The sequence below is a fragment of the Sceloporus occidentalis genome, unplaced genomic scaffold, assembly GCF_023333645.1.
Source record: "Sceloporus occidentalis isolate IW3139 unplaced genomic scaffold, rSceOcc1.0.p SCAF_219, whole genome shotgun sequence".
NCBI lineage: Eukaryota > Metazoa > Chordata > Lepidosauria > Squamata > Phrynosomatidae > Sceloporus > Sceloporus occidentalis.
The window spans coordinates 3330-147508 of NW_028317199.1; the positions used below are offsets into that span (position 1 = coordinate 3330).

A 144179-nucleotide genomic window follows, 5' to 3' on the forward strand; every position below is an offset into this window, starting at 1 on the left:
GATATGTAGTGTGCCAGAATCCCCAAATGCCTTACATTGGTGGGTTTTTTATAGTATTCACTGGGTATGAGCAGAATTCTTGCTTTGTTTTATGCATTTATTGGTCCTTTTTATTCTAGCAGCAACCTGGGAATCTGAATATGCATTAAACTTATGTATTCATATTCGTACAATTCATACAAGTCTTTCGAAAACTAGGCCAGACACCCATGAAACGGACAAAAAATCTGAACTTTTTCCAAAAACGTGGATTATTTTTCTGCAAAAATCTTTTACCAGAAAGGGAGGTTAATTGGAAGTATGTAAATAAGATTTCATTAGGTTTCAATCTAATAGTAAATCGATACATTTGCATAATAAATGCATCTTTAAAATTAGTTTCTGTAATGGGATACTTAGACGATATTGGCTTTCCATGTTCTTAATTCTTCAATTAAATGATACGTATACAGTTTCCAGCGCATTTCAAACATTAGTTGAAACAATATGTAAGGGAGCAATTAGCTAATTGTTATATCGCATTTTTACAATTGGTTGACCCCTCTTTAAATGGAGGAAACAGAGAAAAATGCTTATGTTGCCAGAGGCAACACTCGTTTAACTATTGCGGCCTTTTTGCTTTCACTCAGGCTTCTCAAGGAAATGTCATCGTTCTTCATTTCTTTCTTTCAGACATTTTGCAAAGCAGGGGCAAAAAAATTAAAAATAAATTCAAAGTTATAACTTCATGATAATGTGGCCCAAAGAGCACATTTACAGTGGACATAAAAAGTCTACACACCCCTGTTAAAATGCCTGGTTCTTGTGATGTTAAAGAATGAGACAAAGATAAATCATGTCAGGACATTTTCCACCTTTAATGTGACCGATAACGTGAACAATGCAATTGCAAAACAAAATGTAATCTTTGAGGGGGAAAATAAAAACTCACAATTACCTGGTTGCATAAATGTGCACACCCTCTTATAACTGGGGCTGTGGCTGTGTTCAGAATTAACCCATCACATTCAAACGCATGTTACATAGAAGTCATTACACACCCGCCATCATTTAAAGTGACTCTGATTAATCACAAATAAAGTTCAGCTGTTCTAGTAGGATTTACCTGACATTTGCTCAGTTGCATCTCAGAGCAGAAGCCATGGCTCACAGAGAGCATCAGAGGGATCTCATTGTTGAGAGATATCAGTCAGGAGAAGGGTATAATCTTTTTCCCAAAGCATTAGATATACCATGGAACACAGTGAAGAAATGGAGACAATATGGCACAACCATTACCAAGAACTTGACGTCCCTCCATAATTGATGGAAAGACGAGAAGAAAACTGGTCAGGGAGGCTTACAAGAGGCCTACTGCAACATTAAAGGAACTGCAGGAGATTCTGGCCAGTACTGGCTGTGTGCTACATGTGACAACAATCTCCTGTATTCTTCATATAAATGGGCTTTGGGGCTAGGGTGGCAGGAATGGAAGCCTTTTCTTACAAAGAAAAACATCCAAGCCCGGCTGAAGTTTGCAAAAACAAACATCAAGTCCCCCAAAAGCACTTTCGAAAATGTGTTATGGTCTGATGAAACCAAGGTTGAACTTTTTGGCCATAATTCCAAAAAGTATGTTTGGCGCAAAAACAACACTGCGCATCACCCATAGAATGCCATTCAGCACAACAACGACCCTAAGCACACATCCATATTAACAAAAGCATGGCTTCACCAGAAGAAGATTAACGTTTTGGAATGGCCCAGCCGAGCCCAGACCTGAATCCAATTGAACATCCGTGGGGTGATCTGAGGAGGGCTGTGCACAGGAGATGTCCTCGCAATCTGACAGATTTGGAGCGCTTTATCAAAGAAGAGTGGGCATATATTGCCACGTCATGATGTGCCATGCTAATAGACTCCCACCCGAAAATGCTGATTGCTGGAATAAAATCAAAAGGTGCTTCAACAAAGTATTAGTTTAAGGGTGTGCACACTTATGCATCCAGGTTATTGTGAGTTTTGTTTTTTCTCCCCTCAAAGATTTCAGTTTGTTTTTCCATTGAATTGTTCACGTTATCGGTCACGTTAACGGTGGAAAAAGTTCTCATATGATTTACCTTTGTCTCATTCTTTAAAATCACAAGAACCTTGCATTTTAACAGGGGTGTGTAGACTTTTTACATCCACTGCACATTTATAGAGGTAAATACGTTATTAACAGGGTGATTCCATTGGGAAAATATACTGATATATACGGTAACTTAAAAAGGATGGGTTTTATTTAACATTATTCCATTAAAATGTATCTACTGGTGGTCACCATTCAGAGAGCAATGGGTGCCTTTTCCTGATCAAAAAACACTTGAATTTATGTCTAAAGAAGATGCCTTTCTATAAAAACTATGGATGTCTGGGTCTTATCGAGTGATTAAATAGGTTAACTACTTTTGAGTATTTTTATGTTTGCTATAAAACCCCTTTCTGTCAGATTTCTCGCTGTAATTTTCTTTTCATTGTTATGTGTACCATCCAACAGTAACGTGATGCTTGATTGTGCCAAAAAGATGAAAGGTGAGATCACAGGTACTATAAAAATATCTGTGAAGAACATAATAATCACATAATGTGTGTGTTGTGATGTTGTGTGTTCTATTCATGTTCCTTTGCTACCTATAGTGAGCTTTCGGCCAGCAGCATATTCTGGGTTCTAGTTCTAGTCTAGTTCTAGACCTAAGGGGGCAGTTTTGGGGGGTGGGCAGCAGCCCCCCTGCCGCATTAACCAGGGGCATATCACCTCATTAGGCTGTCCACACAGCTTCAAGGACTGGTTTGGGAGATGCCCATCCTCCATAATGAACTTGTAGAGCAATTATACGGTGAGCTTTTTGTAACTATTTTGAATATTTTTAGTTTAAAGGTTAACCTCATGGAAGTCCTGATCGATGATAGGGCCAGCATTATCTAATCATTTTGTTGTCCTGAAGCTCTTAACCTTAGTGGGGAGGAATAACCAGGCAGATCTTGAGAGGAGGAAGGATGGCCGCTCCTATAGTGTACACATATATACATGTTGCTTAGTGATGGTGACTGTGATTTAGATGACTCCTTGGAACTTAGTTAACCGAGGAACCTTCATTCCTGTATTTTCGGCATAAACTTCCTGGCACGATCTGACTATACGATCTGTGTCCATCATGGAGAGACTTGTTTTTTTGGTGGTGTACTGTTTATTTCTTTATAAATTTTATGAATTTTACTATATACAGCGTAATATTTATCATTATATTTATTTCCTGAGCATCACTCGCTGAGATTTATTATTAGGTTTTTTTTAGTCTAAGGTATGAATGTGTGTTTCCATTGGTAACCTCTTTCAGAGTACATAGTATTCGTGAAGCATTCACTGTCTTCATTTCCAACATTTTGATATATTTTTTTGTAAAGTGCCCCTTGCAGTTCTTTAATATACATTCCTCAACCTATATAAATAAAAAAAAGTAACCACTTTAGGAGAAGCTGCAGCTCCAGGCTACTGCCTACTACATGGTCCTGTTTTTTGCACCGCTGCCTGCACTGGGGTCTTCGTAGATCCCATGGACCCTTCACAGCCAAATTCATCCCCTGGAAGTTTAGACATGCATTAATGCATTATATAGAATATGATGATTGCGGCGTCCCTTCTTTCCTTTATATTGGATTAAACATATGCAGCGGCGCACTCATTTTCTCTCTGTTCAATCCGCTAACCCTTTATGTGCCATATTTGAATATATCTAACTTGTGTATTTCTACCAGGTATTCAATTTATTCAATTTAGCTTGCGGAAGAACCATTGACTACAACGGATCGTGTTTTCTCTGCTTGTTCCTAGTCCGCGTGTTAATTAGGAAGCTACGGCAGAAAGAATTAGCATATTGAAGCAAAGTTCCCATAATTAAAAGAAATGCTTACCTAACATTTTATACGGGGCTGCTGAGTGGAGTGCACGTACTCACAATGCTCTTTTATTCATCATAGCTACTACTAAACCAGCAACGGGCAGACACGGCAGACACACTCGGAAACACATATTCTCTCTTTCTTATGCCTTAAAGAGATTTTTTGAGGATTTTGCAGATTCTTGTGAAGGCTGTCATTAATGCAGTGCATGTCTGCGAGCGCCTACATCTTATACTCAGGATTTCAGTTTGTTATTGTGAGTAGATGTGAAACGAGGCACTTTTCTACCCGCTTTTTGATTAGGCGTTTTTTTTCTCTAATAACTAACAAAAAAGTATGTGCTACAGAACTAGCAAGGGCGCCAAAAGCCGATGGGAAGAACCAAAGCTGCCGTTGTTTGGTGCCAGATTAAGACCTTGTATGGCCCCCAGACATGAGCACACACACATACATACAGGTGTACATACATGCATGGAAGAAAACATGTGGCTCGAACACTGCTTCCATGTGGGGGTCACATTATGTTATGCTGAGTGCCTGGTTACAGTAGCCTACACCGTGGAGGCTACCACCCACTGCTATTCCACTGGTGGAAACTTCATGGCCAGATTATTTATCAGAACACTAGTGGATCCCCAGACTTAGGGACAAGCCCGGTGTATCTTATGGATAACGCAGCACGTCATGTATCCCTTTAATTATAGAGCTTCAACTAATGCGCCTATTCATAATAACCATATTTCAAGTCTTGTTTCCACCCAAAGTGCACATCGTTGTTTAGATGCATTCTAAGGGTAACAACTAAGATGATCACTTACAGGTCAACACATTATGTTCACGTTCCCTTTTATCTAAAGAAATGTTTCCCCCCGCACAGCTACAAATCAGGATTTAAAATCGCCTTCCTCTTCTCCTGTTCTGCGGAATGGCACAGCCGCACAAATTGTGTCTAAAAGCTTCAGCACTGCATACGATTACAGAAGACTTATTCCGCAGTGATGCACATAATTCCTTCTTTGTGATTAGATTTTATCTCGGGGTTTGTCATACACCAAAAGATCTTTACACCATCTTTTACTTTCCTTTTTTTTTTTTAAAACTTGCACACAAGTCCTGCATACATAAAATTCAGGTCATCGAGTCCCAGCTAAGAGTATCCCACAGAGCAAAGGAGATGAGGCTTTTTAGGTTATACACCTGGAGGAAATTGACTTGTTTACTGAATGTTGGACATCTACACCAAGCGTTCCAAAGGATCCACAAGGAAGCTGTTGCCTGACTCTATGTTTCTCTCTCTCTCTCTCTCTCTGCTTCTTCCAGTCTCAGTCTAGGTCCACTAGCATGCTGTGAGGGCCTACTGCTGTCCACAGAGGAGGGCTGGTACCTTCTGCACCAGAGGACAAGCAAAGCCAAGTGGTCCCATCAGCACCTTGATCCCCCCCACACCCCCGATAACTCACATACGCATACAAACTTACACGCTAACACACATACTTACACTAACACACAGTCATGCTGACACACAGTCCATTTCACACATCCATGTTCACACACTTACAGATTCATATTTTTTCAGCGTAATCAAGGGGTCCGCATTACAGAATATTGATCGCAACTATGGATCTCCACAGTTCTTATCCTATATGAGTGCTTTGGACTTTAGATAAGGAGACACAGTTGGGTTCTACCACCAACTTCACCAAGCAATATATTTTCCCCTTATTATCTTTAATTTGGGAAAAATATATTTGAAAATACATTTTTTCTTCAAAAAATGTAAGGCCACACTTGGGTTTACCGGGCAGCTCTGATGGCTGGGTGCTGGTGTGCCTCTTTGGTTCACATATTGAGTACAACTGAGTACATTGCAATTTCTTATGTTGAGAATAGGATTGTGATATCATGATCGTGTGCTCAACAATCTACCGCATAGCTATATGTGTAATTTTTTTGGAGCAAAGGAGGAAAATTACCAATATACAAATGGCTCCTATATGATTTGTTTTTTAGCTCTATAAAAGTAAAAACTGATTAAACTAAAGACCTAAAACCTATAGTTAGTGTAACATTGTACCCATACTTTTGCTTGTAAATGTGCTTCACACAAAGTATAGATAAAATTGCCCAATCTAGGCCGTTCAATTGATATTTTAGTGAGAATGACAAAATTAAGATATCAACGCACCATTAAAATATAAAGGAGTCACTGAAGGATATGAAAGGGTCAGCAGTCCATTTACCCTCAGACTTGAGACTCACAAGAGTGACTGGTGTTTTAATGTATTTTGTATAAAATGTGTCTAATCTGCACCATTTAAACTCCAGGTTTATCCTATTTGATATATTATATTCCGTAAAACCCCCTGAAATATACACCCCAAGGTTTATGAGTAAGAGAAACATTACAGTAACCCATATAACAATCTCTCTCTCTCTCTCTCTCTTTCTCTCCCTCTCTCCCTTTCCGTGAGTATGCATCCTTCCTTGGATCATTTGCATATAAAACGTGGCTATTCTTTTCAATTGCACAGTCAGGAACAAATTGTATTGCTCCGACAGGGACCTGAAGTCATTGGGGTATGGCTAAATCACCCATCTACATGGAAACAACATTGTTGAACTTAAAGAGTATTGGGAGCAATTAAAAGTAAGAACAACTGGGGAAAAAAAGTTAAAGGTACAGTAACTGCAGAAAGCGACAATGAATGAAAGAACTTTGTAAGTAATTTAATAAGCGTTTATTAGAACTATAAAAATATATCACTTATCTTACAGAGAGACTGCAGGTCCTCGTGCCCTCTGTGTCCCGACGTGTCATGTCACTGGTTGACTTCAAGCAGTTAATTAATGGCAAAAAAAATGTAAAGAGACTTTTCAGCTATTATATTTATTAAAGTATATGTGATGTCTGGCCTGTTCCTTTAAAATTCTTAACGGGTTTGGTTGTATAAGCCGGGGAAGAGCACTGCAGACGATGAGTCTGAGTCGTGTAGAAGTTGGTTACTGATCTTGACTTCTGAAATACCTCTTTTGTATTTTTTTCTTTTACTTAAAAAAAAAAATAAAAAAATCAAAGTTGACTTCTGATGGACCTAGTACTACGGGAAAGTTTCAGAGACACTTGGCATTGGCCAAATGCATGCATTAAAACTACCCAGTTAAGGTGAGTTTTTTGTAATTTGTAATTATTTGGAGTGATTTAGCTTAGTTTTATAACATGGAAACTGGTCTTTGTTCCGGAGTGACAGGGCTACCACCATATTGATGTTCTCTGTTTCTTCTCCCTTTACCCTTATAAAGGCTACCTGAGCTTAACTCAAAGAAGAGAAATAATTAAGAAGTTATGGTGGCTGCTCCCAGGGTAGACACAAGTTTAAGCTTCAACAAAGAGGGCAATTAAAACGAGTGACAATAGCAGTACTCAAAGGGTTAAAGGTTAAGCTGGTGGTAAAAACCGAAATGTATTTTTGTAGCGAAATACAAGAAACGCACAGGTGTCACCTGTATCTCTGGCGGTTCTGTAACCGGACCCTGCATTACTTCTTCTTCATGAATTAACTTCTATTGAACCAGAAAAAAATGGCAATACGTTGAGGGATAATTGGCCATCTGATGCGGTTCGGACTCATTTCTCACATACAAACTGATTTTGTTAACTGACCTCATGGCTCCTTCTCAGTTTAAGTGCAGCGTTTGCAGTTTGTGCTGATCTGCTATTCAAGCGATACAGATCTGCTATGTTTTTGCAAGTTTGGTATTTTTTCTGCAGAACATCTATTTTAAATTTTCATTAGGCTGAGAAAACTAAATTCAGTTCCTGCTTCGCTCGGCTATTATGAATTTCAACTAAACTGCCTTTCTCCCAGGTTAATTAGGAATAGTTACCAGCAGAATTAGGGGTTTGGTTGGAGGTTTATGTGACTTTGTGAGCCATTGTTAGACGTTTATGTAAGTAAATAAGACATTTGAAAAAGGATATTCACACGGAAACAAAGTAATTTACAGTGAAAAAGACAAGTCCATAAAGTTCAACCTTGGACCACCTCCTGAAGCCATGATCAAAAAAGCAGCTTCAGGCTTCTGATCACACCTGTATGAGGACAACAGCAGTTACTCCACGTATGGGTCAACATGTGTTTAGCTTGTACAAGTCTTGGTACCTCAGGACCTCTCTCCCAAAAATTGTATTTATTTGCATATTTTATTTTATGAAACCTCTTTCTGCTCAGGGATCGGCAAAGTGTCCACACAAGAACATCAGTGTGCATGGCAAGGTTTATGAAAGTCCATAGAACATCGTTCAATTGTCCACCATTGGCATAAGCAATGGATGGTCCCTGTCGCTGTTTCTACTGCTTATCCGCACAATATTGTGACTTTTAGGGCTGTGGAACCAGGTGTCACATTCTCACACCCAACATTCTGAGCTTCTAGAAAAGATGGACATCTGGGGAGGAACCGCGCACAGAGAGGGGTTTTGGGTCTCCACTTTTGGGACATATAATAACACTTTGTTTCTCTTAAAAGTCTAGATGTTTTGCAACAACAAATAAATATTGGTCTACGTGTCATGCCAGCAAACACTAAGCACACAAGCCTTCTAACAAACGGTATTTTATTTTAGAAATCACACGGATAAATTTGTTGGGGAAAGTATGGAATGATACAGAAAATGGGTCATATAAATTCATTTTTGGAGGTGAGTCCCGCAAACCGATCAGCAGCACGTCTCACTTTGTTTCTGCCATATGTGTCTTTATAAAAAAATCATGTAAATAAGTTAAAAAAGCAGATGCCATCCTTTAAAAAAATCCCTCTGCTCATTTCTTAAAATCAGTATGGTTCCCAGTCAGTATGTTTTGTTTTTTTTTTGTCTTCTGGAATATCATTAAATTGAAATTCTGGTTCTATGCCATTGTCTCTTTCCTGATTATCCGCCTCTGGTGACACGTTAACATACTTGTGAATGTTGATCTGCCCTTGGCTTTTGTCTTCTTCTTTAATCTTTTTGGATGCTTGAGAGATATTCCAAGTTCCTCCATTATTGCATTGAAGGAAAGACACTGCGGGATGAGGGACAGAATAAAACACCGCATTAATAACACTAAAAACGACAGGTCAGGATTTCTTACCTTACCGACATTAAGAAACTTTCTATCCGTATATCATCATACCATATTAGCTGTGGAATAAAAAAAAAACATTTGGTAAGGATGAATACCTTTACTAGCTAACTGAATTGCATTAGGTTGCTCATTTTCAAGACTACTTATATACCCTACATATTATACCATACAATATATTCAATAAAATGCCTGAATGAGATCTCGTAATCTATTTCAGTTAGATTACTAATTCAGTTAGCCAGTAAATGTCTCATCTTTACCAAATCTTGTATTAACTCATTAAGAAGACACCATGGTCATCATCAACTTGCAACCGGGATTTCCAAAGCTGCATATCTGTCACCATGGATGGATATTGGCTATGTAGGTGTTGTGTGATAACAACTTAAATCAAATATCACATTGGAATGTCAATAGCAAAGATGTCTGATTAATCACGAAGTTTTTATTTATTCCCCCGGAATAACCCTAAAGGTAGTTATTTAAAAGCATGATAATCTGGTGTTTGCGTGATCTTCTGGATTTCCCTGGGTTGAGATGAAAAGACATATCGTAAACTTACTGTAGAAAATAAAATCAGTACAAGACTGCTACATAATAAGTTATCTCTGCTATATACGTATTCTGCAGGGCAAACAGCTGAGGGGTGCAGAAAAGGGCAAATGCCAATTGGGGGATCCGCAGAATCCCCCCATGCTTTTCCAATGGGGACAACATGGACAATTATGTATGCATTAAGGAGCATTTGATGGCTCTCGCTCCTTTAAGGCAGACTGGGCTACTGTAGGCTTGTACCAAACAGAGCTTTAACCTCTACCTTTCCACGCTATGGAGACTCCACCGGTGATGTTGTGAGCTTTGCTTGTACCCCAGTCTGGCCTGTTTGCGGGGAAAGTTTATACGTTTTCATTAATGCTCTGACAGCAGTATGGGGGGATTATTATCCTGATAAAGAAATTTGCGTCCCCGCTCTGCAGTGAGGCACTCGTATAACGAACTCTATATGCCATCCATCTAAATATCACAGTGAATTAGAATAAATGGTCTTGGAGCAGTTCAGGTGTGGAATAATTAACGACCCCGAGCTGAAAAACACCAGCTCTGAACATTTGTGGCGGCTGATGAATGGATTATTGTGTGTGTTTTTGCAATTTAAGCTGGCAAGAAGTCAGCAGTTTTGTACCTCTTAGAACGCGGGAAGAATGAGCTACACTTCATTCCTTCTCAATGCACTGCACACCGTTCCGGGACAGGTTTAAAGTTCTCTCAGCGGAATGATTAACGAAAGTGTTAAGTCAGATGTCACTAACACAATTACACATCTGATATGCCTACCTGAATTGTCCTGCTGGCTTGACTGCGCATGCATGCACACGTCCGACATCCTCTTCATTCTCATCACCGTACCCAATATGCACACTGGGCTCTGTGACACGAACACTCGGGCTGCGCATGCACATGTACACGCAGACCGCTGGATATTGCTAGCAGTATCACCGTACTGACACATTTATCGTATACCATATGCTAGCAGTATCATCGTTAAAATAATACTTTAACTGTCACAGTAGTGTAACATGAGTAATAATCTGGCTAGCATTATATATTATATTAGAATTATTATATATATTATATATACTTATACTTTATATATTAAACTGGTAGTGCCATGATGTGTTGACTTTCCATGCCCTAATCACCTGAGTTTACAATATTTTAGGAGGTTGGGACTGAAGAAGAGGGGCTGCTTAGCTAAGGATGAATTGTCTGTAGTTCTGGTGATGTGGAGAAGATCTAGAAGGTGGGAAGGACAGATGGTCATTAGGATAGATTGTATGATTCTCCTTATTACCCTTAGAATAAATAAGGAAAAATCCAAAATAATGAGGTAGGAAATTCCAGAGAATAGATAGAACATGGGAAAAATATTAAATGCAGAAGAACTGATAAGCGTTGAAGAACGATACAAGTCGTGGTAAGAGTGAAGAGACAAGGGGTGTTGTCTTGATAAGACCTAGAAGATCTGGATCTTAAATGTACATTTTATTATGGAGGGTACGGGCAGCCAATGGAAGGACTGGCACAGTTGGGCAGCAGATGAGCAATGGGATAAGGAAATTAGTCTGGGCATATTATTCAGAATGGATTGGTCGGATGAAAGGTGGGAGAGAGCGAGACCATTTAGTAGGGAATTACAATAATCCAGACGGATATGACCGGCAAATGGATTAGTATTTTCATAGTCCTTTGTGGGGAAAAGACAAATTCAAGAGATATTTTGCAGATAAAGGCGGCAGGATTTGGCCAGTGACTGGAGGAGTGCTGAGTTGAGTGTAATGTCAGTGAACTTCTTCTGTTGGGTAGATTGAGGAATTCTCAATAGCGACAGGGATACCAGGAAATGTTGAATTTTGGGTAGTAGATTTCCCATCAGGGTGCAATTTCAGACTGTTAGTGAGGCGAGGGAAAGGCGGCAAGTCAGAAGAGGAAAGGTACATGAGCATGTTGTCGGCATTGAGATTGTACTGGAATCCTAAGGAACGGATTTGTTCTCCAAGACAGGAGATGTAGAGAAGTGTAGAATGGAAGCCTGTGGCAACCTAACAGAGAGCGGCAGGGGAGGACAACAAGTGCTAACGGTGTAGACAAAGAAGACTGGAGTCAGGAGAGAGAGTTGTATCACAGATGCCTTAACAATGAAGCATGTGCAGGAAAAAGAGAGATGGTCAACAACGTCAAAGGCTGCAGAGAGGAACTTTGGTTTTAGCGTTGAGGAGACTGTTTGGTGAGGACTGTCTCAATAGAGTGTTGTGGGTTGAGATTGGCTTGGAAAGGGTCAAGCAGATTGGATATGGTGGGTGTAGTTGTTATTATTATCTTTTATTTTTATAGTGAAATAATATAATATCCACCTTTGTCCAATATGAAGAGCTACACCAGGTGACCCTCAAAAGGTCCAAACTAAAATAAGATACTAGATGTGCGTAACCTCTATATAAAATTTATATATCATATCACCAATTCCCTACACAAAAAACATATACCCTGAAAGAACTACATAAACAAGGAGATCAAAATAAGAATAAAAGGTCTATTATAATACTTTATCTATATTGCTCCCCAACATTATATGTATTCAGATTCCCCTACCACCGTCATAGAGAATCACAAAGCCTCCTAAGTACTTGCCTAACGTAAACTCTATTCATCTAAACCAGAATAAATGGGGTAACTATAGGAGGCTAAAGGGTGCCTGACGCGTGTTTCGCCGGTATACCTACTGGCCCTATATTTATGTAGAGCCAACAGTTTTACGCAGCACTTCTTACAGTCCATAGATTCAAAGGGTCTCACTAAACTAGAACTGACAGACTAAGACAAACGGATACGTTAGGTAAAGAGGGCCGAGCTTGTGAGTTTACAATCTGGAGGATTGTTTGAGTAGTTTAGAATGAGGATGGGAGTTGAAAAAGAGAGGCTAAATTGATGGGCTTGGGATGGGAAGTGATGGTAAGAGATGTGAGTGAGAGTCAAGCGGGCAAGTAGTGAGGGGGGGGACGTGAGGACATTGTAAGCCAAAAGTTGCCATGAATAGGGTCACAAATGTACAGTACATGTGGCAGAACAAATCCAGAACACTGGCATGGGAATATCAGCAAGCAGACACGTGTCCCCTCATCTGCAACGACCCTCAACGCCCATGCAGTTTTAAGCAATATTGAGGCAAAAATAACAAAGTCAAACAACTGTACCCCATCCAGAGATCAAGATGGCACCCAAAATTCCGGGTAATCAGATTCCATACCTGGAGACTCAAGGGTACATCCAAAGCAGGTATGGACACCACTCTCTCTCACATTTCAGTTTATATGAATTAGAAATTGCTAACTTGAATGCAGCAGGAAGGCCAAGAGAATCAGGATCATCTCTCCGAAACAATTGGCTTTAATAAATCTCTAACTATAATCACCCTGCAAGACCCGCTTTGCAAATGTATTATTCAGTGTTAATTGCTCCTGTAGTTTTCTGAAAGTAATCACTTTGTCGTTGTATAAATTGCTGCTTGCAAACTCTCTGCGATGTACCTTTATTATGCAGAAAATGTTCCTCGCAGTCAAATGTTCGACCTTTGGATCCAACATTTTCGCAGACGTTAACCTAAGTTTTATTTTTAATAGCAACGCATTTATTAAACCAGTAACACCAAGCTGTTTTTTCTCATTGCTTGCTAAATATGTTATTTCATATGCTAATCGTGATTATAATTGCTTGAAACAGAGTTGATGGATAAAACTGGGCACAAAAAAACCCACATTATTCAGGGAAATAAAAAATATATATTTTAAAATCATCCAGGACAACTGTAGAGAAGGAAGTTTAACAAGTAGAATGGTTTGAAATATGGAGGGTCATAATATAGGGGGTGGAATTGGTGAGGGGGGATCAAAAGTCTTTGATTTAGGCTTTTACTAGTTACTATTAATATTTGCTGATTCCCTAGCGGCTGGAAAGTTCCTAAATATATCGCCAACAAAATAAAATTGGTTTACAATAGGTCAGCCGGAGGAAATGATTTAATTTCTAGATATTGATCACCGCACATAGTATTAATTGTGGCCTCTGGATCTATAAGATTTATGTCAAGGTTTATTCTCCGCTGTGCGTGACGAGACGGGGAATATTGCATGCTGGCATCGCTCTGGAGTGAATGAGCCCGCTAATTTTCTACGGTTAGCAAACTGTTTGAGGTCTGGCACATTCTGCTAGAGCAGTGTCCTCCAGCGACTGAGCCCGTCTTGGCAGCCTCGCTGTTAAAACACGCTTTTGGATGAGAAATTAGATGACGGTTCCTTGTTAGTTCTAGAATTCCTGGATGTCTTGTGCTTATACCTGCCTAAAAATATCTAAATGCGCAGAAAATGCTGTACCTGGTACAGTCAACAACCCCGAGCCACGGTTCTCTGTATAGAATTGTTGGTGGAGTATTCAGTGAGTTACTGATTCTGTTGCCTTTCATTGATTATCTGGTTCATGGTGCGTTGGGAACTTCTTCGAAGTTATGGGACACCTAGTAATAAAATCCAATTTTAATATTTACCTTTTAACCACATCTTTACCCCATGCTCTTTCCAGTCGTCTAGAAAGAAGGATCAGAGAAATTCTTACCCAAATGATAGTTTGTCTGCTCCTTTTCCAATCCCTAGCACAATGACCGCAAGCATCGGGAATATTATTGATATTGTTACAATAATGTCTCTTTGGCTTCATGGCCATACCCCGGAGCCGTCTAAATAACCTGACCCTAAGCCCCCAATACTAACCCATTAATGGTCCATATGTCTCAATTAAGCCGTCTGAATTCAAGCAGATTTCAGATGTTACTTAACAATGAGAAACTGGCACAGAGTAGAATAATCAGCCCAGATTGCGTTACTCTAAGAAGCGGCTCGATCACCCTGAGATCAGAGTAAATACCCCGAGGGTCCCAGATACGCTTTTGGTAGATGAACAGAGGGTGCTTCTTAGTACATGTATAAAATATTTTTCCTTGTGTTAAAATGCATTGATGCTTCCCTGTAATTGATTTTGAATTTAATAGCTCCAAGCTAATAGGCTTCAAAGGGCTAGTAATTGCTTTTTAAAAATTGTTCCCTTGTCTTAAAACAAGACATCAGTGAAGCTTCTATGAGGCTCGCCATGTGTTCCTGTGATCGCAGTCGGGGAGCAGTTGAGGGTTGTGTTAATGTCATCTCCAATTAACTGGTTTATGGAAGAGTTGAGATATAAACAATTAAAAGTAAGGCGATTATATATTACACATGCCTTCAGAAATGATGGGCAAAAGCTATTATTATTAATAGGGTCTGATGTATTTCAAACGCACCTGTTTAATTTATACATTTACATTTTTAAAAAGCAACATAAAGTGATACTCTATGGGTGTTATGTATACGAAAAATAATTGGGGTGCAACATGGTCTTATCACTATAGCAACTAATGCTGATTGGCGCATTGCCTTGGTTGCTACATTGATAAGAAGACAATTTTGCATACATAACCGCATATGTGTTTCCTGCAATATGGTTTGTCTTAATTCAATAAATCCCATTATAACCACATGTATTAGAGCCAACCATGGATTGAATAAAATGGACATAATACCATACTCCCAACATATCAGGTGCCCAGAATGGACACAGTCTGTTGGACATGGTTACAGTCCAGCAGGTTTATGGTTAAAGGTAGGGCAAGACCCATACCTGGGAACTCTCTGGGTTTGACCCGGAGATTGACGGCTGAGCACTGCTCCTCCGCTTCTCTGGCTCAAGACCCGAATCCTCTGGGTCGCGGGGTCTTGACACGCCCCGCTCCCTGCCCATTTTTCATTTAAATGGGGGTGTTTCCCGCTGCCGTCAGTGGAAACACCCCCGACGTTAGCGGGAACTCCCATTAACGTCGGCGGGACCGCCCACTGACGTCAGCGTGCAGTCTTGGCCGCGTCCCGCAAGGGAAGGCTCCGGGTAGCCGGAGCCCATAAGTTCCCAGGTATGGCAAGACCTGGTGCTTAACTTACCACCTCACAACACATTGCAGGAAATCGCTGGAATATGATGCCATAGCCCAACGCACAGCGTTGTGGACCAGCCTGGATATCTGCCCACAAGCTCCCCATCTGGCCTATGATGCCCACTTCCTGCAAAATGGTGACCAAGAATGGGAAAATTGGGTGCGGCAGCTGATTTGTAGGCCTTTGCTCAGTTTTCTGGGACTATTACCGGTAGGGCTGGAATTAAGCTATAAAATTATATAAAAAAAATAAACATTAATATAAAATTTGCACAAAAACTACAGTCTATATAGACGGGCTTGATAGACAGGTAGATGTTATATTTTTGGAACTCACAGAGGCTGTAGAGTTTCTCTTTCTTTGACACCAAAGCTTGAAATAGTCTACAGAGCCTTAAAACTGTCAGACTGTTTTGACAACCTCTCCAAAGAAGTGACACAAAGATAAGAACTGAGATCTGCTGCAGCTCAGTAGAAGGAGGTCTTCACGCGGTTCTTCCTTAGCCTTTAAGCCTGAAGCAAAAGTTTGGCACAGAAACCCTAAACTAAAATAGGAACCAAATAAAACAGACTAAGTTTTTAAATTCTTCTGAACGTTCATACCCACAGAACGGTATGGGGTGATCAAAGCTCTGCAAAACCGAGAGTGCCCTAATTGGGGCAAAGTATATGTTTTCTAATTTGACACTTAGACTGTTAGTATTACATACAGAGAATCCAATAACACATGCAGAAGCAAAGAACGAGCGAGAGGAGAGAATAATGCAAAAAAGCTTATTTTTTGGTCTTTGTGATGTCTGTCTTAAGGTCCTGTCTAATTATTATTTTTATAATTTTTTTTTTTTATCTAAAAAAATACTATGCTTTTTGAAAAGTGGACATTGAAGCCAGGAATGGTCAAGTCTGCGGGCAAATTGCATTTGTTGCTGTATTTTTTTTTTTTCTATACTACATTTTTTTGCTATTTACCTATTCTTTTGAAGAAAGCACATGGTTAGGGATAAAAAGAGCTTGCTGGCTCGCGGATTCATGTAAGAATAAGTATTACAAGATAACACCATGGTGACTATTTTTTGGCTCGCACAGATCCTAATTAGCTCGATAGGCCTTCAGGGTTCACAAAAAAAAGTTAAAATCTTTTTAAAAAAAGCTAATGCAATGTATAGCCAGCTTCCAGTGGGTCTGTTGTTGTGACACTGATCTAACGTACTTCCGAAATATGAGAGATCAAAGCATTCCCTGGGCTTTACTTTGAGAGATCATTATGCACATAACTGTTCCACTAATGGAACGAAGGTGTCTTAGGGTTCTGCTTTTTGTCCTGGCTTTTTATGCAATACGTCTCTCTCAAGGAGTTTGCTTACTAATCATATGATCTGCTGCGCCAGCTTCTCTGCTAAAACCTCTCTCTTTATTTAATATTAACCTTATGTTGGCATTTAAGCAAAACATTCTTATATATTTCTCACTGAGCAAAGACCACCTAGGTGTTCCCTGGTTAATAGAGTATATATAGTTTCTTAGCAGAGATGAATTATCTAGGGGCAAACCAATAACACTAACAATATTTTGGAGCCCATGTTCTAGGAATCCAGGACCAGGTCCTCCTAAATGTAGTTATATACAAACATATGGTCTTTATGGTATAGGTATGAATTCTACAATTTGCAGGGATTGTTTAATATTAAATGACAATTTCATTTCTTTGGGCTTGGCATAATATGGCCTGGCATGTAAACAGATCTGTATATGTTAAAGTATATGCAGGGCATCATTCTTATGCCGCTAGGGTTGAACAGAGGCTTTACCAGGGATCTGAGCACCTGGCGCAAGGTCCAAGGTTGTGCCCAGAGTGGGCATCACATCCACCTCCAGAAGCGGGGGGCACAAGGAGGCGCAGGGGCATTGCCCAGGGCAGCTCAAATGCACCCTTCACCTTGTGGTACCTGGAGCAGCTGCCCCTCTTCTACAATAAGCGGAACAATAAATATTCCAGGGGCTATTTCGCATATTAAAATATTATATATTATATTATCTGTTTAAAGATTATGGAAATGTATATTGAGTGTTAACAATGTATCTCCATCTTTACTTTACTTAACCAATAGATCTTCATATGTAGAAGCAAAACAATACGTTTATTAATAAATATGAAAATGATTTATCTATAAGAATAAGTTAGTTATTACTTCATTAGGACCGCCATACACTTTCACCACTATTATTACACTGACCCAGGTGTAGGATTAGGATCTTCCGATTAAATTGTCCATTTGTGTAGGTGCAGAATCGGCAAAAAATACAAATCTTCTACATGAAACACACATTTTGTCAGACCACTATTATTCTTTTAACACTGGTGAATGCTGTAATTTGCCAGAGAACGGGGACATAATTAATGTGGGTCATTTTACCATTAATACATCTTGATAAATAAAAGACATTAGTGGCGGAGAGGAGAGGACATTTAAACATTTAATTCAGGAAATAATCACAAGCTTTATTCTCATTTAGGTCGCTGAATTTTTAAATTACAGCTCTGGTAGTAAATTCGTTATTGGGAATATTGTTGTTTTTTTTTTTTTCTTTTCAATGGAACCAAATAATCAGCCTGAATGATTTAGTGGCCTATTTTGGAAAGACATTTCTTCCATTAATGACATGTTTTAATATCATTTAATTAATACTATTGTAAAAAAAGATAAGAAAAAACATGTCAGTGCGTGTAAATGTTGGGTAGCATGGAGAGTATGTTAAATATCAATCTCTTTTTTTTAACAAAAAGTGTTATTTATCTGAACTTTAAAATCTTAGCTTCCCCTCATAAAAATTCTGTAAGTTTGGGTAACGCATCAGACAAGAAATTCCTTTTTTTATGTTGTTGATGTGGCGTACATATAGACTCCATGGGGAGTAGCACCAAAATATGCTTGTAAGACCCTCAATTTATAGATACCCTTTAATAAAATTTGAATATTCCATGCACTAGATCATCTTTTTGTTCTGCTAGCTTATGTTTAGGTTAGAAGAGACCCTGCGAGTCTTTATAAAATGCATTTTCTGTTTGCTCTTTGAGACGTTCACAGCGATGGTGGTGGCCAATTTTCCCAACGGGGACATTTTATCCTTTAATACCATTATAAATTGAGCTCGGGTCATGGAGGATGGCGCATGGTCAGACAAATACCATAAAGAATGGAGTGAAAGGTCATTGGGGAACAGGATCATCTTTGATGTTTGATAAAGGAAATAAGATGGAATCTTTATCTTTGACAAATCTCCTGCTTACAAAATTACACTACAGTCATAGGAGTTCAGACATAACTTTAACAATTAATTCTGTAAAACTCCAAATATTCTTTATTCTAGCCTGAAATATATCGTGAAAGGTCAGTAATGGGTTTATGCGGAAATGATACAAACTCTTCTCTATACAGAAGAAGATACAGAAAATTATTAATGTGTTGGACTTTCTTACAATAATATTACCTTAATATATCCAGACCTTTACACTCAGTACAGTAATTACATGTGACCTTTAACAAATCAATGAAAACTGTTCAGTTGGTTTCAAAAAAATATCCCACAACAAAAAATAATATAAGCCTACCCTGAACCTCCATGACCTTTAGTTGGTAAGATGATGTTTAAAAAAAAAAAAAAAAAAAAAAAAAAAAAAGAAGAATTTTAGTTAAAAAAAAATGAGAGCAACAGAGAGAGAGAGAGATAAAAAATAAATGACCTACTAAAATTATTAGAAACCACAGAAATATTAAAGATTAGAGGTTACATCTTTTTTTTCCAGAATTGTTAAGAGAAAGTCTAATTTAACTCTTTAGTTATCTCCATGATTAAGAAACTGGGACTGAGGAATACGCCCATGCAAAGAAAAAAAGCTGAGCCAAATGCCATGGCTCATAAACCAGTACTCATGGATGACCAGTCCTGTTGAATTTAAGGTTGACTTAATCTTGCTCGACCAGCAATGAATATATTTTTTGCCGTTAAGGGTTCTTGACAAATGTCTCAGAGCAGATGGGCCAGGACACCGCTCTGTTTGACTGCCATGATTTATTGCGTCTCTGAACAGGAGGACAGAATCACATGCAGTGGACCCTGTCCAGGTGCAAACTGCTTTGCCTGCCCTTCACTAAAATATTAAAAATATGTGGTTTGCGGTATATCTTGTTGAAACCTAACCTTTAGACTGATCATTGAGATTATATATATATAAATAAATAAAACACAACCTACCGTATTTGCTTGATTATAAGGCAAGGTTTTTTCAGAGCAAATGCTCTGAAAAACATCCCTCATCTTATAATCGGGGTCGTCTTATAATCAGACCTCAAATAGGTCTGACTATGAGACTAAGATCCAGATCCCCCGCAATGCTGCAGCGGACCTGGATCCTCCTGTCCCCCCCCAACTTACCGGTGCTTCTGACTCCCGGTGTGTAGCCGGGGCAGCGTGTAGACGTCTACATGATTCGCGTACACAACTTCTGCTGCAGCTGGAAGGAGGTGCAGTTAGCAGCGAGGGGGGAAATCTCTCTGACAGTCAGGGGGTGTATGCGCGATGGACGCAGACAAGCCCCGCTGCTAACCGCACCTCCTTCCAGTTGCAGCGGAAGTTGTGTACGCGAATCGCATAGACGTCTACATGCTGCCCAGACAACACACCGGGAGTCAGAAGCACCGGTAAGTTTTTTTTTGGGGGGATGTATGTGGTCTATGAAATGCCTTTTAACCCCCTTAATGCCACTCTGTCTCCAGAAATGCCTCTTAACCCTCTATACTCCACCCTGCCTCCTGAAATGCTTTATACCTCCCTATATGCCACTCTGCCCCATAATATGCCTTTTAACCCCCTAAATGCCAGAGTGGCATATAGGGGTATAAAGCATTTCTGGAGGCAGAGTGGCACATAAGGGGTCAAAAGGCATACCATGGGGCACAGTGGCATATAGAGGGTTAAAAGGCATATCATGGGGCACAGTGGCATATAGGGGGTTTAAGGCATTTATGGGGCAGAGTGACAAGACTGGGAGCAGATGTGCATAACTGGGGGGCAGGTTGGAAAATAAAAGGAATTAAAAACAAAATTTTTCTCAATCATAGCTTTTATTAACAAACAATTGTTCACATAGTTTAGATGAATTAACATTTACCGGTAAAACTTTTTTCCTATAGGGTCGTCTTATATTCAGGCCTTTTCTTTGTTCCTAAATTAATATTCAGATTTTGGGGGGTCGTCTTATAATCAGGGTCGTCTTATAATCGAGCAAATAAGGTATTTTATTTTTATTTTATTTATTTAATTTATTTATTTAATATTCTCCCCCCCAAAAAATCAAATATGAAGGATATTTTTTACAGCAGGAAAAACAAGCAGACTTGATTTATTCTTATCTGCTGTCATTTTGTTCCCCCCATGTTCTGGTCACATTGTGAAAAGACACATTTCTTGCCAAGGCATCGTTTTGGCTATTTTGCTTTGTGGATAAGAATGCGGTGCAGACGCCAGTTACAATTTTGTCATAGACATCGAAGACAACCGGAAACGCCTTGCCTCATCCTTGGGTGTGGGAAGAGTAACTGCTAATGACATATTTTCTTATCTCTCTCTTTTAGACAATAACAACGATAATAAAAGATTATCATGCCACGCTCATGTCCATGCTAACGCTATACAACATTTGGTAGCTGTCTAAAAATTTTAAATCTGATCTAAAAGTCAAGTGCTTCATCACCAGCTCTGTATGGGTTAAAGTCTATCATGGCTTCTTATTACCTTCTATGGTAGACTGAGAAGTAGATCATTATTATGGAATGTTCAGCAGAAAGAAACAAATGTTGACACAAGTAAAATAATGTTCTTAGCCCACATCTGTCTGAGAATAGTCAGCGGGTATTGCATTTAAGTGGTAAGACATTTAGTTCCCGATCTAGAAAAGAAGCCATTCGACGTGTCATCATGTTTTCAGGTACTTTGTTACATTGTGTCAGTATAATGAGGAGCAGGCAACTGGGCGCTTTCTATGCTAGAAGAGGTTTCACTCGCTCAGCAGTTCAGTCATGTAGTTTCCGTCGGTGACAGAAAAAGGTGTAATTGTCTACTTTTAAAAACACACCTCTTAGAACCCTTTAACACTTCAGTATTGGTTAATCATTAACTAATTGACTAATTAATATGTACTTATTAAGGTGTAAGCTTAAATCGTAGTCTTGTACATGTCCACTGAGGACTCAAAAAGCATTTATACAAAATATGACCAACTTTGAATAACTTATCTATATTTGTTGTTTAGGGGACTGGATCGCATAAAATTCGTTATAGAAGGCTTAGTTTTCTCACAAGACCAAATACTTATTTTCTGTAGACCTGAAAACAAGAACACATAACCTTTAGGAGCCTTAAAAGTACTGGCAGAAAGGCTTCAAATATTCTTACAATCTTTCTTGGTGAGCAAAAAGACATCTCTGAAGGCAAAACTAGACCTTGAATCTGATGGGCTCTGGAAGAGGAAGACCCTCGGACTAGATGACCTAACAAAATAGCCTGTTAGTTAACCTATACTCTAGCCTTTATTTTACTGGGGTTTTTACATTTTATTTTCACACCTCTTTATAAATGTTGGAAACCTACCTTGGAACTCTCAGGGTTTGACCCAGAGTCTCCGAATGAAGGTCTGCTTACCAGGGTCTCTGGGTCAGTGCAGCTAACCCTACCTCCATGTGTGGTTCTGTCTCTTCTGTACCACCTATTAGTTTGCTTCTTTAACACCCAGTGTAAGGTAATGTCTATAGGAAGTAGCTAATTAGATACATCTACAAAAAGTTAATAAATACTGAAAATGCTTTTTTATTCCATGTTTTTATTTTATTTTCCCTCTGAAGTGACTGCCCACAGATATTTCCGCTTGAATGGGTGCTGCATAAATTGTTACATTGCAAAGGTGTGTCTGCCCAGCTAATGCACACATACTGTTACACAGAACATCTTTCAAGAGGTGAGACACATTACACATAACAGGGTTTTTGAATGTTATGAGTTAAAAATGATGTCCTAATACGAAAGGTTATTGTTCCGATTCTTTCTATCATTATCGTGTGACAATTTAAGTCTGTCACGTGCCCTGCTTTCCTCTCTTTCTTTATGTGTGAAATTGCCAGGTCTATTCTTAGTCTCAGTGTGAGTCTCTGTCTTTCATTTGCAATACTGAGTAACCTTTCCGAGTTCCAGTTCCAGAATGTGTCTTTCCAGCTCTTGGGCGAGTGTCTTCCTTTTAATCTTCAGTCTCAGTGTCTCCAATCTTCATATCGGACTAGTCTAGTGTACATTAGTATTCTCCAACTCAAAAAACCTATCTTTTTCCACCCTCACCATTCACTTCACCTCTCATCCATCTGTCCTCTTTCTTCTTTTCCTACATACCTTTCCTTCAGCTCCATAACCATGATCCTGATTACCAAACTGAACAATCATACATGTTCGGCGAAAACTAAACTTGGGCTGAGTTTTTGCCTACGCTTGAGAACAATCATGAAGTTTTTGACAATATGAATCCTCTATATTTTTAAACCATTAACTACAACAAACTAAGCTTTTTTATGGCATCTTCTCAGACCAATCGGTTTCCCAATGTTTCCTACTTAACATTTGTACTTATGCAGAGGTAGGATATGTTTGTATAGCTCTTGACACGTACATACAAAGCAAAACCAATGATTCCAATAATCTGAACGGATCTCCATTTGTTTGAACACACCTTTTATTCAGTGACTATACAGTGTGGATAGAGGGCTGTGCTCGGATCCCTCTTTCCTCTCGCATTAATTTGCCACAGTCTAATTCCGTAGATAATGTGGTTCCCGAGGTGGAGTTGGAGGGATGCGTTTGCTTACATTGCAGTCCATAAAAGAAACAAAAGGCCTTGCATGCAAAAAGAAATAAAAAACAAAAACATGCATGATTAAATATAAAATAAAAAAGCTTTCATGAACACAAGCTTAGTGAACCAAGTGAAATGTAAAAAGCAAATAATGCAGAATTCATACATATGGAGAGGAGAGAACATAAGTGATTTTATGTGGGTTTAAAAGCAAATAATAACATGCACATTTAGTAGAGATAATTTTACTTAGATGGCACTCCCAATTCAATCCATGCCAAATGCAGATTCTTCCTAATGAGAATTCCTTCCAGGTAATTTTTCTAAGTGCCAGAGAACTCGTATGCACTTTAGATAATGCTAATGCAATGCGCTCCTTCACTTTCATGGCTTGAGATTATAACTGATTAAACACTTATAAAAAAAAAAAATACATATAAAAGAGCTGCTTAAACGGCTGCAATGAAATGTGCTTTAATACCTCCAGTTCGGTTTTTAGGGACAAGATTCCGGATAGGATTTTCTGGATAGGATTTGTTGTTTTGAATCACCCACTTGCAAAGAGATATGCACTGGAATGGCTAAAGTATTATTATTATTATTATTATTATCTTTTATTTATATCGTGCCAACAAAAGTACGGTTTAAATATATCTTTATTGATAACAAGTTAATCTGGTAACTTGATCTTCTCTGCTTTCAGTATTTCATCAGGTTTCTGAAAGTTTTTCCTCCTGGGGATATTCTATCCTAGTAGATACCCTCCTAATAAAAGCATTCACATTGGAAAGGTGGAGGGGAGAGTTGTTGCTTCAACCAACTCACTTCACTATTTATTATGAAGGTCAAGTATTAGCAGGTTTCTCCAACCAGCCCTGTATTGTCCATAACTATGGATCTCATTGAGCTAACTATACATCATAAAGGACCAGCCAAGCTCTTCCACAGCAGAAGCTCATTGGGATTGGCCCTTCATAATGTATAGTGATGTCAAGAAACTGAAATCACAACTCTCCGTTTAGCGAACAGACCCTTATGTCATACCAGACAAAACTAGAATGAATGATATGCCATCTCCCTACCAGGCTGTGAAGAACTTTCTTATTGTAGAAATACCTGGATTAATGTCATAGAAAGAGTGCAGCCCAATTAGCAGAGCTTGGTTCTTCTCTATGCAAGCAAACCACATACTTTTCCAGATATACCATCTGCTGTCTTACAATCATAGCACCGACAAAGCTAAAGCGTCCAGCAGCCATTCTTGGCAGGTAAACGCATGCTTTATAAAACGCAGCTCTGTGGTGTCCAGTTTAAAAAAACCAAAAATGCACTTTTGAGTGGCAGAAGAATAAAAATCTTGGGTAGCCAAGTTTCATTTAACACGAGTTTGGTGGGGGACAGATACGTGTAAACATGCACTTATCATGTGTCTACATTGAGTTTATAAAATAGAATTAATACAGCTTGTGAGATTTTATCACAACTCTCCTATTTCTAGAAGCCTGTTACATAGTTACACAAGCATCAGGGCCGGCCCAAGACTTAATGCCGCCTGTGGCGAAGTTTAAAATGACGCCCCCCCCCCCCGCCGACGCGGGGGGGGGGGGCGGCATTTTAAACTTCGCTGATGTCATTATCTACCCCCCCCCTTTGTACTTACCTTTAAACAGTCCTGCGAGTCTCCCTGCTCTGCCACGGTGCCGGCTTGTAAAATTCACGTCACTTCCGGCGCTCATCATTACAAGCCGGCACAGAGACCAAGCTAGAGGGCTCGCAGAGGAGAGAGAGGGGCGCCGAGCGGGTAAGCAAAAACCACTCGGTGCCCCTTTCTCTCCTCCGCTTCAAAAAAAAAAAAAGCGCTTGGGGCGGCAAAGTGCTGCCTCTTCAAAAGTGCCGCCTGGGGCAATTGCCCCACTCGGCTCCATTGTAGGGCCGGCCCTGACAAGCATCGGATACCAAAAAATAAGAGCATCCAGTTGACCTATTGCTATTATCCGATTAACGTTAAACAGATAATGTTAACAAACTGTTAACAAAAAATTATTATAAAAAACTATCAAAAAACGAATCATGCACCAATGAATTGTGTATAAATAGGGTAACAACAGTTCCTGGTGTACCGGGGATTACAAGTACCCTTTTTTCATTACAAATAATTTAAGGTGTTTTTGGCATAAAGACAAACCAAAATAAAATGACCTCACTGCATTACCACCCAGTGTCTCACCTCTCCATGGATTTAATGTTTTTTCTTAGTGAAATGTGCTAAATTACTCTCCGTCCTCTACGATTATTGGAATCATAGTTGGATTGAGGTTCTATTTTATGTTGGATACATTAAAGGCAATGTTACCAATTTCTCACCTCAGAGGCGACAGTGTGAGAAACGCCATCTGAAATGTATCAAGCAAAGTAGGCCAACTAATTACGTAATTATGCCCCTCTATCCCTTGCTGATAACCCATCATTGAAGTAAATTACACCACAACAAGCCTAAATAGCAGTAAGCTGGGTGCTGCTGGGGATAAATTAAAAGACATTGCCCTAAAGGGATAGCGAAGCTTAGTTACCCCAAAATAGTTTTAAATGTATTTTGAAACAAGAGGAAATATTTATTCTCTGATTAAGTGAATTTTAAGGTAAATGATCTTTCAATGGATGACGCAACTTGATGATGACTATTTTGATTGGAAATGTTTTCTGTGCAGTGAGGGGGTTTTATGTAACCATCATGAATATCCCTTAAATGAAAGATTTTGGTTAAATGCATGTGATTTGGAACAATTACAAACGATCTATAAGACCATTGACTTGGATTTGTACAAATCAGGAAAGTTCTAATTGGAAATCCTCTTTGATTAATTTGTAGCAAAGTCAGCACGTTCCATCCTCATCGTAATACACTGTGTTCCCCAATGAACTTTAACAAATCATGAGTGCATGAACGGCATCTGTTTGCCAGGCTAAAGACGTTCGCGGTATAGATATTCGGAAAGACCGACATACTCACCTGTTCTATATCACTGTTTTTTCTGGATTTATAGATGAATTCTCCTATTGCTACAAACACGGATAGGACAAGCCCCGCAGCAAGTACTATGAAGATGCCGCCTATGTTTTCCACCCCTAGAGCACTGGCTTCTTTACTGTCCTCTTCTGGACAGCCATTCCCTCTCCACCACTTCTCCTTCATCATATGTAGCTTCCCTTCTTCTTGCAGCTGCAGTATTGCAATGGTAATTTTGTCTCTGTATGGAGATCCTGCAAAAGAAATGGCAAGAACAAACCGATAGCAAATGGTAGCAAAACCAGATACTGTTACAGTAACACACATGTAGGCAGGGCTTCAAACTCAATGCAGATTGTAAAAATCATTAAAAAGGCAATCGTCTCATTGTTCTTTTTCATGTAATGATATGATGTAGGCGAAATGACTAAAACATGATAACTGAAGACGGCCATTTTGTTTCTTCCATTTTGTGTTTGTAATTGTATTGCTTACACACATGGGGGGTTATGGTTCTTGTAGTTAAATGGGGGAAGGGTTATTATAATTTTTCTACAATACATGTCCTAGTCAACTGCCTAGTGCAAGGTATAGGTGAAAAGTTATGGTCTACCTAGTGACACTGTCGTTTTTCAATGACAGTACACTTTAAGATAAGATATGTAGAAAACAGGAGACCAATGCATAAAAATTATGCACAGGGCTAAATTCATGCCAATTATTCTTAATGTAGAGTACATAACATGTTACACAAAGCATATTTTTCAGTTTCGAGAAGCATATCGTTCATAAATTACCAGAACCCTTAGAAATCAATTGGTTTGCTATAAAGCTGTATGCCAATAATTTCAGTGCTAAACTGCGAGTGCATGCGAGTTGGCAGAAAACATGAGTTTGTGACGGTAAACTAAGTAGAATTTGACTTAAGTCCAACTTACTTCTTCACTATTGTCTACCTGCATTTGCTCTACATTAACACTTTGCTCACTTATACTTTCTGAACATAAGCAAGCAACTTGCAGATTCATTAACCCTTAAGCTGTGTGTGACTTGTAAATGAGAGCATATCTGCAGAAATGTTATATAAAAGGTATGCACCATGCATACATGCACAAAGCATTCAACGAACGGGAGGAAGAGCAAAAAGTGGTAGATTCTTCCAAAATACATCAGGGAAATTCACTAAGATGTGTATAGACTGTATTCAGAAGCAAAACAACATTAAGAATCCGATTTTTGGGAGAAGATAACGTACCGATTGGGGTCCCAACTCCGTAACCTTTGGAGTCGATAAGTCCTCCAATCTGAGTCAGGTTGCAGTTTCTTTGAGTCACGTACTCAATACTGGTTGACTCCATTAGAAGAGCGTAGTCAGTGGTGAGTACTCTCTGAATTCCTTCATCGTTGTTCTTAACGAGTGCTGTCTGCTGTCTACTGCTCATAAAAGCCCACATCTTCTCATACGTGGATATTTTAGATTTCTGTAGAAAGAGAAACAGGAGATCAGAAAACAAAGCCCTACAGACATTTTGCTAATTGAGAATTAGCCTCCCCATCACTAAATGTTCAGTACATGAAACAGATGTGACATTTGAATAGGAGTTAGAAAAGGATTTACAAAGTGTGTGTGTGTGATTTTTATGACGTGTACTTTAAACAGCAGGCGTACAGGCTTATCTGGACATTTTTTAGCCAGAGTTGCCCTCTAGGACTTGTACAAACATATAAAGAACTTGGAGCAGGATAAAGTGGGCTCAGTGGGAAGGGAAACCACATTGACAAGGTGCAGCTGGTGTTGGGTGCAGGCGATGGAATTATAAGATTTAGTGATTTTGAAGTTTTGGTTTAATGCTTGGCGTTCGCATGGGCTCTATATTTTAAACGCAACTTAACACTACTATACCTTTTATGTTTTATGCATATTGCATCTTCATCGTGCTTGTGGAAGGTGTTTAAACATTTTGGCTCGTGTTGTTTTACTAGCTATGTTGAAGACCAAATTGTGCGCAAATAAGACTTAACTAAGAGGGACCTCCAGTTAGATTACGATAAAGAGGACAGACAAACGGCGACCGGGGATCTATATAATGTCTAGCAAGTGTTTGTAATCTTAGGGCCAGGTGAGGGAGATCATAGGATCTACTTTCACTGCTCCACTGGCACAACAGGGGGTTCTTGTATTATGGGGGGGGGGGCTAGGACAAGAACCAGGAGAACCAACAAAGGTAGGGGTGTGTGTAAAGAATGTTAGTGTGTCTGTCTGGAAGTATGTTAATATGTGTGCGCGTGAGAGAAAGTATGTTGGTGTGTGTATGATTGTGTAAATATGTTAGTGTGGGGAAGTATGTAAGTGTGTGAGAAAGTATGTTGGTGTGTTTGTGTATGTGTGTGTAAATATGTTAGTGTGTGTGGGGAAGTATGTTGGTGTATAAAATAAGGTAAGTGTATAAAAATAGTTATCGCATGTATATAAATAGATTGAAACTTCCATGTGAATTGGACTAAAGATCTGTTTCTTATACATGTGTGAGTGCGTGTGTATATAAATGTGAATATTACATAGGCGCGATGTAATGGGGGGTGTAAAACATGGACGAGATGTAATGGTGAGGTGTAAAATATTGGGGAGATATGAAGGTGAGGGTTGAACCAAGATAAGAGAGGTAGTTTAATTAAAAAATGATGGGTGGGGAGACAAACTGGAGTAGAAAAAAATGAGTTAAATAAAAAAAAAAAAAAAAAGGGAAAAGAGAGAAAGAGTTAATACAAAAAAATACATCGGGAAACATCAAGCAGAGTTCATAAACACATTTGGGGAAAAGAGTATTAGAAGGGGAACGATGCTATTTTAGCCTCAATTTTGCGATTCTCTTGCACATTCCTTGAAATTCTCCCCAATTCTTTGCTTAGTGAATAGACCCCACAATGTTTTATGTTTTTCAAGTTTATGACTGTAAAAATGTAATTAAAAATCCTTTTATTTACTTAAATGACATTATAATTTTTTAAGCCCAACACTGATACAAAATGCACACACGCTAAAGTCCTCTACCATTATTTTCCTTCGAGACACCCTGAAGACGGGAGATGTTTTGTAGAATTTCAGAAATTAAATAACATCAGAAGATCAAAAAAAGATCTCGCTTCCCTTGCAAGTTACGAAAACACACACGTTTTTTTCTATGCGTATCTCCTCTTAATTATCTAGCCGAGAATTCTTTAATTAAGCGTAATTCATCACCCATTGAAATACCCACTCACATGCGGTGGTTTCCTAGAAACCAGACTTTAAGAACAATGACATTTTGCAACCTGAATTTTTGTAGCTGTAACATCATTAAAATTGATTTTGAGGAGGGGAAAAAAAAATAAAAGAAATTAGAAGCGTGACGATAAAACAAAGTATAGCCGGTATTAAAAAGACGGCCAACCTGGTTTTTTTCCAGGTAAAAAAAAAAAGAGAAAGCAAATGCTGATTTTGTATTATGTAAAATCCCTCAAAAGTAACCCAATCATAGCACCTTATACCAACTTCAAAGTAAAAAAAAATAAATCTAAAAACATTAGGATATACTACACGATAATCACCGACTTTTTTTTTTTTCAATAAATGGCCAAGGAGACCATTATAAAGTATATTTAGTAAGATATCATGATTAGAATCAGCTTCCTTATTGCTTAAAACGATATAGTTTTTCCCCCATTTGTAAAAACATCTAAATCACCAGTATTTCAAATATAACATAAATTAGCATTTTATGAAATCTAACATCTGTAGTATTTATATTGTTTATATGTTATGTGATCACTTGGCGTTGAAACATAGACGAACAGGTTTTTCTTTAAAAAAGTAACAAGGAAATCCTAGTTAATTATCCTTACCTTGAAAAAAGTCATCGTTGATCCATCTCTTACGGCTCCATATTCTATCTTTGTTTGTTTCGCCAAATCATCTGCGGAATCTATAGGAGATTCCATCCTCTCCACTGTTAAGAAGGCCGCCAGATTTGCAGTGTAGGAGGATATGATGATCAGGGTGAAAAACCACCATATACCACCCACTATTCTGGTAGAAAGGGCTTTGGGCATTAGCTCTGATCCTGTCGTGAGACATAGTCATGCGTAAATCAAAGGGGCACAGAATGCATTCGTGATCGGCACAGGTTTGGGACAGGACGCCATGGACTTAAGTCTACAATTAAGGGATGTTTAGTGACAAGCTTATGAAAAAGTATAAGCCTATGACGTGTCCCATATTGATTAAAAATTAAAACTTCTATGAGAAAATGTTTACATTTTTGAGCAAAAAACTACTTTTTCACTACTGGCAAAAAAGTCCATACAATACACGGAACTCTTTTAAACTTAAATTCCTATTGGCTGGTCAGTAAGGAATTTAATGCAAAATTATATATAAATTTATATTGTAAAGTAGAAAATTTGTATTCTACACACTTTTGGAATTTTTTTTACATTTTTTTTTTTGGGGGCTGGTGAGATAAACGAGGGACCCAGCAGCCGATAGGAATCTACAGCAAAATATGGAATATTTATGATGTAAATTTTAGAATCTGTTTTCTAGACATGTCTAGGATTTGATGAAAACGAGAGAAGTAAAGTTTTGTTCAAAAATGAAAACCTTTTCCAAACATTTCAATGTTTATTCATTAACGTTCCTTTATGTTTAATCATATCGGTGTAATGTATCAGTCAGGATAAGTGATTCCATTCCAGATCTGTTAAGAAACTAGGTTATTCAGCTTCTGTAAAGTGAAATATAGCTTTCTTTTAGCAGAACTGCTTTTATCATTTGACTGCTCTGCTAACAAGTTACTTTTTTTTCTTGTCGATCAGGTTGCTCTACACCTTGTCAGACACAATGAAGATACTCAACGTCAAGCCTGGCACGAGATGCGAAATGTTTACACAGAATGCACGTTTCAATTAAATGGCAAGCAGCTGAGGTCCCCTGAGTGCCTTAGTATCCCATTAACAATGAAACCATACCGATACACACAAGAGCACTTGACACCAAGTTCCAACGGCACCTTGGTGTGTTTATCTAACCGTTATTACCTGCCTTATTGTGGAAGTGTTGGTATTATTTGTTCTACACTTTTTCTTTTACAATGTGACGTGTTCTCATATACACAAACAGAGAGCGCTTAGGTTCTTCTTTTATGCCAAAAACTAGTGATTATGTGTTTCTGCGCTGATCTCACCACCTTAACGGGAACACTTCTGTAAACTAGCTGGACCGTTTTTAATCTAGATTCAATGGACATAAACATTTGGGTTTTTTAGGTCAATCAGAAACATCGATAGCCAACACCAGGTAGCTGCCCAGCTGTCAAAAGTATGAGTCCCAAGAACATCAGCTAACCTAAAACCAGACAATGATAGGAGAGGATTGTGAGAGTTCTAATTCAGCAGTCATTGTTGGTACCCTCAGGGTTTTTTGGGTCTGGGCCTGGGGGAAGCAGATTTAGCGATGGCACCAGATTTGAATGTACTTGATGGATTACTTGCGGTTGAAAGGAGGAGATGGGGCAGTCTGGTAGAGAATAGAGTTTCAAACAGATGGGACAGAATAACTGCATTACATGTAGTTTAGGTTTGCAGAATATAACGAAGACTAAAGGAATCTAAACATTTGCATCTCTTTGGCATTATGGAAGCTCATGAACAAGTATATTTTAAGTTTTTACCTATAGACTTGATGACAGATGAATGTATAACTGAACTATATAAGTGATCCATTAGTCTTTTTTCTTACTGATAATGTAACTCAATTTACGACTGTACTTTATTATGGGTAGATTATGTTTCCCAGAAACCATCAATAAAATAATTAAACCTGATAGATCAGTGAAATTATATTGCTTATTGCAGCACATGCCACTTTTTATGACTATAAATAGTCAAAAGGTTGTTGGTTTAAACTAAAATCTTTTTGGGGAACATTCATGTAATGCATTTTTGTCATGTTTGGTTTTTCTGTGCGTTTTAAATAAATGTGATGGCTAAGAACATACCAGGACCAAGAACAATTATTGAAATGTGAATCTAGAACTTCTTGTAGGACTAGATTTCTAGAATTCCAGGTCACATGGACTAGAACTCTTACAGTGGTCCACAGGGTTATTGCTAATTTATTTATTTATTATAGGTAATTTATTGATTGCAACTTACAGGAATCTACTCACTAGCCCAGTATTGGTCAAAATTCAACTTGCCATTGTTGGGCAATCACCTCACTGAGCTGATGCTTTATGGCAATGCTAATGAAGTCCGATGAAATACTGAACATTAATTAGATCAACGACAAAAAAAACATGCAACCGTTTCTAGCAGAAATCTGGGTCAGAGACAATACTTGCTGTAGTCTCTTTAGTGCCTTTTTACGGCAGACATGACAGCCAATCCTGATCCAGACTTTGCTCACGCTCTGCAGAAAAGAGAAAGTCTGATCATCACATTTAAGAATTTAAACAAAAATGGCTTCCAGTCAAGCACAGACATCAAGCACTTCGGCAACAAGAAAGAAAAAAACATAACAGGGGAGAGACTGATTATTTTTTTGTTTAAACTCCATATGTCGAACCCCTTCAGCTCTGGAGGGATATGCCTGTGGGTGCAGTCCAGGCCCTTCCAGTGATGAACGGGTCAGCGAAGGACCGCTGGCGATCACACGTACCACACGTTTTGTGCATGGAAACATTTAGCCTCAAATGACTTTTTTTTTGTTTCTACATCCTGAAAGACAGAAAGCAGAGTCTGGTTGGGGCTGACTGTCATGTACCCAAGGTAGTGGTAACGAACAGACTGCATCCCACAGTTTGCTGTGGATGATGGTAAACTCCAAAGGCAGGATCAGAGACACAACCTCGGATACCCCGGCCACTGCCGGCTCTGACTCCCATGACGTCCAACCATCAACCGATGCCCAGAGGTCGGCATCTTTGAATGTATGCTGGCAGTCGAGCATCACTGAAGTTCTAGAGTCGGCAGTGACCAGGTCGCCAAAGGTTGTCCATCTCTTAACAGGACATTACGTATGGATAGAGGAAAGGAGGCATTCGAGAGGAGGCAACGACAGCTACAAAACCTGCCTGATACTGTAAAACCTCATACCGCTTACTCAAAATATATATATTATATTATAACACCCATATGATTTGATTGAATGGACTAATGTTGCTTGTGCAATTTAAAAACAATCTGGATGAAATCTGAGTTGTGTTTCTAGCTTTATTCGGCACATTCTATTTTATCTTTAGTAATCTACTTGGAGATCAGTGAGATTGGAGATCTCCAAAAAAGACATGTACATAAAGGCTAATGTTATCGGGATCACCCACAACGTTTTTCTGTCCAGCTATTTCTCCTCCTAAGTAGGCAGACAAAAAAAAATGTTGAGAAGAAAGAGAAAAATGTACGAAAGTGGGATCTTTGAATTCGCTGATCACTTCTTCGAGAAAAAAACCAACACATGCTACAAAAATAACTGGTTTAAGTCCTAAAACACAAATTATCACTGAGATGGGAAATACCGCAAATTAATTAGTCATTTAATTAGTGACACCTCCTTTGAAATTTGTAGTTTCTATATGGACTCATGTTATAATGTTTGAGTTGAAATCAAGTAATAAGGGCATCAATCGTTTAAATCCTCATTTCTCACAACACAGAGTATTTGAGTATTTGATATGCTGTAAAACGTGTTACTAATCCCTCCTTTTCCTATTCTTGGAGATTGTATTCAGGTCATTGCAGAAACCGGCAAACAAACAAAAGATCTAGTTGTTTCTGCTTGTCTTCTAGTATCTCTACAAGACAGAAACATGCTGAAGGTGAGTTTATGAAGATGGCTAATGCACTGATTTGTGACAAATACCCAGAAGAAGAATGAAGCAGACCTGTCAACATTCCAAACGTCTTGCCATATTGACGTTATCCCCAAGGTCTTTTTCAGTGCTCTAAAGCCAACAGGGACCAAAAATCTAAGTGAACACATCGAGATCTCACGACTGTCAGTCCATAGAAATGTGCACTTAAAAACAAAAATCCTAGATCCGAAGCTTAAAGGACCCCAAAACAAAGCAAATTAAATACATTACGCGTCGCTTCACACTTCCCATTGTGCTCTTTGGTCTTTGAGTCCATCAGCCTCAGGTACCAAGATTGGTTAAAATTTCTTTATCTGGTTTCCTACGTTTTTTCCTGTTACAAATCTTTACATTACGTTATTCACGCCCCCATGAAAAATGTAATTTTCTTTTTTAGGGAAAGCTCTTTGTATGTACTTCAGGTTTATGCCTTTTATTATGAGGGACATATATTTTATTGTATTGACGTCAGCCAGCCATTCCTGTAACTGGCTTTATCACAGACGTCTTTATTTAAACTGCCGATACCAGCACAAAAAAAAAATTAGTTAATAGCGCATTTACAAACTGGACAGCGCCGTAATCCACTCCTACAGAAGCGGAATCTGTGTCTGGAATACCGAAGGAATGTGGTGCATTCATTCACACAAATTACAGTTAAGTATAGCAGATTAAAGAAATACAATTATTCATGATTGATGGCTAAGCAGAAAAATGCCAGAATTTCTATAATGCGAAAATACTCGTATTCTATTTATATGTCTATGTTTATGCGTACACACCTGTTTGCAGTAATTAAGGTGCCTGTTCATTCATTTCAATGAATTACGTGTTTGGTTTTCAGTCGTGATTAATAATCAAGCTAATCATGGTATTAAATGCCAAAGAAGAAAGGATTTTAGGTGTGTTTTTTTTTTTTGACACTTAAAGGCTTAAACGTTATTCATTATTAGAGTGAAAGCCTTTGCGTCTAACTCAAGCTCACTGCGCTATCTTTATAAAGAAAATAACTTTCAGGACAAAGTTATAAATATCAGCGCTACGGAATTTGATGGCGCTATATAAAACAATAACTAATAATAATAATAAATATGGTGCGATGACAGAGAAACCCAATAGAATCTTGGTGCAACCTCCCTACATCTTGCAAAGTTGTTCTGTTATTATGACCCTGGTATTTGTGCCGCCATCTGTCTCTTAAAGGGGTTTTGGGGTCTCTATATTCTATAAAATTTGTGGTTTTTTTAGCAAGCTAATATCAGGGTTTACAGTATATAAAGAAGGGACACATGGTGGAGTTTACCAACACAGAAGCCCCGAAGCAGACTGTGGGATGTGTGTGAGAAGGGTTTGTGACCTGTATACCTTGCTGCATGAGAGCTCCAACGCCAAACCAGAAACTATTAAGCAAAGTGAAATTATTTTCCACCACGTCTGAGTCTGGGTTGCACGGGTGTGGGTTATACCACTCGTACGGTGTGAACCTGTGGTTGTTAACAGAAACAGTCTGTAAACATCAGCAAAGCAAAGAGAATGTCAGAGAACCTGCTAATGCAGAAAGAACAGAGAGAGAAAGTGAGATCAACGCAAATGTAAAACATAGACATAAAAACAGTTTCATTTTACATTCTATCGGTGCAGGCAAACATAAGAGTTCATTTACAGTCGTATAAAGAGTAGTGTGAGTTATGTGAGGACGTAAGCATTTCATGGCCAAAGGATGACAAATTTATTGGGTGTTAGGCAAAAAGAGCAAGTGTGGTTCAAAAGTGCTGTAAGAGGATCGCTTAAGAAGAACAGTCCATTGGCTGCTATGGTAAGTCACCCATTACTATGACTTTTGCACCATGATTGCTCTTTATATATAACCCCTAGTGTTTTGCGATGAGCTGCTTGCATCCATCTATTTTTATTTACATAACAACAACACGTATGTAGCACTTGGATATGTGCATGGGGTGTGACGAACTTGACAGACGATATCTTCTAGGTCCCATTTTAGCACTACAAAAGTACACTTTTTGTGCCTCCAAGCGACTGTGGGAGTCTAAAATGTAGGATGATGTAAGAAAGTATACAGCATCCTAGGAGCCACTGTTAATCCACTGTGACAGGATGGACATGTTATCCTGAGGGGGTGAGTGAGAAGGTAAGGAAAGGAGTATGTATGTGGGACTCTATGTCTGAGTGAGAGTGAATGCATAAGTGTGTGTGTTTGTGTGTGAGCATGAATTTGTATATGTAAGTGTGAGAGAGGGACTATGCGTTAGCATGAGTGTGTAAGTGCGTATGTGAGTTACTGGGGGAGGAAAAGGGACCTGGCTTTACCCGATTCCCAGTCTGTGACCCAAGGATGGTCCTAGCACCACGTCCTTGACATAGGTCATGTATGCCTCTTAGTAAGATCCTTGTTGTCTAACTGGGACCCATTTTGTTGAAAACCCCCATAGGTTCTATGTTATGCTGAATTATACCATTAAATTAATTGTGGCCCAAACCTTTATTTTTTTACAGTTCTGTTGAGAATATAAATGAATCACTATCAAAACAGAGAATCCAAAATTGTCTCTTTATATTATTATTTATTCATCTTGAAGCCACTGTCTTCTGAAGAAGCTGACTGAACAGGAAGATAAAGGTAATCGGTGTGTGAGATTTGCTTTCAGGGATAGCATTTGATCCCGGTTTGCTGTGGACATGTATTATGAAATAGGGAAGACACTTTGAAATGACTAATATGCTCTTTTTAGTAAAGTGTAAGTAATTTTCATGTCGCACAAACAAAAATATTTATTTGCCAAGACAAAAGAGGTCTACAGAACTCTGGTGAAGCTCCTACGAACAATCAGGTTTATATTAACAATAAAAGCTGTTAATAGCAAGTTCTTCAATAGTACACAAAAACTGGTTACTGAAGAACAATCTGCCAAATACGGTATATAAACTGTTTCAGAAATAATAAAGGGTGTCAATTGGCATTTTTAATTTATTCTTATTTTTCTTCTTTCCCTGCTATCCCTTGGTCCATCATTTTTACGATTTTGCAATATCACCTAAAAAACCTTCATATGACTCACTAAGCTCGGTTACTGCAGCCCAATGTTTTCCATTTCTACACTTTTTTTGTCCATTTCCCTCAACTTCTCTCCTACATCTCCCATATAGAATTCATGTAGCCTTTGGGCCTAGGAACAAAACAATGACTAAAACTTATCATTTAATGCTTTCCAGTAAAATTAATACATTTATGAGCATTTTTCAATTTTTCAATGTATAAAGAAAATATCCACCTTTTTTTATTTTGACAAGGCAGTCTGCTTTTCTTTTACTTTTAAAAAGACGTAGTTGACCATATGGTGTATATATACGTATATATATTGTATATATACGCTGAATATTCAAATAGCATGTGAACTTAGGTATCCACCCAATATGTAAAACTTCTATGATGCCTGGTGGGATAAAAGTTCCAGCTTTTTTAGAGTTCCTCACAGAAGCCAGAAGACCCACGGTTCTTACTGTCCTCAGGGTCCCAGCTGGGCATTTTTAGTACCCCAGCCAACAGGTCAACTTATATAATGTCAACTAGGCCCTGAAACAGCATTGTCCCACCAATGATTTGCCTTGTTATGTCCTATGGCAAGACCAGGCCGGCCCGTCTTGTTTGAAGGAGGAACTGTTGCCTTACTTGTTTCCAGACTCCTGGTACTAACTCTGTATTAACTCCACTGATATATAAGAAACCCCGCGTTAATCTAAAGCTCTAAAAGCATTATCCAGGCAAACCCAGTAACTTAGCCTTTCTCTAGAGTATTACAGAAACATGCCCTCCAGCTATAGATAAAAGGAGCGTCAAAGGGTACGTTTAAAGCTGCATATTCATTTGAATTTCCCAATTAATTAGAGAGGGAAAAAAAAATGATTTCCCTTTAATCGTGTGGCAATAACCTGAGAACAGCGATCTTTGTGTCTCCACACAGTAACGTCAGACCGTGTCTGTGGGATTTGTAATTACAGAGCTCCTTTAATTGCCGATGTCACACCAAATACATTTTAATTACTGTTTCTACATTATGATTAATCTCTGAATTTATTAACTCTTATAACTCAGGGGGCTTACTTTAGCCGAAGTAATGAAACCAGATTGTAATAAACCCACTAATTAACAAGTAAATATTCTGAGATGACTTTCAACGTGCTTCGGAAAAAAGAAACAGATTTTAGCTTTATTTCCTTTTTTAATATTAAACATTACACCAGGTTTCTACTAATTTGATGGGGAAAAGGCTGAATTTGTAAGAAGGTTCATGTAGGGCTTGAATGCATCAAAAATAATTGTTTTATATATCAAAATACTTATTGATGAACTTAGGGCTTTATTGGTAAACAGCTAAATTCACCAAAAACATGTTTTTAGTATCTATACCAAAGTGGTTGTATGATATATCACAAACACCACAGACATGATGAGCATAATGGGCATAAAAACACTATTTTGTTTATTATAATTTTTTTGTTTTTTTTTACACTATGCTCTATGGCGGTTGTCAATGATAACATCATTATAGTATACCTAATTTCTTAGTAAAAATCATGATAATGCGGAAAGCGTAGTATTCATTATGTAATTTACAATGTTGCTAAACGGTAGCAAAGACATCTAATTAAAATATATTAATATGCTATATTATAAAGATAGCGGAGTCATCCCTTGATATAAGTATCCGCTTTCATTATTTTCATTAAGTATCCCTTGATATAAGTATCAGCTTTAGTTACTTTCATTAACAAATAATATTACACAAACTAGAATGCAGGCGACTTACCTCGCAATGACAAACAACACACAACTCACTCCCAGACAGGCAAGTAACACATACATCCAGATGTCAGGAGAGAGGGGATTGAGAAAGGAGAATACACCGGGATTTGTACCATTGGGCTTCCGGTACAAAATGCTGATACCCAGTGTCATAAATGGTTTGGAGAAATCGATCACTTTCTCCCTGACGTAGGTAATGGTAAGAGGCGCAACCGCCAGATCGGCCTTCTGTCAAAAGAAGAGAAATTGGGATACGACACACAAAATGATAGAGCTAACATTTCAAATGTTCAAAAGAAGAGAGTTATTAAAAAAAGAAACCGCTAGTGAATATTTTCTGTATGAAAGAGGTTTTTTTTTTTTTTAAATATTTTAAGTAAACATGTAAGCAATGCCATTCTAGTTCAGAGATGGTTGTACCTTAAATGCATTCTTGGTACTATACTGGGGTGTCCAACAAAAAGACTCTACGTATTTTAAATATATGATCTCCAAGAAGAATTATTGGAAGCCCTTAAATACATGTCAAACATTTAACAAAGGGCATGATGCCTGCCAGCTCCCGTCATAAATAAATACGTAATAAATCTTGGCTTCTCTCACATGGTCAATGAGTTCTCTGACCATTCCGTTCCATTCTCCTTTGTCATTCTGAGCTCCGTATTTGCCATCAGCTACCAGCCTGACTTCATAAATGAAACCTAGTATGTTTGAGAGTTCTTTTAGTAAATCCAAACAGTAGCCCTCAAATCTATCATTTCCATAAAGCGGTTTGTCAGACTTCTTATACATGACATACGGGTCCTCCTGTAAAAAGAAGAAACAAAACGAAAATATAAGACAGACTGGAAATGTGATTCACAGGCCGTAATTTGCTAAACGATTAAAGGGATGGGGTCCCCGACAGCCCCACTAAAGAGAATTGCATATAAAAGTACTCCGAGTACCTTATTATGCATTCTAAAAATTAAATAAAGCCCTTACCTATGGTCTGACAATTCTTGCCACTGATTGACTACTTGAAGCAGCCAATCACTGGCATTAAAAATGTGATTGAAGTACAGATTTTCAGCTTACATTTGAAGCTATTTACATCCAAATTGGGAATTACAGTAATTTTCATCCATAGTCCCCCATCCTCAGGAGCTCGGAAGTAAGTAGACAAAAAAAACAATCAAACGAAATTATCATTCCTAATACTTGGTTGAAAATCCTTAGCAGTGAATGTCTGAAGTTTGGAACCCATGGACATCACCAATTCCTCCCCAATGGTGCTTTGCCAAGGACTTGGAGGCTGCCTTAAGATGCTACGTGTTTATGGGTATTTCTGCCTTCAGCTTTGTCTTCAGCTTGTTAAATGCATGGTCAGTTGGGTTGGGTGAAGTTAGGCCATTGAAGAAATTTCCACTGTCCATTGTCCATTCTGAATGGTTTTGAAGCATTAGGCTGAATCTGAGTGGATAGTATACCCCTATATACTTCAGAATTCATAGCTTTTGTCAGCAGTCATATCTTCAACACTAGTGCCTCCGTTTTTGTATGTTTTCTGGCAAAATCTAATCTGGCCTTCTTACTCTTGCGGTTTACCAGTGGTTTACACCCTGTGGTAAACCCTCTGTATTTGCTTCCATGCAGTCTTCTCTTGATTCTAGACTTCTGCTATCATCCACTAGTTGCTTTCGGTGGTCGCTCAGGCCTGTTGAGGTGGACGAGCTCACCAGTGCGTTCCTTCTTTTTTAGAATGCAGCATATTGTTGTCTTCTAATGTTTTTTTGATGGGTTTGTTTTGGTTTTTCAGCCGAATGATGACCTGCTTTACTCCCCTTAACAACTATTTGGACCCAGCTTCTAAATACAAATTCGACATTTGAAATCAACCCCAGACCCTTAACTGCTTAACTGTTAATTAAATAATGAGGGAACAGTCCGCTTCTGGCCATGAAACGAATTCTCACTCAATTCTCCACCTAATTTTGAGTGCCTGAAAAAGGGTGGTGGTGGGGCATATATGAAAGTTGCTGTAATTCATAAAGCATTCACACAATTTGGATGCAAATACCAAATGCCCCATCCCATATAAGTTCATATGACAATTTACATGTAGAAAATCTATTAATTCATAGCTGTTAAAGAAAAAAAAAAAAAAACTCCTTTTCCTGATTTAGCACCCTTTTAAACCCATACATGGTACAGGTCAGGGGAAACAAGAAGAATATGATGAGAACCCTAAAAACCCGTAACAAGATGGGTTGGTATTTTCATTATCATAAATTATTTTAATTCCTATTTTGATTGATGTTTTAGATGCGTAAGATAGAAATTGGTTTCAAAATAACGCTATGGAACATCTGATGGGTAAAGCATGGGCACCCAAATGGTTAAGAAAAGGTTTATCCTTTATCAATATTAAATCAAAATGGTCAAAAGACAAAAATTTTGAATAATAATCAGCAGGTTTTTAATGTTTCACTGTTCTAATTTTAATATCTAGGACATCTACTCTCTGTTTGCATTAATTCAGATTTTATTCATCACATCAATGAGTCTCCTTATTGAAGTAATTTGTTCAATTAAGCCGTAAATGGAGATTTCCAGCTAGGGATGGGAATCTATCTCACATTATGGATAATACTCATTGATCCTCTATTAGCTCGTAGTGCCGAAGTGCTTGATTGATCTACTGCTGAAATATCACGATAAGAATACACAATGTAAATTGAGGGTCCATGGATTACATTTTTATTATTTTGAACAGCGTTCTCCATTCCGCAGATACCAACTATTCAGCCGTCCATAAATATGTAATAGCCTTCAGTGCCAGAGCAGACTATATATAACAACTCTGAGACCATTAATCAATATTGTTTTCCTTAATCAAATAATATATGTTATCTTCACTTTTACCAATCCTAACCCTTATTTTAATGGAAGATAGTTGTTCACTGATACATTGGCCAGTTCTTACTTACCAGAATGGTTGTAACTATTAGAGTTCTGTTGGCCAGTGAATCCGTTATGTTGGTTGACTTGTCTTTGGAACCATCTGTCATATTAAGACCTATGTTTGAATTCCAGACTCCAATCTACACAATACAAAACACTTACGTTAGGATAATTGTTGGCTTCAAAACAGAATACATTTGGAAAATCTGCTGTGCGAATGCTGGAACAGTGGACATTAACGATAACGAAGGTGTGATTCACAAAATACATATCCCTAGGAGCAAACAGCGGCAAGAAAAGTTAAGGATGATGCCTTCTGTACCAGAAATAAGACTCCCGCAAGATTACATAACAGAACTTGAAGAATTCTGACAAAAGCCAAAGTATTTTTTTTCACCATTGTTGACATTTTCAAAAAACAAGACGTGTCTTCTGAGATAGACCTCATTTTTCACAGTTCATCAAAAAAGTCAAAAGTTTATTTTTTTCCTCACCACTGTTGGGATTTTCAAAAAACAAGATGCATGTTTCCAGATATTTTGTTTTCTGACACTCATGTTAAAAGATATGAGGAACTTTAATTTGATTTAAACGTTATCACCTAGAGACCATCACCTCCTCACTCTATGACCTAATGAACCCAACTTTGCATGGAAATAGATTTCACTGAAGATTGTATGCATATGAAGTGTGATTCAATAGGTCTCAAAATCTGGCTTCTGAAAGATCCAATCACTAATAAAGAAACAACAAAAAAAGATTTTTCGTATCTACTTACACATTCCTTATTTCAATAGCGCACACTGATACCGACCTTATCATGCCAAACTTTTATACAAAGTACTTATTGTGGACAAGTTTTAATTATATATGTTACTTGTAACCTTACACTCACTAAACTTGCTAACTTTCCCAGAAAAAAAATACACAAAAAACTGCATTAAGCTCTACCACTTTTGCTGGAGGGCTGTCCCACCTATCTACCATCTTCTCAGTGAAGTAAAAAGAAAGAACAGAATCTCCAAGGTGTGCTATTAGAGGGTTAATTTGTTAATTGATATTTAAACAGTCCCAGGGTTATTCTAATTAGGAAGTTCCTTGGTATGATGGCCTCCACATGTGCATATGATCTATTTAGATCCCATTTAGCACTAGAAGGGCTTGATCTGGCGTCCCAAGCCGGCACAGACCTCCATGGACTGCATTCATCCCTCTTAAGACACTGAGCGGTGGGATATGACATCCTATCTGGGTGTTCCGTCGTGAGGATGGCGGTCGCTGAGGGGGTAACTGGGGGTGCAGCCCCGGGTCAGGCATAGGGCAGCGGCAAATATGTCTCTGAGATTAAGTTTCCTCTAGCCTTATATACAGAGATTCCATTGCGCAACGCAGAAGTTCATTCTGATTAACTAGTTAAGCATCAGCTGGAATTACAAAAACTGAGTGTTTTTTATTTTATTTTTATATATTTCTAGTTGTTGAAGCCCCTGATCCATCAGGTTCTTTATGGTTCTGCCAATGCTATATATAATCTTAACTTCTACTGTAAAAATACAGCGTTGTCTTTACGCAGTACCCATGTGGTTGGCAAAAGACATACACTCTTCTTCTTCAACTGCCCCATGAGAGATGACCTTGTCAAGCCATGATAAGTGGACTGGAATAATGCAGTTTTACTGCCTGCAGCTAGAACCAGTTATGAACTTTTATAAGTGATGTGTAAATTGTCCTGACCCTGAGGATTTTATTCCGGCAGCCGAGGCAGTTTTTCATTCCTTTTCGTAATCACAGGAAATTATCTTTTTTTTTTTTTTTTTTTATTTATTTTTTGCTCATTTCGGTCTCAGTGTAACAGCAAAACAAATTTATGGTGAAGATTCCTAACGTACGCGTTATGTGAATTTTCGGAATCCGTTTAACAGCATGGAGTAAAAATAAATAAATAAATAAATAAAAAAAAATCTTTGAGCTCGTGATAACAAAAAAATCTAACAAAACCCAATTAAAAAAAAGTCACAATTATATACACTGATTTGTGAAATAGTGTTGCTTTAATTGATTTGATAATCCCTTCCATTTTGAATTGTTCCGAATATATATTTATTTATTTTTTAAATAAATATTTTGCGGCTACTCAGATCATTGCTGTGATAGAGTTTGTTTACTCCTGTGAGAAAAAAAAAAAATAGTTATTTCTCGGTTGAATTGCAATTGTGATTTTCTGATTAAGCCTCCAGGGCAATAGTCTTCTAACCAAAATGCCAACGAACAAGCTGGCTGTTACTACTGGAATGGAGGTGAAGAAGTCAAATTGCAAAAAAAAAAGTAAAAGGAAGAACGTCCGCTTCTTAACAGGACGGGACATAGAAGTTGACAGCAGATAAGAACCATTTGGCCCATCTGGTCTGCTTGCATTTCCCTGATGTAAAGACTCAGACCTTAATCAGTCCTTGGTTCTGTCTTAGGTTCAGAAGCCATACGCCCATCCAATGCATATTTAAATTCCCTCACTGTATTAGCCTCTACCACTTCCCCAGGGAGGCTGTTCCACTTATATCCCACCATTTCAGCAAAAAAAATAAAAAAGTATTAACATTATTTTCTTTTACTTAAAGCCCCAACAACCTTTGCATCGCATCTTACAATAAATACATTGAAAGGGTTAATGCAAAACTAGAATGCACTAACACGAACCGTTACATTCCATCTAAGCCTCTGATCCTCTTGATTATGGCCTCTTAATTATTTTTATGCACAAATTATAAATATTTATTATAAAGAATACTTTTTTTGACATAATGAAAACTAAACAATGGGACACAATGGCATATGATGCAATACACCATTATCAGTCATATATATCGTATATTTATATTGAAATGATGTAGAATATAAATTCTGTAATGCTTAGAAATGATACAATAAGATTATTGTAAATTTGGACGTAAAATATATATATCACCATTATATATATATATATATATATATATATATATATCTCACCATTATATATATATATATGTGACATTCTGGGCAGCAGAAAACTATATATGGTTAACGGCAGAAGCTGACAGTTTTTAGGGGCCATAGGGAAGGATTCATCTCTAGAAATCAGTATGAAATAGTACAAGAAGTTTTGCAATAGCAGTAAACTTTTTACGAGCCGTGGCTATCGGGCTTCTGGGGTCTAACAAGCCCTGCTGGGATAGATTCAGAGGTAGAAGTCAGGGGGTTAAAACATTAGCCGGAAAACCTGGTTCTTGACAATAATAAAGAAGGTGCTACCTGTGCAGAACTTTTATTACAAATACCTTCTAAACTTTTTTATAGATATTTACACACAACAGGCAGCTGTTTAAGCTTTATGGTTGGTGCTGAGTATGTTTAGGGTGACGAGACCACTCTTACCAACAAAGATGCTGAATATAGTGGAATTTGAAAGAAGCTTGTAACAACAGATTATACATATTGTAGTCTAATCTTATGACTACTACAAGATATTTTTGGATGGCATTTATATTCTGTATGTGTGTATATATATATATATATATATATATATATATATATATATATATATATATATATATATATATATATATATATTACACACATACACATTATATTTATTAATACTTTATTCAACAAGCAGCATGCCAAGTAAAATAAAATCATTTCCAACCAGTGTGTTGGCGAGATGGGGACCGAATAGTTATTATTGATTTATAATATTATATATATATATATATATATATATATATATATATATATATATATATATATATATATAACACTTTCAAAAAGATGGTCAGCACTCCAGGTCTTTAAATTGACAATTTCATTTTATTCAAAGTCAAGTCGACGTTTCAGTCATTACTGACTTTCATCAGGACATACATTTATATATATATATATATTTATGTTTAGTAGAAATTGCTAGTCCATTTAATTTAACATTCTCAACATATCCCTAACTTATTTAATGTAGATGAAGCAAACCAAGACCCCCTTTTTAGCTCAGGCCAATTTTTTGCAGAAAAGAGAAAAAAACTATTTTGTGACTCAATGGGCAGTCAGAATAATCTACCATCTTAATCAAGAAACAGATAAACTATTTAACTGAAATAAGTTGATTTTAGAGTTATGGGACGGCCAGGTATATCTGTAAGGTAAATTCCATACATTTAACAAAGGTAAATTTAGCGTATAAAGGAAAATGCGTCATGACATTATTCTAAGCAAATTCATCACTATGGACTAAAGCACTGAGAAACATATTTAGAAGAAAAATAATGTATTTGTTTTACACAATTAAATATATTAACACATTTTCTTCTCTTTCTACACACATTATTGTGGCTTATAGGGCCGTAGAACATTGTGATACCGTCATACCCAGAAAACATTCTAAACTCCTAGAAAAGAGGGACATCAGGGAGGAAACAGGGACAGAGGGGTTTGGTTCTCTAGGAGAGATAGTTTGGGGGTTTGTGACTGATGGACATACACACACATTACATTAATTACACCACCTTTCAGTTTGTTTGTTGTGAGAGCAAGCAGATGACCGTGTTACAGACATTTAATAAAATATTATCTTACAGAACTGGGATAAATGTGAACGCAGGAGATAAGGTTTGAATAGGACGACTTGAGGCCATAATGAACAACTACTACGAAACACATATAACATGTAATATTACACTGAAACACGGTTTATGGCATCAGAAATATAAAAAAAAAACCCATCACAAATCAAGTCATACTAGCAGGTCAACAATAGACAATAGAGTTGGAATAATACATTTTGACAAAGTCTGAGATTATCAGGTTAAATTAAAAAAAGGGAAAAAAAAACACTTCCAATCTCAGCGATAAATTTGGAAGTGTAAGTTCAGATACAAAACTCCAGCTCTTCAGGGGACGACTGGCACCTTCTAGCCTGGGGGCAGGTAAAGCCAAGTGGTCTCGTCGGCCCTTTGCCCCTGCCCGGTAACTAACATAAGGCCTCCATACTTACTGATCAGTGACAAGATATGTCATATCCCGGCACGCCACCCCTTCAGGACACAAGGCTCCTCTGAAGAGTATGTCATGTTACAAGTTATGGATATTAGATTAATAGGGACAGAACGTTGATCCAGGGATTTATTCTGATTGCCATATTTGGAGTCGGGAAGGAATTTTCCCCCTGGTATGGGGCAATTGGCATCTGCTTCATAAGGGTTTTTTTGCCTTCCTCTGGATCAACACAGTAGGGACACAATATGTATATAGGTTGAACTTGATGGACTTTGGTCTTTTTTCAACCTTATGAACTATGTTACTATGTTACTATGAAGAATGCGCTGGCTCAGCACAGTCCTCCATAGTGTATATGGACCAGATGAAGGAGATCAGAGGTCTCCTTTGTAACTAGCCTATTTAGCAATGGTGTCCAAAAAGAGCCTGATTGGCGAATAGGACCTCCTGCCCCAGGTTTGGTTGCAGAGGGTCTGCGGTACCCCCAGAGCTACCACCCTAGGACTACTTGGTCTTGACTAGAATGCACCTCTGCTCAGTAGGAGAAATAGGGATTGGTGATCCCGTGCCATCGCTGTGGTGGGAAATTATAGGCTACATAGAAAAAGGCTATGGTTCCAAATGTTCTAATGTAGAGACATATGTAGACAGATTAAACTGGCTACTCGATAGCGCAGTAAATCATCATGATTTGATTTCCATGCAGCACCCCATTCATTCTGAGGAAAGACAAGTTTAACCACGAGGAGCAGGGATTTTAGAACCGATAGGCATCCTGTGATTGGGGCCTGAATGGTATCTGCATGCAATCCTCCAGCCAACCTTATCTCTTGGGTATATCATGATTTCTGGAAACTATTAAGATATGGTTGCCTGAAGGTTTCCCTATCCCTCTATGTATAAGAGGCAAGAGGGCATCCTTGAGCAGACAGAGCTGGGGATGCTTGGAGTCAATGACTTCCCCCACTCCCTTGTGATCGACGTCTGCCATGGAGGTCCACCTATTAGGATTCATATCCGCAGCCTCTTGAGTAATAATTAATAATAATTCCAATTTCAGTATTACTCCCAAAGATAAATATCACATCCCATAATTATCATAAAACATATTGCATTTGCTGACAATTATCACTTCTGGATTTTAGTCGATCTTCCCCATTGTGTACATATGTTTAAACTAATAGTGTGTATAGAAACAGACCAAACAAACAACATAAGGTTCCATAAGATGATTATTACATGTCTTATAATTGCAGTTTATAGATACATTCCATGCAGGATTTTCTCAACTGACTCTGAGCTAATTTAATCTACAATGTTCAAACAAGCAGTCAGTCATTTACATGGGACTTTTAAAAATAAAAAGGGTTAAAAACTAGGAGTTTTCTACCTATTTTTTTATGAAAAAATAATATTTTTTTTAAATTTAACGTCACCCAATATATATTATAGTAATGGGTTTACTTATGTTGCAATGTGTTTTGTTTTTTATCACTGGAATACCTTGTTGCTAGCCCCTCTGGCAACAAGAGGATTATAAAATCATTTAAAACAGGAAATTAGGGGAAAAAAATGTATAAAATGATCCAATGAACAAGAAATAAAATAATCCTATTCGGGATATTTATTTTGAAATGGAGAATATGGAGTGATGTATTAACCCTTAAGCGGTTAATACATTTATCCTTCTTAATAAATTGAATTCCCGATTAGGATATATTTATATATTTTTAATTGTATGAACAACCGCATACATTATATAAATACTGTAGGTGTGTATACATTTTTTCCACGTCCAAGCATATAATGTCTATAAACTGCGATTACAGAGAGCGTGGACGAAAATAAATATACCGACACGACCAAAGGATTCTTTACATCACACGGGTATACAAACCTTCTTCCAAACTTTATTTAAATGATTAGAAGTTTCCCCAGCAGCCTTGAGAAAATGAACAAAAATTGTTGTTAAAAATAATAGCAAACCACAAGGATACATACGCAAACTCACTGCGTTATTAGGAAAAAAACAAGCAAGATTATTTGGTTAAACATTTCTAAAATATCACAAAACAGAAAACACACTGACCCAGAGACGGCAAAATAAAAAATCTTCTTAAAAGCATGCAATTTTTTTTCCCAAATAGGATTAAAATATTCATCATTACATGAAGGGCAGACCAAATATTTCCCCAATAATAACTTAGTTTGACTCAGCTATACATTGTCAGATTTAACCCCTTTCATTGCCAATCTGCTTTTTTTGCCCCTTCGCTCTAATATGCATACGGGGGAATCTTGCAGGGCTGCCCCCCAGAGGTCTCCATCTCATAGCTGAGATGAGGGGACAGGACTGGCCACACATGAAAGGAGTAGAGATTAGTTGTAATGTGAGCCGGACGTGGGTAGGTCGCGGGCAGCGAGTGGGCAAGTACTGAGATCCTGAAGGTCTTCTGGAGTCTCCAGATGAAGTCTGGAGATGTCCCAGGTATTCTAATAAGCTTAATAAGTTTGTCCCTAAACACCAGTAGGCACTACAGAAAGAAATCCCAATATAAATTCGGTTGGTCAAATACAGGTGAAACTGGGTTGCAATATAATGGGACATTTGCCCTCATTTTCTAGCATATACTGATTTTAGTTTGAAATACTTTTAAGGTGCAATATTATATCCTATCTTACATCTACATCCCAATGACACTGGAATCAGGATCATTCATCACGATGTAGTTATGGAGCAACAGCCATTAGATTTACCTCCCCCAAGGAAATGCCGCCCCATATTTATGGGATTTAACTCAATGTTCTCGAGTTGTATGGGGAGAAAAGGTTTAAGGAGAAATGCAATAGATAAAAGAGTGATCAAGGCTCTTTTGAGTGGAACTTTCTGGTCAAGCTTAGACCTCTGTGGACACAGCATAGAGCTCGCTGGGTTCTACACCCCAAAGAGGCCACTAAATGTTCAAGTGTTTAACGCTATGACATGTCTCGCATGGTCTTGGGATCTTGAGCACATCTAGAAAGTCAGTTCTCTAGAATATATTACTTACTTAGATCCAATTGCTACCTTCTAGGTCAGGGGCGTCCAACATGAGACCTCGAGGTGCGGCCCGCGTAAGATCGGCAGCCAGGGCAACCGATCTTACACGAGCCGCACCTCAAGCCCTGCTACTTACTTGTGGGAGGGTCTTCTGGACAGCACAGAGGAAGCGGAGTTCACGTGACTTCCTACTTCCTCTGTGCTTTAGCAGAGAAGGCAGAGGGAGGCCGCGCCCCCTGCTGAAGTCTGTGAGCGGCATCGAGGGAGCTGCAGTACAGGTAAGGGGGTGGGGAGGGTGTTTGAATGAGTGTGTGTGATTGAGGGAATGAATCTGTGAATTAATGATTATATGAATAAATGAGTGTGTGTGTGTGTGTTAGCATGGATGTGTAAGTGCTGGAACCTAGGCATGATGGGACTGTGATTGCTGTACAATCACACTCCTATCATGCCAAGTCAGCCAGTACATGCTGAAACCTGGCCAGCTGCCCCCCTTGTGTAGTGATAATGCCAGCAGTATGGGGTCTGCACTTACAGCCACCAGCATGTACTGGCTGACTTGGCATGATAGGAGTGTGATTGCTAACAGCAATCACAGTCCCATAATGCCTAGGTTCCAACATTTACTGGATGGATGTGTAAGTGCTGGAACCTAGGCATGATGGGACTGTGATTGCTGTTAGCAATCACACTCCTATCATGCCAAGTCAGCCAGTACATGCTGAAACCTGGCTAGCTGCCCCCCTTGTGTATTGATGCTGCCAGCAGTATGGGGTCTGCACATCACTTACAGCCATCCTGTACCAGCGTGTATTGACTGACTTGGCATGATAGGAGTGTGATTGCTAACAGCAATCACAGCGAGCACAGTCCCATCATGCCTAGGTACCAGCATTTACTGGTTGCCTAGGCTAACAGCAATCACACTCCTATCATGCCAAGTCATATTGCTAATTTTGTCCAATTGCGTGTTACCTACTTTTATTAAACATGTGAGTTTTTATTATTATTTTTAAAGGTGGGGGTCATTTTCGGATTTGGCTAAGCGAACCCTGAATGTTTTGGTCCAGAATTTTCATTTTAGTTCATCCCTAGAATAAATCTAGGGAATCCTGAATTTGTAGTCGCAAAACTTTCAAGGCCCAGAAATCAGTGAGAGGAAGAGTAAAGGTTTTGTGTCATTTTACTTTATTTTAATCTGCATATTTTATTAAAGGCCATATTTTTTGTCACAGTGAAAAATGAGTGCGGCCCGCGCACGTATACAATTCTGATGAAGTGGCCCACTGCAGAAAAAACTTGGACACCCCTGTTCTAGGTGGTCGGCCCATCAAACGGTACCATTAGCTACAAAAAAAAAGCATGCCGCCCTGATCCCCTTCTACTTAAAGAGGATTTTCTGGCAGTAGATGCCCCCTACATCAGTCTCAGAGCTGGCAGTCATCCTATGCCAAACATTTGTCTCAACCCACAGCTCTGAAAATAATTGACAAATAAAACGAAGTAGAAGGGATCTGGGAAACGTCCAAAAAAGGCAGAAACTATACTATTGCAGCTGTAATTTATACATATGCTGAATACCGGAACATTTATTCTGCATTCAGTTCTACGAGAATCTGCCAAGAAAACAAAATACTTTCCTTAACAGTAAATCTCTGCATTGTCGTTCTGTTTTTAAAGTATAATTCTGTAACGAAACGTGTTGGTATTTACGAGATTGCTTCAGATTCTACCGAGGTCTTACCTTTACATAAACGACAGAGTTGCAGTGCTTTCTACCGAAAATTGTATTGTGTTGTAAAATACCTCCATCTCCTCCTTTTACTAAATGATGATTACTAAGGAACATTGATACAATTTCTCAGCTTCCTCTGAATTGTGCTTTTTTTCTCATTTTGTACACTTCGCACTTATCTTGATGTGGATGAAACACTAAAAGAGTGCGTCAACCACCTACGGTCCAGGTGTTGGGATACCCTCGCCAAAGACAGAACCGATTTGAGCCCCTGGGAGCCCCATTAGTTACTGTCAACCATTCCAAGACTTTGTAGGCAGGGACTTAGCCAGAAAGCTTAACTAAAGCCTAGTCATGGGTAGATGGGGCTTCTATTAAGCCACACTGACCTGCCCTTCTGCACCCTACCTCCAACCCTGGCAAAAACAATGGAAGATAAACCAACATTGCTTACTAAGCACTATGCCTGCTAATCATGATGACATTCGGAGCAGGGACAAGCAAAGGTCTGTCATCTGCAATAAACTCCGATCATGCAGTCTGTTAAACATGATGGGCTTTGTAGTCCACTGCCGTTGAAGTAAGCCCGGAATGCCGGTGTGCTCTTCTGTTGTTTGCTGTAAGTCGATGCTAAAGCCATTAGTCTAATGTATTTTTGGTGTTGTCATTGAGCCAACGTGAAATGGGAAAGTATAAGAAACAGATTAATCCACACACTGGACAGAAGACTGAATTTGTTGAGAGAACAAGAGGAAAATGAGACTTTTTGCAGTTCCCGCAAATATCTTCCGTACGTCTGACATCCAGAGAAGGATAAACAAAAAAAGATTAATGTCCTGTAAGTCATATAGATGGGTAAATGCGCCGAGACAAAAGGCACAAAACAATGCCCTTGGAAAATGCGGATCCATAGGCTACATGGTATACATACTGTATGTACTACGCTTCTGAAAGTCAAACATGGAGCGGCGATCTTAATTCAGTTTATTTCAATAACCTTTATAAAAACGGTATGGCGAATTAGGAGCGTAAAATCAAGCATAGTACATGGGGACATAATAAATAAAAATATATATTTTTGTAATTTTTGATGAAATCTTCTTTTAAGTACCTCCAACCAGCAATGATTTATTTTTATATGTATGGCAAAAACTGCATCGAAAAAAATGTTATTAGGACCAATAAAGGTCAAAATGAATAACAGTCTTCTGGAGATAACCTGATTTGCTAGTTTGCGAGGCTGAGACTCTCACTGGTGCGATAGTGGATAACACAGAGGAATGGGTTTAAATGATCTGATATTAATGTCAGCTACAGCTCGAGATAGGAAATAACCGGAAACCTAAATGAAAACATCGGAAATTCTACAAACAACTACAAAAAGCTTGCAAGTTTCTGGAGGAATCCTTTGAATGGAGAAAGCGAAACATCTCAACCCAACATATTCCGTTATGTCGTGAGCTGTTTCTTTATGTTCTTCAAACACCAGGAGCCGGCGTACCTCAGCAATGATCTAAAGCTCAGCGCTTTGCCGGAAAGAAGACTTACTTCTGAGACGACGGTTATACCAGCACAGCAGAAAGCTAACGGGGTAATATATTTGGATGACTGTATCACATGAGAACAGCACGTGAGATCACTTCGGATCAATTCCCTAAACCAAACATTGTCCCTTTTAGATAAATATCGCACAGTACCATTACAGCTAGACTGTGGGATACAGGTTCCAGCCAAACTAGGTTGGATTTGGAACAAAGTTACACCATTAGAGACCCAGAAGAATGTAGATGAATTTGATGTGTCTTTGAAAATCTCATGAAACTCTTCTCCCATCTCACCTTGCATGACATCTATTTTAGAGATATCATTACATCATAGTTTCTTTTCACATACATAATAACCATTCCTATATATCACCCACTGCATAGCTGCACAATCCTAAAATAAGATGTTCTCAAACCAGTCCAATACCCAATTCCAGAGATCACAGTCATCCCTATCATCACATGACTGGCTATTTCCGAGATCTTCTGCTGGTGAAGCTGGCATATAGACCAACAAAACGTTGAGTATTATGTATTTTTTATGGCCATATCTACCTACTATAGCTTCTGCCCCAATGTCATGGGCCGTCTTAGAGAGTAATGATTGGATACACACTGAGTATTCTGTAAAATTGAGGAGAATCTTTAATACATACTATTTCTGTTTTCTTCTGCATTTGGATTTTTTCCAGAGTCCTTAAATCAATCAAACTAAAAATAAAATTGGAACATTTTATATGTATTTGTGTATTTCTACAATGTAACCATGTACTGGTTTAAATGTAACCGTGAGATGAATAAAAGTCTGTATAACGCTTTAACCAAATTAACGTATGAAACATTGGTGTAAAATCCAAAGCTTAGTTGTGATAACATGTGACTGCCTTTATATTTATCCATTGGAATGATTATGTCTATAAGGTCATTTTCAGAGAAGCTGTAAGACTCGCAGTAGCTGATGGAAAGAAATATTTTTTCCATACACTAATCTCTCCAAGGTACTGACCTCTGTGATTGTGTTAAAGCTGCAGTTTTAATTGCGTGCTTTTATTTTTATTCTGGGAGGAGCGGTTAGAAGGGCTTTGTTACAACAGAGTTCAAAATGATTCCGTGTCAACCTGAAGGCATCGCCCATTAATCATGTCCAAAGAAGGTGGATTTTACTATCAAATTCTGGGAACATTGCTCTTCCAGATTTTAGCTGTGACAGTCATTGATTCTGATGAAAGCAGAGTTAGCAAATGGATTCGGTATTAGTTATACATGTTTATGGGGGGGATTTTTGGGTATGATGATAAAAATTTGAATTATTCTTGCTGTGTTTATAATCATTGCAGTAATTAAGGTATTCCCTTGTTATCAGTCGCAATTTTACATTACAGAGTTTTAGAGTAGAAATGTATACCTCCCAACAGTCCTGGTTCTGATTCTCAGGCACTGTCCAGGGTCCTGGTTAGCTCCCCAGTTGTCCTGCTTTTGCAGACAGTAGGGCTCATGGGCCAGTTCGGGATCCTCTAATTTCCCCTGATCAGCCCAGGAAGCTGTAAAATCAATGGACGTCTGCGCTGTCGCGTCGCAGCCCCCACACTCTGAAGCTCAATACCACGAGGTGGCTGGTGGGAAGGAAGGTGATCATGACTCCAATCCCACCCACTTCCAGTTCCGCCCTTCTCCTCCCCTTGCCACACCTAGTGACGTATTCTGGGCCAGGCCGACTAGGCCTAGGGGGCAGGTCCAGAGGGGGCGGCTGTCCCCCTGCTCCCAAACCAAGGGGCAGATCAGTCTCTTGGCTGATGAGGCCCCCCACTATCCCGCCGCCCAATGAGCCGTTTACAGGGGAGGTCTTTGACCCCTTTACACTATATAGTCCGAATTAAAAGGCACTGAGCACCTTTAAGACATGGTGCACAGGGATATGATGTCATATCCAGGCGCTCCATAGTGCGCTTTATAAGGCAGTACAGACTCCGACGAGGGGGGGCAGATCGGGGTGCTGCCTAGGGCATCACAGAAGGTGAATGCATCGCTGGCCACAAGTTGATTTTGAGAGTCCAGCAAATAAAGCTATGTGTTGATGTAATTCTGGAAAGTCAGAAACAGTTTAAACTATTTTACATTTCATTTTGTTTTCTCAGGATAGTTTATATATTCACATGAAATGATCCAGGCATTTTTTTCTGATGATGAAGCCATCACCTCCCGTGCAAATCTTCTGGGCCAGCCTTGGACCTTACAGAGTGTTGTAAGGAGATCTCCCCAACAGGCCCATGATCCCTACTGCCCGCCAAAGCGTGGGCCGGCTACTAAAGACGGCGGGAGAGTGCCTGAATATTGGGACTGCCCAATGAAAACTCGGACTGTTGGGAGATATGGATTTGTGTGTGACATCAGCATTCTTCTGGAATACATTACACATTAAAATTCAGTGTGAAGGAGAAGGTCATTCATAGCAACAGTCACGCTGAATGGGTTGTATGTTAATAAAAGCAGGGGCCTTTTCTCCTTCTGTACCAGTACGTCTGCGCACTCCAGTTATTGTTAGTTTTGTATATTGACAATTTTTATATTAATATACTACAAGCTTCACAATATATATTTTATATTGCATGTTGTATCTTTCAAAGCAAAATAGAATAAGGATTTGCCATATAATGCATAAAGGGAACAGTAAAGACGGATATTAAATACCTTTTCCATTCCATCCTCCTTGAGGCTGATAATATCCAAATCAAAATCTCTCCTGAGACCATCCGTTCGATTGAATGTGATGCGACCGGTCAAACCATCCCATCGTGCCTAGGGATAAGAGGAAGAGATAAATATATAAAGGCAAACGTTAACTCAACATAATGCCAGCTACGTACGCAAACTGCTGGCAAATCTGGGCTCAGACTTTTAAACCCGTACACTGTACATGGTGGCATTCTGTGTGATGTGTATCGAGAACGCTATAAGAAACTGTTCTAAAACCCTGTAGTGTACTGGGGGCGCCATCTTTCCTTTCCTCCCTCTGTTCATCTCTCGGGTGTTTGATTGTATACGCAAGACTTCCATTCACGAGCGGCGTCTTGTATCTCCACTGAAATGCACATCGATCTGTGACCGATCCACGGCTTCTCAAAGATCAAAAGCACAATAATAACCAGGGTTCTTGGCTCCCCATAGAGGTAATCTCAGTTTAAGAGGAAACCCTTGCTTTTCAACCGAAATGCGCAGGCTCTTACTACAGTCATGACAAAGTTGCTTATTGGTCTGTGACCAATCCGCAGCTTCTCTAAGAGTAAAAGAGTAACCAAGGTTCTTGGATTTCCCATTGAGTTTAACTACAGAGTTAAAGTCCAACTCAACTAAGATCGTATCTTGGATGGGAACATGGCTACTTAAACATCGGCGCCAAGTGCATGACATTTTAATGAATAGAAACTTTTCAGGAAGTCCCCTCATCCATTGCTGATAAATCAATTGTTAAAAAATATATTTTTTAAACAGTTCAAGCCAGGAAAAGTTTGGTTTGAAAAAAAAACACAGGGGAAAAAATAGGAGTCTTGCAATAAAAAAAGAAGAAGATGTGATTTTAGTGCTTTCATATTTCATAAAATAAAGCCAAAACTATTTTATAATCACTGGCCAGATTTATGGTTGGTATCACATATGTCTCAGCTATGAAAGATGACTGCCTCAGCAATTATGCCAAAGTTTGAATAATTACATCTGAGCTTTTATTGATGGTAATTCTCATAACGATGGGAATTCAATTAAAGCTTTTCTAATTACGCTGTAGCATATTTGAATTAAAATTACTTCGGTCAGGTCTGTCATTGCTACTCATCCTCCGCTAACAAACATTTTTTTATTGTCAAATTCAAGTGATGAATGAGACAAATGAAAAAAAAAAAAAGCAATTTGAGAGAGCCAGTCTTTACAAATGGAAAATAGTAAGGTTACAAACAATATAAAATAATTAGGAAACCATACTAGAAAATACGATAACATGAAAAAAACTTAGATTGTATTGCCAGAGATATTTAGAAATTCAGAAGCAGGAAACACGGGATCCAGGATTTTGAGCCACGAACCAAATTTTCCTACAGCACTTGAGATGCGTTTAATTCTTATTTAAAAACATTTGTTCTAAACAAAGTCCAGTTTATTATATGTTTATACATATTATATATATATATATATATATATATATATATATATATATATATATATATATATATATATATATATATATATATGTTCACCTCCTGGGACCAAGTTACATTAAACCTCAATGGACATTTTATGTATGAAAACACAAATTATTTAAATATAATTAGAGAACATCGGTAGAGTTTTATAATGCTTTTTTTTCTTAGTGGACAATATACTGATACGTAGCAGATAAGCCTTTATTACACAGTCTTTCATTGTTCTCTGACCTGGGTCCTAACAGCGACTTTCTATAAATATTCTACCTGTCAAGCATGTGATGAATGTTGCTTGACAGGGAATTTAAACCTACATGGATTTGGCTATCCTGAATCTAAGACAAGACCAAAGACCAATTAAGGTGTGAGTCTTTACAGGAGAAACAAGCAGACTGGTTGGGGTGAATGATTGCGATCTGTCTTCTAATACTGTTTCTATGTTCATTATAAAAATAATAGAAATAACACACAAGTCACAGTTCTTGGTGCTCATACATATCTTCCCAGTGTCTCATTTTGGTGGGCAGCACCAGTTTTTGGACACTGTCCTGCTGTCTCACATTTGTTGGGCAGTGGGGATCATGGCCAGTTAGGTAGATCTTGACCATCGCACCAGGCTGTGCAATTGATCAAGGTCTGTGCATTTGGAACACCGACCTCAATCACAGGTTCTTGCAATGTACTGAAGCAGAGCATCGCAATATGACACCACATTCCAGTGTTCTGCTCTGATACCTCAGGAGGTGGTCAGGTAGGTAGATGGTCCTGCCTTGGTCCCAACTCTGACTATACCCCAATTCTAACAAGTGAAATGTTTGGGGTATGTTTATAAACACTTCAAAGATGGCCAAGGATCATGGTCTTGGTCATGGTTTCAATTAAGAGCCCAGAAGTTGTCATCGATAAAGGTCTTTTTTATGAGTTTATTGCATGCCTGTGTAATATTTACAGATGTCCACTGGTGAGTTAAAGGCTTAGAGCCACATTAACATGGGTCATAATGTTTAATTATTGTGTAATAAGCAATGGAGAAGACACAGCTAAATGTCAATACATTTTGGACATATTTTGGAAATATTTTACATCAAATATTTAGTAGTTTAACGCTGATACCAGACTAAGTCTACATTTCTTATTATTTAATAGATTTATTTCAACCCTACCACATACCCGATGATGCTCATAGAATATAATGTCCTTAATGCTGCTGTCTGAACTCTCACCCCACAAGGCAAGTAAAATGATTACTAATGCATGCAAGCATTTTCATGTTGCTCTTATTAGGAATTAGAACACCAGTCTCCCAGGATAAATAGTATAAGCCTATTAATGGTATTTTATGGAGCAAAACAATATAATAAAATTAATTATCTACAAAGCAATTAGAAACTAACTTCCTAGTCCCAAAGTCCTAAAAATGAATGAAGACACATTTAAAAAGTTCTAAATGATATACCAGCAGTAATATGTTCTCTCCCGACAACAGTTAAAGTGACCTTGATGTTTTGTTTCTGCTCAGTTGTCAGTAACACGATCACGCAGCGGCAGCATAGAGTGTTTTCCTTCCTAAAGGGATATTGTAGACTTCCAAATTCTTTTTTTTTTTTTCATTTTTATGAAAAATTATATATTTATATATTATTATTATTAGATTCTAATGCGATGCAGAATATTTTGCAAGAACGTTTTATTCGTTCCACTTCGAAAACGGTTACAGCTGTAGTCAAAGGTGATGCTTTTTTGTGGCCAACACAGAAGATGTTGGGTCACAAAAGCTTTTGGGCCTTCACAGGTCTCTTCTTAAGATTATCCTTTTATTTGTTGGCCCAATAAAAAGCCTTTTTGTTAAAGACGCCACAAACCACTGTCAAAAAGTGCGAGCTGACAGCATTCAATGATGTCAAGAAATATTTTTTTTAAGGAAACTGGGCATAAAACCTAAAAAAATTGATATTTAAAAAAAAATGACTGAAGAAAAAAAAAATCTAAATGTCTGACCTAATTTCTAAATAAGATCCAAATCTCATGAGTGTTTATACCTGCAGTTAAAGTTAATGATTCAGCGTGAAATAAAATGCAGGGTGGAAAGGTACGGAATGGTAGTGTTGGTAGGAAGGAAACTGAGGAAACATATCCTTTACCTCTTTGATGAGGTTCATGAATCGAGGTCCAAATCTCCAGGGTTTGTGTCGGTGACACTGGAGAGAGCTTACAGTCATCTGCGCAGCTCGCTGGGTGGCAACCGCCACCATATAAACCGCGTCGTACATCAGAGCCGCATCCGTCTGTTAAAAAACACACATATAGACTGCATTTTATTAGAATACTCAAACCGTCAGTGTCGTTCACAGCAAACAATCCCCATCTGATTAGCGGATCTGTCATTTTTCACAATTTACAGTTCTAACTAAACAAACACGGATATATTCCCAATTTATTAGGAGTATCGGCAAAAGTCTGCTGGTTAATGGCAAAAATATAGTGATTTTACGTTCTTACATAGATTCTGGGTTCCAGATAACGAAAAAAAACACACATTCAAGTTTTGAATGCTTGATAAATAGACCTACATCTCAAGCCTGCCATTTAGACATGTTTGTGTTTATCCATCCCATCGTCTACTGAAAACTAATTGGCTTGATTTTCCTTTTCTCCTACTCTCTGAAGTCATTATGATTCTAGCAGTCAGCGTTTGCTGGCAGTTGAATGCAATCTGAATTTATCAGCAATTCTTAATCAATAGACTGAGGGTTAAAGAGAAGTTAAAGAACAAATGAATATTGCTGAAGATAAAAGCAAATTGCAAACGGGATTAACTTGGACATTCATGGCTGCGGGAGACAACGGATTTATATTACGGGTCCTTAACCCCTTCAATCCCCTATAGACGTACCGGGACGTCCAAAAAACGCCCACAAAGAAACCCCTATGGACGTCCCGGTACGTCCAGCCCTTCGTGCAGCGTCAGGGACACATCCCTGCCGCTGCACGGGAGACCAGGCTGTCGTTTGACAGCCTGGACTCCCCACTGACAGCAGAAGCCGGCTTTGCCGGCTTTCTGCTGTCCGATCTCCCGCAACAGCTTCCGGCATGAAAGCCGGTAAGCTGTTGCCGGTAAACTGCCCGATCGCGCGATCGCGCAGTTGCAAACGCGCGATCGGGCATTCCCTTCCGGGTTACGTCACTGCTGACGTAACCCGGAAGGTCATCGGAGGACAGGATATCCCCTGCGGGGATATCCTGCCCTCCGATGAGGCACAGAGACGCTGCGATCTCTATGCAGGTCTGTGAGGACCTGCATAGAGATCACAGTGTGATCGGTGCAGGGGGATCGCGGGGAGGGGAGTGAGAAACCATCTCTCTCACTCCCCCTCCCGTCCTGTAGGGGAAAAGCAGAAAAAAAAAAATGATTATTCATTTAAAAATAATATTAAATAAATCATTAAAATATTAATATAAATAATACAAAAAAAAATTATAATGTGGGCTGTGATGTCATTGTGACATCACTGACATGTTCAGGAGGTCCCTAGGAGGACCTCTAACCATTACTGTGTAAAAATAATATATAAAAAATAAAAAAAAATGTAAAAAAATTAAAATAAAATAAAAATTAAAAAAAAAATAGATAATAAAAAAATTATTAAAAAACCTTACTTCCCATTGCCCTAGCATAACATCTAGCCAGTATAACCCTCCTTCCCCCGTTCACAACCCCCAAACCCGTTAAGCCATAGGCATAAAAATTATACAAAATTGTACACCTAATAGAACGCTCCCTGGTGCTGGGAAAGTCTGGAAAATCTATATAAATTAGGTATTTCTGAAATCAGGACACCTGAATTGATAAACTTGGAGGGGATTTTCCATCACTTTACCTAATTTTGTGAGGATTCAGAGGGAAAATGTAAAAAAAATTAGTTTATTTTTCTAATCTTCGCTAGTTTTTACTAAATTTCTCATTCTAAATTTTCAGCTAATCACCCAACTATGGTATCAAACGAAAGCTCTATCTCTCCTTGAAAAAACAATATATAGTTTACATGGGTACACTACTCACAGGAACAGAGAATCATCGCTAAACCGACATACCCCAAAAATGGCAAAATTGCTCTGGGCTTTGAGGTACCAAAAACCCCTGGGATTGAAGGGGTTAAGGGTAAAAACAGACACACTTGGTAAATCTGGATCTACGAGATTTTTTTTTTTGCATTAGTTAAAATATTGAATGAATAATTGAATTCAGATTTTCAGATGAGTACACCAGCGCAACAGAGAATTGGTTCAAGGGACCTTTCTGTTATTTAATGCATATATATATATATATATATATATATATATATATATTTTATAAAAAATGTATTGGAGTCCATCTTGCATGAATGCCAATGTACCCTTTTGAATGCTAATGTATGCAAGTGCTTAATTTTATTAAATGAGAATGGAGTGAGTACCTATTCCCTGATGCCCTTTATGGAACAAGGGTAATTCCGAAACTGTGTTGTATAAGGTCTTGTGGTTAATTACCAAGATACGAGGCTGGACCAGGAAAAAGAGACCAACTGATCCCAGGTAGAGCTTGGCAAAAACATTTACCCGTGACCAAACATGATGTCCTACATTAACGTATTTGGATGGCAGATAAATGACTTGATTAAGGGTTTAACTGACTTATCAAGTAAATTGATAAAGGAGTATATGAGGTTCATTCTGCAACATTGAATTTCAGAAATTAATAATACAGTTATCTTGCTCTCTTCCTTCCCTTGGATCCCCCAACGCATAGGAGGTTATGTTCTGACTGCTTTCCTGTCCTACAGAGCATGGGCAGCCAACACAGACTTCATAAGGAACGGGGAAATATGTTGTTGGGTTCTTGTCCGTTCTGATACCGCGTATATGCATTAGTGCTTACTGAAATAGTGCACCCCTTGTTATGGTTAGTAATGTAGTGCTTGTTTCAAGCATATGTGTTTGGTTTGGTTACAGGGTAGACCTCTTATTTCCCCAACTGCCCCTTTGAGTAAACTCCGCAGGAATTGATGCTGATCGCTCAATTTTCTCATTCAATCCCTTATTTAAAGCATTGGGGTTCTTCATCTATCTAAAAACTAAAGGGTTAACCAAGCAAGCCGCACAAACATAAACCAAACACTAAAGAACTATTTTTGTACTAGGGATCTAGAAGTACCTATTTTGCATTTTAATTTATAACAGTAGCAATAATCATAAAATATTTGTCTATTTATTCGCATAACTCCATAGAATGGTAGTCTAGTACAGGAAGAAAAGCTGCTAAGATAATGTAATGACGCCTCATTAGACGGGAAAGACTTGATTTCCGATGTTGTTATCCTGTAAGAATGGGGAAATAAGAGAAGACATTTCTTTCTCCGAACCCAGCGCGCTGTAACAGCATCAAACATCTGCCTGACATAAAAATGAAAGGTGGGCCCACGACACAAAAGGGTAGACAGAAGGAGATAGATACAATAAAGAATGACATAAGGGGAATGTATATCCCTTCACATCCATTCCAATGCCAGATCTCATTATGACAAAGGAGGAAACAAGTAAACTTCCGAGGACGGATAGAACCTGGATGAAACGTCTCTTGATTGATTAAATATCTGCTGTTCCCTTTAAGGGCTGGTCCTAGGCTTTCCAAGAATAGGAGCAGAATAATATGTGATGCTCTCTTTTTATATATAAAAAAAAAAAATAATTAGAAAAATAAAAAACAAAATAAAAAAATGAAATATGACATGAGTATTTGGCTATACACACACACACACACACACACACACACACACACACAACAACAATAGCTTTACATTTGTACAAGAGAAACCTGAAGCCATTGGAGCAAGCACAGCTTAGCGGAGGAGGCCTTGACAGTGCTAGGAGGTGGGCCTTAGAGGTTTTGGTTTAATTTCATTGGTCAGTAAGGTTAGGGGTTGGGTGTTATAAATAGGTGGCATCCATTTTGTGTAACTCACTTTTAATCTGCTTGTCAGACCGGATTGTTGTCCCACCCTCCCTCCCTATTTTGAGTTTGGGGGGGGGGTTTCCCGTTTGGTCACAGCGGCGGGGCGGAGTGGCAAGTTTTGGAATTCTTGAATGGGGGTTTTCGTGGAGAAAGTGAATGAAAGGTTGCTGGTCGTGGTTTTTTGTAGGTTTCGAGCTGGTCTGTGGCTCAGAACCTGGGGGTGTAGGGGTATCTGGGTATACCCCTATTTTGGAGTTGGAAATGTAAATTATTGGCACTTTATTGTTATGTTTTTTGGTCACTGTTAATTTATTTTGGGTCATTGTCATGGTGTGGGTGGTGTCGGGCTATTTGTATTTTATGGTTTTGTATGACAATGATTTTTGTTCATGTTTTTACAAGCTGTGGACTTATAAATAATTTTCCACTACATTTCTGTGTCTGTGTTTCATTTGGGTGGAATGGTATTTTGGTGGGGTCTTTTTTCCAGGGGCCCACATTTCGACTATGCGCCTGTCAAGATATACGGTATAGCTAATATGCTTGTTATATTTCAAGGCCAAAAAGGTCCTCTACATTTTTTGAAAACATTTTCTTTTAACTATTTAGACATGTGGTCATACCAAATACGATGCAGATTTGGAAGAAAGCTATAATAATGAAAGGTATTTTATCTAGTTTATTTATTACTAGTCGACCTTGCTTGTCTGTGACCATTTTTTCACGATTTATTTTATAGCCCTAACAGATGGGTAAGAGGTGTTTTCTAAGTTCATTCATGCATTTTCTTTCAACTCCCCGCAAGCTTAACCAAACATCAAATTCTCCAGTAATTCGATTTTTTTACAATAGTTTTTTAGTAAAGCAATAAGTTGGTGCAACCACTGATGTTGAATATTCTCTTTCTTTGTAAAAAACATCCGCAAAGAGGTGGAACCTCCCCGCAAACCATCACCCCAGAGCGGAGGAATGACATTTCATGTTGTGATTATGCTGATGAAGAAACACTGGGGTCATTAGTGAACCTCAGCTGCAAGCTTTGGAAGCACATGGACCAGTAAAACATTTACATATATTTCTGCACTTCTGCCATTAGACTTTAGGGCATTTGGGGTAAAAGCAACCTTTTCTCAAATTCATCCATGCTGAGGATCAACTTGGTAGACCCATTTTAAAAAGAAGTTGCAAAATGCTACATTTATCTATTTAAATATGGATCTCTTTACTGGTTATTTCGGCTTATCTGTTCCTTGATATTTTATCACATGTTATGTTGGCGGAAATCATACAGACAAGCAAAGGAATCCTGATTCCTGACATATCCTGACAGATGGCTGTAAATAATTCAGACTGAAGTACTGTAAATATTAATAGGATACTGAATATCAGCTCAAAACCATAAAAAGTCATTTATTTTCCCAAAATGAATGTGTGTGGATAGAAAGACAGATCAACGCTGATACAGTAACATAGCTGTCTGCCCATCGACATACATCTTCTCCGTAAATCCAGAGGGATAGAAAAATAGAAACAATATAAATAATTCTAGAACAACAAAAATCCTCCTTGATTTCCAGACCTGTCAAGGATCCTTGAGTAACGTGACTATAGCCAAGACTTGTAACTGAAGATACGGTATATTGGATACGAGCTACTGGCAACTTTCTACCGAGCTCGGTCTAATAGACCTCCCGTGAACTTAAATAGACAATATAACGTCCAAGACAGCCTCGCCAAAAAGAATACATATTAAAGTAATTTAAGATAAAACAAGAAGCACTTTTCTGAAGGAGAAGCTGCAGCTCCCTTCATCCTCTGTGGCCTAATGATTATTTCCATCGATTGGCTACTTTTCCAGGAGGTCCCACTGAGGGCACCATTGAAGAAGCCTAGCTCGTAATGTGTCATGTTAAAGATGCTTTGTAGTTTTCCTTGCAGGTTGATCCTCAGCTTGCTTAACGACTACTCCACCATTGACAGTCTCGAGGAGGAAGCCTAACCTCCACACCATCTCTCATCGGATCCCCTCAACCACAGATGTCACCACATTGTTGGCGCCCCTGTAACTGTTTATGTTTTCTTAATGTTCTGATGCCTATTGCTTCTTTATAATACGTTAAAGACTAATATATCATTTTTGGTGCTGTCCTGGAACACAGTAGAGAACTTATGAATGTTTTGTCCAAGATGTATTATTTTGAATAAACTCAGTCAAGCCCATTTTCCTAGGGCTTTGTTGGCCGCCGGTACCCTGTGTAAACAAGGGATTGGTAACGGTATCATTAAACTATAAGAGACCCGCTAGTCATTCAGGGAACTTTGTGGAAATATCTCCAGGCACGTGTAAAACATCTCATTATATTTCTGTCCATGCACATTGATCACTACTCACTGTCATCATGCCGTCAAGTAGTCCGGTCTCAGGTTTAGGTGGCGCCTGGAGACGCTCCATGGACCATTTGTCAACCACTGATGCAACGTGAGGATTGTCGATGTTAAGCAGCCGGAATCCGGTCATGTTGACTCCGCTGTATCTGTATGGTTCTAGATCCAGGGCAAACAGATCCTACCAGACCGGGTATAAAGAGAGCAGCATGTCAGATACACACATTATTCCCTACTAAACATTTATTTAATTTGGTGCATTATGTTATTTGACTTAATGGTGGCCAATAAGTGTGGTGATTATGAGAAGCATGTCATTGTAATGTTTGGGTCATGTTTTATAATAATTTAACCTCATTATACTTCTAAATGCAGAGTTTATGAAGAAGCAGGATGGTGGACACTAGCTTCACACCAAGCTTATAAAATATTTGTTTAGTCAAATGATTACGTTCTATACAGTAAATAAATGTGTAACGGTGTGTACTATGGCGAGTTTGATTCTTCCTACTGATTAAGTTCTCTCCCCTGTTAAGTTCCTGATTGTTGGTTTAGGCAGCATTTGTAAGCATGAAGGAGAAATTTGGGACAGGAAATTGCGTAAATAATGCTGGCTCTGCCACAGGCTGCCACCAATTTTAGCCGCTTAGATTAGAATCTTTACTCCAAGGGATATGTGGAAGCTTTATGGGTAGATATCAACTTGGGGCAAAAAAAAGGAAATTAACTACTGGTTGGGATATGTTATAAACCACCTAATGTTAATGATGAGGAAGAGCAGCTGTTAGAGCAAATTGAGAAAGCTACACATCTGGGTAGCACGTTAATTACTGGAGATTTTAATTACCCGAACATAAATTGGGATAGGGGGACTAGTAGTTCTGCAAGGGGATTCAGGTTTTTGAACCTGTTAAATGACACATTCATGTCACAACTGGTACCAGCACCAACTAGAAAGGATACTTGTCTGGATCTGGTGATAACAAACAATGTTGATCTTGTGTCTAACATTCAAGTGGGGGAGCACTTGGGTAATAGTGATCATAATATGGTCTCTTTTGAAATAAACGCAAAAAAGAAATTGCCCATAGGGAGTACTAAAACGTATAATTTTAAGAAGGCCAATTTCAATAAGATAAGGGCAGCTTTACAACTTATTGACTGGCAAAAACTCTTCAGGGATAAAAATACTGAGGAAAAATGGAGTATTTTCAAACAAATATTAGCAGGGTACACTTCTCGGTATGTACCACTAGGAAACAAATATAAAAGAAACAAATTGAAACCGATGTGGCTTAGTGGGGACGTTAAGCAGAAAATTAAAAATAAGAAAATGGCTTTTACAGCATTTAAATCAGACGAATCAGAGGCATCCTATATAAGATATAAGGAAGTCAATAAAGCATGCAAAAAGGTGATTAAATGGGCTAAACTAGAAAATGAGAGGGTGATTGCCAAAGAGAGCAAAACTAACCCCAAAACATTCTTTAAGTACATACATTCTAAAAAAACAAAAAATGAAAATGTAGGTTCATTAAAAACAGAGAGGGGAGTGTTGGTCAAGGAGGACCAGGAAAAAGCAGAAACTTTAAATGACTATTTTTACTCAGTATATATATTAAGGAGGAACCTATGGCAATGGATATACATAGGACCACTGAGAAAAATTTTCAGTCAAACTGTGAGTGGATGAGTGGAGGACAGGCGCTGCAGCAACTAAAGAAAATTAATGTTAACAAAGCTCCGGGGCCTGACGGTATTCACCCACGAGTACTTAAGGAGCTGAGTCAGGAAATAAGTGAACCTCTGTTTCTAATCTTCCGGGATTCTTTTCTTTCAGGAATTATACCAGAGGATTGGAGGAAGGCAGATGTGGTTCCTATTTTCAAAAAGGGTTCAAACTCTGTGCCCGGAAATTATAGATACAAAAAACAAAAACTGTCTGTGCTTCTTACCCTAATAAAGTTGGCAACAAATATATAAACATAATATAAATGAGAGGTTTTGGTTATATGAATTGGCCAAAGCATAATTAAGCTCACCCGCCACGTCAAGGCACTCTCAATAGGGTGAGAACCTACTCTCACCTCCTACATAGTGGGCACACAAAGCAGTTTATACTGCTACCAAAACCTTATTAATGTGTTGGGGGAGGTGCAATTAAACCTCCTCCCTATTAACCCCTGGAAAGCAACCAGACCGATGAGGAGCCAACAACCTCAAATATGTGCAAACAGGGAAAAGAAAAAATGTTGGTGCGCTAAGCTAGTCACAGGCTCAAATAATACAAATGTATAATACGAGGCCTACCAAACAGGTGTAAACATGCTGCAAAAACAGTGTATTGGCTGTACAATGTATACAAAAAACAAAAACTGTCTGCGCTTCTTACCCTAATAAAGTTGGCAACAAATATATAAACATAATATAAATGAGAGGCATGCTTACACCTGTTTGGTAGGCCTCGTATTATACATTTGTATTATTTGAGCCTGTGACTAGCTTAGCGCACCGACATTTTTTCTTTTCCCGGACATTATAGACCTGTTAGCTTAACTTCCGTGGCTGGGAAAGTATTTGAAGGGCTTTTTAGGGATAATATTCAAGAATTCCTTGGGAAAAACAGTATTAACAAAAATCAGCATGGTTTTATGAAACATAGGTCCTGTCAAACTAATTTAATTGCATTCTATGAAGAAGTAAGTAGAAGTGTCGATCAGGGTGTTGCAGTGGATGTAATCTACTTGGATTTTGCCAAGCGTTTGACACGGTTCCACACAATAGGTTAGTATTCAAACTGAAGGAAATTGGTCTAGATGCAAATTCTTGTTCTTGGGTAGAACATTGGCTTAGAGATAGAGAACAGAGAGTTGTTATAAATGGTAAATTTTCAAGCTGGTCAAAAGTGGTAAGTGGTGTCCCTCAGGGTTCTGTGATGGGACCAATTTTATTCAACATAATTATAAATGACCTGGCAGTAGGCGTTGAAAGTCAGGTTTCTGTGTTTGCAGATGACACTAAACTAGGTAAAGTTATACAGGGCGAGCAGGATATTACTGTGCTGCAGAGGGATCTAGATAGACTGGGGGACTGGGCACACAAATGGCAGATGAAATTCAACGTAGATAAATGTAAAGTTATGCACTTCGGGGTAGCGAATGCACAAGAAACCTACACCCTAAACGGTAGTGAATTAGGGGTAATGACAAATGAGAAGGATTTGGGAATTGTTATAGACAACAAACTAGGCAACAATGTGCAATGTCAGTCTGCGGTTGCTAAGGCCAGTAAGGTATTGTCGTGTATAAAAGAGGCATCAAGTCGCGGGATAAACATATAATGTTGCCTCAATAAATCAATGGTAAGGCCGCACCTTGAATATGCTGTGCAATTTTGGGCACCTATTCTAAAGAAGGATATCATAGCACTAGAAAGGGTGCATAGGCGGGCTACAAAATTAATAAAAGGAATGGAGCACTATATTTATGAAGAAAGGTTAACTAATTTAAATCTGTTTAGTTTAGAAAAACATTGCCTCGGAGGGGATATGATAACATTATATAAATATATTCGGGGCCAATACAAACCATTGTGTGGAAATCTGTTCATAACAGGACTATGCATAGGACACGTGGTCATGCGTTCAGACTGGAAGAAAGGAGATTTAGACTAAAGCAGAGGAAAGGGATTTTTACAGTAAGGACAATAAGGATGTGGAATTCTCTGCCTGCAGAGGTAGTTTTATCAGAGTCTGTACAGACGTTAAAACTGCAACTGGATGGATACCTGGAAAAACATAATATTCGGGGATATAATCTGTAATTATGGGGAAACAGTTTATTGATCCAAGGAGAAATCTGACTGCCATTTTGGGGTCAAGAAGGAATTTTTTCCCTGGTTAGTGCAAAATTGGAAAGAGCGAAACCGGGTTTTTGTTAGCCTTGGAGAACGGCTACATGTTTTACTCCGACACTTTTGTGCACTTAATTCTTGCTTATGTGTGTACAGCAGAACATATTTATGGGTTTGTTATGTTAATACTATTTAATTTATTTTTTAATAATTAAAACTGGAAAAATTACACATATCTCACCAAGTGACCAAGCATGCTTTTTATAATATTAAACATTACATGTTTATGTTAGTTTTTTAAGGTCTACTATTCCCATTGGCCGTACTTGCATGTTAGTTAATGTAGGTTTAGCCGTGTCTTTTGCTATAAGAAGACTTTATAGGGAAAATAGCTAGCGGGGAAATTAAATAAATTAAGTCACTTGATTCTAATCACAATGACTCTGCAGTAATTGAATAATGATTAATGCCCGTTATGTATCAGAAATGAGATTTCATGCTTAGTGTAATCAAATGTGAAGTCAAAGTGATGATTGGATGGAGTTTTTTTTCAGATATGGTGATAAAAACCGGTACATGAAATTCTCCGCACATTTTGTGATATATCCGTCATGTCCTCAGGCTTTGTGAGAGAAGCATAAACAGCTTTTCCTACAGAAAGTGGGCTGAGGATGGGGTATAGTCTGGAATGGACATGGCTAGAATTACCCCATGCCTGGGTACTTGCCAGGTCTCACTCAGGATCTCCAGGTAAAGCGCGGCTTCTCTTGGGCTCTGGATTACGATCTTAAATCACCGGGTAGGAACGCTGAGTTTCTTCATCCCAACTCCCTGCCTACATTCCACCCAATTCATATACCTCAAAGGATGATGGGGGAATAGGGGGCTCCAGGCAGCCAATTCTGGGAAGCTCCCAGGTATATCCCTACTTTTTCTTTCCCAAAAACATCACTTCCTACATCTGAAGAAGATACCGATGAAGTTTTACAATTACATGACATTCAGCCAGGTCCAGTCACCTGTCTCAGTAATGAAGCAGCCCACATCTAGAAGAAAACAAACACACAACACACACTGTCCAGTCCCGTCTATCACACCTTTTGGATCCACAGAGAGAGATCTCCATGGATGGAGCATGGAAACGATCCAGTCATTGTGTAATGACTTCCTTGATACTCGAGTCTGGAAACCTTTGTAGCTATATAAAGTATTACAAGCGTTGCATACTACGTGGCACTGGTCCTAAATGTCCATAAATGTTTGGTACGGATGCCAAAGAAACAGGGCATAGGTTTTAAGTGTTTTACTGGATTTTACCAGACATTTTCTTTCCATCTGTTAAACCAGAGAAAAATCCCAAATAGCCTGGAAGTGCTGCATGATTAATAATATGAAATGTATTCTTGTAATGTACATTAACTCTCTTGTAACTCTGTTTAATGTAATGGAAAGAGGAGATAAGCAATACAGAGTATAAGAACACATTTGACTTATTTTAAGTACAAATCAATCGCTCTAAATTTGTACTGTAATGTTTTATTCAATATTACATGCATTTTTTTCCAACTACAAATATAACTATATATATATATATATATATATATATATATATATATATATATATATATATATATATATATATATCAGGCAAATATAAGACACACATAGTACAGATACAAGTTTATATGTTCATGTTGATTGAGTGGCTTACCATTGTGGTAAAAAAATAGTGATAGTATTCGGTCATCATTCCCATTGAAAGTATCTGTAAGAACAAAAGATAAATAAAAACAGAATTAGTTTTACTTGAAAAGCATAATGAGTTACAAGACAACGGGGAGGATTGGATGCTAATCCTATAATCCTATACTATATATGTTTCATAGTTGGTTCAAATGTATTTATGGTACGAATGGGGGTCCTCAGTCAAGTGACCCAGTAATAAAGCATCTCAGGACAATATGTTCAGTATGTAACATCCAGTCCTGTCCGAAACAAATTAAAGAAAGGGAATGCATAGAAAGACAAAGTGAGCAAAGAAAGGATCAAGTCAGGATGTCAATGCTGTCTCAAGTCTGTGTTACTGTAGGCCCTCTGGTGGTTACATTTGGAACTTCAAGGAGAACACAAATATAAAGAGCTCTAAGGGCAATTGCCAGAGCCCTAGCTGCCCCCGAAGAATCTATCCTGGTTTTGTAGCACTTTATGTATAATCTAGGTCTTTATGCTAATGCATATTGGAAATATGGGTTCTCCACCCCACCCCCGAAAGCCATGGCTGTATTTCAGACCCTACCAGGACCGAGTAGGTTAAATAGCAGTTCAACATGAGAATGATAAAACCAAAGTAATTCGGCTCGGCTAAATGAAAGCAATGGATTTGTTCACTTAATTAAAGCCACAGTTACGCCAAGTTGCTGCCTGTCAAAATAATTCCGTAAAGGAAAAGGAAAGGCTTTGAAATCACCGAGAAGGAAGAATACGCGTCCTGATAAAAGAAGATCTCCACGTCTGCTTCTCTGCCGTACCCACGGGAGCCAAAAATAAGAAATGATTTCCTAATGTGTATTCACACGTGATGATTACTGCTTTAAACGGCCCACGGAACCAACAGAAAAATCCCTTCCCAGGATAAATAGATGAAATTAAGCTTTGGTTTCAGAAAAAAACAGATTTGTTACTCAATTAATGTATTTAAAGCCTATAAAAAGTCTATTTTTTTTTTTAGGGAGTTAAAGAAAGATCTTTTGGATTATCTTCTGCATAAATTTGTAAAAAAAAAAAAAAAGAATTAATAATATATATATATAGCTCTTCTTTGTACCATCTCACTGCAAACATTCAAAATGAATGAGGGTTACGTTTAGTCTTAAATCTGTGTTATGCTGACTCAGCATCGCTGGCTGTCCTGAGGCCGTTATTACCCAAGGACAGCAAGACCCTGGCCAGTTGTGCCTGTCGGTTTGTGGCAAAGATGATCAGACATAATTCATTGGAGAATAATAGAAGGATAAAGATGTGAAAGAACAGGCAACAAGAAAAATAAACTTGTATTGTAAAACAATACACCCATATGGTTTAAAGGATTAGAACGCAGGTTTATGGACATCATCAAAGAAGTTGTTAAGTCTACATCCAGCACAGTGATGATCAGAGCTGGCGCTGAACTTCTACTGACACAAACACTCCGACGCTAGACTTGGTCCATTTATAGTCTAACCATTTCCACAACCTCTTCGGTGCTAAAAGGGTGCTGAGAAGGACAGCCGAACTCCAGACCTCCGTAGCTTCAGGTTTTTATGCAGCAAAATATCTCTATTAGAATGTTTATTAAACTCATCGAGTAACAGCTTCTAAATCTTCTGCTGAGTTAAGGGCCCGTTCTACAGAAGGATGCCGGTTGCAACTAAGAAATAACTCTCAGCCAGCAAGTTTGTAGGTGAGGACCTTCCAAGCTCAGAGTCTCCATAAAAGCCGAAACACAGCTTTCTGACACAAAAATTGCCAAACCTGGCAAAAGCCCAGTGGACCAGCGCCAGATGACACCTCTTATACCTCATATCTCCATATAACAATAACGGCTCCTGAGCCCTGCTACATTTAACTAAATAAGCCGTCTGCATTCTAGGCCAAACAGACAGCTTGTAGCTTCCAACTTTTTCAGGTTCAATGCCGGCCTTGAGAAGTACACCCAAAAAAATTAGGAATGATGCAAAATTTTACATGATTAAACAATTATGTATTCTTTTTGAATATATTATTTTATTATAAAATGAAAAGCACCCTTCATAACGGAACCCCTTGACATTTTGGTAGAAGGCTTCTTGAAGGCACATGCCAACAGCACTCAAAACCTTGTTAAAAACATACTTCTCTCTTGACATGAAGAATGGGTTTTCCGATACCTTATATTTGTGCAAATATATTTCCCTTTTTAGATTTATGACTTTCCCATTGCCTCCTTCCATTCTATTTATGGTAGCCTTTTGATAACCCCATCACTTTAAGGTGCGTTAACATTCATTCCTAGAGCGCCTTATGCCACAAAACCTTGATGATATCTCAAAATCTAATGAAAGAAGAAGGTTAGAACAACATATAGACCAAAGATCTGTCCGAGGAAATTAATGGGCAGAGGAGGGGCGACAGACCCAACTTTTTCCGTGTATCCCTCTATACATCTTCACAGCATGGCCAAGAGAGTTGCAATAAATAGCGCATCCCAAGACATGCTCAATGCTAAAAATATACATTTTTTTGCTAACCTTTTTACAACCCAATTTACTTTACTGATAGATTTTTTTTCTCCCCTCTGCAATACAATTGAAAATAAATTGAATTTTCTTGTTTTAAGGTTACAATACATTGCCTTCTAGTTTCTAGCTGCATAAAAAAAATGAATTTCTGAAAACTTATATTTCTGTTCTTTTGATTCCATAACAAAGGGGGCAATAAAATATTGGTATGAGATAAATGGAAAGTACATGCAGAAAAAAAGGGGTGTCATAGTTCAGGGCTGAGCAACTCCAGTCCTCAAGGGCGGCAAACAGGACATAAATGTTGTAGTTTATTATTATTTGTTTTAATTGTGGTGCCACAATTTGGGATGTCCAAAGATTTGGCCCATTTGCAGCCTTCAAGGACTCGAACTGTGCAGCCCTGCCATAGCACCACTAAACTGATATGGGAAGAGTCGTGATCAGATGTCCTGGGGCATTTTTAAAGTTGGTAAGAATGTATACAGAACATTTTTTATCTCAAAGCTAGGGCTTATTATTTATTTATTATTTATTGTTTTATATAGCGCCATCAAATTCCATAGCCCTGTACAATGGGTAGACAGGACATAACGAGTAGTAGTAGTAGTTGACTTACAGAGACAACAACTAGATTAATAGCCCAGGGACCAGGGCTGACCCGACAATGGAGCCGAGTGGGGCAACCGCTCCAAAGTGCCGCCCCAAGCCCTTTTTTTTTTTTTTTAAAGCTGAGAAGAGAGAGAGAGGGGCGCTGAGTGGTTTTATCTTATCAAGTTGTCAGTACCCGCTCGGCGCCCCTCTCTCTCTCCTCTACAAGCCCTCTAGCTCGGTCTCGGTGCCGGCTTGTAATGCTGAGCGCCGGAAGATGACATCTTACCGAGACCGAGCAGGGAGACTCGCCGCAGGACTGCTGTAAGGTAAGTACGGGGGAGGAAGGGTAGATAATGGGGGGGGGGGGCGGCATTTTAAACTTCGCCCCAGGCGGCATTTTGTCTTGGGCCGGCCCTGCCAGGGACTAAAGATTGGTAGAAACAGAGGGAATTATGGTATGATGTGTGATACTGTATATACTGTACATTCATATACAGTATTTAACATACAGGAACAGGCATGTTTGCTGTGCCTGTTCCTTTAACATTACAGTAAAGGGTTTAGGGCCACTAGCCCCGAGATACCTCGCTTTAGAGCATCAGATTAAACTAGAGTCTCTGCAGTGATTCACTGATGGTGACAGCTAAATTATTATATTAACACTGGTAATGAATGGCAAAGCATGGACGAGCCTCTAACCTACTCCTACACAAAATTATTTCAATTAGGAGTTACAAAGATGTATTTATTACCTGACCTGATCAGCAATAACTTTCAAAGGGATGGATTCTTATTTAATCATATATTTTTACTTTCATCCTTATGCTACTTACACTACTGGCTATCCCACATTGAGCGTAATGAGCTTCTGCCATGGCAATAACTTACAATAATGTTAATTAGAAATTTTAATGAGCACGCTGTGCTATGATTAATGGATATGCACACCAAATGGATACATGCATTTAAGCAGTGATTATTTTTTGGATTTCCTAGGAGTTAAATGGCTCACTTGTGAGTCCCCTATTGTATCAGCGCTCTGGAATATGCTGAAGCTGTATAAATAAATGTAATAAGTATGATTTTAGTGTGTGTTTATGGAAAATACTTATTTTTTTTAACAGGTGATTCAATCAAGACCCTTTGTCTGCTACACATTGTGGCCATACAGGACACTTGAACCCAATCGGGCTTATCAAGGCTCAACAATTATAATAATTGTAAGTATTTCTAGAATTGTATAACTGAGCAGTAAAAGCAGCAATGTGTGTGTACTTTAATTGAAGAGCTGTTTTGTGTTATAAAATATCTGCCTTCGTCGCACCATTGTATAAGACCTACTGAGAAGAGTCGTTATCAGGTCTGCTCGTTCTCCTGAATGGGGAGCCACATAATAGAAAAAGCAGATGGGACCTTGGATCCGTGAACCACAATGGAGATGTATGATTTCGGAGATTAAAAGCCCACATTCATTTCCACAAGCAATAACCATTCAAACTCTTTCCACATTCATAAGCGCTACATACAACTAGATTTACATTGCCTTGGAGCCATAATTCATATATGCAGTATGTAATATTAGCACATTTCATACAATAATCATGTATATCTAATCTCTCTATCTATGTATAGATGGAACTTTGCATACATTTATTTTCTATTATTGTATCAATCATAACCCAGTTTACTTGCAAATACTATCGAGGGATGGCATTCTTCATAGGTTTGCACAGCGTTGATCGTGTAAAATTGTTGGCTTGCAAGACACGTAAGAATTTGTAATTATCTGCAGTTAGATTATGTTGAAAAAGAAAAAAGGTGTGAAATAAGCAATAATTACAGAAAACCTTAGCAATGTCATGAGTTAAGGGACCCACTGTGGACCCCCACAACCGCTGTAGGCCATATTGCATCAAAGGGGCAGTAGGGTTCTATAGCATTCATTATATTTAGAAACGTTAACCAAGGGTTAACAATGAAATCTAGGGGAAGGGTGCTTTCTGGTATTAATTATGACTTAATAGGGAATAGAAGAACACTGAAGAATATGGAAACACCGTGAATCCACATTCAGCTATAAATAAATCTTCCAACCGTTTATCCCGTATTGTCTCTCTGTTATTTCGTTTCCCATCATTCAGAGAAGACGCATCGGCTTAATGGGGTAATTCACCGAGCTGTGTGATGCGTTCTCATTCCGATTCCAGCTTCGATTTAAGTCAATGGGATTTACGGCTGAAACATCTCGTTATGCCTCCTTCACAAACTGCTAAATCAACACCAGTCACTAGAAAAAATATGACCAAGCACTACCGAGTATAATAACCCAGACATGTTCCAGACAGGCGTAGAGTCCGTAAAAGGGAGATCCTTACTTGAGACTTATTAAATTTGATTTATCTGCAAGATCTGCCTGCCATAAACTGCTCTGTACCGTGCCACGGCAGCAACACAATCAAAATAATTAGAATAGTTTCCCCAGCGGTGAGTACTGGAACAGGAAAGAAGCTCGTTCCTCACTCCCTGAGTTACCGGCACCCAAGCTGAAGCTAGCCGGGCCGAGGTCTCCAAGCACTTGGTGCCGACCCGACGGCTGTACTGCCCGATCCTTGTTCCTTGCTGACTTGCTCTGTGTACTCGGACTACCGGCTCTGCGTACTGACCTTGGCTACGTCGGACTACCTGCTTATTGTGCTTTACCTGGCATTGGCTGACTACCTGTTCTGTGTACCTGACCTGCCATCCTGGGGCTACCTGTCCTGTGCATCTACCCAGGGCATCTCCAATATACAGGTATCCGGCCCTCTGGCAAGTGCTTTTGCGATCTACTACTCCGTTCCCAAAGTATTTGCCTCTAACTGAGCCTCCACAGTATTAAGAACGCTGAAGTCCCTATTGCAGGGCTCAACCCTTCTGTAGGTTAATCTGGGTGAATAACTTGCGACAGAGAAAGTACAGGGAGAAAAAAAATAGTATTTGATTTTTGTGGCATTCATTACTTTTTTGGCTTGGTCTCTTGCCCTTAGGACCAAGTCAAACACTGGCAGATAAGAGCAAGTCCCGATGCATTTCCACCATCCCCTAGGTATAATCCATCCGGGATCACCCCAGCAGGCTGATTTGAGCACTGGGCTAGCAATAGCAATATCAGTATGTGTATATATAAATAATAATGAGCACTCGGTTAAATTTAGAAAGCTAGAAACGTTGAACGAATTGCCACCAGCTAAAACTTAAATCCTGAGAGTGCTCATTCTGTTATGAAGAAAGTTATATGAAATGCCCATAGCACCGGGCGCCAGACGCAGTCTCAATGGTATATACTATTTATTTATATATATTATATATAGCAAGGCTGGCAGCTCTACCAAGCAGCATGGCATCTATCTAACAGGTAATTTTATGCTTTAAGTGCTATCCTGGCGCGTCTCCCTCTTGTGCTTCGTATGGAGTTGGCATACAGCTGTGTTTCGAAGGATCCACACCAGGAGGGGTATTTTACTAAAGTGGGGAGACTTGGCGAAGCTAAATTTAGATTAACGGAGTATCCCAGCGGCTCAGAAATCAGCAGTCATGCGCAAGGCTATTCCCAAGCACCGTAAGCCAGGTGCAGACGGGTCGTACATTTTAATTCTTGATGAAGTATTGTTAACGCCCATCCTCAGTGAGCTTATCGTGCCAAAAACACATATGTACCATAAATGGCACAGATGATCATCAGTGCTCCAGTTTGGTCATGCCTACTCCACTCTTGACCTACACCCCGTCCATTTCCCTCCCACTCCGCTAGCCACTCTTGCCCTACACCCCGCCCACTTCCCTAGCCACTCTTGCCCTACACCCCGCCCCACTTCCCTCCCTCTCCCCACCCAGTAAAGGTGTTCTAGGGCAAGCTCCTCCCATACAGGCAGCTTAGAAGAGGGGGACCACCGGTAAAGTTCCATAGTGTTCAATACATTCCCGTCCAGTGCTAAATCCAGCAATATTAGATTTATTCCTAGTGCTGCTGAATGTCCAAACAAATCCCAGAAATAATGATTTAATCACATAAACTTTTATCGTTTTCATAATTTAGCAAGGGACATTTAGTTGTCATGTGGCACAAAAGCAGCCACTTATGGCTCATTGCCATAGATATGATAAATGAGCCTTGAAAGAAAAGAATAAAATGACAGATCTGCTAACGTTTATGCTTACCCCACTAGAGAGAGCAATTAATGTTTTGTATTAGCGGAGCGGTGCCATATTTTAGAACGGAGCGGCCAAGGATTTCCGTCTGAAGCTGTACATTAATATATTTTTTGTGTAATCAGTATATTTTTCGTTGCTTATTTCAGGGGGAAAAATAACAAAATGAAGAAGAAAAAAAGTTGTTGGCTTGCAGCACAATGCGTAAGATGTAAATATATTAAAGTTACTTGACTACCTGTTTTAGGATCTCTGCCGCGGTTTCGTGCGAACAGTCAAATATCACATAAAATTCCTGGGCTTTCTTCATTTCTTTTAACAAGGGGCGGGCGTCCTTATTTCCTGAGGGTAACTGGCGAATTTTTATTTTGATGTTGTATCTTGATGGTGCTTTGATGAGTTCTTGGAGGCGAATTAAACCTAAAAGAAAAATAAAAAAATAAATTATATATATATATGTATAGAAAAAAAAATGCTTCCAACATAATAGTAAAAGCCATCAGATAGGTGGTATTGTAAAAATCCAATTAGCCGTTGTCGTTAAAAAGGAAGCTATTCCATTTGCATTGAAAAGTTTTGTGCCAGCAGTTTAATTTTCATACATACTAACGGAAAAGCTAGTTGTGGGTAAAAAGGTTATTATTATTTATTATTTAATGTTTTCTATAGCGCCATCATATTCCTTAGCGCTGTATAGGTTATGCACAGCTCTGATTTTATAGAAGATGAGTTAGACAATAAACATCCAGTTCAGCTCAGCATACCTGCCAAGTTTACTGCTTAAGGGAGAACATTTTTACTTTACTAGGATAAGTGGAACAGCCTCCCAGTGAAAGTGGTAGGGCTAAATACAATGATTGGATATGAACATGCATAGGACAGGCAAATGGACAGATCCTGAATCTAAGAGAAGATCAAAGAGTGATTAAAGTGAGTCCTTAAATCAGGGAAAATGGGCAAACTACATGGGCTGAATGGTTCTTATCATCCCCCCAATTCTACGTTTCTAATTGAAGTCACTTTTTCCTCCCCTGATGCCCCTTTTTCTAGGAGCTCAGAAATAGTTCTGGGAGATATCTGCAATATAACTGCGCATCACCTGGTGCTTCAATAATCGTGATCGTTAATAATAATAAATATTGTTATTTTTTATTGTTTTATATAGCGTCATCATATTCTGTAGCGCTGTACAATGGGTAGGCAGGACATAACAAGTAGAATATAGCATAACAATTCAACTTTTGGATTTACAGACCCAGAGCATTAAACTCTGCAGCTGGCTTCATGCAGAACCAAAATGTGATTATAGGGGGACATTTATTCCGATCCGCCATGACGTTCTGCTTGGGGGAAATGAGATATGAGTCTGAGCCAGAGATTTAAACCTGGTCCTAGCTGAACGGCGCATGTTTTTTTTTTTTTTTATTGAGTAACTTGCTCACTTTTACTTTGTTTCGAGTTTTGCTCTCTTATATTTTTGGGGATCTAGACTCTGGCCTTACAAAAGGGATGCTACAGGATTCCAGGTATGTTTGTTCAGTGAGAAATCAGATGCCATTTTGGGGTCAATAACTGGAAATTGCTTGAAGTGGGTTTTTTTTTTTTTGCAGCAAGGTAAATGTAAAGCCATGTGAAAACTACCAAAAGCAGAGATCGGATGATGGCAGACTTTTGCATTTAGAAATGAATTGAAACTACCGCAGTAGAAGGAAAATGACTTGCGTACATTATCAGAACACCGACACCGACAATGTAAAGGATAGTAGTGACTCGTTAATTCAAAATAAACATGAAAACTGAATAGTTGCGTGAAGGGTCTTTCTACACAGAATAAGGGAACCATATCCATTAAATGACACAATTATTCAGTTAAGTAAAAATATGTAATAAGTTGGTTTAAGTTGGAGTATTTGATACTAAAATGCTTCACTAAGTATAGTATGCTATTCAAGCAAATTACAAGTTAAACCGTTAATCATCCTCTTAATGTAGGGTATCTGTTATGCAGTCATATCATATGCATTATTATACAAAAATAGGGGCGCACAACCTAAAAAGCATTAAAGGCATAAAAATTCTGATTCCCGGGTTAATAATAATGACCAATACGTACACAAAACAAAGCAAGATTTTGGCACATGCTCAGCGACAAATTCTCACATCTAAGACATGAATATTGAGGATTCCATCACACTATATGGACATATATTGCTTAGCCTGACACTACAGAAAAGTCCCTTCAGCTCCTTATATATTATAGCATATATAGCCCTGAAAATTTACATAGGACTCGTCAAACTTGGGGTACTTTGACGTAGTGGCTGGTTTAGGAATTCGTGATGGTATCCTCAATATTTATGGCTTTTAATGATATTTACTAGGCATGCGCTGAATTCTTGCTGTCTTTTGGTATGCATTATTGAAAGATATCCCCAAATGGATGTGGTTGGAAGTGGGGGGAAAAAACATTTTTCACGTATTAGAGATTCAGAACATTTTGATGCTAAATAAGTAATAAAGAGTAAAGTTGCAGGTTGAAATATACGTCCCATGTAAATTACTACTCATATAATGACTAATAATATTATTACACACCATCATTTTTACAACGCTTTAGAAAACGCTGAGGTCACAAACAAGTTATAAAAAAAAAAAAAAAAATGACGTCACCCTGAGATATAACCATTCTGCGCCAGAAAAAGGGTACTTTCTAGACGGGGTTAAGGCATCTGTGAGTCGCGAGGATGATAGGCGATTGGTATGTTTTGTAAGATTTTAATAGAACTGTTTCATTTAATTGTGGAGTTGTGAAGTAAGAAGGTGTTACAGGTGGATGCCCGCGCCCAAGGGTACCAGCAAAGCTGTGGTGAATCCATAGCCTTGGTATGGTCACCCAAAAGCTCTTCCCATACCCTAGTGGAATCCAGCTAAAGTTGACACTGATTGCCTTTTTTTCCCAGGGATCAGTAAAGCCAACAGCGTATTTTAGGTAAGAAAGACCTCTCTGACCATGAGGACAGCACATGGTTCTCCAAACGTGCAACAGGCTTCACACGAGAGCCAAGCAACTACCCCTCTGAGCCAATGCCATACAAGCCTGTCGGAAAAGATGGCAGCAGAACGAAAGGGGCAGAGAAAGACTCCGTGGACCAAGCGGAGGCTGGGATGACCTGTAGATGAACAGCAATTGTGAAGCTACAATGTAAATAAGGTTTGAAACATACTTCTTGACTTCCCCCTTTAATTTATGTACTAATAGTTAATTTAATTTGCTGTTGCGATGAAATGTGACAACACACCTGGCACATGCTTCCCGCAACCTTTCTAAGGGTTATAAATATCCCATGTTTTATTGTATTTCATATTAATACCAGTCAAGTAGAAAGGTATTATTCTAAGCTTTAAATCGCCCGGTTACATATCACATTCGATGATTCCAATTCAGCCGCGTATGAACGACATTTTATGGAACATAAATAAAAGGAACTTTATATATATTTAATACTTAGCACGTCCTAGCAAGGTATAGCTTTACTGCACCATAAATAAAGAAAACGTGTCAAGCCTGGCTAATGAATACATTTTCCAAACAGCTTCTGGGGTTTAAAATGAATATCACGCTTTAGCTTATGAGCAGAGACCGCTAGACATGTTAGAATTAATCAATACCGCCAACACATTGCACCGGTACAGGGAAAAAGAAGATCCTCATTTTGATATGGTTAGGAAGAAAGAGGAAGGCTAAAAGGAAACCAATTCTGTTTCGGATGGTATTTGGATATCAATCTGTACTCGGAATCAAGACTTTTCCAAATCACGGGTAGGCAGCTGCTTTACCGTTAATAAAATGATATTACCGTGATCCTTGCCGGCTGAGAATGTTCGGAGTTGAGGATCTGGTGTCCACCGAAATCAGTAGCGGCTGAAGTAAACCGGATTAGTTTAAGCAAACAGGACTGGCATTAGGAGATCCCCAGAGAACTCATGGCACATTATTTATTAGCTTTATTGTTTTGTGGGGAGAACCACAGTTTTCTTAACCCCTTAAGGACCGGGCTCATTTTTCTTTTTGTACCCTGTGGGACCGAGGCTGTTTTAATACTTTTGTGGTGCTTGTGTTCAGCTGTAATTTTCTCCTCACCCATTTAGTGTACCCACATAAGTTATATATTGTTTTTTTCAGGACAAGATGGGCTTTCTTCAGATACCATTATTTTGATCGTATCTTATTTGCTATAAAAAAAATTAAAAAAACCTGGTGAAAAATTGAAAAAAAACAAATTTTATGACTTTTATTTGAAAAATCTTTTACTCACCTAAAAAAGCAAGTAAAAAAACTAGCTAAATAGATTCTACTACTTGTCCTGAGTTTAGAAATACCCAATGTTTTTATGTTTTTTCCTGTTTTTTGTAAGTTATAGGGCAATAAGTACAAGCAGCGTTTTATGATTTCCAAATCTTTTTTAACAAATCCGGTCATTCTGCCTCCATCTCCTCTTTGGAACATCTTTGAAGCCGGTTAACTCAATTTAACCCATTCAAACCATATATTTTTGAAAACTAGACACCCCAGGGTATTCCAAATGCTGTTATTTTAACCCTTTCCATGCACCAATTATGCAACTACACTTTGTCAAACTTTGTAATAGTAATTTTTTTTTTTTTTTTTCACACAAATTGTACTTTAGTTATAGATATACAGGTTCTGGTATATGTCACTGTCAAACAACACCCCAATGTGTGTTCAGGAACATCTCCTGAGTGCAGTTTGAGATTTAAAATGCCACATTTGTGAAGTGCGCTTTTTTTGTCCATTTTGGAAGTCTGTACCTATGCCCTATCTTTGAGCTCAGCCACTCCAATTTACCCAATCAGCCATTTTTTTTTTTATATTAGACACCCCTTGGGTATTTGAAGTGCTTTTATTTTAACTCTTTGTTGAGATTTTTGAGAAATTTTAGCACTTGCTCAAAATAAACTTTATTTTTTTATTTTATTTTTTTAATACTTTTTTTTTTTATATTTTTTTACACATTTTGCTGGTACTGGATGGTTCATCTAGTGACATCACTGCATAATTATTTTTAAATGTTAGCACTTAATTTTTTCCATATTTTTTTTCCATATTTTTTTTTTTTTTTTTAATATTTTACTAATCACATTGTGATTAGAAAGCTGGGCTCCATTGACTTGCATGGTTGAATGCAGTACCTGTATTCAACCTGCAAGTGGAGCCAGAGTTCTCTAGACCATCTAGCGAACTTTAAAAACTTGTTTGTTTCTTTTACAGGACGGCCGCCATCTTGCTGATGGCGAAGAACACCGGCAGCTGCGGCTGTGACCCCTCTCCGGAGCGGTCACAGCCCACCCAGAGGTAAGTGTTTGGTGTCGCTGGATGCCTCCTGATCGAGGCATTCCAGCGACACCATTTAAACGCTTTTAAAACATTGTATGGCGGCTGTTGACGCCTCGGGGAGGGGCCAGACATCGAGGCATTACAGTAACGCCGTTTAAGCGAAGAAAGTGATCGTTGATCACTTTCTAAGCTTATTTTACTTTTTGACGGTTCAGGACCGTCAAAGGTCATTTAGTGACCATGTCATGATGGTCCTGAACCGGCAAAGGTCGCGAAGGGGTTAAACAGAAACCACTATTGCATCATCATTATTGCACATCTCATCATCTCATGTCTTCGTTTTGTATAAATCAAAATACCAGCTAACGTGATTAGAGTTTTCAGATTTCTCATATTAATAGCCCAGTGGATTCTCTGAGCTTTGTTATTGGAGAGGGCAGGGGCGGGCTGGGCCGGGGGGGCAATTGCCCCCCAGGCTGCCCGAAATCTAATCTAAACAGTCGCTGGGTGCTGGCCGGCGCTACTTTAATACTTTTTAAAAAAAATGTAATATGGCAAGCCGGATCAGCTATTAAATGAAAAAAAAAAATAGTATTAAAGCAGCGCCGGCCGGCGGCATCAGCACCCAGCGGCCGTATGCGATGGCCGCCAAGTGATGGGAGCAGCGTGAGGGGTGAAAGCTCCGCCCCCTCGCACTCACCTTTCACCCCTCACGCTGCTCCCATCACTATGCGGCCATCAGATTGTTGGAAATCGAATCTAAACGGCCGCTGCGTGCTGATGCTGCCGGCCGGCGCTACTTTAATACTTTATTTATTTTTAATATGGCAAGCCGATCCGGCATATTAAATAAAAAAAAAAAAAAGGATTAAAGTAGCTCCGGCCGGTGGCATCAGCACCCAGCAGCCGTTTAGATCAGTTTTCCAGCAGTCTGATGGCCGCATAGTGATGGGAGCAGCGTGAGGGGTGAAAGGTGAGTGCGAGGGGGCGGAGCCACTTCACTTGACTTGCCCCCCAGGCCTTAGGCTGCCAGCCCTCCCCTGGGAGAGGGTCCGCTACGTAGGAGAAACGCAGGGTCCGCTACGTAGGAGAAACGCAGGGTCCGCTACGTAGGAGAAACGCAGGTGGCAAAGTGTGCTCCGACGGCCAGCTACATATATCCTACTTAACGGCATTCTGAGCGATTGCCTGAAGGGAATCATAGAAGTTCTCCTGCCTCCCCTGGAGGAAGCCTCATTATTATTATTTATTGTTCTATATAGCGCCATCATATTCCGCAGAGCTGTACAATGGTAATGCTACACTTGAGTCTTCCATTAAACGCCTCGAGTTTATGGTTTACCGCTTGTAATGGATCAGCAGCATTTCTTAGCGGGAAGTCAAACTTGCCCCGGCCTCCCCCGGGGAAAATGTGCCCCAACAAACAGTTGTCACGCTTTCCCGTGTATTCAGACCCAATTTACTTTTATAGCCAACAAGATTTTTAAATGATGTCCTATTAAGATTCATCAATTGTCACTGATTTTAAAGAACACTACACTGTCAATTACAGATGCTAATTCATTACAGATTGATAACAGAATCGGGATGTCTCATACACAGAGATTAAACTCAATCAAACTAAGGGGAATGAAAATGCATGTAAAATGCTATGAATTACTTCTTGCACTCGACACGACTGATTGAATTCTCCATGGGAAAAGACACTCCAACAAGGCCACTGAACTAGAGGTTTGTCTTGGAGAAAGGAATAATAATATCACTATCCTGTCCTAAACCCTTATCAAGATGGACGTTCTATCCTTGGACTGTATAAAACAACGTGTGCCTACTTTTTAACAGTCTCTTGAAAGAGCTGCCCCCTTTGGCTTGAAGACCCATTGTGGGAAAAAGAATTCCCTACGGTGTATTTCTGGGGGTTCCTGCTACGGCCACCACTGCTGGACACACTACTCAAGGCCATAATGCATATTTCATAGACTTGTGCATATGGATTTTTCTGAATTAAAATTTTTAATGAACTATGTCAATTTTGTGAATTTGTAGGCATGTCCAAAATTAAGAAGGGACCCCAACAAAAAACTAAGGAAAGCGAAGCAGACAATTCAGAATTTTTATTTGCATTTTGCATATTTCATCCGAACCTAAAGGGCTGGAAATTAAATTTGTTGTCCGAAAACAAATGGACCAAAAACCCTGAATTATTGGTCCATTTGCACAAGTCTAATATTTAAATCAAAGAGGTTTCTTCCAAGTATCTTCGCTCATTAAACTATGCATTATACAGGGCCACATAAATCCTTCAGGCTGGAGCAACGTGCTATTGTTGGCCCTTAATAATGGAATGTAAATTGGGGAGTTGAAACCAAACTCTCATGACAACTTTCTCTGTAGTGAGTATAATTTTCTGTGCCGGGCCGCCATCTGTGTACGGGGCCCGGGCAAGCAGGGGTCCCCGACAACCCTCATCTGTCACAAGGGCCCCCTAATTGACCTTCACAGCCTAGCACCAGGGACCGGCCCCTGTGCCCCTCTACCGAGACTTTGGAGTCCATCTTGCCCCTTTCTGGGGGTTGCGAAAGTTGAATTTACTTCAAATGGATGTAATGTGCAGCAAATCTGTGTACCTTTTTTAACAAACCAACTAACAAAACAAAAATGAAATCTAGTGAGATTGCGCAAAAAGAAAGAAAGACCATATACGTTAACTTATCTTGTAGTTCTTACATATTTTTCTTTCAAAAACAAGAAAAATAAGAAATATGATAAATAATATAGCATAGTATTTTGGTTAAACATTTTGGAATCCCTTAAACGTTATAATCCAGGCTCAAAGATACTCAGCAGGACTGAAAGGGAACTATTTTCACCCTTCATCTCCAGGATCAGCTTTACAACTCGAGGGAGCAATATGGGGATTATCCAGAGAACGATTGGAGAGGAAAGGAGAAAGTACTGAACGCTAAAGTATCAGAAATATATTTAATATAACATATCTGCTAATATACATAAACAGAAGATATGAACATCCAACCGGCTACTCAGTTCTTCCATTTAGTTTAAATCATTGGAGGTGGAAATTATTTTTAATAGAATCTCTTCATAGGTGTACAAAGGCCCTTTATCACTCCCACCACTCCCATGTTCCAATGGCCCTTTATCACTCCCATCACTCCTGTGTTCCAATGGCCCTTTATCACGCCCATCACTCCTGTGTTCCAACGGCCCTTTATCACTCCCATCACTCCTGTGTTCCAATGGCCCTTTATCACTCCCATCACTCCTGTGTTCCAACGGCCCTTTATCACTCCCATCATTCCTGTGTTCCAGTGGCATGCGTTTGCTGATCCAAGTTTAAGTTTAAAAGGCTAATTGATCGTTAGAAAACCATCTGAAATTATGTTACAGCTGTTGTACAATTGTATTGTTTTCTCTTGAATGAAATGGCAAATAAATGATAACTATATATAAAGGTGTCTTGTGGAAAATGAACTTGACCAGATTTATTAAGAAGCAAATTGCCATTAACCCTATTTTATCAGTATTCTGGAGAACTAAGATAAAGGGTCTGGCATTTTAGCAGAATAACATTAACGTACAAAGACTGCTTGGCAGGAGAGAAGAGTTTTTTTTTTCTTTTCTGAGAGATATTTTTCAACTGGAGCCACTGAAAAAAGCTGTAAAAATTCTATTCAATATCAAAATCCATCCATCACATCATTTTATTGATCTCATGACCTGTTTACTCTCATTGCTTACGATTCATAACTAATGATTCATTTGCAGCCTATTTATATATTTTTTTGCACATTAACCTTTTCATTTTTAAGATGTACAGGAATCTATTCACTCATCCTTTTGGGATAAAAGGCTGTAATGTAGGGTCCTAAATTGTATATACATTGTGCTGTGAAATTACTAATGAAGAAACATATTTGGCCACAATCATGTATCTTTGTGGCATATATATATATATATATATATATATATATATATATATATATATATATATATATATATATATATATATATATATATATATATATATATATCACATAACAACCTCTACTCTATATTATATTTTTTTTTATTTTTTTTACTTTTCACATAATACATAAGAAATGGGAAAAAAGGCAATAGTCATATCTCAGAGATTTTAGTTATATAACGTAGACAACTATATTTTTTCTTATAGATGCACTTTCATGATTTTAAATCTCTAAAGCATGTCCAAATAAACATACCATCCTACAAAAAAAGTTATAAAATCTAAAAAGAATACTTAAAAAAATTGTAAAAAAAATACAATAAAATTCCCAACAAATAAATTCACAGACCCCAGGCATGCTATCATGACATTATAAGGAGTACCAACTGGTTACAAGGAAGATCCCTACTAGTCTATAAAAAATCCTGAAGATGTCAACATACCTAATGATCTCCCACTAGAAAAAAAAAATAAGTACTCCAAAAGTTTAAAAAATATATAATAATATATAAAAGAGAGCATCTTCAGCCTTTGAAAACATAAAAAAAACTATGTATATGGGGTATAACTTTGGAGATGATGTTTTTTTCATATGTGATATGCTGCCATATTCACCTGTCGCCTGCACTTAGGTCATCAGGTGGCTGCCAAGTTCCAAGAGTGCCTCGGTAACCCTAGTTTGGCGCTGATGTATGAAGTTAGCCAGGGCCGGCCCGACAATGGAGCCGAGTGGGGCAAACGCTCCAGGCGGCACTTTTGAAGGGGCCCCAAGCCCTTTTTTTTTTTTTTTTTTAAAGCGAAAGAGAGAGAAAGGGGCGCCGAGTGGTTTTCGCTTACCAAGCTGTCAGTACCCGCTCGGCGCCCCTCTCTGCTCTGCGGCGAGTCTCCCTGTTCAGTCTCGGTGCCGGCTTGTAATGCCGAGTGCCGGAAGCATTACAAGCCGGCACCGAGACCGAACAGGGAGACTCGCCGCAGGACTGCTGAAAGGTAAGTACAAGGGTGGGGGTGGAAGGGTAGATAATGGGGGGGGGGGCAGTAGGGACGGAGGGAGAGGAAGGGTAGATAAGGGGGGGGGGCGGCATTTTAAAATTCGCCCCAGACGGCATTTTGCCTTGGGCTGGCCCTGATGTTAGCTTGCACGTGTGTTACTGTATGACATTTAAGTGTATAATGTTAGCTTATGTGTGAGCACATGATGTTAGCATATGTGAGTGTGAGCATGTGTGTATGTCAGTGTATGGATTTAGTGTGAGTGTGGGGCAGAATATTGTGTGTGTATGGGTGCATCTTTTAGTGAATGGTGTTAGCATGAGTGTTTGTCAGTGTATGTTTAGAGTGTCAGGGGTGAGCCTATGGTTAGTTGTGTGAGGGAGAGGAAGAGGAAAGGGGAAGTATGTGTATGCATCTATAAATGTATGGTATTAAAGTGACTTTGCATGTTAGTATGTGTATGTCTTAGTTATGGGGGAGCGGAAGCAATACAGCACCCAGGCACCACTAACGGTAGACTCACCCCTGAGACGCCTCAGAATTTTTTGTGTGCCCTGTTCCTCCTAGAAGGAAGTAGAACAAATTTTGGATTCTTGTGTGTTTTTTTGTTAAACAAATCTTTAAAAATATGTACTGTATCTGTTTGTTGATTTTGTTTGTATTTTTTTTTATTTTTTTTTATAAGCTTATACTACAATAGGCCAAGCGCTAATAAAATGTTTGTAGGTTGCAGCCATTCCTGGTTACATAACTTTTCAAATATAAAGAATTTTAGCTTTTCATCATACGTAATAAAACAGACGTGTTTAAAATTGAATGTGAGCAGAAGTTAGAACAAAAATAAATGAGCTTTCAGAAGTACAATACAGCCTGTAAGTAAAAATATATGTAGACATATGTCTATGCCTATGAAGAAGAAACCTCTGATATCCTAAAAGCTTTGGTAACGTTTCAATGTTTTGTGTGTTGACCCAATAAATGCACTCACTGGCCAGTTTATTATTAGGTACACCTTGCTAGTACCAGGTTGGCCCCCGCTTTTGCCTTCAGAACTGCCTTCATTCTTCGTGGCATACTTTCTAAAAGGTGCTGGAAACATTCCTCAGAGATTTTGGTCCATATGGCCATGACGGCTTCTGAAATGCTCAGGCCAGCCCATCTGGCACCAACAACCATGTCACGTTCAAAGTCACTCAAATCCCCTTTCTTCCCCATTCTGATGCTCGGTTTCAGCAAGTTGTCTTGACCACATCTACATGCCCAAATGCATTGAGTTGCTGCCATGTGATTGGCTGATTAGCTATTTATGTTAACAAGCAATTGAACAGGTGTACCTAATAAAGTGGCCAGTTGGTGTAGTTATCTATCACCTTCGACTAAAGACTCAACGCAGGAATACAGAATTCTAAATTAATGCTTGATTTTGAAGTGTTTTAAATTACGAAGGGCAGGGATAATTATTCTGATGGTCCTCACGGCTTCTCGATCTGACCTCTTACTCGGTGGAGGGAAATCATGGAAGATTTTTTTGTAATCTCTCATATTAAATGACCGAATTAGTACAAATACAATTATTGTTACCATAACACAGGCACCTTTTTAATATTGCTTTTTTTGGTGAATATTACATTACACCTCTTAATGTATCATGTTTCACAAAATCCTCTATTCAGCAGAAAGGTTGTTTAGAACCCCACCAAGAAAAAATGGTAAATATATGAATGTCTACCTATTCCATTTAACAATAAAAAGAGCAAATGCCTTCGAAAATCCCAATTATTGTTTATTTTCACAAAAATGACTTTTAAAATGATATTGCTCCTATTCTGCAATGTAGAACAGTAATTATTTTAGTTGAAATAGCACTTCATCTACTTGTCCACATTTTGAACATAAGAAACGCAGCAAACGAACCTCTGTTCTTGAAACAGCTAGCATATGCAGCAATACGGATACGGATATTTATCATTTTTGCTGGGTAATTAGAGAGGATCACGTATACAAGCTATTCTGATTTGATTGCAAACATCTAACATTCTGCTTGATGAATGCATATGTATGCATGCAAATGACTGCTTTAAAATGGATTTACACCAGTAGGCAGAACTACAGCGGATTCCTGCCAGCAGGCAAACCTCATAAACGCACTTCATAAAGTAGAGCCGAACACACAGATATACACATCGGACTCATATAAAGTATTCTGACGGCAAAGAATTTGACGGCAGATAAGTGCCATTCGGCCCACCTTGTCTGCCCATTATTCTGGCTATAAAGACTTAAAGGAACTTAATTAGTCGTTGGTCTTGTCTCATATTCAGGATATGCATGTGCGCTATATTAACCAATTCCCTTACTAGCTATACCAAGATAGCCATGTAATGTAAAAGTGAGAGAATGAAACGCAGCACCATGCCCATTACATCTCAACTCTTCTGCCTTGTCAATCATTCTATGGAAGAAGAAAAAACCCGAAACATTATTGCAAAACCTCCATGACATATTAGCCACGCTGGGATTACCTGTGCTATCTTCGTACACAACAGTCACTGCCTTCCAGTTGTAATGCAGCACTAAATCGAGGACGGCTCGGCTGATCGCCGCATAGTCTGGATGGAGGTTGATAAAATAAGTGTCTTTGTTGTCCACAGATGGATGTTTCCATCGGGTCTGTATGTGAGGAACCTCCAGAGCATTGCAGATAGATTGTACGGCACTTACTGAAGAACTGTGAGATGGTCCAAATAACGCGGCCACACCAAGGGCAAGCTGGTCGCAAGCTACGGAAAAACAAATAGATCATCTGAATCACAAGATGGCATCATAAGAGATATATTGTGTTTTCTGAAACCGTAATTTGCTATTTATTGTATCAAAGCCTCACAAATTGCAGGGTACATACAGTGTTGATTGATTATATCTTCACAGAGTAAAATTGAGATTTTTATAGATATTCAGTGTTCTAAAGGAAAGCTTAAGTGCGGCTCTTTTTTTTTTTTTTATCATTGTGTATCCAGTGCTGTGAAAAAGTATTTGTCAACACATTTGTTTCAGATCAAACTCATTTTATATAAGACTAAGATAACCAGAGCAAACACCATATGCAGTTTTAAAAAGGATGATCTCAGGTATATTAGGGGAAAAAAAGCTATCCAACCCTACCTGGTCCTATGTGAAAAAGTAATCGCTCCCTTAGTCATCAACCAATTAACCAAATTTAATTGAAAATTGCGTTCAATTTTACTAAACACACCCAGGCATGATTACTGCCAGCCCTGCGCAATCTAAACATCATTTAAGTAGAACCTGCCTTGCAAAGTGAAGTAGGATAAAAGGTCACATAATGCCACGATCTGAAGAACATCATACCAACAGTCAAGCACGGTAGGAGAAGTGTGATGGTCTGGGGCTGCTTTGCTGCTTAAGGAATTGAGCAACTTGCCATAAATGATGGAACCATGAATTCTGCTCTCTACCAGAAAATCCTGAAGAAGAATTTCCGCCCATCAGCTGGTGACCTAAAGCTGCAGTTGGGTGATGCCGCAGGACAATGATCCGAAGCACACACAAGCAAGTGAACCTCTGTATGGCTCAAAAGGAACAAAAATAAGGTTTTGGAGGCTAAGTCAAAGATCTGTCTTGAATCTGTGATGCTGCGGCATGACCTTAAAAAGCCGGTTCATGCGTGAAAACCATCCAATGTGGCTAAGTTCAAACAATTCTGTCCAGAAGAGTGGCCAAAATTCCTCCACAGCGGTGTAAAGGCCTCCTTGCCGGTTATCGTAAATGTATAATTGCAGTTGTTGACGCCAACGGTGGCACAGCCAGTTATTAAGGTTTATGGGGGCAATTAGTTTTTCACGTGGGTGATGTAGGTTTTGATTAACTCTTCAACTCCAACAAATGAAACTTAAACTTAAGATTAGCTTTTTCACAGCACTGTGTATGTATGTATTATTAGTAATCACCTACAGTTAACAATGTGATGGTATGAACCAGTGGGCACACTTCACCTTGACCCACGCTCACAGCAGCACCCATGTATGTACTTATATGACCTTAGGATTCCAACTAATCGATGGCTTTGACATCCTTTTCCATTGGACATTACTGAGTCATTACTGGAGGGCAGTGTCAGAGGACGAGGAAACAAAATGGCTTTTCTGTCTGACCTTCGAAATGCATCTACAGATTAGACAATGATGCCACATATCCTTAATTGTTAAAAGGGAAGCTTCATCTTAAATTTCAAAAATGTAAAATAAAGAGTTTAAAATGTACCATATATGTCAAATCGAAGTAGAATACATTGCTTACAAGTCAAGACAATAGCTTTCTTCCAATAACCTGATAACATTGTGGAATTTGACACCCAACGCTGTACATATACTGTGCTCTGAGATAAAGTAAGATTTGTTCTTAGGAGAGAGAAGGTTCTGCCCAGAGAAAGGATGAAAGAGGTAAAGATCTAAGGAGATTCAGAGCAACAAATACAAAGAGGCACAATTTTGGTAAATGTATCACAGCTATGCTGTCGGAGAAAAGAAACTCAGAAGTCACAAGGAATCATTTTATGCCACGAAGGTCCTGCGCAACATTTCCTCTGTAAACCACCATTGAAAGCATCAGCTTTCTAACAAAGGCATCCCGTAACTGTCAATATCAGTCAATCCATTATTATATTTTTGTCCTACTTAAATATTGCCACTTAAAATTTCCGCTACGGATGGTTTTCTTCCATCTACTAACCAAACCTTAAAACGAGAACCCCATATCACAGTTGAGTATATGCAACATAATTTAGTTACATACAATTATCTTAATGAGAAATAATGGAATAAAAATCTATCCAGAAAGTTAAGTTTAGATTAAAAAAAATTGATTATTTTTCTAGGTCGGACAGAAAACGATATAGTTCTTACAAGCCAAATTAAAGCCGTGAACTCTGCTTCAAACTTATTCTGTTGGGTAGTTAAAAGCATAAGTAATAAAATCAGAAACAATTACCTCTTCTAGAAGCTTCAAAACTATCAAAAAGGTTAATTCTCTGGATGTCATAGGTCAGCGTGGTGTTAGGCATCAATGTCCGGTTTCGGTTTATATTGGTGACTGCAAACTTGAAAGCTAATTCTTCAACATTAATTGGCTCATTTTCCAGCATTTCAAAAATTCCTCCTGTAGGCGAGAGATAAACAGGAATAGCCGATATCATTATTTTGTGGGACATCATCTTAACACTATTCAAAAGTAAATTGGCAGGTGGAAAAGGAGAAATATATACAATTTTTTTTTTTTTAAAAAAAAAGCTCCATAAATTACAAACTGTGCTCAATGGCAGCAAAAACATTAGTCTTGGAGAACATTATACAAGCTAAACTATGAGTAAACACAAATCTGCACACATGCACTCCCATACACACACACACGCACCCATGCAAAAATGTACAAGGAGAAAGGGATAAGGAGTAGGGTGCGTGTCAAGTCCCTGATTATGTTATGGAGAAAACTACAACAGCCAAAATAAAGAAGTTAACTTTCCAAGTGCCAAAAAGATTTCAAAGAATCAAGCCATTAATGGTGGCCCTAGACATTTAGTCTATATTATCTTTATATTGCAATATAAAGCTGTGACATTTGCCCTAGTCAGGGCTCTGTGCAGGCCACTCAAGTTCACCAAACTCATCAAACCATGACCTTGCTTTGTACGCAGAGGCTTAGCCATGGACACTCATTTCATGAAGCTCATTGATTGTGCTGACGTTGCTTCCAAAAGCAGTTTGTGATGCTGCAGAGGATAGCTGAGTTTTACTCGCTTCGGCACTTGTCTGCCACACTCTGAGGGTGCGTGGTCTACTGCTTTATGGTTGAGTTGTTGTTACTCAAGGATGCTTCCAATCCACGATAATAGCATTTACAGTGCATTGGGGCAGGGTATCCACAAACTTTTGGTCATATAGTCTATACAATTTGAGGCCATATTTTTACATACACCTAGGCTAAAGACATTCAAACTTAGGTTTTAATGTTACCATACATTTCTTTTGGCAGCCGATAAAGGCATCTACTCTGTTCAAATAAGAGGTACTTTTACAATAATCGATTACAGACAGAATTCTTTCAACTTTAATTTACTATATCAGAATTACTTTACCATATGAAGTTGACTTAGTCTTTAAACAGCCTGGAAGATTCCAGAAATGGTTGGCCAATTGTCATAATGAAGAGTTAATTGGAACATATGGCTTTATTTAAAGGTCTAACTGTAGAGTCAGGGCCTTTATGCCAGTTGATACCATGGGAAAACCCAAGCAACTCAGCTAAGACCTCAGAAGAAAGATCAGGGACTTCCACAACTCCAGTTCCTCCTTAGGAGACTTTTCTAAGCAACCGCAGGTACCATAGTATGTAAGTATAAAATGCATGGAACCATACAGACACATCATTTGGGAAGAGGGAATAATTAAATGCCAAAAAGCAACAACAAAGGATCTGGTGTAGGGGTTGAAGGCATCGGGTACAAAAGTATCTATAATCACCGGTCTGAAAGGCACGCCAAAAATAAGCCCCTACTCCAAGACCAGCATAAAGAAGCCAGAATGGAGTTTGCAGGTTGTCACCAAGATGAAAACCTTTGGAGGACTGTTCTCTCATCAGACAAAACAAAAATTGAGCTGAAAAAGAGTGAGGCTTTTAATATGTAGAAAACTTTCCTAACTGTGGAGGGTGGCACTTAAGTAATAGATGGCATCATGAGAAAATAGAATTTTCTAGAAATACTGAAACAACACCTCACAAAACAATTAGTTTACTAACACTAAAGTTGCAGCAAAATACAGTTGCATACAGAAAAGTAATACATTTATGGAGGGCATCAGGACTTTGCCTTAAACAAAGCATTTATGAACATAATTATAAGGCTCTTACGCAAGTATTACTAGCTTGGAACATTAAGACGAACATTTTTAAGTCAACACGCGTGCCTAATGATTGAAGAATAAATTGATAAAAACAACCAGCTCAAGACCCCTGTGGTAGATGATTTGTTCCTAAATTTGCAGCAAAATAGGTTTTATGGCACCTTGAACAGTACATAAATCCAACATAATTGTTCCAAAAAAGATGTCTCTTTAAATCCAGAAGATTTGGTACCAATGAAACATAAGATTTATCGCTGGAACATGGAATTTAATTGGGATGAAAGCACAGGAATGAAGCAAAGTAAACAAGACAAAGCAAAAATCCTCAAGAGTAAAGCGGCTATGCTTTTAATGATACAAAAAAAAAAAGTTAAATTGCGAGATTAGAACAAGACCTTAGGGAGAAAAATAAAGTAGCCGTGTTACTGCAGAAAGAGCCCTAAACTGCATCAATGTGACAGTGTATACAAAAGGAGTATTTTGGGGCCACAAATGTCTGAGGTTTTTCTCCCGGCAAACCATAAACGGGCTGAACGGTCAGAATTGGCCAGCAAATCCTACTGATCCAGTTTCTAGATCTCCTCACAAATTTACAGGTTGGATCTGTCTGAAAGCCGCGTCACCAATTGAACTACCTGCATCGACATAAAAAGAGACTCTAAAAGAATATCAAACATTTTTTGATACTTAACACATTTATGTAATCTTTACTTATATGAAAAGTAAGGTTTGTACGGATGTGATCTTAAGTTTTTAAGTGAAACGCAGCTTTACAGACAATAAAGGTGATCGAAAATACAGACCCCAGCAGGGGACACAACGCTTTGTTGGCTTCCAACTGTTGGAAGCGAGGATTCAACAGAGCATTCAAAAAGTGTAATTACAGTTCCTAGGGTTCCATTTAAAAATATATACCTATAAATTCTACATGCTATAAGGCTGAACTCCTGCCTGGCAGTATATAAGATCCTGAACCATACACTAATACCGTATGAATTGTTTAGAACACTGGGTTGATCTCAAAGGCAGGTCCTTCAGCATCTAGATTTCGTTGGTGCCCAATTACCAACGGCCTATCTGGCAACCCTTACAGATAATACAGTCTCATACCTCTCGCCTGGCACTCTGTATTGTTTATCATCGGTTTCTAGATTGAAAGTATTGTGATAATGAATGCAGAGCAACACACAGAGCCCCGATCCGCAGCGGCGGTGTGAACAGAGGTCTATATTCTTCGAGTGGGGTTTATAAGTTGCTACAGAAGATGGTTGACTCGTACCATGAGCTTTTAAATGAGCCATCTCTTGAGAGCTGACCCAGTGACCTAAATTTGAGCGGCTTTGTTGCTGCGCATGTAGTAATGAAGAAGAAAAAAAAAACCTGCGAGGGACTTTATTATAAACATTCACAATGCTTTAGACAGATATTCATTTACAGCAGTCCGCTGTGCATCACAGGTTCATCCAATTATTTCCTGATGTATATACCTGAATCCAGCGAGGGTAAAGGGCAAGATAATAGCTCTTTCCCGCGGATACAACGGAAAACGTCCAGAAAATATTCCACTGGAGCCGACAGGTTAATGCATATATTACTCCGTGTAAAAGAAAAATATAAGCAAAAATATAAAATATCCCTTTAATTGCTAGAAATATATTACAAAGAGAACCTTACTTTAATAAACAAGTGCAGATGTGTTTATAGCTAATCCGTTGGTCACTAACTTTGTACTCCTGCTTTCCTACTTGGCATTCTAAGGGTTAATCTGTATAATGATACATTACGTCTGCTGCAATTTTACATGTACGGACAGATCGTTTGACATTAGCAATGTCATCTGATAATCTGATGAAACATATTATTAGAAGTTATGATGTCGTCTTGACAAGTATGAGTGTATGATGTCATCTTTAGATACTTCCTTAGCGAGGGAAACTTCACGCAGGCTATAAATTCTCAGGCAAGTGTTCTGGACAAGGACTTGAAGAGGATAAAAGAGGGATTCATTGTAGGTTTACAGATAACATAAATCTAGGTTAGAGTCTAGTGCTAAGGATAACGGTCTTCATTAAAATAGCTGGCATGTTTTAAAGGCCATCTAAGATAAACTGGGTTTACATTAAACCGCCATTGTTCACACTTACCAGATCAACATACTGTCATATTATATCACATTACGTGTGATATGCACCGGCGTAACTACAGGGGTCACAGCTGCAACGGGACCCGTGTTCCTGTATCTTCATACCGACATAAAATTGTTTTAAAAGGGCCCTTCTGACCTGGATTGCACCAACTATATAACTATAAAAAGACCCGGGAAATGGAAATGTTCCTGCCTGATCTGGAAAACACTGGCTTTTACTGTCAAGAAGCACAGTTCGCAATCACAATTCGGGGCTATCAGAGACCAGAGATGTCACTGATACCAAATTGTTTTTCTTGGCAGTAAGAGTTCATACTCTATTCACTGGCATATTCTGGCCCAGGGGTGCATATCCACATATTGGGTGATCCGGCTTCTCAGCCCACCATTCATCCATGAGCCAGCTAGGAAAATCAGAGATCCCCTTGTAACTGTGCCATATGTACTATGGAGGTCTGTGCCATATGTACTATCCCTTACGAAAAATTACTGCAGTTTTTTCTGAAGTAATACTGCAGTTTTTTGGACATTAAAAAACTGCAATACTGCACTTTTACTGCACTTTTTTTTTTACTGCAAACCTACAGTTGTACTTCAAAGTACTGTAGCTTTATTGCATTTGTACTTCCGTACAAAAATAACTGCAGTACAGTGAAGTACAAATGCAGTAAAAGTGCAGTAAATGTGAAGTAATACTGCAGTAAAGGTGCAGTATTGCAGTTTTTTCATGTCCAAAAAACTGCAGTATTACTTCAGAAAAACTGCAGTATTTTTTTTGTAAGGGATGGAGGACTGTGCCATATGCAATATAGACTCGAGTACTGTTCCTAGCACAGACTTCCATAGCACACTTACTAGACGGCGTGTGCCTGGCATTCAGCAGGCTGGGGTACAGTATTATAGAGGACATTCATAAAATCTTGGCTGTGACAATTACACAAGTAACCCTGTGTCAGGCTCCGGGGCTAGATCCTAAACACTGCAGGGATCCCTACAGCGGGCTGCATCTTCCAGACCGGCTTCCCTGCATGGTGGGGACATGTGTTTGTTGAGTAGGCCGCATCCCCAGCCTCGATTAACCTGCACTCTTCAGAGAATAGATACTCGGGTGAATTATAATCAGTTTCGGCCATAAGGTAAAAGTGTTATCCTCACATTTTACACCAAGGTAGTGCTACCCACTACATCCAAGGGCCCCATGTAAGTGCCCCACCGTTCTCCTCGGGAATCTGGTTTTCTGCTTATGGGAAAAGGCTCCGCGAGTGCGAGCGGGCATGATTGTCTAAATGGTGGCATTGCTGTTTTTGAACAACCTTACAGTAAGCCCAACCAATAAATTGCATTTATTTAGTCGTAGAATAGCATACTTTTTGAAGAGGGTGCAGAGCCATTGCGTGCGTTTATTTACTGCGTACCAATAATTGTGTATTTTGGTTTCAGCACTTCTTTAGAGCAGCTCTTGCTTATTCTCGGTTCTCTGTGTATAACAAACACAATTCTCCCTGCATTATTTTGTTTATAAATGGGCTACTCTCTAATGCATTGATTTTTCTTTCACAAGGGAGTCTGTTGCTACCACTCTATGCATTCTGATAAGGCAGCCGTTCCAAATACCATACATTTATGTCAATGAAAACAAACGTTTACATTTAGAAAAGATTCTCCGAGTTACTTCGATGGTAGCCAGAACAATACGAAGACCCAATGCAAACCCAGCAAGGTTAACAAAAGAATACAAAATACATAGATCTTGGACTGCAATCAAGGATTTAATTGTTGGGCGGAAAGAAGCAGTGGGGTGTTTTAATAATGGGTGCTTGGAGCCATATATGTGAAAGTAAAAGAAACGAAAAATCAGATGAAGATCTTTGCCCACCCAGAAGCCTATAGACATGCCTGGGAACTCTTCGGGTTTGACAAGGACAAGAACTGCTCCTACGGTTTAACACCCGAATCCTCTGGGTCATGGGGTTTTGATGTGCCCCAATTTCCCCTTTAAATGGGGGTGTTTCATGCAATGTCAGCGGGAACGCCCTCAACGTCAGCGAGAACACCCCCCAACGTTAGCGGGAACGCCTTCTGACATCAGCGGGTAGTCCTGGCCGCGTCCAGCAAGGGTAGACTTTGGGTAGCCTATAGAGCTTTCCTAAAATATGACTCTGTGAAGGTGGCCCTTCATTGAGAGGAATCATCTCTCAAAAACTATACCTTAATTTCATTCAATAGTAGAGAAAATCCTATTTTAACCCACAAGTTACAATGATTTTCATCACCCCAATGCAAAAAGCTAAATACATCCTAATGATCAGGAAGACTGAAAGACGTATTTTGAAGGCTTGGTGGTGACCTCTGGTTCCTTTCTGGATCTGAGTCTAGATCTTTTCTCCAGACCAGAGAAAGGCCATCTAATCACGCCAAGGCCAAGAAGTTCAAGAATATAATTTTCTAGTCCAAGTGGGACCCTTACGAAAAATGACTGCCGTTTTCTGAAGTAATACTGCAGTTTTTTGGACATGAAAAAACTGCAATACTGCACATTTACTGCAGTTTTACTTTTTTAAAATTGCAAACCTACAGTTGTACTTCAATGTACTGCAGCTTTATTGCATTTGTACTTCCGTACAAAAATAACTGCAGTACAACTGCGGTACAGTGAAGTACAAATGCAGTAATACTGCAGTAAAAGTGCAGTATTGCAGTTTTTCCATGTCCAAAAAACTGCAGTATTTTTTTTGTAAGGGGATGTCACAAGAAAGCTACTTTTTCACAATGACTTTCTTTACAGCTGTTTTTTCTGAATGACTGCCTAAACGCTGTGTACAAAATTCCAGGTTTCTCTCCATTCACTAAACTGCGAGTGATTGTGAGTTGGCAAAAAGTCCATATTTACAGCAATTGGACAAAAATCGCAAATTCACCAAAGTAAACCGTCGCTTCTTTTCTGACTGGCAATTTTATTTTTAATATTTATTTGGTGAGAGATATATTTTTTTTGTGAGTTTTGGGTTCTCGATGAACAGAAACGAATCTTCTTAAAAGTTCCCACCCCATTATATAAATAATAAATGTATACGGTAGATGTGGTTGTACACAGGCGGTACACAATATAATGCAGTTAAGACATACACAAGAAGAGCTTAAAGTCCACATTGGTGTTAAACAAATAAATCTGAATGAGGGTAATGGGAGTTGTAGTCTACAAATGTTGGTAGAGGATTTTTTTCCATGTAAAAATGTTAAGTAATTTATTTATGGGGGTTAGAGTAGAATGGGGTCATTTGTGATTTCACCGAGCACTGGATGTACTCTTACTGGTGAGATGACAGCAGATAAGAACCATTCGGCCCATCTAGACTGCCCATTTTTCCTGATGCAAAGGTTTAAACCCCTATCACTCTTTGGTCAGGTCCTATAGCGAGGAAAGCTTTATGTCTATCCCATGCCTGTTTAAACTCCCTCAATGTATTAGCTTCCACCACTGCTGCGGGGAGACTGTTCCATTTATCCACCACCCTCTGAGTAAAGTAGAACTTCCTTACGTTACATCTAAGCCTCTGTCCTTCAAGTTTTAGATCATGACCTCTTATTCTAGCCTTGTTCTTCCCTCCTGTACTTTGTTAAATCCCTTTAAGTATTTAAACATTTCCATTGCATCCCCTGTCTATCTTCTTAGGGGGGGGGGGGGGGAAATGCAGAAATCACGCATAGGACAGAAATCATGTGAGCTAGAAGGTAAATGCCATTAGAATGTACACCCTAGGAGAGGAGAGTGTGATCAGGGGTATCAAACACGGCAGATAGATTGAGAAGGATGCAAAGACAGAAATATAATTTGAACCCTACAGCATAGAGATCATTCAATAATTTAATACGGCACTTCTGGTTAAAAAGATGGGGGCAAAAAAACAGATTGCATTGAGTCCGGGAGATTATGCGAATAGCTCGCAATAAAGCGATAATGTCCTTTTAAGAAGATTAAGTACTTTGACACATACCATGAGGCACGGGACTGTCTTCAGCAACACATACTCCAATACAAACACCTCGTATTCATTATTAATCTTATTAAAACGCGGGAGCAGTAAATGCACAGCAATCAATACACTCTTCAGAATTCAATAAGTTCAGGAGCCGAGTGGGGCAACCGCTCCAGGCGGCACTTTTGAAGGGGCGGCACTTTTTTTTTTTTTTTTTTTAAGCGAAAGAGAGAGAAAGGGGCGCGAGTGGTTTTCGCTTACCAAGCTGTCAGTACCCGCTCGGCGCCCCTCTCTCTCTCTCCTCTGCAGCGAGTCTCCCTGTTCGGTCTCGGTGCCGTCTTGTAATGCTGAGTGCCGGAAGATGACCTCATTTCCAGCGCTCAGCATTACAAGCCGGCACCGAGACCGAACAGGGAGACTCGCCGCAGGACTGCTGAAAGGTAAGTACAAGGGGGGGGGGGGTGGCAGGGACGGAGGGACAGGAAGGGTAGATAAGGGGGGGGTGGCATGTTAAAATTCACCCCAAGCGGCATTTTGCCTTGGGCCGGCCCTGAATAAGTTATTATATTCGATATGCATACCTAAGTGGCTTTTCAAGCAGCCATTAACAGACAGGACCAAACTACCAAGATCTACAGTCTATTGTATTAAGAAAAGTTATTTAAATTTTGATTTGGAAAACCTTTAACTTCTAAAATTTTTGTAATCATTTGGTGAATCAGTCAGATGAACGTAATCCTCGCAAAATGCGGCGCAAATACAAAAAAGCATCTAGGTTCAGACCTGTCAATTTCCAACCTGAGAACGCAGCGTTCATGTCGGTCTCATCTGTTCTAAGGCACTTTGCATAATTGCTCATCAAAGTCTACATCAGGCAGCAAAAGATTACCTTTCCATTCCATGGATGGATCTCATACCCAGCCAGACTAAACAATCCGACGCGCCAAATGTTCTATCTCAATAACCATTTCCATCCACCGCCTAAAGTACACTTACCGACGGATTCCAGCGATTCCAAGACACACACATGTGGGTTTATTACACGAGAGACTTGTTTGGCCCATCTAGTCTGCCTATTTTTCCTGGTGTTAAAGAGTCGAACCTTAATTAGCCTTTTGTCTTAGATTCATGAGCCATGTGACTATCCTATACATGTTTAAATTCCCTCACTCTATTAGCCTCTACCCCTTCTGTTGGGTGGTTGTTCCCTTTATGTACCACCATCTCAGTAAGATAAGGCTTCCAGAGTTTTCACTTAACATCTGTTGATAACTTTAAATAGCCACCACCATCTTTAACTGTGGGCATGAGGTACTTCTCCATATGGCTACCTCTCTGTCTGAGCCAAACCCAACCCTGGTGTTTATTGCCAAAAAAGCTATTGTTCCGCCCACATGAAGGGCCAACCCCAGTGAGCTTCTGCTGTGGAAGAGTATGGTTGGTCCTGTATAATGTGTAGTACACCGAGGGAGTACCAGCGGCTCTCAAACCATAGTCAATGATCGAGTCATACATTGATGGCCCTAAAAACATTTCACAGACAAAATGCTCTGTCCAGTCATGTTCAAACCCAAACATAAGGTGTTATAGAGAAGGTTCACAGCTGTGATCCAGTCAGGGTGTAATTAATGCCTGGGGTTCTTAATAAATCCGGTAGCTTTTTTTGTGGAATTCCAAGCAGAACAAACAAATTAAGCTTTTGGATGCAGCCCAGATCAGTAGAGGTGCCACTGGCTCTGCTGTTCCTCATGTTTTTCCTCTCTTGGATGAAAGGGCTTACTGGAATGTAACTGGACTAAAAAACACAACTTCACTTTCTCTGTAACTTTCTCTAAAACTGTCACCATCCAACTAAAAATAAGATTGGTGAGAAGTGCTTATTGGAGATAATTGCAGATCATCGGGAGTCTATAACATTACGAAGATAAGTGCTCATTTGCATGGAAAATGACATCAATCATTATTCGTCTCCATCACGGGGAATTTGTTCGACAATATAACTGCTGAAGAGACAAGGAACATCTTAACTAGCTTACAAAAACCTGCAGACAAGACCATTAGAGGGTGTCTATAGCCCCCAAATATATCTTGTATTTACCCATTAAATGGTTATTCATGATGGAGCTGTACCATATATGTAGGGTGAAACATTCAACATTCAGAGCTTTCGATCCTCATTGTCTCAATGCAAAGCTTAATAAGATAATATATAATCGAGCAAAGTTTTCTCAGGGACTGCATAATTCAAGCCTATAGTCATGTGACGTAAGCAACACGCCGACAACTTTATTTCTGCGGGTGTACAAAAAGTACATAGCCATTGGCACTTAAAGTTTATTTTGCCCCCTTTTTACTTTTTTGTTTTGTTCTGCAGCTGTTTGCAGCTTTTATATATTTAAAACATACGGAAAAATCATGTACTGAATGTAAAAAAATAAGAGTAAATAATGGAAATTGCGTAATTTCTCTTGAGAGAATGAGATGTGCTTCACCGAGTGCACGCGTCTCACATATTATTCATTTAAATGTACATCACAAAGGTCAGAGTAAATTAAATTAATAACCCGAGTAGTGGCTCGTAGCAAACAGAAAATAATGTATTCCTCCACTTCCGACTGATCAGTTTTATGCAGAAAGGCATATCATGTTTGTAAATAGTTATTTCTAATCATTCTATTTAATTGACGCAGAGTAAACATTCTAATCCAGCTTAATTCCACCAGTGCCACTTATAAACCATAGGATTGAGAAAATATGACTTTTAAACTGGTTACATGTCTAAGGAAAGGTTAACTAGCCTCTAGATATGAATTTAAGTAATACATCCCGATGGTTGGGTTACTATATGGGAATAACCTTTAAAACATGTAGCTTAGAAGGCGCATTAGGTCTTCAGCAGTGTTTACTTGACTGGAACCATTATGTGATCCCATATAGTACTGTTTTTTTGTCTTGCATTAGTGAATACATACTTGGTTCAGGTATTTTTTGTGATTAATATATCACTGACTTGGACCATTTGGCTGGCACACATTCACACTGCACAGATAGTGGTCCCATGGATGTCAATGGGAGAGTTTTCCTGCCACTGATTGGCAGGCCAATAGTTGGTATCCTGCAGCTCTGAAGCTGCAGCTTCTTTAGGTAGATGTTTTGTGCCCTACAGGTAAAGAATGCATATTAAAGTAGTCAAAGTACTTGAATGTGCGTTCTTCATTGATCGGACTGTACTGGGCATTAGATGGTCCCTTTAAAGTACCACTAAACCTAAAATAAGAGGCTCATTTTGAAGATTGGTTTTCCAGCCACAAGAAGTTTATATCTTAGAAGTTAAAAGCCTAATTTCTTTTGGTTGATAGGTATGGCTTAGCTATTGTTTGGATACAACGGATATGCCCAGGGCATAATAGATTTACATGATTTATATTTGGGTGAGAACCCGTACCTATAATCCGCAAACCACGCCAAGTTATTATACGATCTATTTGAAACACTTTAGCAGAGCAGATTAGAGTTTAGCCAAAGAAAAAAAAATCTAAATGGAGGTAAAAAATGAATAGACCACCAAATGCACAAGAATACCATACGCCACTAAGATAAGTGCCTGTTAGCTGACCTGGTGGCACAAGTAGATAAACATAAAAAAGCCGAGTGAATGTGAATGAGGATGCAAGGTGTGGGGTAAGCTTTTTCTTACTTATTAATATACCTCATTCAACTCTAGCGAGGCATACGTATGCTCTATACCTCCTCCGGGGCATGTGATGTGCCCCCATAACCCCTGCACATGGGATGAAGAGGTGCTCCCCGTCAGCCTCTTATTGGTTGGGATCTTGCAAGTTATAATCGAGTTCATGCGAGATGTTCTCAACTGATCTTGACTGCAACACGCAAAATTTCACGTCGCAGGCAGTTTCATTGACTGTTAAAGAACTCGGGGGAAATGGATTGTATTGGTTAGCGTCACACAGAGCAGGCAGATCGGGTGCTGTGAAGGCTGATTTCCTTGCTCCATTCAGAGCTGAAAGCCGAAGAGTAAAGATCTCGCGCTGTCTGATTTTAACAGCCGTCATCTTTGGGAATCATGGCTACCAACTGCTGAACTCAAGTAGAGTTTACAATTAGCCCTCCCCAAGTACCCCCAACGGGGCCGGCTTTCTGCCTCTCGCTTGTGCAAAGACAGCTCTTTATTAACGTGAGCCTGAAAGTCAATGATCGGTCCATCCGTGTTGGAACACCTACCTAGATGTAACAAATTGTTTTCAATTGACTACACCCTAAAACCAGCTTTGTTACATAGTTACATAGTACATAAGGTTGAAAAAAGACCTAAATCCATCAAGTCCAACCCTTCTACCTAAACTTCCTACTCTTCATCCAAAAGAAGGTAAAAAAAAAAACCCTAATTAAGCGAATTCTGCCATCAGGGGGGGAAATTCCTTCTTGACTCCAAAAGGCAATCGGATGTCTTCTTGGATCACGAAGCTCTGATACTCGTTCCGATACTGGTGTCCCTGCTCTCCAACATTCTAAATTATTTTAACCAGTAGAAATTTTAGAATTTTTATACTAACACGCTCGGGACATCAGATAAACCTGCATTTCCCTCGCTGACCTATAACACTATCTATCTTGATAGATGGACTACAGTAAAGACGACGACAAATAAGGCTCTCAGCAGTTCCTGTAACCTCATGCGCGCCGGAGGGCCATAGAAAATGTTCCGGCGAAAGACAATCACTCCGGGTGATTTTGATTACCAATCGATGTAAGGGGGACAAAACGACTTGTAGCGCTCTGTATTACGGACATCTTTCTCTTTCTAGAAATAATTGCATTTTTTTTTACCGAAAGAGGGTTGTAAAGATCAAGCGTGGATACAGCAACATCAGTTAAAAGAATGGCAACAACAAGATCACTTTATAATAAATAATTGGACTTCTCATGGAGGTAACCCGACTCTGACCTTCCTTTATGTACCGTGGGACGGAGACAGAGTGTTCTCAGCTGAGGTCTCTATCACAATAAAACTGACTTACGGAGCGAAAGAGGACCGATCAAGAATCGGCCATATAGTTTCTAACCCACAGTTTAGATACATTCCCTATATAATGACATTTGAATACACACAATATTCCTATATTATAAATTATGAAATATATATAGATTTTTTATAATTTTAGTTTCTATTATTTCACTGTAAATGGACGGTTTAAAAGACTCTATTTTGTACCTCTTACCCGTTGAAGCGTCTATCATAACACATATATATATATATATATATATATATAAATGCAATCATAATGCATCCAATTATTCTAGATTGCAAGCACCCTCAATTTTTCAGAAAAAGTGGTAAAACAAGCCTACGAGACAACTTCTAGCCCCTGTTTATTTACAACAAAAAGTCAAACTTTTGGCTAACCTTTCAATGATTTATTCTACTTGCAAGAATAGAGGTCATAACTGAACTGCAAAGTTAGATGAAGACAGCTCAGGCCAACCGATTAGTTAGCAGGCAATATTACTTTTACATGTGCATCAATATGAAATGTGGCGGCACTTAATTTGATTTATATAGCGCCATCATATACTGCAGCACTGTACAATGGACAGGCAAGTACAAATAGTGCATCGCATAACGTATTTGGACTTACAGAATCAAAAGATTGCTCTATACATGAATGCTGCTGGATCAGGGTTAGACTGAGGTTAAAAAAGCGTCCCTGTCACTTTAAGGCCAACAGCCCCTATATGATGTAAGTCCAGACGCAGGCTGGATGGGTACGGCCATGTGTATCGATTTCATCGGACCTGCCGGTGTTGCGAGCTCCAACAAAGGCAAGTGGCCCACATCATCTGGCATTTGCCCAGTCTACAAGACGGCCATCCTGCGCCCGAGCTGGATTCTTCAACGAACGAGAAATCATCTTTTCTTTAAAACAGATCTTACGTGTGCAGCCAAACACGACTTTGTATTTAATAATGCAACAAAAAAGTATTAAACCCTTTGTTTTACTTAAAGAACACTGATTTTTCAACATTAAAAACATAAAGTACAAATATTATTACACATAAAAGTATAAACACGGTAATCTAAAGTAAAATAAACTGCCAGAGTTGTTATAATGTATAATATAATGCATTACATTACATTTTATATATTTGTAACGGTTATGAAAAGAACATTTTCCAATCGCTATTATTATTAAGAATTCTGATCTTACTGTTCATTGCACTGGAATAATCACAGCTTTATTTAAGGCTGAAAAAACATACTTTGCATAAAAAGCTGCTTTTTAAAGCTTAACATTTTGCAAAGTAAAAACATGTATAAAATATAATATCTGGGATAGGCACGGGTATTGTTCATGGTGGACATTTTTAAAGTTACTAAAAGTCATTTAATTTAAAATATTTATGTAAAAATATCCACAAACACACACATACATTCACCCTTACACCCAAGTAACCTAGCATACACTTACACAGAAAAATAATGTATAACTCAAAACGTGATGATGTTAAAAAACAAATTGTGAACTCTGTGATAAGTATATGCTGCCTTTAGTGGGTTTATCCAGAATTTTCGGAAAAATTGCAATCCTTTATGTGATAATCAAAACATTACCAGACAAGGCAGTTTTCAAAAGTTGGGTCTGGTCAACCATTTGCTTTTTAAAGGTCACCCGAAACACAGGTGAAGTATACCCGTAATGCAAGGAAGCTGGACAAGAGGGTGGTAGGTGAGTAGAACAGCCTCCCAGCAGCAGTGGTAGAGGCTAATACAGCGAGGGAAGTTAAACATACATGGGACAGGGATATGGCTCCTGAATCTAACGACGGATTAAGGTCTAAATCTTTACAGCAGGAAAAAACTAGACGGGCCGAATGAGTCTTATCTGACATCAGAAGAAGAAACCTTTAATAAAGTGCATTAGATTGCAGTTTATCTTTCACACAACACTCAGGCAGTGGATGGGGAGGGGAGCGCAGTGCACTGCAGCTCTGGGGCTGCAGCTTCTTCCTAACCAAAGCGCTTTTTTTTTTTCTTTTTTTTCTTTTTAAAGCACTTAAAATGTACTTAATGTGAATTATGCAATGGTTTGGCTGTATGGAACACTGGAGTGTTTTAATAAATTTAAGTACCTGCACAATAATAATAATGAAATAGGGTTAATTTCGTAAAATAATAAGGTAGCATCATTTACGTCTTCCTAGCAAAGCATCAATATAATTAATCACAAAAATAAAACTATTACTTTAGAAAAATCAATGTTCTGGATCACTTAGAGACACAAACATGATACATACAGCATTAGCTAAAATGATATATTTTTGACTGCCATTCAGTGCTAAAAACTATTTGACTTAAAGCTTTTGGATCTCTTCTGGAAAGATTCAGTGGTTTATATCTCAGAAATGCTCTCTTCTTAGGATTAAAAGATAAATCAACTTGAATTGCGTTAGTTTTGTCAGGCATGTGGTTTATCTGAAAATCAAATTCTACTAATCTTATATTCCATCTGGCTTAATGTCCAGAAGATCAATTTTTCAGCTCCAGTAAAAATTCAGTCCCTTTTTAACTGGAAATATCCATGGCCATGTACAGTAAATATGGGGTTTCCTTGATTAAAACAATAAATAACTATCATTAAACAAATATTGCAAGATTATTCTATAAACTATGCATCATTAATAATGTAATGTCGGTATAGGAAGAGTTTGGAAATTGTATTCCGAGCCAGCCAACTGCCCGACTATAATATTTAGTCAACCGAGTAAATTAATTGATTTCATAAATTACTACAAAAAATGTAATCGCTTAATGTGGAAATTAATAAAATGGAATTAAACATTAATCTGTTACAGAATACAGAATCTCCTACAGGAGAGTTTCTCAGCCACCAGACCAGCCATGTAGGGCCACCAGCCCCAGCAGCATAATTTCTATATTGAATAGTGCAGGGGTGTCCAACCTGCGGCCCTCCAGCTGCTGCAGGACTACATCTCCCATACGCCTCAGCCAGCCCCCTTAGCTGAAAGAGCATTATGGGAGATGTAGTCCTGCAGCAGCTGGAGGGCCGCAGGTTGGACACCCCTGTTATAGTTGAATCCTGGACTGAAACATGAATGCCCCATTATGGGCTCCACCAATATTTATGAATTGCCTTCGCATATAGGGTTGGGGTTGACCTAGGTGGATAAGAACATGTCTGCGGCTTTATAAAGAAATCTATGATGAGCACTAGAGTGGAATATGACAAGGTCAACTCAGCCCTTCATCCTTCCGAGGTTGATGAATGAGTACCATTCATTGGGTCATTCCAAGAGCGTGGCCTAAAACGCTGGGAGAAAGGCGCTATATAAAATACTAGGTGTTATTTTATGTTAAATAAAAACACTGTTGTGAAGGATCAGTTCCCCTTAAAGACTAGGTATTTGGGTACAAACCTTTTAGGAGCGGGTGGCATTTAGTAGGGGTAACTTTTTACTTACGGGGCAAGTCCATCCAAATGGCCTGGTAATAGCATAGTTCAGAGTAGATTTGGTAGTAACTGGGTTGGACCCCATAGAAAGAGAACCAAAAGGATCGAGTCATTTTGGAAATTCTGAGTACATTTACTGTAGATGCCATGGTGGATAAATGACATCACAAGGGCCAAAATGCAAAGCTTCTGGCAGTGGCCTAAAATCTTCAATTTAGGGAGGTAAGTCGCCCCAACACAAACGGGTGTTTCAAATAATTTGTACAGAGGGAATGAGGGGCTTCACTAGACTTTGTTCACATGAGCTATTGAGTTTTATATACCATATTGAATAAATCCATATAACATGCAGTTCTCTGAACGTATATTTGCAGCAGAACGCTCACACAGACTGTTATGGCGGGGTGATTGTTTTCAAATGTTTTATCAACAGGTTGAAGTTCCAGCTGGTAAAGCGATCATGGTGGAACTGTCATCAAACTCATACTTCACAATTTTCAGGATGTTACCATAAACTGACACACTGAGTGATGCTCGGATTGGGCACAGAATTTTGTCTTATAGTCTTAAGTCCAAGTAATGTTGGCCAATTGACATGTTGAGTCATGATTTAGACAGCCCCATTTTGCCACCATCTTATTGAAATATGCTCTGCTAAGGCCAAAAAAAAAAAGAGAGGGTGGGCAACATTCAGCCTGTGGGGCAACCCCAGCAAGGTTGTCCAGTATTCAAGTAGCCTAAACCACATTTGGAAACATCATAAACAATGTATAATATACATACAGTGGATATAAAAAGTCTACACACCCCTGTTAAAATGCCAGGTTCTTGTGATGTGAAAGAATGAGACAAAGGTAAATCATGTCAGAACTTTTTCCACCTTTAATGTGACCGATAACGTGAACAATTCAACTGCAATGCTGCCCTGCCAGCCAAATCACCTGACCGTAGTCCCAATGAACTTCAATAGGGGCCAAGCTCTCTTGACGACTTATTATGAGGGCTTATTCAGTAAAGGTCCTGCACAATGTATAATTGAACGGGCGAGGAGACTTTGGAGAACTTTTAGGAACTCCCATTGATTTAACTATACATTAGACAGGGCCAGTCAAGCTTTTCATCCAGAAGCTCACTGGGGGGTGGATTTTCATAGTTTATAGTGATGTCCAGTAATTGAAACCGCAACTCTCTTTTAGTGAATAGACCCCGAATTGAGGCATTAATTGGCTGTGAGCTCCTACTATGTTAGAAATGAAGGTCCTTGAGATTTTTAATTAAGGTGTATGAATAGATAGAGAGACTATTAAAAGTTTTTAGAGAAGTTGAATAAGGTGACATAGCGTATCTCCTCTTTCTAAAAGTTTTCATATCCCCCCCCCCCCCCCCCGAGTTAAACATGAAGAACAAAATGCAATTCCAAGCAATATTTTCTATGTAGATTCTGATGAAAAGACTCCCATCTGCTCTAGAAACCTAGACTAAAAAATAAAAAAAAAATCAGGGAAAAGTAAAACGCTTGGAAATGTTGAACAGCTTAGTGAATACAGTCATTACCGGGTTGCTAATAGACACAGCACAATTTGTAGGCATCCTGGGGCAGATTAATTGCAGCTCCTCTGTTATCTGATCAATGAACGAGTGTGTTGAAAAAAGCTACTTTTATGTTATTTCAAAGTTTGTTTTTTCTTTTAAGTTTTGCAAAATGCAATCTGCTAGATGCATTAATGCACTTCGTTAATTGGAGTCATTGTAATTGTAGGTGACGAAGTATTTTTTTTTTCCCCATTAAAATATCAAGTATTAAAATAAAATGTCATCACGCAGGTGAATTTTTTTTGACAATTATTGTTTAATGTTCTTAACAAAATACAATTTTCTCTACAAAGAATGTATGTATGTATGTATGAATGTATATATATATCTAATAAAGGCGATATTCTGATGAGTTTGTCTTCAGTGTCTTTTAAAATTAAATTTGGGATGTTACAGCACAAAGTTTTAGCAGTGGAACAGGGATAAAGATGATATCATCGAAATGAATCAACAGCTTAGTTGCACAAAAGGCATCAATAATTTCAATTTAAAAGGAGCCTGGAGCTACATTTACACTCGGTAGCAGGTGTAGTAGTCTCTCTACTGTATTACTGTGGACATATCGGGGGTTATCAACTAAAAGGAGAGTTTGTGAGAGAGTTGTGGGAGAGCTACATAAAATACATTATTAAGAACCAACCTCAGTGAGCTTCTACCGCAAGAGTGAGTACGAATGAAAAAGAAACTGATGAAAATGATGTTGGGAGATGGGAGTTATTCTGTACTACGTCAATGTCAGGCTCAGAATATGATTATAGACGTCATGCTGTATCACCATCAGTGGCTGGCTCAGTATATGGTGTATTTGGTGATGGCACAAAAAAATGGCACTGACAGGCTATTGGGGCATACAGATGGCACTGGCAAGCTGTTTGAGGGCAAATCTAGCACTGTGGGAAGTGGGTGTCATGTCACTTGGTGAAGTCAGGGCGGAGGTGGAGTGGTTGCTATAGAAAATGGGTGTGGTTGTAAGTATTATGTTTGTTAACAGGAGGAGATAGAACAGCCCCGGAGCATGAAATAGGTGTAGGGGCACCATGACCGGGTAAGGAACAAGGAGCACACCATGACCTAACAAAGGGTTAAGGGCTTGTTACATTTAAGCATCCTGTATAACTGTTTGCCCCCTGAGTGAACTTTTGCCCTCTAGTCTGAATATTCAGCGACAGGATGAAGGGGTGGGCACTGAGGTGCAAAAAGCAAATAAATTTGGGAACCTATGCTCAGTTAAGGTCGTAGGTTTTAATAAGTAGGCAAAATTCCCACCCTCCCTTCCCTCTTTTTATTTACTGTCCATTGTGTGTGTGGCGTTTGGTATTATGTTGTGGTCATTGTTCAAATGTGGTTGGCTGGTTCGGTGCTTGAGACAACTATCTAAGGTATGGTTGTACTCGTGGTGCACATGCCTAAGGGCGGAAGTGCAGAACACTCCCTGGGCGCGTGCTCAGGTGATACGTTGGTTGGCGTGTGGTTGCTGGGCTTTGGACGCCGGCAGCCTCTACAAGTGACGTGGAGGATTTACGCCCTTACCAGCCTTATGGATCTAATGTGTTATACGGTTGGCGTTTTTAGCCAAGTTTGTGGTTAATTATGGATTTTAATAAATACGTTGAAGAATTATGATATAAGGAGTGTCACGGTTGGGGAGAATATTTTATGTTGACCGTGGCCAAATTTTATCCAAAATCGAATGATTAAATAAAGCATTTTATTTCACACACTGTGTTTATTTGTCTTATTGGGAATGGGGCCGAAGTTGACGATACTAAGGTCAAGTAATGTAGCCACACCTACATGTTGGCGCCAAAAAGAATTCTTGCACCCTGGCATCAGTTACCCTCGTTGGCGGCCCTCCTTAGGCTTACACCCATTCAACGTTGTCCATATATCCAAAGCTGCCTGAAATGTACATCTTTACAGCACTCAGTATTAGCACTGCTATTGTCGTAAAATGACGTGTGTGATGTTCTACAAATGAATACATGCTGGTTGTATAATTTATACAATACTGAAACCACAGTATTTCTATATTTCTGTTTTGTTGCCGGCAAAATGAAATTTTAATAAATCAGAAGCACGATTCATATCCATGTTTACTACCTTGGAACAAGGTTAGTTTTCTTTTAATCCCCTTGAGACTGTTATTACAGAGGAAAAGTAATAACACTTATTATTAAACTAGAATGTCTTTAATAAAGCCACCTTTTTCATGCTACCCTGACAGGCAATTTCATATGTTTTTATGCTCACAAAGATTTGCTCAAAGGGCATGTTAGATTCAATATACAAGGAAATTCCTTTCTACACTAAAACAAGATGGTCCCTTAAAATCGTGGGGAAATGATGATGGCGCACAGCCACAAGTACATAAAGGTGACCTTGTATTTTTGTATTCTTACAGCTATAATATATATCCATTTAAGATAACCTTTAAGAACATAGTTCTTACAGTTCGACGAAAGGAACATACTATTGTTGGGATGCTTCTGTGTATCCCTTGTAATATAAACATTCTTCATACTTGAGAGCTCTGGGTTTGACCTGGATCCTCCCGATGAAACCCTGCTCCTCTGGGTCAGTTTCTTCTGTCTCTGGGCAGGGGAGGGTCATTTGGCCACGAAAACTTTTCACCTACTCTCTGCTCACTTCCACCCACGTTAAAAACTGTCCTGTCCCTGAACTAGGATAGGCCACGCTTTTCATGAACCAACCACCCCAGACCTCTGTGCAGACTACACTGGGGCATATTTATACTATGGTCTCGTGCTTCTTGATTTACCCAGAGACTCCGGGTGAAAGTTACTTTCCTGGGGCCTCGGATTAGTGTCTTCATCTCTATGGGGGTAAGAAGGGTAGAGACATGTCCATGCCCCACCCAAGAACTGCAGGCCACTATCAGATCAAGCCCCTTTACTATAATATATATATATATATACACACACACACACACACACACACACACATACATACTATTATATATACAATACATATACACACACACACACACACACACATTATATATATATAATATAATATAATCTTTACAAACTCTCTGTCCAACATATATTCACATCTTCGCTTCTTCTCCTGGTTACTTTCCTGCCCACTAAAGGCTGTTTGGCAAGTGTATGAAAACCAAGGGAATTTGGCCTTTTTTTTTTTTTTTTAGACAACAGTACACAAGGTGCATATGAGAAAAATATATGATTGTTTATTTAAATTACATATACATATGATATTCTCTGAACAATTTTTGGAATTTCTTAGTGTTTTCCTTTCCCTGCTATTTCGGTCCTAATGGTGCACTTAGTGCTCTGATTACAGCTTTAGCTATTCTCACCTAAACATAGTTGTTCGTGTGGATTTCTTGCCTTTGAACATTTCAAATTACATTCTAGAAAGCAAAATTTCTACACATGCTCATTCCACAGGAGAAAAAAAACAAGAAACAAACATTTCTAAAGATTTTATCACTTTGACTGTTGAAAAATATTTCATATTATTTAAATATTTCTATCAAACATATCAGGACAGTAATCCCTAGAAGTTGTGTCATACCGCCCAAATGTTCCAGTTTTTGTAGGACAGTCTCAATAGCTAGGCACTGTCCTACATAGCTGCTCCAAATATCCTACATTTGCAGGCTGTGTGCATCATGGTCCTGTTGGGGAGACGCTCTGATTTTCCCTGACCGGCTGAGGAAGTTATAAAAAAATTTGGAAGTTTGTGCTGTTTCAGCACAGATTTCCACTGCGGCTCTCAAGATGGCTCACCAGGTATGATGGAGTGTGGTCCTTGACCTTACCCCTTCCAAGGTCCTGCCATGCACCCTATCATTAGGCAATATGGCTGGTGTTAAGCAGTCACCACCCTCCCCATCTACAGTATGCAGCCTTTTGTTGATCTTAGTAGAATGGTACTTATATAAATGGTCATAACATAGAGTAGATTATCCCAGTGTGCCAGTTTGGGCCAAAAGAAGACTGTGATATGATAACAACAAGCATTTGTAAGCCTTCTAACCAATGATTACAGAGGGACATGCAATACCCCATTTGTGGCCCAAGAAGCAGTCTACAGCTTGGAGAACCCATTTCCACTGCAGGGACATTGAGGAACTCAAGAAAAATAACACCATAAAGGGATTTAGCCCATCAGTCAACTAGTGAATTGGTGTACCTTAAATATCAGTTTAAATATATGCCATATGTGATATGATTTACATTACATTATAATTATAACACACCAATGTAAGGTGAGGTCCCATTGGTTTCATTTTTTGGGTGTGCTTTATGATCATACCTTGGATCTCTCCAGGTTTGTCCCACAGACTCTGGATAAAGCCTTGCTTCTACGGTGCTTCAGATAAATTTTTACCTTATGAGTGGTGTTTTACCTCACACGCTCCCCACCTACTTAAAAACCCAGGGCTAGCTACCCCATCATGGTGGGCTAGACACGACTTCAATCAAGTTGCCCTGCCCTCCTGCAAAAAGTCACTCCAGAAGAGTAAAAACTCCAGGATGATCATCTGGCAGATTACATTACTATAATTACTATGGGATTATTATTGTCCCATTATCAAATGTCATATCTTCGGTAGTGAATTCCTCTGATTCTCTAGCATTGCAGGCTCTTAGCTTTCCATAATCGTCAGCGGTGTCTGTACCCCTCTCTTCGGAAACTCTATAGCATTTAGTGTAAATGACTGATTTGGCCACCCAAGCATGGAAGCAATGAGCCGAGGCAGATGAATGTAGGAAGCCTTTGTGGGCTGACAGTATATGCCTTAGAGTACTGCCTGATATTATCCAATACAATACATTGCAAGCCATGAATAATTCATTCACTCGTACATCAATTTACCTTTCATTCGGCTTTGCCCGCGCAGATAGGCCTGATTTGCACATCATACACTGTAACGTTAATAATGTGAGAGGGTGGCTACACAAGAGGAGAAAAAAAGTGAACAAGACAATTATTACTAACATCAGCTCTTATGTCCCAAAGGAAAGATAATATCTATTTAATAATAAAATTCCACTAATAGCGCACATTAGTATTGGCGGAAAAAGGCTGGAGATCCGAAGCAGCATAAGTCATATTGATTGTGACAGGGAAATCTGAATTTTCAGTATATAATCATGGTTTTAAAACTTTTAATAGGAAAAGGGCACATTGATTTTGTAATTTTAACATATAACTGGGGATATTCCTTTGTTTTGTTGTAGAACCTACATATTTAAAAATATATCTTCATGAGTGACTGATGACAGCCTTTACAGTTTCCAAGAGGCATGGAGTCATGGGGAGCGTTAAAATAAAAAATCTCCTTGAGCATAAAATCAAGTGCTATATACAGAAATATAGGTCGGCATTGACAAAAACCTGTTTTTATCTTATTCCTTTATGTGCAGACCGGGAGGCTGCCATTGTCAGTCATGTGATATTCTGGAGGACTATCCCTGCTCAGACACAGCACTGAGCGGATTCTTTATGGCAATGCTAATGAAGTCTGTTCCTCCATAGACATTAGTCAAAGTGTTTGGCTGGTTGATTAAGACTGAGCTACTCTATTGTTTAGCACAGGCAGTATGATAAGGAGTCAGAGCATTTGTCTGGTAGAATGGGCAAAAACATTTACAAATGGTTAATATTCAGCTGTCTGAAAACATGATGCGAAAGCTAGCATTTTTTTTTTATTTTTTTTTAAAAAGAAAATAATATTTACATATACACATATTTGTACCTGATCCCACTAACACATTTTTAAATAAGGGGGCCACTATGTACCACATATAAGCCTCTTACTCCCATATACTCCACACTCCTGCTACCCCACGCAGGACAACTGCCTTTTTAGGAAAACGTTACCCTGGAATTTAGGAATAATACAATTTAGATTGTTATCTAATCGACACAATATAGAATAGTGGGAAAAAGGTCTTCAATTCCCATTCCCAACCTACTGATCTGAATTCAGGGGACGACACCAGGCCACCCGATTACCAAGGAGCCCAGTGCGGTCACGTCTAACGTGAACCCCATAGTAGTAGGGCAGCAACACCTCGCACGGAAAGTGCAAGCTGCAGTGAAAACAGGGCTCCATGTGAGCTAAGAGGGAGGGCGAGAGCTGTATATATTTTCTTAAAAAACCAAACAAAAAAAACCCTGCGATATTAAAAAGGAGCAGTGCAGTTACTGTTATTAAATAGTATTAAAGCCCAAAGGCAGCAGACTCGGTTGTATTGATTGTTTGCTAAATTACTACTTGTGTATGTTTGACCTCAAACACTGAAAAGTAAAATTATGTGGAGCCTGAGGAAAATCGAAAAGGGGTTTTATTTGAAATACATAAATAATAGCATATTCTTGCGTAAAGCTAGGACTAGACTTGGGGTGACCGTTCCAGGGGATAGGCAGCCCTCTCCACATAGACAGGGGCAGATGGGCCTACTGGGTGATCAGGCTCCTGGGCATGATACAGAACCATAAGCTGGTTGAGATTTCCCTTGTAACCAACCCATGTACCCTACAAAAGTTTGTGTGGGAGAGATACAAATTGGGGTCTTTTAGCTGAACCCCCCATCCATGAGTCTTTTTTTGTCTCACATGGAGAAACAAAGTAATTAAGTAAGGCTTTCAGGTTGCCAGAAGGGAGGATTTTCCAACAAAAGGAAAGAACTACCCAGGGCTAAAACCAACAAAAAACCCTACACAGGCAAGAATCATGTTAATAAGGAATAGAAATACAGACAGCGGATCGAGATAAGGAGACATAACTTTATGGGTAGTGACAGTGGTTTCTTTACTATTGTTATATTTTGCTGACTGTATCAAGACTGAATGTATTTAGTTTCCCAGCCAGTATCGCGTTACTTCAATCCCATTCTCCTCGGTGTAAGGAAAATAAATGAGATGAAAGAAGACTTTCGAGAGCTGCTTCATATCCCAGACTCCCCTGGCTTTTAGAAAGTAGTTGTTTACGAAAGGCGATCGCAAGATATTTATTGAAGAGTTCTAGCGGAAGTACTGAAAATACAAACCAAAGAAAGGAAGGCATCTACATTGCATCACTATTACATAGCTACAATGTTATATATGATCCGTCTCAGCCAAAGCATGGAACGTCACATTAGATGAGGTGGATTAGCATCGGTATGGGTTGACACATAGTTGCGTACGTACTAACTTTACAAGGTCACGTGTGGGGACACAAACCTAAGTGAAAGCTGCCTGGAGCCCCATCTATACCAAGTAGCATGATGTCATCTACCCCACACACATAATTTGCTGCCATTGTGATGCCCCTGCCTTTGTCTCAATTACCCATTTAATTTAGACGGTAAGCTTATGAATGACACTCGCAGAAGTCCATCGTATGAACGATAGGTTTTGATGAACCTGCCTTGCCATCTGTTGTTGTGTCCGTACAAAAATGTTAACCACGCCATATTTAAATTGTACAGTGCTGCAGAATACGATAATAATAATAATAATGCGTTTTGACTATGGACGCCCTTCATCCCTACCTCTTTTCCACCCCCATTGTGTCTGAATGGGGACCATATCTGAAGATAAGCCTGGTTGCCTAAATTGCCCCAGACGATCGCAAACTCAGGAATGTAGGCCGCTTTCCCATGGTTTCTAGCACATAATCAACAACTTTGGGAATGGAAAGATTATATGGGGCAAAATGTTTTCATCCCATACGGTTGAGAAAAAATGGCCAAAGACACTTAACTATGGATTTATATCGGCTTATAACGTTCTATATAGGTGGATACATCTGCCGTTTGTAATGGACACCTTGTGGTCTATTTGGTTGCCTAAAATTAAAGGTATTCTTTCACTTCTGAACAAATTTAGCATGTCTGTTGCCAAGTGCAGCAACCATCAAAACAGTCCAATGGTTACTATTGCAGCTGAAATATGTAAAGCTTGGAGGAGATACGGTGTGATAGAAACTTTAAATACTTTAAAGGATTTAACTAAATACAAGAAAGAAGTTGGGCCATGTATGGGATAGGGATAAAGCTATCCTGAATCTAAGATGAGCCCAAGGACCAATTAAGGTTTTAGTCTTTGCAGCAGGAACGATGGACACACTAGGTGGGTTGAATGGTTCTTATGCTTTAAAAGCTGTGAATCTACATAGTAAGTAAGAAACAAACAACTATTTTATTTATGTTTTTTTTTTACTTATAATTAGTTTTATACACACCCCAAGCTTTCTTGAATTTCTTTACTGTGTTTACGGTGTTAGCGGGGAAGGTGGAACATTTGCAATGAAGCACATCTACCTTTTATAAGCAGTTATTGCAAAGCGCATGTTAATTCAGTATTAAATTCAGATTTTTACTTCGTTTTTAATGGATACTTTTGTTAGAGCAAACTTCCACATATTCACAATAGCTCCCTTGATTCCTTTTTTGTACATTTATGCAAAAGTGCTGCTGGGCAAGTTATTCACAAAAAGGTATTTATTCCTAAGAATATTCAGGGTACAATCACCAACGATCATCATCCGTATACATTCTTCATATTGCTGTTGGCGATGGTTAGTAATGAACTACCTGCAGCCTGACAAAGGAAATATTTAGCAATTTCCAGTAATCCCCAGCTAGCAACAGACACGGATGCCGGCATAAAGTCCAAAGCCGCAAATCTACATGCTAATCACAGAAACAGTGCTGAAATAAGATTAGTAAATATAAAACAAAAATGAAAAAGCCTGTCTACCCCTCATCTTTTAAGTCTCCCAGGTATGGGGGAGATGAGGTCCATCCAAGCAACTTTTGAGTACCATTAGAGTGGACAGTAGAGTGGGTTGCGAGGCAAATTTTGGTGGAACTTTGTCTTAACTCACAGTTGTGACTTACAGACAACTTGCAGGTTAATATATCAGAGAGCTTTTTTTTTTTGGCTCACAGTGAATAGACCCAAATGAATGTCAACAATGTCAGAAGCTGTACTTATTGATGACCTCATATTTTAATTCAAGAGCATAGCGTATAACCAACGTATAACATTTTTTATCTACCGCCCAAGCTAGGCTTAATGTTAAATACATAACCAACACATGACAGGCTTTGTCTGAATAGCCTCTGGCTTATTATTCACTCTAAATGATAAGCCAAGATTTAGCGAGGCACAAGACTTCACTGCCAGCCCAATGTTACTATTACAATTAGCTATAAACTGACATACAAAACAAACATTCAACCAAGAACAGACAGCTGCTTCATAGCCTGTCCTATGGTGTGTCTCCACTTGGAAGCATCTCAAGTTGTAGCTCTCGTGCGCCATTACAGAGGAAAAGTCTTTATCACATATTAGCCTGATCCTGTCCCAAGGGCAATCCTGAACTGAAATGTGAGCCAAATTTCCCCTGCATAAAGGAACCAACAAACCCTAGATGTACTTCTGGTTATACATTGGCCTCATCAGTGGGGCACAGTTGGTATCCCCAAGGGAGCAAGTAGGTCCACCTCTGGATTCACGTTTTCATTTGGGGTGAGACGTGTGGCAAGACTTGCAGCGTAAGGAGGGTGAATGGTGGTTCTCAAGGACTGCCTCTTGTGTGAACTGACGGACTTCAATGGGAACCATCGGGTAGTGGTGTGCATGAGCAGGCACATTTCTACTTTATTCATGTCGTTCCATGAGAACACGACAGCTTTTTGGGCACTAATTTTAACACTATATAATTACAAATACACACACACATACTTTTTCTCCATCTCTTCCCCTCCCTCAGGCATTACTAATTCTAGACTCTGACACTTCATATGCTAACACACACTCACACTGCCACCATACACTTACACATACATATACACACACTCACCCTAGCCCTCTCTTTCCCTCTCCTAGTGCATCTAGCACAGCTCCCTCTATCAACTCACATGGAGCCCTCTCTTCAGACCAGAACACACTGTTTGCCGTGTCTTCATGGCATTCCTTTGATCTTTGGACCTCTCAACTAGTTCTGGTTACCCTTCATTTGTTGACCTTATTGTCAGAAGCTTCCCTTAACCAGGCTCCACCACTCCCATCACATGGAAAGCATGTCTAGGAAGTACCTGGCTGTCAATTATATAGATTCTTATTCTAAATTACCGTACTTAACACAGATTTACTTTCACATGGCATTGCCATTATAAACACAAGAGACAGAAATCACAGCACATAACCCAATACATCCATTTATTTATGTGCTTTTAATGCCATATCAGTCAAACATGGAATATGCTGGAATATGTTGACAGAACCATATGAGCAAAGCAAGTCAAATTAATATTCCCAGTCTGAATGCATTCCTGTCATTGACTAATAAGGTATGTTATTCCCACAAAGAAACCTGACAGTAGCTAATCCATCAATATAAAACATGAAATGCTTTGTAAACTTGCTAGGTGTTCCAAGGGGACATAACGTCCTTGGCTTTTTCGACACAATGCCACTTTTGAGAGGTTAGATATCTTTGGTGATTCTCTGCAAACAGATGATCGTTGTCTGATAATGGTTGAAAATAAATGGCAGAAATCTAAGTTTTCTGAACTGCAGGCCAGCATCTTCCAGCGATAAAGCTGGAGAAATAGAGAATCGTAATAAAAAAGCACACAGAACAGATACAGCAGAGTGATGTGGGTTATATGAGATAAGAGAAAAAAAGGTTCACTGCTCACACACTGGCTTCAGATAAAGCTTAAAAGTATCTCCTGTAGAGAAGGGGTTAAACTCGGTTGATACAGTGCACACTCGCACTGAGACTGCCGCTAGATCTTAGGTTGTATATTAATAAAGTATAAACAAAGAAAATGTTTTGGTTTTTTTAACATTCAAAAAGTTAAAATGTACTCATCAAGAGAATCAACAACTTTTGAGCGGCTTTTCTGTGTTCCTCCTGCTTCCGAAAATCATTGTTAGCATCAGTTTTTTAAACTATGGAAACCCTTGCAAGAAAAACCTTGTTCCTATGTCTACACTATGTGTGCTATAATGTATACAGGTACCTGAGAACTTCACAGGGTGCCCCTCACAATGGCTTTGGTCAATTTTGACCAGCTCTACCTGGAGAGGCACTGATTTCTCCTATAGTCTGATTAAAGACTGGAAGGCCTCATTAAACACAGCAGTATATGAAGGCCACCTTGTAATTAAATGAAATATGTAAAAGCAATTGCTCCTGACTCAACCAACAATGTGGACCATACCAACTGGCATACCTGACTTATCCCCCCTCTAAATGAATTTAGGTTGAATAAAGTCAACTCAACCTTGATTCAACTTTAACCTTGCTGTTGAAACTATAAGGAGAGTTTCCGATACCACTTTAACACACACACACACTTCTTGAACAAATAAAATGGGATTATGACAAACAGAAGAGGAAAACATTTTTCATAAGTAAACAAAAATACATCAATTTTTAATATGTAATCCAGCTGGTCTTGTGTCTGTAAAATCGATACAATGACACAATGCCCAGACTGCGCATTGATATTAGCATGCAGCGAAAATCTTTTGGTAGAGATTTACAAGATATGCAGAACACAAGAGAGCTCTGCCTTAGGTTGGTTATTTATGACAAGAAGTTAATATTCCAACTGCCAGTATTTTCCATGTAGTTGATCTATTCTATTTAATGTTATTCTGGATAGTGTCTTCTATTTTATCATCAGAAATTGTTTAAATTCTGTGGGAACTATACATATAATGATAAAACGGGCAAAAACATATTAAAATCTCTTGAGTCCCAATAGTTGAGACAACAGACATACGATTTTCGGTAGAAAGGTATTTTATAATTTCATGGTATAACAATTTTCCAACAATCTTTAGCAAGGACCAAGGCCAAAAGCTAAAGGCAGCACTTTCTTACAAAGTACCGTATTGGCTCGGATATAGGCCGCCCCCATGTATAGGCCGCACTCTAAAAGTTTGGTGCTTTTTTAAAGAAATGTTTTTTTTAATAGACATGCTGCCACTGTCCCCCCCCCCCGGAGATATGTTGCCACTGTCCCCCCCCCCCCGGAGATATGTTGCCACTGTCCCCCCCCCCCCGGAGATATGCTGCCACTGTCCCCCCCCCCCCGGAGATATGTTGCCACTGTCCTCCCCCCCCCGGAGATATGCTGCCACTGTCCTCCCCCCCCCCCCCCCCGAGATATGCTGCCACTCTGCCCCCCCCCACCCGACTTACCAGAGCAGACTCCCGGGTGTCTTGCGGGGCCGGCGGGGGACATCTATGCAATACGCGTATACAACTTCCGGTGCCGGCACTCAGCGGATGTGCCAGCACCGGAAGTTGTATACGCATATTGCGTAGGTGTCCCCCGCCAGCCCTGCAAGACACCCGGGAGTCTGCTCTGGTAAGTCTTGGGGGCAGAGGTAAAACGCATCGTGTGGACGTTCACCGCTGCCGGTGAACGTCTGCACGATGCGCTTAGACAATCTCCCGTGCCAGCACTCCCCCCGTGGAAAGTTCTGGCAGGGGAGGCTGTCAGAGCATCAGAGAGTAGGATAGGGGTCCCCTGCACCGCTGTGGGGGATCTGTATCCTAACCCTGCTGCCTGCCCGGCGCCCGGAACTACATGTCCCGGGCGTCGGGCGCTAGACCCAGAATATAGGCCGCACCCCCCACTTTAAAGACTTAAAGTGGGGGGGAAAAAGTAACCTCTCTTGGGCCACCAATATAAGATATGGAGTTCTATATAATACACTATATATTTGGAGATGGGGGCCCCGAAATTAATTTTGCATAGAGCCTTTAAAAATCTACAGAAGCCCTTGATCTAATAGGAAGAACATGATGTATGTTTGACTTGTGTCTTTCTTTCGACGAACTAGCTACGATATCTTTTCGCAATGATTAGAATCTGATAAAAGCAAAGACAATTTATTTCTGTTCCTCAAATCATGATGCACCGCAATGTAACCAAGGCTGTAAAACAAATTAAACAGATAAACACATCGACAAACTTATGCTGGCAGATTCAATACCCAAAGCGCGGAAGGTCTTTAATATTAAATACAGTATTTATGCTTGTAAAGGGTTCTTTATAAATGCTGAATGGTTCAATGTGCAATAATTTATTTCTCCAAGGCTCAGAATTTTCCATTTTGAATGGTTGTATAATTTCTCCAGAGTATTTCACCCTATTTTAGGTTTTCTAGATCAGCAACGATTACATTCACATACAAGCTTTGTAACGTAGTCTATGCATTTACAGCCTAAAATTCAAAATCATTCAGAGGAAAGCCATAATTTAACAATATCCTATATTAAATACCAAAGCATATTTATCTGACTTTTTTTCTGTGTATAAGGCAATATTTTTTTTTAAATTAGTTTGTTTATATCAAAATTGATTTTCTGTTGGGCTATTTGTTTCTAGTTTATCCATGAAGAGCTGTTTATACTGGCGGTTTTGATAACAATTATAATGTTCACTGTTCCATGCTAGATTACTCGTATCCGTTACAATATTTGAAGTTTAATAATATAGATATAATGTTATATGCATAACTGGGAGCGTCATAACTCCCAATGTTCTGGGGGAGCTCAACGACTTTATGTAGGGATGGGGCTGTCTGCACATGCAAGGCTAGTTATACATAGAGACAGAGCTACCCCAAAATCCTTGGGAGCCCATGGAACTGGAAGTGAAGAATGTAGGGGAGAAAACCCCCGGTCAAAGCCAGAGATTTCCCACGTATAGTCATTTGTATAGTCATTTGTAAAAATTTGTAGATTTTGACCTAAGTCTGCTATTATTGTCTATTTCTAAAGGGTAAAAGATGTGAGAATAATTTCCAGACCAACATTTGTGTGTAAGAAAAAAAAACCACAAAACAAAAAACAAACAAAACCAAGAACATGACTGTCCCTCATCCTCATTATCAATAAGGTCACCAACCAATAAATCATTCTATCAGACAAAACCATCACAGTTCCCCTTTATTTCTATATGTAGCCTGGTTGATTTCTGTGCTCTTCTGGGCATTGCATGAATGACCGTGTCCTGGGTCATGGCCATACCTTGGAACTTCTCTGTGTAGGCTACCTGGAGCATTTAGTCTTCTGGGGGGATTGAGGCAATGAGGCTAGCCTCACAGGAAAAGTGGACTGGAAGTGGGGGTGACCAAATGGGACTCCCACACCCAGAAAAAGAGGACCCGGAGATGCAAATGCCTCACTCTGAGACACCAGGTTGAACCTGAAAAGTTACCAAGTATAGTCCCTCTCTGTACTGTGGAGGTTATGGAGCTTGAAAGGTGCCATATCTACCAATTGAATAGCCCAACTGGCAGAACAATTCCTTTAGTTCCTATTTTGAAAAGCAGACTTTAAACAGAGGTTCCAGGTACCAGAGCTTATTACTGGAGTGATGCCTACTATCTGCCCAGGTCCCAATCCTATTCATGTCTATTATGCCAACCCTTTGCCTTAAAGCTCCAAAACTGAGTACGAAAGGGATAGCTCCCACATTCCGCCAGAATCCCTTTTTAAACAAAACAACCACTATATTTATCTGTAGATGAGTAAACATTTGCCACCCATGATCCCAAGGGTAATGCTTGAAGATGACTTGTTCCTACTTTATGGCACAATTTTCCTTTGAAAACTGGAAAGTGTTGTGTATCCTGTCTTGTTAACTGTAACGCATTTCTTGACTGTCGGGGCTTATTTACAGACATTACTAAGCATGCAGTAACCTGAGGATTACAAGAAAACACAAGTGGAGATGATGGGTGGGAAATATGTTTCCTTGTAACCTAAATAAAGATAGTTAAGTAGGGCAGAAGTTTTACATTTTCTTCATTACAGTGACAATGTCCAAAATCAACAGTAAATGCTACGAAACGGAGATTAAATATGTACAGACTTTAATTAGATCTATACAGACTGAAATGGCTTTTCTCAGCTCATCTTCTTCTGTGTACCCACAGGAAATTTAGAAATAATCACATCGCTTCTTCAACTTCCTCATTTGGAATCTGTCCTGTGTGTCAGATCACAAATACGATATGCTGGCTTCCTGCCTCAGAGCTAGTTACAATGTGTGTGATTCCGGCATCTCTAAGGTAGAATATGTGGGGGGGGGGGGAAATGTACTTGGTATAGTTTAGTATTTTCATTGAAGGATGGCATTAACCTTTAAAATAGAGAACTACTCGTATTCATAGATTCTGCAAATAGAATTTATAATTTGTACTAAAAAGCAAAACCGCGAAAAGGATGGTAAGGACAAAATATAGAATAGTAATTTTGTTTTTCTACATAAGAATATGAAAAGGGCAATGGGTGTTTTTTTTATTTTAGGAATATTATCAAAAATAAATGGTTGCAGAAGTTAGGCTGTACCAATTTTGTGTCTAATACATTTAATTTAAAAAACAAAAAACAAAAAAAAAAAAAAGTGCGTTGGCCTGGAAAATCACAATAAAGAAATGACGGGTCTCCATTAACAAAGGAAAGTAAGTAGGGGTTCACAAGCCTGCTCTTGAGGTTTGTGGGTCCCTTTGATGTTAGGAAGGGGGCAAGTTCCCGCACTTTCATACTTGTGGTCTCTTCCTCTCTGAGTGAAGTGGAGCTCTGGCATGTGACATCATATTTTTGGGCATTACCTGAGACTTGGAGAGAGCGGTAAGCATCAGGACTATAGGGTATGGGAGTCCTACTTGCTCCTACCTTAGGCTGACCCTGGAGGTTTATACATTAGATGCCAAATTGCATTATATAGGGCCAAGACTAGCGTGTTTCTCCTATAATAATGGAATAATCCTCTAGTGCTCCTCTACACGAGAATTTGTTTGCAGGGGCATAACTAGAAAACAGAGCTCTGGTGCGAAAATTTCCGCGCCCCCCCCAACAGCTGGTCTGTGCCATCAGTGCCCCCAAACAACTTGTCTGTGCCTTTTGTTGCCCCATGCCATTCCAACATACACTCTGGCAAACATATGTAAACAGACACATTACACACATGTACATATTCATTCTAACACACACATTCATGCTCGCAGTCACACACAATTACACAGCCATGCTTACAATCATACATACGTACATACAAACCTGTTGACCCCGCAGCTCACAGTCCGGCTGCTTGTCCACTGTGCGGGCAGCCTCAGTTTCACCACCGGGTCACGCAATGTGACCCCGTTACGCTCCTCTCCGTTACGCCGATTTAAAATAGTTTAGAAAGGCCCCTTCTGACCTGGTACGGTGCAGTCAAGGTTGGAAGGGCCTTTCTAAACTATTTTGAATCGGTACGAGGATGCACCCTAGAGGCACGGGCAGCTGCGACCCCTGTAGTTACGCCAGTGGCTTTGTGGTCATTTATTACAATACCTGGGAACTTTCCACTTCTGTATTCCTGGGGTTCTCCTGCTCTTTATCCCTATCCCCAACTCTGCCCTATGCTCATTTGTCACCCATAAACACCAAGGGGAAATGGGTGGGAAGTAGGCAGCACCTATACCAGGCACCACTTCACCCAAACATTGTCCCAGAGACTTGGTAATCGGCTCAGAAGTGCGCAGCTGCCAGCCACCTGAAGACTATGTTGTCCACCAGTGGATGTAAATTGCAGTTTAAAAAACTGCCTCTGTTGGAGAATTTCAATATCCAGCAGGATCTTCCCTTTATCTGCAATAATATAATAATTTCCAAAACGTATTTTCAGGCACAGTGTTCCAAGGTTAAAAAAACATTGCTCACAGCCCATAACTCACAGAAACACAGACGTGTAATGGAAAACGATGCTAATACGGGCTCGATGCAGTTTCAAGTGCATATCAAAATGTACTTTTGGAAAATGGATGCATTATATTTTTTGCCTGTTTCATAATTTTTTATTTTTGTAAATACTGAATAGCAGTGAAGAAGCAGAAAATCTCATCACAATCTTCAGTTAAAAAAAAATAGGATGAAACGTTTAACATTTAGAAATGTCAACTGGATGGGTTTGTTATACAATTATGTAACATAAGACAGAAAACCAGGGCGCTGAAAATGGTTTTAGAAGGTTTATTATTCATAATGCTCCATCTCAATAATGTCTCTTGTTAGGATTGAGGTGAAGGTCCCTTGTACAGGTAATTGCCAGGTATAAAGCAGAACAGTACCTGGGGGGGGGGGGTTCCAAAAGCAAAGTCCATGAACAACAACGCCTAGAAAATGAAACCAAAAGGTGGGTAACACTAGACATCTAATCCAAAGGATGCTTAGTCTTCAAGTCATGGACACCACACTACTGAGCACAACATAGAGTCCCATCTAGGGGGTTTTATTTGGGAAGGCGGTCGTCAACTGTACATAGTGTAAGGCTGAGAGACTCAAAGAACTCGATTCATGCCTTGTCTTGGTGAACACTCATAATAACCCAACTGACAGGTTTGACAAAAGCTTAACAGTCCCTTCTTGGCATGTGGACCCAGCCAACAGGAGATTAACAGGTCTTAATTCACACACACACAACAAAATCAAGCTATCGGTCGAATTACTGTGATTCCTTGAGTGATGACATTTGACACCGCTCACATGCCAATATCAATTAATCAATTTAAATATTCATTAACAATAAAGTTAATGTGACTTAAACAGTTTTCCAACTCACATTAACTAGTGAATTGCAATTTGACAATAGCATAGGGGTTCAATGTATGTCTGAGCTGCTGTTCAGCAATCAAGTTACCGAGTTGTGGTCGTGTGCAGTTGAGTTGTCACTAATTAATATAAAAGCTACAATATGTATTTTGTGTCTCTGCAAACTAGAAAATACTCAACCTTCAGGGAACTGGCTGATAATTGGAACCTTAGTGAATAGCAAACAAAACAATGGATAATGTAATGCTTCTGAAACAAAAAGATCCAATTAGTATTTTTTTCTGAGCCCAGTGTACCACAATGCAATGTTCAAGGGGATTCAACAGTAAGAATTGGATCTGAGCTTAACGAGTCCTAAGCTATAAAAATAACTGTAGCTTTTCTTGGGGATGCAAGATTTTTTTTTTTTTAAGACGCACTGACATTTTGAGAAAGCAGCACTGTAGGTCTACAATGAAAAACTGCCAATTTAATGAGGTTCTCTGGACCTTCACAAGCCTTGCCATGGACTGGTGTCCTTGTATGGCCACTCTGTGTGATTTTGAGTGCAGGAAGGAATGGGGTCCTTTATGATGCAGTTAAAAGATTATTCGGTTAATTCTGAATTCCCTGAACAAAGAATTGATTGGAAAATCAAACACTTACACCTATTTACACCCATGAAAGAGCCATACATTAGCTTATTGACCCATGGCATACTTTAGCAATAGCTATCAAATGGTAGCCCACACTCATTTTTCTTCAAAGCTCAATAAAATCTAATCATCCATGCACAGACATTATAAGCTATTAAATGATTATTTTCCTTCATACATGGGTGAAATCATGGTGTAGTCTTGAAAATCTATAGCATGCAGCAGACACAATGCTTCTAGAGAAAAATTCTACTCACTAGAGTCAGTTGTAGCCTGTAGGGTACTTTACTGAGAGTATGGTACATAAGTGGAACAGTGTCCCAGCAGAAGTGGTAGAGGGTAATGGGAACTTAAACATGTAAGGGATAGGCAAATGGCTCCTGAAGACAAAACGATAGACTCAGTCGTTTACATCAGGAAAAATGGTGAGGATGCTTATCTGTCATCAAATGTTTTGCCTTCATTCCAATCACAGACAGACAATTACATGTATATGTTTCATAAATATATATTAATATAACAGAATGGCAGCTCCACCAACTCTGGGGTGGTGCCTTCACCATTTAGAAGGAAGCCATATGAATGAATGGGGGCCAATGTAGACTTTACAGAAATGGCCTTTAATGGCACTCAACTGCAACAAACATTTTCTAGTTGGCAGGTATGACTGACTTCAATTGGTTCCTTTACCATTCTCTCCATCGACAGGTTCATGTGTTCTTGGCATGCACCAAATCGTAATGCAAATGGCAGACCAGTAAGCAAGAGAGGAACTTAAGAATGGAAGCTGGTAGCCCAATGGTCTTCATTGTCGTTGCACAAGCTAAGATAAAGTGAGTGGCCCCAGGATGGGCTTACAACACACACATATATACTATTTGGGCTACTGTTACTTTAAACAAAAAAACCCTAACACACTTTGAACGCATAAGAGAATTTAATTCCTAATTTTTCATATAATAGATTGAAAGCTTGCAAGAACAGGGCCTTCTTACCTGTATGTCTTAATGCTAAAATTTTCACTCATACCAAATGTAATAGTGCTACAGAATCTACAGGAGCACTATAAATTTAGTAGAATGCAATGTGAAAAACAAACTTAATAAATATAATTTTCTACATAGTTTATCAATTGAACAATTCAAAAAATATAGCACAGAAAACAAATATATATATATATTTTTTTTTTTTACTCCTATTAGAAAGATTAAGTAAATAACTTAATGAATCAGATTTGTTTGGTACTTCAATATTACAATTAAAAAAGTTAGTATGGCAGGAGAGTGAGCGACAGCCCCTCTGCTGCATTACAAGGAGCTTCAGATTCCCCACAATACCACTACTCAATCGGTCGGTGACAAGGGAGATCATGGATCACCCCAACTGGCTCATTAGCACTATGGAGGGCTGTGCTGATTTGGCATAATCCTCCATATTTTTCCTGCTCTACAATTCCTTTTTAAAGGACGCCGCATAGTATGGAGAGCAGCGTGGAGGGGTGGCAGGCAGCGCTGTCCCAGGTTAGGCCCGGGTCAGCGCCGAAGGTGAATACATCAGTGAGTACTGATCTATGGGGTCCGCGGTATCTGATGGTATAGCTTCCGGTGCATAAGATTTAGAAAGTAGGAGGAGGAGAAAAAAAAAAAAAAAAAAAAACACATTTCTATGATTATCTTATGTAATAATGTTACATTTTGCACTTAAACATATAAGATCAATAGCTTCCAAAATGTACAAAATAATAAGTGCAATAAATTATCAGCAAATAAAAATACGGGACGTTCATGCTTCTTAATTGAAATGGTTGAGGCAGGAAGGAGCCGCTCCTACAAGTTAACAAATAAATTATTTTCTTATACAGTTGAAGACATGGCTTATCTTGGAATCCTGACAGTTAGATAAATTGTGATTCTCCTTTTTTTCAGCATCTGATCTCTAGCAGAGCATCCAAGCAGTGAATCCAATTTCTTACATTCTAGTAGCAATTTATTTTTTTTTCTTCATAAAACTCAATGCAGATTTAAGTTCTGATTACAAAATTGTTCATTCTCAAACACACTACTGCGTTTGTGCAGTTGGGGAAAACATTTCACCATTCTGCTTATGAACATTATGCAAATCTAACAGCTTTTTCTGGATTGTGTGAAGCATTTCATAGAAATCTTTTTACCGAGATGTTAAAAGCACCAACGAGATCTGTAGGACCTGGATTTATAAATCAGGACTGATATTCTGCACAAAGGAAACGCAGCACTCCGTAACGGCAACTGTCGTCGAAACTTAGATTATAGCACAATTATCTATCTATTAAAAAGAGAATGTTCGTAAATTTATGTTTGTCCAATCCTCTTTGCTCAAGAAAGATTACCTTTAAAATGGAGAAGTAGGCCGAAATATCTACAGAATTTTAGCACATCTCCAAGTGGTCCAATAGTTCTTTAAGGTGGTTAGTACCCAGCAGCTGTACACAAAGCCTATAGAAGGGGAAGATCATTTTTATAGACACATTCGAAATGCAAGCCGGTAGAGTTGGTTCCAACGTCACTTACTGGAATTGTCAAAAGTCCTTAGTATATCCTGTATGGTGGGAAGGGGGGGGGTCGTTCCCTTCCATATTCTTTTCATGGTCCCTCCTTTTTACTTTGTATTACTTTTACAGAGTAACATAACTAGCGACACATAACATAGGATATCGTTTAAAAAAACCTCAAATTTAGGGATGCCAAACCCAATAATTAGCATGGGTCTAAATTTAAGTATCTCTGTTGTCTTCTTCATTGCTACCACCCCCAATATATCTTCATATTTCGCTCTCAATGAGAGTTCAATTCATGATCTTCATTTATTGCTCTGGTCGTATGAGGGGTTGTTGGTTTTGAAAGCTTTAACAGTAGCTCTGATGACAAAGTTCGATATAAAGAAGTTCAAGATTGACTTGAAAATGGTTGAGCCAGATGTTGCAAGGAGCCGGAGTGGGTTGAAACCGACGAGGAATTTGTGGATGATATTTTGATCTCAAAACTGCTAAGGTATCAGTTGTTGAAACATAATCAAACCATTTTTCAGTGTTATTTCGCTGACGTGCAGGAACTGTGGGGAAGCTTGAAAGATTACTGGAGACATCACGTCTCTGTGTCAGACTAATTAGTGAAAGCACACACAAAAGAGTCAATATGGTTCTCAAGGAGATGGCAGCTGTTGAAAACACGGGGATATTTATCAAAATTAATGCTGTTTTGAAACAACACACATTAAACCTGGTGTTATTATTGCTAAACGGACTCTTACATTTCAGTGCTTGAGTAAATCGCAGAGGCAGAGAGAAAGATAGTCATTCGTGTCGATGTTGATGGTTAATGTTTATGGCTCGTGGACAATAGTATGGCCAGAATTCTCTCTCAACACCTGGGATAACAAGGATGTTATTTAGTGGCCCGTGGCATTAATTATTCACAGCAACACAATATGGTTATGACAAGTTGTGTTACCGGATTGAAATGAGAATATAGTCATACATAAATCATAACGTATAAATAATTCAAAATCGTATAATGGTATGCAAATGTTTAGTGGCAACCTCTGATGTCCTTTTCTAGAAGCCTAGAATGTTTGGTGGGTATGAACTTAACAGCGTTCTACAGCCTTAAAGTCACAATGTTTATAGCAATATCAGTGACCTAGGTTTGGCCGAAGTTAAGAATTATGAATCACTAGGAAAAGTGGATTTATATGCTGAAGATCGGCTCGATACAACTTTGATGTAAGTTTTAGCTGATCCATCTTCTTAAGTATTTTGTAAACTCCAGAATAGGTGAACAATCTTGGGCTGGTTCATCACGTAAGAAACTTAATACTAATATTTGAAATATTTTGACCAAGTATCTGTTTTAGGTGTATTATCGAAGAGCAGATCATTTCTATGAGTTTCTTCAACAGTACACATTTTAATACTTTTTTTAATGAACTTGAAGTTTCCATAGCGACTTCAGCCATGCATTTTAGAATTCTCATAAAGAAAGAACATTACAAATAACAAAAGAACATTAAAACAAATTACTCTCTCAAGTTATTTCTCCTTTTATTTCAATTACCTATATTATTCCTTTAGATTGTAAGCTCACGAGCCGGGCCCTCAAAAGCCCACCATTCCTGACTGGAGCTTTGTGTAAAGTACCGTAAGGCTAGATGGCCGCTTACAGGCAGGGTTCTCAGCTCCTGATGTGCCTGTATATTCTAATGTATGTTTGTTACATATGTGAACTACCCCACTTAAACTGTACAGCGCTGAGTAATTTGTTGGTGCTTAATAAAAAGATTATGAATAATAATAATAAAATTCATGTTTTTAGAAAATCCCAAACAAATTAAACATATGGTAAGGGTATATAAATGTACACAAATTATAAAAATGGGGAGAGCACTTTAAAAAGTATATAAATCGGTTGATTATCTGACATATATATATATATACACACACACACTGTAAACATATTGTAGTTGTAACAGCAGCAAAACCAGTCAACAATCGATAGGATAAAAAAATAGATCAATGATGAGGCAAACAATGAAACCTCATTTAACCCCTTCGTGACAAAGGCTGATTTTACTTTTTGTACCCTTCGTGACAATGGCCTTTTTAACATTTCTGCGCTGCTCGTGTTTAGCTGTAATTTTCTTCTTTCCCGTTTACTGAACCCACACACATTATTGTTTTTTTCAGGACAAGAAGGGCTTTCTTTAGATGACTGTTTTGATTGTATCATATTATTTACTATTAAAAAAAGTAGAAAATATGGTGAAAAATTTAGAAAAAAATTTTAGTTGAAAAATCTTTTACTCATCTATAAAAAGGTAATGAAAAAACCTGCTAAATAGATTCTACTATTTGTCCCGAGTTTAGAAATACCCAATGTTTTTATGTTTTTTTGCTTTTTTCTACACATTATGGGGCAATAAGTACAGTTAGCGTTTTGCTATTTCAAAGCCATTTTTTCCAAATCTGGTAATTCTTCCCCCCATGTGCCATTTCGGGTATCTTTGAACCCGGCCAATGCAATTTACCCCATCAAGTCATATATTTTTGAAAACTAGACAGCCCAGGGTATTCCAAATGCTAGTATTTTAACCCTTTTCAACCATTAATTCTACCATCAGCCTTTGTCAAACTTTATGGTAGTAATTTTTTTTGCATTTGTTTTTTCACACATTTTACTTCAGGTATGAATAAACAGGTTCTGGTATATGTCACTATCATAAAACACCCCAATATGTGTTCAGCAACATCTCCTGAGTACAGCGATACCTCACATGAATGATTTTGCCTGGCTGGGGGCAAAAGGGCCACATTTGGGGCATGCGCATTTTCAATGTTGAACTTTGGCGTTTGGCTATCAACTGCCCATGCCCTATTTGGTAAATCTTTGAGCCGGGCCATTTCAGTGTGCCCAATAAAGCCATATATTTTTGGAAACTAGACACCCCAGGGTATTTCAAATGCTAGTATTTAAACTCTTTCCATGCACCATATCTACCACCAGTCTTTGTCAAACTTTGTGGTAGTCATTTTTTTGCATTTGTTTTGTCACACACATTTTACTTCAGGTATGAATAAACAGGTTCTGGTATATGTCACTATCACAAAACACCCCAATGTGTGTTCAGCAACATCTCCTGAGTACAGCGATACCTCACATGAATGGTTTTGCCTGGCTGTTTGGGGGCAAAAGGGCCACATTTGGGGCATGCGCATTTTTCAATGTTGAACTTTGGCATTTGGGGATCCACTGCCCATGCCCTATTTGGTACATCTTTGAGCCGGACCATTTCAGTGTGCCCAATAAAACCATATATTTTTGAAAACTAGACACCCCAGGGTATTTTAAATGCTGGTATTTTAACTCTTTGTATGCACACATTTTACCACCAGCAATTTTTCAAAGTTTGCAGTAGTATTTGTGTGAATTTTTCCCCCACACACCTACTTTATGTATGAATTTACAGCTCCTGGTATATGCCGCTGTCACACGACACCCCAATATGTGTACAGCAACATCTCCTGAGCGCAGTGATACCCCACATGCATGGGTTTGTCATTTTTTGGGGGAACTAAAAGGCCACATTTGGTACGTGTGCATTTTTCTAATTGGAAATTAGATGTGTGGCCATCCTTCCCCCCATGTTAATTGGGACATTGTTGAACCCAGCCAATTCAATTTACCCCATCAAATCATACATTTTTTTTAAAGTAGACACCCCATGGGCATTTAATATGCCAGTATTTTAACTCTTTCCATGCGAGAATTGTTTTAAGATAATGTGCTAATTTTAGGACTTGCTCACAAAAATATATTTATATATATATATATATATATATATATATATATATATATATATATATATATATATATATATATATAATAATTTTTTTTGCCTTTTTTTATTTTTTTTTTTAAAATTGTTTTTCAACTTGAAGGTTCCCCTGATAGTGACATCAGTGGGAAATTATTTTTACATTTTACTGTTTTTACTATTTTTTTCTAATTATTATTAATTTTATTTTATAATTTATTTTTACTAATCACACTGATTAGAAAGCTGGGCTCCATTGACCTGTATTCAACCTGCAAGTGGAGCCAGAGTTCTCTAGAGGGTCTGGAGACCTTCTAGCGAACTTTTTCATCTTTATTGTTTTTTTTCCACAGTCCATCCAGAGGTAAGTGTTTGGTGTCGCTGGATGCCTCCTGATCGAAGCATTCCAGCGACACCATTTAAGTTTAGGAGGTGATCGTTGATCGCCTCCTAAACGCTTTCAAAACGGGCGGATGTTGATGCCCCGGGGAGGGTAAAAGGTAGGCGAAGACGAAGACACACACCACGAAGATCTTCGTGATCGTCTTAGTCTACCATTCTCCCCCCCTTCTAACTTACCTTGGCATCGCGGCAGTTCACGGAAGTAGAAATCCGAAGGTTCGCCGTCACGGGTTACAGGGCAGTGCGAATGAGCCAATTGGTCGCCTACAGGTTGATGCCAGAGGAAGACCCTGCAGGTGACCAATAGGCTCACTCGCACGGCCCCTTAACCCTTTAATAAAAAAAAAAAAAAAGTTAACCCCTAATGAAAGTTAAAGTTAACCCCAATGCTGCAACTTACCCTGCAGATGCCACTGGTCTCCCTCCCTGTTCTTAGTTAAAAAAAAAACGTTAAATTGATATGCTGCCACTCTGCCCCCCCCCCGAGATATGCTGCCACTCTGCCCTCCACCCGATATATACAGCCACCCTGCCCCCCCCTCAAGATACGCTGCCACTCTGCGCCCCCCCCCCGTCTTACCAAAGCAGACTCCAGTGTGTCTTGCGGGACCGGCAGGGGACACCTACGCAATACGCGTAGACAAGAGATTGTCTAAGCGCATCGTGCAGACGTTCACCGGCTGCGGCGATGCGCGTAAACGACCTCCGCTGCCGGCATGTCTGCACGATGTGCTTTAACAATCTCCCTTGCCGGGACTCCCCTCGTGGAAAGTGCCGGCAGGGGAGGCTGTCTGAGCGTATCAGAGAGTAGGATGCTGCCTGCCCGGAACTGCATATCCCGGGCGTCGGGCGCTAGACCCCGAATATAGGCCGCACCCCCACTTTAAAGACTTAAAGTGGGGGGAAAAAGTGCAGCCTATATTCGGGCCAATAAAGGTAGTTAAATGTCCGTACGAGCGACCAATAAAGACATTTAACTGATAGAACAGGGAGGCCAGTGGGATCTGCAGGGTAAGTTACGGCACCAGGAGTTTAACAGTCTGTACGAGCGACCCTATTGGTCGCCAGCAGGGGGCTCGTCTGCCACCTACCAATGGCAGACGAGCTCCCTGCTGACGACCAATAGAGTTGCTCATACGTACATTTAAACTCCTGGCGCCAGAGCTGCGTTAACCCCGTATTAACCCCTTAACCGGAAAAAACGAAGAAAAAACGAACACGAAGAATGGCCACTAATATTCGCCCGAAGAGAAGACAGGAACAGGCGAATATTCGCGGAATACGAAGATTTTTTTCCCCCGAAGACGAACACGAAGAGTCCCCTGGTGCCCAAGTCTAATATGTCCTTTTTACGGAACGGTGTATCGATGCAGTGAGTTGGGGGTTGTGTAATACCTGTACCTGGAAAATAAGATATACAGGCCCATAGGTCTCCCTGGCTATATGGGAGATGGAAGGGCCCTGAAAGAAATTGGATCAAAACCCCTACTCCCTGCCTTGAGATCAAAGGACAGCCCCTGAAGCCATTCCGAATTTCAGGGCACTGCCTGATAAGCTAATACTTGGTACATTTCAGGAAGGCACCACATGAATTGTGGGTGTTATCTGCTTCTAAATATGTAATACTGCCGCTCTAGTGGCAGACTATGTTCTGCAGTTTGTGGCCGCCATTTGGATATTGTGTCATCGCACTGCAAGAGTACAAAAATGTAACATGTGGCCATATGAACATCATTTGGTGCCAGGGCCACTTAGTCATCCCCAGTCTAATACTGTTACTAACTCCTTCAATCACGTTATTTGTAATGCAGAATATAATTCCACCATTTATCCTTAAAGAGAGCCATTAGGGAATATACATTTTTCATTCCACACAAATAATTTTGGTTTTAGACCAGAATTGCAAGCATTTTGTCAAGATCAATAGCAAACGTAAAAAAAAATAAAAATAAAAAAAAAGCATAAACCCATATATAACATCTCATCATTGACTTGAGTAAAGTTCTATTGTCCCTCGACAACTTAAATATTATTATTAGAAAATATAATTACCTTCTGCATCAACTACAGCGGATTTCTTATTTCTATTAAATCCAAACAGTCGCTAGGTTTATTATCTCCTGCTCATCAACACTCATACCGCTTTCTGACCTTCTGAACTCCCCCACTACTTTCTTATTAATCTCTGCATAAACTACAAAATCACACTATTCTTTTCATTAAAGCTCAGAATCCTTTGCATTTTTATATATGTCCCTCTTGATTCCTTCTCATACTTTTATTCGTCTCTCGGGTGCAATCCATCATTCACCTCTTACCTCTACAGTATGTTTCGTAAGGAAACCATTTCAATCATCTCTGCCTACTTTCCAATTCAAGCTGAAAATTTACTTCTCGCTGGATGTTATTTTTTCCCATTACTCATGCTTAAATTGACTCAAATGTACTGATTATTTCGTAAATTAATACTTTTTTACCCACAATCTCTAGATTTACAGCTCTTTGGGTCGGGCAACGTTCTCCCAGTGGTATATGTTCTGCTTTGTATGTGCTACTGTTGTATTTATTGTTCTTATGACAGAATGAAAGCCCCCTGCTAGGACCTTCCCAGTGTTGGCTGCCGAGAGCGCCCCCACTCCTGGTGTGGCTGCAAGCAGGGTGCAGGGCTAGCCTTTAAAGAGACAGGAAGTAGGCGGAGAAAGAGGTGGGAATGGGCGTGACCAAATGCCGCTTCTGTGTCCAGAGACTGAAGATAGTAACCCAAAGACTCGAGGGGAGGGGGACTCAAACTAAATTGAATTTATTATTGGTCTTGGTTCAACTATTTCTTTCAAAAACATCTTGTTTGGCTTCACGCATGGATGGTATTAAATTAAATGTATAAAACATGCAAAGGGATATCTGTGGTACCACCAACTATATGGAAAAACAGTTAACTATTATTGAAGAAAACCTGGTTTTACTTAATTTTGTTCCAATAAACTTCCTTTATCTGCAGACCTGGAGGCGGCCATTGTTGTCGGTCATGTGATATTCTCAGTGACTTTCCCTACTCAGACACCACACCGAGCTGATTCTTTATGGCAGTGCTAATAAAGTCCGTTCCTCCACAGACTTTCATTACAGTGTGAGTGGGGGGGATTATTGAGACATTCTGTTGTTTACCACAAGGCAGTGATAAGGAGTGAGGGTGTTAAAAATAAAAGAAATAATAAAAATAAGAAAGACCTTATACAAGTAATAAAAATTGTCAGAGGGTCACCTTAATTTTCTCCATGCGTGTCCCTAATCCATCGAAAAACTAAATTTATGACAATCTACATCCACAAAGGCCGAGTACTAATGCACATGAAAAAGCATTGAACAGAATGAAGGACGTGCACACATGCTCAGCATCTTTCTCAACTGACAATTAATTTGATAAGCTTTACTTATTTTATAGTGGACCTTTCCATAGACACCAAGATTTTCCTTCTAGCGCAGCCAGACTTTTTGTTATCCCTGGTAACAGCTTCTTAGGAATTCTGCGCTTTGCGGTGACCGCTGAACAAACACGGCTTTCTTCACTAATCAGCTCTTCCGATTCACATTCTTTCGTCTCAGAGACTTTCTATCTGCCTGAAAAGATGACTTTAATCTGCTGAGCGCAATGATAAGCATGAGATTAGGGTCCAAGAATATGTAAAGAGATGGTAAATAACAAGTGTTACTTTATGAGCAAAACACTGCTGTGAAAAGCAAGATATTAAATGAAAGACATAAAAAGGCTTCAACAGATTAGAACCATTCACCCCGTCTGGTCTGCCCATTTTCTGTGATGTAGAGACTCAGACCTTAATCAGTCCTCCGTCTCATCTTAGATTCAGGATAACGTTATGTCGGTCCCATGAAGGTTTACATTCACTTACGGTATTAGCCTTTAGCACCTTTGCTGGGAGGCGGTTCCTTATCTACCACCCTTTCCGTAAAGTATAGCTTCCTTACATTACAATACATCTAAACCTCTGACCCAATAACTTTAGATTATGACCCCATGCTCTAAAATTCCTCCTCCTTGGAGAGACATCTGAGTTTTGGTAAGGGTAACGGTTGTAAAGTACTAATTATTATTGCTTCCAGTAAATAATGTTTATAGAAGGCAACGCCTTTCACCTTTACCAAGTGAAAATCAATCCAAAGTACTAAAAATAATAATAAAAAAAAACAGAGGATGTTTCTTTAACTCAACATAGCTAAAGCAGATGTTCAATACGGAGATAATTGTCCTCTCCTCTCAAAGGCAACCTGCTTGCAATCTGTTGTATTTACAAGAGGAAACTTTTGCAGGTTTTTTTTAATTTTTAGTATATGCCAGGTGAGAGAAATTAATTTAAAAAGATCTGGGTATATTCAGCAATCACATATCCATGTTATTGTATTAGTGTCACCTTATTTGTATTGTGTCATGCCACATTCTGCGGAGCTATAAATCTGGAAAAAACAGTAACACACAGATGAATGATGACATCACAACTCATTCCCTATAACATATGACCCAGAAGACAGCCCTAAATATTTATGATATAACTACACCTCTGCACTAATGACCTTCAGTAGACTAATTGGGCACAGTGGGACATACTATTACCTGAGTGATATCTTCCTGACGTAGTCACAAAAAAAAGGGGACACAATAATTCTGCATAGAAAGCAAAGAACTACAGAGCGGGAGTCTCAGTCAGCTGAACTCTAGACGGTAAAGCTTTATAACCTTTGGCATTAAAGACGTCATGGGGCATATGGTTTGTAACCCAGGCTAGAACCTCCACAGACCTCTCTTCACTGCTGGTCTTCTTGCGCGGTACGAAGTCATGTCCCGGCTCTCCATATTAAGTCTCAAATAAAGAATTTTGACTTAGGTCTGTACCGACTGTAATATATGTGGGCCTCAACCAGCTCATTAAAAGCTGCAGTAGGTGACCAGCCCCTAGTAAACAGCCCCAGGACTGTTGCCCCCTCGGATCTGCTCCATTAGCCCAAGACAAGTATACACCATTGCCCTCTCCTCCAGTAAATTCATTCATAAAATTTAATTTATAGTTTTTTAACATTACTACTACTACTACATATTGCACCTAAGTCGGTTTAATGGTTAGTTTACTATTGCCAATGTAACTTACCTTTCACCCAACTTTAGTAGAAACCTTAAAGGGGCAGTGACCACATTGAAAAAAAAAAAAAGGATCCCTATGAACGTGGGCCGTAACTTTTATTTTCTTTAAAAGCGCTGTGTGCGCATGCACAAATGACTACGGAAATGTTATTTTTGGGGTTTTCACAAGTTGGAAAGTGCTAGTGATCTACATATGTTGGATATGGGGAGTGGAGGCGGTATTCCTTGCTTCTAGTACCCAACACAGTGACATCTTCTAGACATTAAAGCAAAGCTCATATTATACCTTCCAGAAGGGGAGCATAAAAGATGAAAATAGGACGCATTTATATAATTTATGGAATGTGTGGGTTTGGGTTTAGGAGGTTTTTGTTGAGGAGATCAAGGAGTACCTTAGAGCGAGCTGGTAGCGAGTGCCGCTTCCCTTCCTGCACATTGTCCTTATGGTGTCCCTCTGGTCCTCCCACTCTTTCTTCTCCGAGGGACTTGGTTCTGCTTGTTAAAGGCAGGCAGTGGTGTATTTACTTCAGGAGTTACCCTAGGCCTGACCCAGGGCAGCTCTCCGGCACCGTCTCTACAGCCGCTGTCCTCGCTGCGGAGTTCCAGGCTATGATATTATATCCTGGCTCTCTGTACTAGAGGACTGCACTGGGAGGTTGCGGGCGCGGGCGGTCTTGCAAGGCTGCCTTCTTGCTGCTCCCTTACAGTGTCTCCTAGCTTGCTCCGCCCAGGAACAAAACGGAGTCACGTGATGTGACGTCACTTCCTGTGACTACGCCTTGTTCCTGGGCGGAGCAAGAGAAGAGACGCCGTGAGGCAACAACTCGAGGGCAGCCGCGCGGGACATCAGGTAAGGAGGCGGGCATGATTGGCCACAAATGTGGCGGGAGCGGGCGGGATTGGCCACAAATGTGGCGGGAGCGGCACACCCACATTGCGGGAGCGGGATTAAAAACCGCGGGAGCGGGATTAAAAAAGTAGTCCCGCGCAGGGCTCTACTCTGTACCTTACAACTAACCCATTGACCAGTGGTACAAATGGTCAGATTTCTCGAGAATGCAAACTGCCTCTGCCTCCCAGGGAAATATTGCCGAGGATGGAACTTGACAGGAACGCAAATAAGCCACTGTGTGAGAAATATTTCCCGATTCTGCAACAGCTTGTCTAATTTTGAATACAGACAATCACACTAACACTCGTGTATCTCAGTAAAGCAATGTGTTTGTACGACTATTGGCGAGAAGGGTTAATCCCGACCTCGGCGGTTAAATAGGGCGGCATAAGCTCGAGGGTCACAGTTCGAAAGCTGAAGAGGAAAACTAATCACGGGGTCGCACAGGATGTTTCAAGTCGTACAATCTTTTGGTCTGGTTAGTTAAATCAAGCAATTCCGAGAAAAGAAGCTTATTGACAGTAGTCTAAAATACATGCCATCGGGAGAAGCTTTAAGCCGTATTACTTACCAGGAGATACACGAACGGCAGTAATGAAAAAAATACAACTAAGATGTTGTACCCACAGAAATAAATGAAAGACGTTAATTGGAGAAGAGGACATATGGGGTAGTTTAGTATTTACAGAGTTCGCTGATGAGGCGAATGATC

General features: G+C 39.1%; 1 protein-coding gene across 1 annotated transcript; it reads right to left on the reverse strand.

The window, feature by feature from the left end:
• Nucleotides 1-8828: 8828 nt before the first annotated feature.
• Nucleotides 8829-94526, reverse strand: LOC149277293 (glutamate receptor ionotropic, kainate 1-like). The gene is made up of 16 exons (XM_089503070.1): nucleotides 94307-94526; nucleotides 91822-92079; nucleotides 79204-79385; nucleotides 71639-71692; nucleotides 66083-66256; nucleotides 59843-59986; nucleotides 56197-56304; nucleotides 49087-49131; nucleotides 42197-42310; nucleotides 39831-40034; nucleotides 39232-39455; nucleotides 35771-35889; nucleotides 30399-30616; nucleotides 27772-27997; nucleotides 26520-26770; nucleotides 8829-8984 (listed from the first exon to the last, which is right to left on the reverse strand). The coding sequence occupies exons 1-16, from the start codon at nucleotides 94524-94526 to the stop codon at nucleotides 8829-8831; spliced, it is 2697 nt and encodes an 898-aa protein (XP_089359196.1).
• Between the last annotated feature and the right edge of the window lie 49653 nt (nucleotides 94527-144179).

What these genes read in the sequence shown, in the direction of transcription:
- LOC149277293 (XM_089503070.1), bottom strand. Translation starts at nt 94,526, where the DNA reads ATGTCCCACAAAATAATGATATCGGCTATTCCTGTTTATCTCTCGCCT. An exon ending in TAATAGTTACAACCATTCTG is followed by an intron (nt 40,035 to 42,196) that starts GTAAGTAAGAAC and finishes TTCTTTTTACAG; the next exon opens with GAGGACCCGTATGTCATGTA. An exon ending in CGGAGTTGGGACCCCAATCG is followed by an intron (nt 26,771 to 27,771) that starts GTACGTTATCTT and finishes TTTCTTTTGCAG; the next exon opens with GATCTCCATACAGAGACAAA.